The sequence below is a fragment of the Lepisosteus oculatus genome, chromosome 1 (genome assembly GCF_040954835.1).
Source record: "Lepisosteus oculatus isolate fLepOcu1 chromosome 1, fLepOcu1.hap2, whole genome shotgun sequence".
Lineage (NCBI taxonomy): Eukaryota > Metazoa > Chordata > Actinopteri > Semionotiformes > Lepisosteidae > Lepisosteus > Lepisosteus oculatus.
Window position 1 is genome coordinate 59,535,991 of NC_090696.1, and position 144,179 is coordinate 59,680,169.

A 144,179-nucleotide genomic window follows, 5' to 3' on the forward strand; every position below is an offset into this window, starting at 1 on the left:
ACAGTATGAAGAACATTTTGAAAGGGTTTTCGATTATGTGGATCACAGTCCCAATTTTAGTCCACAAATGTAATGGATTCTGTACTCTTATTCATACTTCTTGTGCTCTTATTCTTAGAATAAAGTTCCTCTGTTGCCTGAACTTCAAACACAAGTGTTACTTGGAACGCAAATTACCTTGTAAAATATGATGCATTTTCAAAGCTGTATCACCACACAGAACAATAGTGTTTCAGCAAAATGTACCAGATTAAAAACTAAGGTACTGTAGCAATAAACAGACTGCCTTCCGATGAAAGCAAGAATGACATCTGAGAATACCCTTTACAAAATATTCCAATGACCTTTGAAAACTTCTGATGTTTTGAAGCCTCTTGAAGTAGAGTTTTCATGTCAGGAATGAGAACCATTCTGAAACCAATTATATCAATAGTTTTCCTCCTCAGTGAATATCACATAAGTTCATTATACTGCATCTCAGAACACTTTTCATGCCCTAAGGCATCTCTTTTACTGTACTGTACATACACACCTGAGAAGTGTTTAAACTTTAATTGGGAGAGGTAATGTAAAAATTATGTTGTGCACTAATAAGGTCTCACATAAAATATTGTTCAGATTTCATTACCACTTTGCGAAAAGTATATTACTACCCATGAAAAAGCACAGTTTGAAAGAATAGAAAACTGTTCCTGTGGGAACTGTCATGCATAAAAGAGGATAAAGGAACAGAGGAGATTGTGAGGTGATTTAATTCAAGTATTCTGAATCTTCATACTGTAGATATTAACAAAGTCAACTAAAGAGACCATTTCAGTCTCAGCTATAAATTAAGAACTTAGAGTCATGAGAGCAAGTTAATAGCATATACCTTTTGTCACACAAACAATCACTGGTGCCTGAGAGATACTGTACCATGTTTTTGAAGCCAATTGTCTGGGCGTTCTCAAGAAAACTCTGTGGGTCAGGGGGGTTTCAAACAAGTTCTTGAAGCGCCTTCAGTCTTCTGTTTTTTATCTAGTCTGAGTAGTCAATTAAACAATTAACCTAATTATGTTGTAAGATGTATAGGATTTGTCTTAAGGTCTTTTTCAATTGGTTACACAAGACATTCACTTCATTAAAATGTACAATTACCTATAAATCATTTCAGGGCCTTGTCAGAAGTACAGCAATTATGCAAACTAATAATTAGACTGAGGATGTAACTGAGAAAATGGTTTGATCAAAAACAAGAAGACATTAGGCTCTCCAGGAATTGATTTTCAGACCCCTGTTGTAGGGAATTTTGTGACTGATTAGCTCCTAGTACCTTAATGAGCAATTTAGTCTGATTGACCTTTTCTAATTTGTAACAACACTGATGTTCTGATCTTCTTATCTGATTTAGAACAATCTACAACTCAATTTCTGTAATAAATCAAATTAAGTCAAAATGTTTAATGCTCTCTCCAGAATTTTGATGTTGAAGCTGATTCACAATAATATTACAACAAGACTGTCTAGACATTTAAAAACAACATTGTTTTTCTGACATTAAAAATATGCATCACAGACAAAGCGGATTTTACCAATTATGTTATACAGTATGTATTTGATTCCAAAACAGCAATTACAGTATAACTGTATACAGTATACAGCATAGTGATACATTATTTAACATGCTCAAGAACAGATTAAAATTTTATATGTAAATCACAATTAATAAACCTGTGAAAAAAACACTGGGAATGTGAAACAAATGGCCAACTCACCAAAAACACAACCACTGTAAAGCATATACAGTATAAGAAATTGATGTCACACATAACTTGGGTATGATATGCTCAAAAGCAACTAGGCATAATTTTAAAAGTGGAGTAAACTATCTGTGATTGTGAATAACAGGAGTAAAGGAATCAAACATAGCAAAAGAGGAACCAATTTATCTTATTTTAGAGGATTGTTACTGCATGACAGATATTGGATTTGTTTATTCCCATCGAGGCGAAAGAATGCTTGGATCTACTATACTGTACAGTATGTACTGTGCGTAGAGTGGGATAGTACTTCTAGGTAATTTAGTTTAGCTGCACCAAAATACTGAAATGATTGAATCTTGTACATTGATAGTTATAATAATAATAATTGCTTACACTTACATAGCGCTTTTCTGGACACTCCACTCAAAGCTCTTTACAGGTAATGGGGACTCCCCTCCACCACCACCAATGTGTAGCACCCACCTGTCCAATCAGTCATAGTTTAGAATTTAGATACTTTTCCAGTTAAAAGCTAAATTCTGTTTACCCAATTAGATTAAGGGATCGCTTTAAAAAGTGACAGCTCTATTCTATATATGCTGTCTCTAGTGGCAGCATTACCTACTGTACATCTTTTTTATAAATGATCATGGGTAAGGCTTTTGTAACCAAGATTACTGCATTGGAATAGAGCTGTCACTTTTTAAAGCGATCCCTTAATCTAATTGGGTAAACAGAATTTAGCTTTTAACTGGAAAAGTATCTAAATTTTAAACCATGACTGATTGCACCCAACCTCTAATTCACCTTAGTCTGATGGTGTTCTATGAACTGCAGCCAAAACAAACAAGGATCTCTTAAAATCAGTGTTCCCATTCTTCTCTTTATGCGGATTCTTCTCTTCTCAGCTTTCTCTTTCCCAGCACCAATTACGATGCTATATGTAGCTCTCTTGAAAGCTGTGATTCTCACATAGATTCAGCTCACAGCAGTAATGACTTGACAACTGAGGTTTTTGCTTCATAGCCAGGAATGTGTTGACTGACATATTCCATCTCCATAGTACCTGCATTTCAGCTCATCCTTATTTTTAGGCCAAAGTGTGTTTTTGTTGGTGGGTGGCAGAGATCCTGTTAATTTATGTTTATAATCTATTTGTGGTTTGAAACTGTTTTGTTTTCCTCACATAAAAACATAATATGGATAACATTTTCTAATTATTTATAGAGTATTAGTTCAGATAGGAAAGGTGTTTGAATGTTTCATGATGATCACAGCTTTTGAAACAGCTCATCTTCCTATTTTCTGTGTCCAGTGTCTCATTTCCATTTTAACAATTGGTACACTAAGTTCATAAGTTAAAATATAATAGCATGTTCCCTACATAGATCATGTACTGTATGTTCTTTTAACAGCCTCTTTTATGAATCTTTAAATAGCTTCAGTATACAGTATATATACAGCAGGTTAAACAAAATTATGGAGATGCCTGTAAAACCTCTTACAAATTATTTAAAGTGAAATTGTAATCAAAACCATTTAGTTGGAAGTTTTACCTTTTTTGCTCCAGTGAAGCTGTTGAATTACTCCTTTACTCCTAAAAGAGTGGACTATGGTACAGTCACACTAAACCTGCATTAATTTAAACAAGAATTCTTGCTTAAGAAGGATTCTGAATGTATGGAGTCATGAGTTTGTTCTAGAACTTAAAATATTTTTTAGCAATCAAGGTGTGGTTCCTGCCCTTCTTATGAAATAAAATTTTAGGCTCCCTTTGAGGGTTTAGAAACCTTTTTAAATTTAAATTAAGGACCAGAAGATTGCTGGTCATGAAATTACCAATTTTGTCATGTGTGAAATTCCCTTGAGCTAAATGTTTTGAAGATCTTGAATTTTAAATGTACAGTTTTTTATTATCCGGGTAAGATTTTCCTTTTGTCCTTTTCCTAGGGGGGCAGAAACCTGACCCTTAGTCTTGAACAGCTTGACGATGAATACCACAGCTGACACAGGGATGCCTTCTGAATTTTATCTTGCATGCCCCTTAATAGAGTTAAGGTAAATAATATTGATATTAATAATAATATAATATGTGATATAAAATATCTGACTTACTCTATGATGTGGTACAGAGTGTTGTCCTCCAATATTCAATTTATAATATTGTGAAAGATCCCCTTTTCTGATAGCATGGCAGGGGGTCTCCACAATCATACCTTCCCTGGATAGCATTGGCAATAACCTCTTGGTTGATTGTGGTTGGCCAGGTGCACTCAATCGTCTTACAGTCGTCCCAACCTGGAAAACGACCGAGGCTGCTACCAATATTATCCCACTATAAGCCTATTTTTTGGTGCCTAACAAAAACCTTTATCTCCAGTCTTTTAAATACTTGAATTTGATAATTTTATTGATACAAAAACAAAATTCTACATGGGGTCAAGAAAGGGAACAAATAATTAAATGAATAGATAAAACATTTTAAAATTAGGCTAAGGACAATGTCCAGTGACATTTAAATTTTAAAACTGTCTACTTGCCAGGCATTTGGGCAATGATGCTATGTTCCAGAGATCTATTGTTACTCACTCCAAAACATACTCTGATGCAAAAAAATCTAGTCTTTCAGATGCTGTGCAGCTTTCTGTACACTGCTAGCGGTGGGACTTTTTGCTTCCTGTGTATGAGCACATTCCTGGCTTCCCATAGGGTTCCCTCAGGCAACAGATGACCCGCCAGGCTCTGCTTTCTTCTCTTTTTTTAAGTTGTTCTAGTCCAAGGCCGTAGAGCACTACCTGGGGGTCATGTGTGCCACGGTTCAAGAAGTATCTTGTCCAGCTGCTGGCTCTCATCCATACTGCTTGGGCAGCGTCACACTCCCACAGGACATGCCAGATGGTTTCTTCCTGTCCGCAACTGTCCACAGGGCACTTGGCTGTTGTCCCCATGTTCTGCGAGTGCGTCACAGATCTTGTTGGTAGATCAACCAGGACATGTCCCGATGTCTGCTCAGTAGGTTGGGGAGACCGACCCTTTTCCAGACTCTGTTGTAGTTCCCATCTGCCAAGCCCCGAATCTGACACACTTGGTCCCCATTTTGCATCATGAGTTCTAATTGTTCTGCATTTAGCAAAATGTCCAAAGCATCTTTTTCCAAGTTCCATTTTCTAAAAGGTACAAAAGGTTAAAATGCAACCGGGGTTGTTAGGGGGATTTCCATGACTTTGTGTCTTTAGATAAAAACTGCATAAAAAATAAGACATAAAAGCTCCCTTCACCCCCATTTCCTACAGCTAAAGACAAGTGCTTTGTCACATATTTACACATTAAAAAGACACTTGTAAATCAGAAATCCCTTTGTCACCTTTCCCCAGCCTCTTTGACACCACCTCTCTCTCCCATTTAGACCCCCCCAAAAAGTAAAAAATAACTTTTTAAAACCAGTAAAACCAACCTTGATGGTATGAAAAAAAAACATTCAGAAACAACAATAAGGGTAAAACAGTAGACTTAATCACCAGAATCATACCTCTCCATTGACAATTTTCTTGAGCTCTATTGGCTGACTTTTCTTTGGACTTTCCCTACCAAACCCTCCCATTTCTATCTTCCCATTCCATTCTTATCGAACTTTATTGCCAAAATTTTTGGATCTTGTCTGCAAACCACAACCCCCACATCTTCCTCTTTAAAACCGTCATTAAAGTGCATTAGTTCACATTTGTTCCTGTTTAATCTACCCCCAGGTGCACAGCAAAACAGGTTTGTTACCTTCAGAGATCCCTTAATCCCCTCATAGTCAGTACAAAAAACATTTGCACAGTCTATATAAAGTACAGTTTTTACCTCCAAACCTCCACTTCCAGGGATCTTTATACCGTTAATTCCGTCATTCATTCTTAAAAGTTGTGCCAGAGGTTCCAAGCAACAAACAAATAAGAGCGGGGATAACAGACATCCCTGACAGACCCAAAATTTCACCTTCATTGACTGATGTACACCCATTAACCATTATCCTACTTTCTATATTTTATATAGTAACTCTACCCAAGTGAGAAACCTGGATGGGAACCCAATCTTTTGAAGAACTTTAAACATGAATTCATGCGGGACCCGGTTGTAAACTCTCTCAAAATCCAGGTTTAGAAATGTTAGGTTGATATTCCTCTCTTTTGCATAGCTTAAGGTGTCTCTAATCAATATCAGGCTGTCCATGATCTTCCTTTCCGCTACTCCACAAGCCTGATATGGGTGAACAATTTCTCCTAAAACAGATTTTAATCTCAATGTTAAGCATTTAAAAAACAATTTCAGGTCACAATTCAGAAGGGTTATTGGACGCCAACTCGCCAGGTCCTTCCGATTGTTTTTTTTAAATAATAAAAACACTACCCCTTTTTTAAAACTTTCAGGTAGTTCCTTTAAAACTACAAATTCTTTAAAAAACGGTTAAAAGATCCTCTGCTAAAATATTCCAGAAGGTTTTGCAAAGCTCAAAGGGCAGACCATCCAGTCCTGGTGTCTTACTTGTTTTAGTGGTTTTCAAACTGTTAGCTCTTCCATTGAGAGGTCTTTTGACAAGATTGTGCTATCGTTATGCTATTTGGAAAAAAGTTTACAAATGTTTCCCCAACCACACATTCGAAATTTGTTTCTCTCCAAACAATTCCTCTCCTATAAAAGTTCTCAATTAATGTCAACATGTCTCCTGTGGACATTTTTTTTTAAAAAAACTGTTGCATTAAAGTTCTTAAAGAATTTTTGGCATTTTCACCTTCCTCTAGATCTTTCACTCTGCTCTGGAACATGACTGTTTTCCTTCTCTGTCGAGATCTTTTGTGGTTCAGTTTTGACGTCCTTAATTTCCTTGTTTAAATCCCACCCTTCCTCCCTAAATTTAAAATCTTTGTAATCTTTTTTGTAAACCTTTTTCAACTCTCCATGTCTTATTGCTTTTTCCCTTCCCCGCTCTAATAAAAAAAGAGGTTTAGATGCACTCCTTTCCTCATCGCACCACCTTGCTCTGGTGCTAAGAAGGTCGTACAAGGATTGCCATTCTTTATAACTTTCCCCGAACTTTCTGGCTACGTCTACGTCTTCCAGGAGTGAGGTATTCAATTCCCCACAACCCTGCCTTTCCCTATAGTAATGGCTGCCGGGGTTGAAAGCTCACATGAAAATGATCAGGAGAAAAAAAAAACAGGTTCAGTTGTGCAGATCTGCAAGTAAAATCACAAATAAACAAAGTCTATATGTGAGGCTTGTGTTCCATTGGGGTTATACCATGTGAAGCTAGCCTTATCTTTAAAAAGATCTTTTAATTTAAAATTCTTTTTACTTTTCCTTTCTCTTTCCCTCCCCCCCCCCCCCCCCCAACCTATTGCTCTCACCTTCTTATCTTCCATTTCTGGTCCTATGGAACAATTGGTGGGATTGCCCCCATGTGAGTCTTTGGGCTCCCTGGGGAAGTCTGTTATTCCTAGACTTTGACTACTTTGCCAGGTCTCTTCTCTTACTTTCCCACTAGGTGTTATGTCTCTCTATGTCAGATGTCTCAGCTGATCTTTTAGATTGCATCCCAAGTTATGTAAACTCCATTTGACCTTCTTTGTTCATCTTAGATGTCACACTATCAGGAGAGATGTAATACGTCAGAGTCTGTTCCACTCTCAATTTCACTTTCTCCTTCAACTTCTACCTGCTCCTCATCTTCACTACTTTCACTTCCTCATCTTTCTCATTGCACTCTAATTTCAATTATTTCTCCTAATAATTATCGATTTGTTCTTCTATTTAATTTTGTATTTTGCAAGGTCACAATAAAGATGGAAAAATGTCTGACATGATTTATCTTGTTTTCCGGCTTTGCATCACAAAAACCTGCAATTTCAATAAGGTTGTGTAGACTTTTTATATCCACTGTAGTAGGTGAGTGAATTAAATCATCATGACTGTTCTATCAGCCAGCAACAGGTATTAACGGCCACATTTGTGAGCCAATGACACAATTTTACCTTGATTGCTCAGATGGCATTGTTACAACCCCAAGTGTCTAGGGGTAAAGGGGTGTATCATTTCACAAAAGCACAAGTGAACTAGGAATACAAATAAGGGAAAATGAGAGTAATCAACAGGAACAGGGTACAAAAGAACACAAAGGTTGAACATATAACACGTTAGGGCAAGGTAATGGCAAAACAAGGATAAACACAAACAAACAAAAGTACAAAGAAACTAACAGAAACCAACAAAGCCGAAGCTATACGAAAAAACACACACAAAGCAAAACAAAAAACCAACAAAGCCAAAGCAAAAGCAAAATGAGGCGATAACCAAAGCGAAATGAAGCAAAGCAAAACCAAACGGGACCGAAGTCAAACGAAAGGCCTTTCCTTCAGAAAACCTCCATCTTATATAGTGATTAACATGCACTCTGATTGGCTGAGAAGCTAATTGATCATGATGTCATACGGAACAGTGGTGTAATGGTGTGCCAATGGGGAAGGGAGAACAATCAAAGGTCAGCAGTGTGGAACATAACAAAAACACACAGACCACACACTGGGACGTAACACCCCCACCCATAAAAAAAAACATCTAATGTTTGGACAAGAAGAAACATAACCAATCAAACAATAGGCTATACCCCTAGCCAGGTCATTTCCTAGTATAAAGCTTATACCTTTCACAGGTAGTGAAGGTCATACACCAACTTTACAGAGAGAAAATAGCATGAAATGTTAATGTAACCTGTGTGCAATTATTATAATAAAAATGTTTAACAGATGTAAAGATTGTGACCACTTTTTCCTTAAGTCTGAATGGATTTGTACAGTAATTGTTTTTGTACATTAAAAAGACTTTGTTTCATGAGAGAATGTTCAAATTATGTAAGGCTTTGTACTGCAAGACTCAGAAATGAACACATCTCTAATAGTCCCAGGAAACTAGAGGCAGCCAGTGTTAGAATTTTTTTTCATCTCTGTTTCATGTCAAATCTTCTAACACTTTGCACTTAAATCTTCTTTTTCTTTTACAAAATAAATAATATTCCCTTTTACATGCATATGCAACCCAACCATATAGTCTCTTAAAACCCTTTGCCAATAGAGTCTTCCAGGTCTAGATTTAATTGCCTCTGGCACTGGTATAACATATTATCCAATACTCTCATAATTTCTGGATGTACTTTTTCATTTGCAGACAGAGGAAGCACTTGCCAGATCAACCATCACCATTATTTATTGACCACTGTGATATAATTTATGTATAGTGCCTATAGAAAATCTATAATGCCCTTGGACTTTTTCACATTTTATTGTTAAGCATGAAACCATGATGTATTTAACGGAGAATGTTTGCCACTCATCAACACAAAGTATTCTATAATGTCAAAGTGAAAAAAAATTCAGACATTTTGTGAAATTAAAAATAAAAACCAGAAAATAATTGAATGCATAAGTATTCACCTCATTGCTTTGACACACCTAAATTACCTCTGAAGTAACCAATTCTCTTCTCCAATTACGTGACTGGAGTCCACCTGTGTGCTCTTGAGGTGTATCACACGATTTCAGAATAAATACACCTGTGTCTGGGAACTTCCCCACTTAGTTAGTGCATTTCCAAGGAAACACTACACCATGAAGACCAAGGAACATTCCAAGTAGATCTGGGATGAGGTTCTTGAAAAATACTAGGCAGGGTAAGGATATAAGAAAATTTTCAAGACATTGAATATACTGTACCTCAAAGCGCAGAGAAGTCCATTAAAAAAGTGAGAAAATATGGAACAGCTGTGAATCTGCCCAGAATTGGCCATCCTCCAAAACTGAGTGTCCAGGCAAGATGAGCTGTAGTAAGGGAGGCCACCAAGAGGCCAACGACAACTCTATAGGAGTTATAGAGTTCCATGACAGAAATGGGAGAAATGAGACAACCATACAGTAGCATTCACACTTCATAAATCTGGCTTGTACAGAAGTGTGGCAAGAAGAAAGCCTTTGTTAAAAAAAAAATAATATCACATCTCGGTTGGCATTTGCCCAAAGGGATGTAAGAGAATTAACTTCAAGGAAGTTTCTATGGTCTGAAGAGTCCAAAATTGAACTTTGTTTGAAGCAAACCTAATACGGCACATCACACTGAGAATACCATCCCTACCGTGAAGCATGGTGGTGGCAGCATCACGCTTTGGGGATGCTTCTCTGTGGTAGGGACTGGAAATCTGGAAAAAGGAAAATGTGCTGCAAACTGCAAGAGCACTGGGACTTGGAAGATGATTCATCTTCCAACAGGACAATGACCCAAAGCATACAGCAAAGGCCACACCGTAGTGGCTTAAAACCAAAAAGGTAAATGTCCTGGAGTGGTCCAGTCAAAAGCCCAGACCTCAATCTAATTGAGCATCTGTGGAATCACTTAAAAATTGCTGTTCACAAACGGTCCCCATCCAATTTGATGGAGCTTGAGCAATTTTGCTAAGAAGAATGGGCAACAATTCCAGTGTCAAGATGTGGAATGCTGATAGAGACTTACTCAAAGAGATTCACAGCTGTAATTGCTGCCAAAGGTGGTCTGACCAAGTATTAACTCTGGGGGTGGTGAAAACTCATGCATTCAATTATTTTCTGTTTTTTTTTTGAGTAATTGAGTAAAATGTCTGATTTGTTTTTATTTTGACATTATATAGTTCTTTGTGTTAATGACTGGAAAAAAATCTCCATTAATCATGGTTCCATGCTGTAACACAATAAAATATGAAAAAGTCCAAGGGGGTGTAGACTATCTATAGGCACTGTAATATAGAATTATACTACCTTGTCTAGTTACGAAGTGCTGATACTGTATTTGAATATTAATCAAACCTTAGTTTCAGAAAGAAATCTTAAAATAGTGGTTATTACCTTTGGTCCTAAAGAACATTAATACTCAATAGTTCATAGGTTTTCCAAATTGGTAACTTATCTTCCTATGAATTTGGAATACAGTATTTATCCCAGTTGTGTAAAAGCTTATCTGAAACACAAGTGAGACTTTGTAATTTTCTAGGACCAGATTAAGAAACTCCCTGGATTAGACAATGGTAAAATATTTTGAGGCTTGATTTAAAATAGAACTGTTCACAAAGCCTGTTTAGAATAATAATGCCTCTCATACATAATATAAACTGTACAGTATGTGCTCACAGAGTAGTATAGAGTACAGTCTCACTAATGTAGCTATACTACAGTGATGGATCATTAACCATAGACGTCAACACCAATTGAGAAGATACAGTACTATTGAAAAGAGTAAAGTGGCAAAACTAAGAACAAACTTATAGGAGACCCATAAGAAAAATAGTTTGTTTTTCATAATAGTTTTGAACAAGGTTTTATAAAATGAACATCATCAAATCAATAATAATCAATACAATCAAGTTTTGAGTCTGCAAATGGTCTTTTGACACTCAAAAATGTCAGTAAAAAAAATCATTGAAATTCATTCAGGAATATTCAGGCTATTTACTATATTCTTAATCTTACAGCTTTGAAAGCATTAACGATTTCTGGTCTTAGGATAAAAAAGCTGATAACAAGAGAACAATAAGATTTCAGATAAATAGTATATTCATGATGCTGCATTTTGTAACTCTAATCTGCTAAAGTCCTTTATTATAAATTTGCTTCCAAAAATATATGATTGTTCTTTTTTAGATTTCGACCCACTTCATACACATTTACCTTTTGATTGGTGTTTGTGCCACAGTGATATTAATCACTGTTCTATATATGACCGTAAATTGAAAACAAATTTAAAATCAAGTGTTTTCAAATCACAGTGGTATTTTTCAATTACCAGCAAATTAATGTACTTGAAAAAATAAGTGATTTGACAGCATAATCCAACAATTAGTTTAACTCAGGTCAAATGTCTCATAAAACAAGCTGGCCCTCAGAGACGAATGTTGCCCATCTCTGTCCTATACAATGTAGAATTCCTGGACACTGGCCTTCTGCATTTCTGATTGCTACAGTAAGGTCCTCTTGTCCAAGGAACCACCCAGTTCTAGAACTGAACATCTGAGCCCTAGCAAATTTAACTCTTGAATTCTAATCATGCCTATTTTACTTGGCGTTGCTCCATATTCTCTTATACTCTGAATGCCAAAGTCAAATTAAATTCCTAGGATGCAGTAATTCTTTACATTACTTCTTTTCTGAATTTCAATGGAAAACATTATTTTTCTGAGGTGGAGGCAGATTTCATATCACTTGTTTCGGTGATTTCTCAGAAGGGATAGGTTGCACATGTACTTGACACCAGTCACCCCAAACCATTCCCCATTTGCATAAAGGGTTGACAAAATGGCTTGGTGGTCAGTGTTGCTGAGGTTCAGGGTTTGATTTGGTCTGATCCCTTCTGCATGTATCAACTAGTGTTTTTTTAACCAGATCCTACAGTTTCATCCCGGATTCCAAAGGCAAGCAGTACAAGTTAATTGGCACTAGCTCACTGCAACTGACATACTGGACTAAGCGGTATTTGAAAAAAAAAAGCATGGATTATAACTGATGTTAAAGCAAATAAATAAAATGACATTCTAGGACCATTTGCCTTTGAGTTGTCCTTAGAAGAAAAGACAAAGACCAAAGATAATTTTATTTATTTGAAATTTCAACTACATTTCAATTAAATCATTAAGCATTGTGAGTTTGAAAACAGTAAATACTGTGGTTTACTAGTCTGTGCTCAATTTCAATATATCACACATTTTCTGTCTTTGCCCTAATAGCATATACAAAAGTTAACATAATATTTGTACTAACATGCATACTATAATGAAAGTGGATGCTCTATGGTATTAGATATGGGGCAGTGAAATTTGAAAAAAAAAACTATGCTTCTGCCTTAGCTATTGATAACCAATAAAATTAAACTACTGTGACAATGTACTGTTTTTTTGTGGCAGAAAGAATCCTGCAAAGCTCAACAATCCTGCCCATCATATTGATGCCTGAGTGTTTTTAAAAGCACCAAGATGCTTGATAATGTGTTTCTTTTAAATTACATTGAACATTCCAAATCAAATGGTATTGTTTCTTCATGATGTACTGTAAATATGGATTTGAGTAACCCCATTTGGATGTTTCATTAAGATCATAATCTTTTCTAAAATGCATGAATATATTATTGAGATGTGTGCAGGAACATAGAGAGGTTATATCAAGTCAACACTTATATTCAACTTTGGAAGCTAGGTTATTCCAACTGCTGTGAAAATATTTTTAGGAAAAGTGGCATGAATCTACCATAGAAAACAAATATTTAAAATCAAACCTCAGAGTGAGGTATGCATTAATGGAAAAAAATCCAAATTTAATAAATATATATATTTAGAATATTGGCTAAGTAGGATTTTGAACATATTTTCAAAATAAAATTTGAGAACAAAGCAAGAGACAGTTATTTATTTGCCTCATCTGGACTGCTAGGATGACAGAAATCTATAGGTTATACGACACAGTTTCAGCACCTTGGACAGCAGACATAGATAGAATGTACGGGTATGTCAATTTCTTATGTCCAAATTGCCCCATGTGCATTTCAGACAGACATAAAACTCCCTAAGACAACTTAGTAGACATTAGGTTAATCATATTGCATTACATTACAGTATGCTTGATTATGATATGCAAATGTTGAACATGTAAGACATTTACTAAATGAGATGACATCCTTTGGCCCATCTTGATCTTTTCATTTCTGGCAGCCCATGCTTCTTTGTGCATAGATGTGTCTCCTAGTTTGAGTCTCAAATCCATCTCCTCTTGTTTTCTGCTTTTAACCAGTGTCTTCATCTGTTGAGTGGGTCTGGAGCTCTCTCACTTAAGAGGGGACTAAAAACAATGTTAAATATTTATAAATGGCAGAAGGGAACGTATCTTTGTAAACAATAAAGATCTAGAGCTATTTTCAAGAGCATTGGTCATGAAAAGAAAAGCAAACAAAAGTGAGTTTGTAAATTCACTGCTGAGCTTTGTGTATGTTAGATGTTGTTTAAAGAAAACTCCTACAGGATGGAGCCTCATTTGTCTTGTTGGTCAGTTTGTCATTGTTACAGAGAGTGTTCACTGGGATTATTATTGCAACATTTTCTCATAATCCCCACTTTGAAACCCTAAACCTCTCCTTTCTAATCCAATACCACCTCAATAAGACTCAAGTTACACATCCAATGTAACAGTGACAGACTGATATACAAGACAAACAAGTCTTGTGCTGTGAAATGTTAAACTAATTAATGTCCATTCCCCTAAATCATAGTGAATGCATGTTATTAAAACACACCATAACCAAAGTAGTCCTTTTTGTCTCATTAAAATATCTTTCATAAAATGCTTCTAAAAGCAGAAAGAGTGTTCTGTAGAATGTTCTGTACACTGTGGATAGATCATTGTGAGTAGTTATTTCTGATGTGTAAGACATGAAATATGAAATATGTATAATTATTGTGTAATATGAAGGATTCATATTGTTTCCTAATTTTTGGTATTCTCAGATATGTATATGCATATATACATATATGTATATATGTATAAACCACTTTAGCAGCTAAATATTTTCTTATTCTGTCCTTGCATCATCTTTCATAAAACCTGTGTAGTGGTTTGATATCAGAATTTATTTTGTGAAAAAAGCAAGGCCATACTGTACATACAGTACAGCAATGAATCAAGAGGGCTGTCATGGACTGGCACAGAGCTTTTATACCGAAACCATACAGCATATACTATAAACAGAGACTGCTATTTGTAAGTCTTTTGGAAGATATCCAATATGGATTTCAATAGAACTGGATCATCTGGAATGTATTCGTCACTAGGGCACGAAAGTGAAATATAACCTCTGTTTTAGCAACAGAATAAGACCAAATTAAAGCAACAGGGACTTGGCATCAATGCACACTTCATTTTCACAAAAAGGGTATCATTTAGAAAGATATTCCGCATATACTCATGACAATAAAGTAAAATTGACTTGACTAATGGTTTGGCTGCTCTTTTAAAGTGCCATCACTTTGTTGTACAGTATCTGTATTAATATCAGAACCTCCTCAATTTTGAGAAAATAAAATGTAACATTTTGCTTTGGACATTACTGTTAGGCTGATCACAACTCAGAAGGCAAGGGAAGGACCGTATGCAGGTTACAAGGTCGCAAAAATCAAGGTCAAGAGACAGGCCAAAATTCAGAAAATAAGCAAGAAGTCCAGGGTGAATATAGCAGAAGATGAGAAGAGCGCTCCAAGTGTTGAAAACAATACTGAGAAAAGTTTGGACCAAGAACAGGTTTTAAATAGGCTTGGGGAGGAGTAGTAATTTAAAGACACTAGGCAAACAGGGATTGGCTAATGCCATCTGCTTGATCTTCGCCTCTTCCAAATAGACGAAGCAGGCACCAGAGGTTGAGGTGCCCTCTGGTGGCAGGATGCTGGGACTGTAACAATTACCTTCTATTAGTAACATAATTTATTGCAAATACTATATGAAACCCTTTCTATGTGGTGTAAGAGGACCCGGGGAAGGGTCATCTCTAACAGGTATTTCCGAAATGAAACACTGAAAATGCTAGAGATTGACCTTAGCAAGATGGCAGACAAAAAGAGTCAGCTGACCAGTAGATGGAAAGGGTCTACCTTAAGAAACAACGAGATACAGCTGAGACGCATCAGGAACCGGAATATAAGTGGCCCAGAGGCAGTGAACGGGGCGGAAGCCGGTAAGGTGAATGCGTTTTGGAGGAAAAGAGCCACTGGTTTAGGATACATCGCGGATTGTCTTTATTACGAACTTTTGGAACTCGGAACGAATCAGGACTAAGGGAACGGATTACGGACTGTATTCGGAAGACAGTGGTTGGAAGAAACGCCACGGATTGGAGGACAGTAAAGTGTGGTGTAAGTACGACTTTCGTTTACATAAACTATTCCCCCGGAGACACCACAATTGGTGGAGGATGCGGGCAACTCCCCCTCGGGTTTGAGAGTCAAAGAGCAAGTTTTTTTTTCTTTTTGGTGTGTGCGGGTTTCGCTTTGCGCGGGTGACGAAACGCTATGGAAGAATTAATACAGCAGTTGTCCCAGGCCACCCTCGCCCAATTCCAGGCATTAAAAGGACAACGAGAAGCTATCGAAGCGCAACTGGAGGCGAACCAAATCCAAAAAGAAACTAACGAACGAATTATAGAGGAGCAAAGATTAGTACGCGCCGAATTGCACAGATTAGGGGAAGAAATCCGCCAGGCCCCGGTAGCGGGGAGCGGCACCGGCCAGGCGGAACAAATTACGCTAGAAAAGATGACTGAGCTTGATGATGTGGAAGCTTATTTAACCACCTTTGAAAGAACGGCCGCTCGAAATGCATGGCCCAAAGAACAATGGGCTGGGAGAGTAGCCCCTTATTTAATTGGAGAAGCCCAAAAGGCATATTATGATTTAAAGGAGGAAGATGCAGAGAATTATGAAACTCTGAAAAAGGAGATATTGGCAAGACTAGGGGTAACCATGGCAATACGGGCCGTCCGGTTCCACAATTGGAGCTACCAGATGAACAAGCCTACGAGGTCTCAGATGTTTGACCTGGTACATCTGGCAAAGAAATGGCTCCAGCCAGAAGAATTAAACCCAGGACAGGTGGTAGAACGGGTGGTGTTGGATCATTTTGTAAGGAGTCTGCCTGTGCACCTGAAAAGGAAAGTAAGTGAGGGGGATCCCCAGACACTAGATCAGGCCGTGGACTTGGTGGACAGACACCATGCCACAGAGGCCCTGATTAGGGAGGAAAAGGGGGATTTCCAGAAGGAGGAGAGAAGAAGCCCCAGGAGTCTGGAAACCGGAATGAAGTATCGGCCAGTGAAGTATAGTGATTACCCGGAACTTATACAATTTAAAAAACCCCTTCGGGGGAGGTCTGACTCGAGGCCCCGGCCATGGAAAGAAACCCGGCAATGTTTTAATTGTCAGGAAGAAGGGCATTTGGCCAGCTATTGCCCCGGCCTGTCCGAACCCATGCAGGTAGACCCCAAAGGTGAAACCCAATGCAACTACCTTACAGCGGGGGTCCCGACCCGCGAGGATCCCCATCTTACGAAAATTGAGATAGGGGGAGAACCCATCGAGGCCTTATTGGACTCTGGCAGTGCTGTGACCCTAGTGACCCCTACAATACTTCCAGGAGAACTAGAGATTCCGAGAACAGAGGGAATACCTATTACTTGCATCCACGGGGACACCAAGGACTATCCGACGGTCGAATTAAGCATCTCTACAGAACAGGGGACCTACCGCTCAAAGGTAGGAGTAGTTGAGCAGTTGCCATACCCTGTCATACTTGGACGAGACTGTCCCCATTTCCTCCAGATTTGGAACACGGTCCAATCAGTCAGGCTAAGACCAATCCCCTGGCCGGAAGACCGTGGTGACGCCCCTACCGATGATCCGGATGAGACGGACCCCCAAGAAGGCGGAACTGAACTTGGAGTTGAGTTTGAAAATATGGAACTACCGAACTGGGAACCCCCTGAACGTCGTGGTAAGTTTGGGACGGCCCAACTAGAAGATGGGAACTTGAGACATGCGTGGGGGCATGTCAAGAAAATTGACGGGGAGTGGTGTACTGATCCTAATACAGTGAGTTACCCATATTTTATGACTAAGAATAACCTCCTCTATCAGGTGCAGCAGAAGGGACAGGAAGAAGTGGAACAACTCCTCATTCCCCGGGCCTACCAGATGAAGCTCCTCAACTTGGCCCATAGCCACCTCCTGAGCGGACACCTGGGGGTAAAGAAGACATCCGAGAGACTCCTCTCTAGGTTCTTTTGGCCAGGGATCTATAAGGCCATTGAGAAGTATTGTCGGGAATGCCCCGAGTGTCAGAAAAGTGCGCCACAACCGTATTATAAAAACCCTTTGATTCCCCTCCCAATTATTGAAACCCCCTTCGAGCGGATTGGGATGGATTTGGTGGGGCCCCTGATCAGAACCACCAAAGGTCACCAGTATATTTTAGTAATTGTGGACTATGCTACCAGGTACCCCGAAGCCATTCCGTTGAGAGCTGCCACAGCCAAAAACACAGCTAGGGAGCTAGTACAACTGTTCGCTCGAGTCGGAATCCCTAAAGAGATCCTAACTGATCAAGGAACACCTTTTATGTCTAAAGTCATGCGAGACTTATGTAAGCTACTGGGTATACAGCAGATCCGAACCTCTGTTTATCACCCTCAAAACGATGGTCTAGTAGAACGTTTTAATAAGACCCTGAAAAGCATGCTTAGGAAGACGATGCAAAAGGATGGGAAAAATTGGGATCAACTGCTCCCGTATCTCATGTTTGCAGTTCGGGAAGTGCCGCAGGCTTCAACTGGATTTTCCCCCTTTGAATTATTATACTCTCGGAAGCCACGGGGCCTATTGGACGTGGTCAAAGAATCGTGGGAACATCAACCTTCCCCTCTACAAACTATCATTGAGCACGTGGAACAGATGAGAGAAAGAATAAATGTTATTGTTCCCTTAGTGAAAGAAAACCTGGAGAAAGCCCAGACTCAACAACAACAAATTTATAATAGGGGAGCAGTTGCGAGGGAATTTCAGATTGGGGACAGAGTACTGGTTCTGGTTCCAACCCCAGAGTGTAAATTCTTGGCATCCTGGCAGGGACCTTATGAAGTAGTGGAAAAGGTGGGGCCAGTCAACTATAAGGTCAAGCAACATGACAGAAGATGGCAGCATCAAATCTACCACGTCAATTTGCTGAAAAAATGGCATGGCTCCGAAGTTCTGCTCGCCCACTTTTCCCCAGACCCTCTGGAAGAAGAAACGGGGGCGGTAGCAGTGGGAGACCTGGCTCCGGCACAGAAGCAGGAAATACAAGAATTCCTATCCCAAAACAAAGATGTTTTTTCCCGGACACCTGGTCGAACCCACCTTATACAACATAAGATTGTCACGGAACCAGGGAGGAAGGTAAGGCTACCCCCGTATAGAGTACCAGAAGCCAAAAGGAAATTGATTAAAGAAGAGGTAGGAAAAATGCTGGAGATGGGAATAATCGAGGAATCCCATAGTGAGTGGGCTAGCCCGATAGTTCTGATCGCTAAGCCGGATGGAACTATTTGATTTTGCAACAATTTCAAGAGGTTAAATGAGATCTCGCGGTTTGATGCATACCCCATGCCCCGTATAGATGAACTAATCGAGCGATTAGGTAACACTCGATACATCAGCACCCTTGATCTTACAAAGGGATATTGGCAAGTGCCACTGGCCAAAGAAGATAAAGCCAAAACCGCGTTTGCCACACCTGAGGGACTATATCAGTATAGGGTCCTACCCTTCGGTTTGCATGGCGCTCCCACAACATTTCAAAGATTGATGGACCGAATTCTGAGACCGTATCGGGATTTTGCAGCCGCCTACTTGGATGACGTTGTAATCCACAGCACGACCTGGGAACAACATCTACAACACCTGGAAACAGTAACTGGAGTGTTGCGAGCAGCAGGATTAACGGCCAACCCAAGTAAATGTTGTCTGGGGGAGAGGGAAGCCAATTACCTGGGTTATACGATCGGGAGAGGATTGATCATGCCCCAAGATCAGAAGGTATACTTAATCAAGAACTGGCCCAAACCAGCTACCAAGAAGCAAATTCGAACGTTTTTGGGACTGGCAAGTTACTATCGACGTTTCATCCCAGGGTTTGCAGCCATGGCCGCCCCTCTACACGATCTGACGAAGATGAGCTGTCCGGAGAAAATAAAATGGACCGACTTGGAAGAGAGGGCTTTCCAAGACTTAAAAACAACTCTCGCTTCTTAACCCGTCTTACAGGTACCAGACTTCAATAAGCCTTTCATGGTACAAACTGATGCTTCAGACACTGGGATTGGCGCCATACTGTCGCAAGAAATTGAAGGACTGGAGCATCCTATTCTCTATATCAGCCGTAAGTTGAATCCGGCCGAAAAACACTATTCCACGATAGAGAAAGAATGTCTAGCAATCAAATGGGCCCTAGACTATTTGAAATATTATTTATTGGGAAGACGATTTATATTGTACACAGATCATGCGCCGTTAACATGGATGTTGCAAAATATGGATAAAAACGATCGAATTACGCGATGGGGTCTTAGTCTGCAAAGATTTCAATTTCAGACGGCCTATAGACCCGGAAGGAAACAAGGAAATGTAGACGCCCTCTCCCGAATGCACTGTTTGTTTTTTTCTAGATCGCCCGAGGTCGGGGCTGATCTCAGGGGGAGGGAATGTAAGAGGACCCGGGGAAGGGTCATCTCTAACAGGTATTTCCGAAATGAAACACTGAAAATGCTAGAGATTGACCTTAGCAAGATGGCGGACAAAAAGAGTCAGCTGACCAGTAGATGGAAAGGGTCTACCTTAAGAAACAACGAGATACAGCTGAGACGCATCAGGAACCGGAATATAAGTGGCCCAGAGGCAGTGAACGGGGCGGAAGCCGGTAAGGTGAATGCGTTTTGGAGGAAAAGAGTGGAAAGAGGTGGATGTTAAGGATCGGGCAAACGAACGACTGCAAGGAGAAAGGTTTATGATTTTGGATTACGGACACTGGTTTAGGATACATCGCGGATTGTCTTTATTACGAACTTTTGGAACTCGGAACGAATCAGGACTAAGGGAACGGATTACGGACTGTATTCGGAAGACAGTGGTTGGAAGAAACGCCACGGATTGGAGGACAGTAAAGTGTGGTGTAAGTACGACTTTCGTTTACATAAACTATTCCCCCGGAGACACCACAGTGGAATGAATTACTTCAAAAGAATAACCAGGAGTGATATCTTGTACTGAGTTTTGTTACCATGTTCTCTTCTGTGATGATTGTTCTTCAGCAATACATGCATGTGGTACTGTAGTTCTATTAAAGATCCCCGGGCTTCATAACTTCAGCTCATCATCAAAGAAGAGATACAGTATGGGATGGGCCATGATTTGGGATGACAGAAAGTACAGTAAATTGTTTAACACACTGTATAAAATGATTCAGGTGTTTACAAAAATCTATGAAAGGGGATACAAAGAGTAAAGAATCTACTGTATTCTCTTACAAATCCAAATGTTTACAAAAAGGTTTGTGAGTTCAGGTGAGCTGAAATTCTGCAAAATCAAAATGACAGAGGGATTTATTATATATTGTATATATTTTATTTCTGTACTAAGTTTCAAGGAAGCCGTGGAAGCTCAAACAGCAAGGGGTGTCTAGCTCCTGATTGGAAGATTCTGGGTTCAATCCCAGGTGGGGGCAAGCGATGTAGCTTGCACTAATTCATTCCAGATGGCTCCCAGGTCCTCTTAGCCTGCTTTCCAAATGAGTACCAGGGGTTAATCCTTCAGGGGGTAATAGGCCAGCATGGTGCTGATCAGATCTCCTGTACTGTACAGTATGTCAGAGTGAAAAGGAGTCCAGTTCCAGATAATATCAGAACATTGATGACACTGTCTCATGACTTTGTTGTCTGTAGTGAACAAAAGAATAAAAAGGTACTGCCAATAATAACTGTATATGCAGGATATCTGTTCATAAACAATTGCTTTGTTCAAAGCACAATTGCTTTGTGGGTGAACAACCCACTCATGAGCAGGTATTATGCCAACGTTAAAGAGAATGGGCTAGATTGATTATACATCATAAGCTACAGTACATCGGGGCAAAACATTGGAGCCTGTTCTTGCTAAAGCTGTGGAAGCTTTCTTGACCTAGAACTAAGTAAAAGGTAGTTGCTGTGATTGTTTTGTTGTTTTATTTCTATCACTATGTTAGGTTCTATATTATATGAATTGTCAAGGAGGATTTCTATATTGACATAGGCAGTGCAGGGCTGCAGACAATCAAAAGGTGCTTTTCAGCAATTCTACATGATGAATGTCCCACATGTGTTGATACTGGAGTTCAAAAAGATAGATGAATAGATATTGCTATTGTACTGTATGTGCATTGTCTTGTTGTTATAGTATTCTTTTAGAAAAATAATGTTGATGAATATTACATTGAAAAGGAGCAGGATCCCTTCTACAATATGTGTGTTAAAAATAAAACACATATAGATTTCTTAGTTTATGTGATTCTGAATGGCACAACTCTTTTAAAGGCCTTTCTTCAATACACAGCTTGAAACTTTCTAAAAGCTGAAGGCTCAGATCTGGACTGTATTAAATTAAACCTGTGGCTAGGATTCCATAAGATTTCATAATGCACACAACTACCCAGTTAACCAGAACTTTAAGGTGGGTTTCAGGTCTTTATGAATAGGCTTGTGAATTTCTGGCTCATGAGCTTGACGTGTTACTGGGCAGAGCTATGCCAGCCCTCCATGTGCTGCTTAACTCTTCAGTTTGAAATGCAGTCTTGTAGAAATAAAAATGCCATCACACCACATCTGAGAACTTGGATACTGTACAAGGCTAAATCTCTCCCATCCAGGCAAAAATATTTCAACAGTAGACTGAGATGACTGAGTGGGCCATTCCAAAACTGATTATTTAAATTATTCTTAGGGAAAGAAATCACAAGTCATTGCTTAAGCTGCTCATTTTGTCAATGTAAGGAAACACTGAATACAAATTGTGTTGATATACTGAATATTGTACTATATTCTGTGGCAATGAGAGCCATCAACCAAAATGGTGAAGTATACCAAGCACTTTAGGGTCACTGCATCATCCGATATTGTAGTGCACACATGATGAGAGTACACAATAAATTCTGTTGTTCATACTGCAATTATCACAGGATCCTTCCCATTACTACATTTTAAGAGTATTCATTTTTCCTGATATTTAAGGAGCAACCTTTAATTTTTTTGTGTTCTTTAGTGAGTTCTTAAAATTAAACCAAACAAGACCTTCTAATGACATGATATGCATTTACATTGCCAATGATGAACTCTAGAATCTCTGAGGAGAAATAGTCTAAATTAAAAGGGTGAAGCAGAGCACTGGCCAAGCCAAGCCAGCCCAGTTAGAGTTAAAGTTACTGTAGCTGATTGATCACTGAACTGATAACAGATTCACATACTGTATGGCTCTGAAACTTAAGTTGTGCTGTAATAATGGGTCTTAAATTAAACAGCCATTGTTGATCCTAACATCTGAGCCAGCTGCTGCATTACCTGAAACATTAAGGATTCATCCAATGATTAAAAAAAAATCATTTAGGAAATACATCTAGTTTAGATTTGAAAAATCATTCACATTATAGCCTTGTACTGACCTCATTTAAAAACACCATTCCATTTTTGTCCCATGGGCAAACATTGATTATTTTGTCAAACTAATTAAGGGTTACTGAGGTTAACAAAGCTGAACTGGATATGTGTAGCAGTTGCTTTTGCTCATAAGGATCAGCACTAGCTGATGGTGTTAGAGCACAGTCTCTTCTACCATTTCTGGAAATACGTTTCATAATTTCTCCTGATTTTATCTGCAAGTTAAATTTTTGAATAAAGTTTAAGTCAAGCAATTGTTTAGATGCATCATTTTCTTTGTTTTTTTTTGCTAACTTCTTGTTCCCAAGGCATAAAAAGCATGTTAAAACCCATATTAAATACAAAATTAAAGGAAGAATAATAATAGGTCACGTCAAATTAACTGTTCTAATGCACATCAACGTCCATGTCCACAGTTCAAACTAGCCAAAAAACACTGAAAACAAATTTACTATTTTTAATTTACTGTTAATAAAACAATATAATACCAAATAAGGTAGAAAACAGAAACACATGGGTAAAGCATGCATCCTTTTACTTAATCTAAGCAATTAATCCAAAGTATTATAAGACTTTAAAACTATTATCATATTGTAGAGTTTGTTTAGATTTAATTCCTTTATTTATAGACTGTTTGTCTTCTGTACCTTTGGTACTTTCGATTGTGGAACTTCTGTGGAATGGTTATTTAAATTGTCTGATGTTGTCAAAGGAATAAAAACACTCAAAATACCTGTTCTTTAGTTACGCTTTGAGAAAAAAAACGATCAGCTTTCTATCTGCTTTGCTTTTATAATACCGTTATTTCAGGTCTACACTGAATTGAACTGTAATGTCTTGCATCCCTGCAATATGCATGATGTTAATTGTGTTCAAAACTAAAATTGCCACTGTTGCTGAACTGAACAAGAGCAAGCTAAAATTGACCAACACACAGCATAATATGCACACAAGTAAGTGAGAATTCCATGAGTACTTTGAAACGGACATGAACAGTAACATGTAAAACATACTGGAAAAGGGGTCCTGTGTTTTATAAATATTATAGGGGTATTAAAGTCTTGATTGTACTCAAATATGAAGTTTCCATGTTGTATCAATCTAGAAAAAAGGACATTTGATTAATCTGTGTAGCAGCAGGAGAAAAGCAGTAGATACTCAAAATCTAAATCTAGAATGCTTATCTGTACCTTTTGTGAAACAGTAATGGTGAACAATCACGTGTTTGAAGACGTATACAGTAAATACACATTTTGTATCAAAATGTGAAATTCATCCCTACCTCTAGGCTGTTCTAGTATAGGATCTTCATTTTAATGTAAGATGAGTTCCCAGGGGTGACTCTGTGTCTTGGTGACTAGTCCTACTGTGTCCTCTTTGGTCTCGAGTTTAATTCCAAACACAGGTGCCTACTGCATGTCCTCACTGGATTTGTGTGTATCTGCTCCTGGTTCTCCAGTTTTCTCACAAGTGTCACGTTTCTTCCAGTGTCACGCTAGCTAAGGTAATTGTTATCTCTAAATTGTCCTTGTGTACATGAAAATATTTACCTATCATCCTTCCATCTGTCTACCAATTCAGTGTTAGAAGGAATCTGGAGCCTATGCCAGAAAGCAAAAGGCACAAGGCAGGATACACTCTGGACAGGACAGCAGTCCATCACAGGACTGACAGACACACAGTCACACCACAGCCAATTTTCATAGAAGGCAACTGATCTACCAGCATGTCTTTGGAATGAGGGAGGAAACCAGAGCACCCAGAGGAGACTTCAAATACACAGGGATAACATGCAAATCTATGCAGATTGCACTCTAGGTACAGGAATCAAACCCGGGGCCCAGGTGCTGCAAGTCAGCAATGCTAACCACTGCACCATTTTGCCACCCGTATTCACCTATCAGTGTGGGGAAAAAAGTGTAAGAAATTTTCTACAACCTTAACAGGTCTTGACAGACAATGCAATGACATTCTGTACCCTAATGTAAATAATGATTTTACAGTTTAGAATTATAATACTGTACAATTTTTAATCTATTTTCCACTCATATTGAGTTTTATTTTAACCGAGCAGTAAATAGTTCTAAAAAATAAAATGGAAGTCAATGGGGAAAACCCCACAGAGAGACAAAAACAGATGTGACTTGAGTTATGCTCATTCAATGTGTAACCTCATCTTGTCCTCTATGCTTCGGGGATCCATGGAAGCTGAGACAAATGGAGACAAATTCCAGGAACAAACGGTTATCTGATAGTTATGTTGAAGTTACTTCAGATGACTTCAAATCAAATTCTGCTCATATTTATAGTATGCTGTTTTTCACACTATACTCCCAAAGAACTTTAGTTAAAGATGTTCTCAGTATTAAATGCACTTCTGCATGGTTCCCACTTGTGTCTCTGGTTCATGTCTTGCTGTTCATTCTTAAGAGGTCGGCTGGAATGAGCTCAATTTGTGAAGGCACTTGAAGATTTTGAGTACTTGTATCCTTGTGCCCTCGTCATCTTCTCTAGACTGATTCAAGAGCAGATATGTCTTTACTGTAGCATGGAGACCTTACGTATGCACTATATAATTTTAACATAACATCAAAAGATCTACACTTCTAACTATGTATCCTAACGTTTTTTTCTTTTTTAATTGCCTCCATGCATTGTCAAAAAGAGGTACTGTAAATGACATGCCTATATAAAAAGCTTAAAAAAGACCTTTTATGTATTTTTCATAAGCAGTCTCTTTTTTTCTCTTTTATACCGTACTTTGCTTTTGCTACCTGAATGCAAAATATTGCACTTGTCTATATTAAACGTTTGCCAAGCATTTACTCACTTTCATTTTATCCATATCTTTTTTAAATTTCATTTTATAGGAAAAAAGAAGAGAAGGCCCCTGAGCTCATCTTATTTTTCTGTTATTCACCTATTGAATCAAGTATCCCATAAAGATATTTGAAGGATCTCTGTGAATAATGTTAAGCCACCTTTTTCAAACACAGCTTTTTATGTTGAGAAATGCCTGATCATTTGTGACCTAAAAATACAGCAATTTTACTTCAATTTGTTCCCTCTGGGTTATTTCTCTTGTTGAGCTTTAAGTAGTGTGATTGATTTTTTTTTTTACCATCAGTCTCATTGGGGCTTTGAATATTTTAACAAAAGAGCTTTCTCAGTTTCTTTTAGCCCCTACGTGTACATGTGCCTCACCTTTGAGTTTAGACATTAATCTCATTCTTTGTAATCATTTCAGTATAGCTGTGTTCCTAAAGGTAAAGTGGTTTAAAAAAAGCATTATCAATTGTGTTAGTAAAAATTCAATAAATATACAGTAGTAAACTAGGTAACTTTGTGCATATTAGAAAGAATAACAGGTGTATTCAGCCAGTAATTTGCCAGTTTTATTGACCTGTAATTCATTGTCCCTTTTCAGCATAGTGGATTATTTCACCTTAAGAAATAGAATGATACTTCTACAAGGTGAATTATTAAAAGCGTTCTGTTATTTTTAAAAAATGCTCAACATTTTAGAGAATTATTTTTATTCATTAGAAAGGTTGCAAACAAGAAGAGACCATTTGCCATATTGTAGAACAAGGAAGATATTTTTTAATCCCTTCAATATTTGTCCTCTTGTGATATTATGGATAATTGTAGTTCAAAGTAATAATTCCTTATGTTTCTACAGTATGTATTATAGGAAGTGACAATGGGTGTTTTATTATAGATAGATAAGACTTTATTGATGCTGAAGGGAAACTGATGGTCTTCCTAGTCTTTCTTTTTTTTAAGGAATGACGTTTATTAACTTAATGCGAGTTTAGAACTGCATTCTTAACTTACCAGAACATTGCACACTTAATCAGAAAACTTTAACAACAACAGTCTACACTTTTTTTCAAATAATTTTAATCATATCCTTTGGCATTTGTTTGCTTTATCTCATTCTTGAGCTCAGTTTTTAATGATTAATAAAAATAAAAATAAAGGCTTAAAGGAAACTTGTAGTAGCTTTAATCATCTTCCAGGAAACCATTAAGGAGTATGCAAGTTAAATTAATCTTGAATAGCTCTTAATATTCATGAATAGAGTGATACAAAATCAAGATGTTATTCTGTAGCCAGTTCTGGTTATTTTATGGATGTTGTATTTTGATCTAGTCCATTTAATGTACATTTCTTTTTTCTCCCAGTATAGAATCTTTAGTAACAGGGTACTGAAATTTAACAACAACAATGTCATTCATTAACTACAATGGGTGATTATGAATAGCCAAGTGCGCATTATTTTTGTGTGATTCAGAGTGCGATGCTGGCCTAATACTAAGGCTATACTAAGTTGACTCTTTTTGCTTGCAAATAAACTGCTATTTATTCTTGAGGACAACATATTATGCCATCTATAACAAAAGGTTTACACAGAACATTTGGTGTTGTATGAATTTAACTAATAGTTCGGCTGCAAAAATAAACAAACTTAAGGAGATCGCTTAGTAATTTACAGTATATGCCAGTATATGAAGACATGCAATAAGACACCACATTATTGATTCTATGATATCATACAGCTATAAAAACTAGTTTTGTGACACTTCAAAGCAGGATGCCTGTAGTCTGCCTCCGTAGCAAAGAAGTCATTATTGAAAGTGACTGGGACTATGAACACAAACTAAGTTTAATGATTGCGTACAGTAAGTATTCAGCCCCTGTGACAGTGGCTGGTGGAAGCACCTTCAGCAGCAGTTATTGCTGGCAGCAAAACTGCTGATAACAGTTTTCTTGGGAAACGTTGCTTGACTGCAATTGACAAATCTTGCCATAAATGTATTGTTTATGTTTCATATAGGAAAAAATACATGGATTTGGATGGGCCACACAAGGACATTAATTCTCTTCTTTTTGCAGCATTTCAGTGTGACTTCAGCTTTGAGCTTGAGGTCATTGTCCTCCTGAACTGTGAATTTGCAACCCAGTTTTAAATTCTTGGATGATTTGTCTTTCCCCTGGGCTTTGCAACATGCATTGTTCCCTCAGTTCTGAATACATTCCAAGTTCCTGCTGATGAGAAACATTCTCATAACATACTGTTATCACCATCAAGCTTCTATCAGCATTTTTCGTAAGTTTTGTTTGGAATATGCGATGCACATTCAAACTAAGAGCCCTCTTCATAAGTGTCCAGATTTCAAATTCTTTGAGCCGGGGTTGAATAGTTTTGCACAGTACTGTAAAAAATATTATTTTAAGGCTTATAAAAAGTGACTCTCATGAAAGATGAGGACATCTGGGCAGAAGCAGTACAACCTTTAGCTTAGTCTTATCAGATCGTAGAAGCCAAATGAGGCTTGACCTGGTCACTACAGGAATTGGGAAATCCAGGGTACTGCATGGTACAGTATGTGTGTCCTCCTACCCTCTGGACCAGAAATGTCAATCCACTGTCCCTGTTTGCCCCATGTCCCTCTCCAATGGCAGAGTGTTTAGAATTGCTGTGTGGAGTTTGAATGTTCTCCCTGTGTTTGAGTGGGTTTCCTCCATGTGCTCCAGTTTCCTTCTACAGTCTAAAAACTCACTGGTCACTAGTTAAAATGAATTCTTGCCTCTCTATCATTGGAACCTGGAGCAGAAGGCATTTAGCCTAAAACATTCAAAACTGATAGAGATGAGTTACCTGCAAAGCTACGGTTGTGGGCTTCTTTCTGTTTTTGTTTTTTAGTTAATCTTTTTTTCTAGAAGTTAAATAACGTATGTGAAAACTGTCTCGTTGCTCATTACTGGCTCTAGCTCCACCACAACCCTGTATTGTATAAGGTGGTCAGAAAATGGGTGGATGGATAAGGGAGGAGGACAATTGGAAATGGTTAGCAGGTCCCAGCTGGTCAGGAAGGACTGCAGCCTTGAAGGCAGACATGGTTATATTTGTTTGCAACAGTAGGTATGTTTTTGATTTTTAAAAATGAATTTTTGGAGATCTTGAAAACGTTATCTGTATTATTGCTTTGTAATTCATATGTTACTGAGTCAGAAAGTCTAACAGAAAGTCACAGTTCAGCAGTCAGTAAAGTCAGTCACTTCATTTGTAGTAGCTTAAATTTCTGCTTTGAAATGGAGCTAGATTTAAAGACTTTATTCAATAAACCAAAGGAAAAACGGTATTTATTTACTACCCAAGATACTGTTTTAAAAGTAATTTCATCCAAACACTCATTGGCTGTTTTTTGGTTCATCTTTTTTTTAATTCTTGATATTTTGGGTTTTATGGAATAACAGAATGGGATCAGTCTAAGAATGAGATAGAAACAATCAAAAGTAGTGTGTGATGGTTTGAGAATGCTCTTGGAATGAATACCTGCACCACAGGTGTAACTGTGAATTATTTCTAAATGTATTTTTATTGTAAGTGACAATTTTCTTCCTGCACACTTAAGAGATAAAATTATATCAAAGTAACAAAACACAAAGTAAAATAAAGATAAAAGATAAAAAAGATAAAAGAGAAATCACAGCAGAACCCAGAACCTATTGTGATTTAATAAAACAGTAAGAAATTATAGAGGAAAACTGTACTTTTAAGTGGTATAATAAATTTAAAGTGCAGGTAAAAGGGAACATTAGACTGAGACAGAAAAAATATAGCAGCGGAGGCTTAAAATTATTTTTTTCAGTATTACAAGAACAAAAGAACATTAAAGGATAAAGTAAAATGTTTCCGAGTAAAATGAAAGGGAAATTGCTGATGTATTAAATGATTATTTCATTTCCGCACAATGCCTCAGGTGGAAGAAAGACAAAGCTCTGTATTAAATAATATTAAAGGGCAGCAGGATTATAGGTACTAGAAGAAATTAAGTTAAGAAGACCTTAAGGACCTGATGGTATTCTTCCACTTGCATTCAGAGAAATGAGATAATATCCATAAAAGCAAACAAGTCCATCAGTCACTTAGGACAGGGTTGGTACTCAATGAGTTGAAAACTGCGAATTTGTTGCCCATCCATAAAAAGGTGAGAAAACTAAACCAAAGTAATTACCGACCATTTTTTCTTTTTTGTGTTACTTGTAAGATAATGGAAACTATAATAAGAATTTAAATAGAGTATAATCTGTATGCTAATATGATTCTAGGGGATCATTAACATGGATTTAGAAACGCAAGGTCTTGTTTAACTTCTTAAAAGTTCTTTGAACAAGCACTATCACAAATGAATACAAACAGAACAGATTATATAAAATGCATGCATTTTCAGATGGCTTTTGGAAAAGTTGATCAAAAAAGAATTTTAATCTAAAATTGTAGAAATTAGAACTTGGTAATGGATAGAAAATAGAATACAGCCAAGGTGTGAATGCTCAAATTGGGATGATGTGATTATGATTATCACTGTGATCTCTATGCTACTAATCTTCTTAAACTATAGCAATGTTTGAGATTCTGGTACAGTTAGTAAACTTAACAAGTTAACCAATTATATAAAAATTGGAGGATTAGAACTAAAAAAAAACTTTTATCTATAATTTAATTCAGAGCAAACAACTGCTATAGAAAATGACTGTTTCAGGCAGGGAGCAAAATATCTGTAGAAACTATATACAGTGTAGTCTGGAATACTTAGTTAGTTTAAAGAAGGTGTTTATGAAAAATTATGTATGCTGGCATAAGAAGCACAGAAAAAGGAAAACTGAAAGTTAAGATTTATAGTTAAACGTTTAGCATGTAAATCAATGTAACAGTATGTTATAATTTTGCACTGCACAAGTAAGACCTTGTTTAGAATACAGTGTTCAATTTTTGACACCCAAAGAAGGCTCCACTGCCGAAACGTTGTTTACTTTCTTCTCTTTTCAGTATGGAATAAACCGTTACTTGTTCTGGTGTTACATTTTGCTCACTAAGATACAATAATGATATTGGCACTCAGGAATCTGTTCACAGAAGAGCAACCAGATACATTCCTGTGATTAAGGGAGTGACATAATATACTGTATATTAATAGGCTAAAATAACCAATTTAGTCTGAGACAGAGAAGACCATGTGGTGCAATATGTATTTAGACTGGAGGATTTAAAATGCTTAATGGCACTGAAAAAAGGCAATGGATTTAGTATGAAAAAAATCAGTGGATTTCTTCAGAATACACAATGAAACAGGAACCAGAAGACACGATTGGAAACTATGTAAATGTTAAAATATGAATAGAAGGTACTTCCTTACACAGAAGGTTGTGGGGGTTTGGACCAAGGTACCCAGCCATGTTGTGGAAGTAAGTACTTTGACTTCTTTCAAGTGAAAGATTGATGATCTGAGATTAATCAGGTCCTAAAACCTATCAAGCTTGATTGGACAAAACTATAAACAGTTTGGCTTTTATAAAGTTTACAAAAATCCATATTACAGACTGATTCTAGAATAGCTGTCAATAGTTAAACTATAATTATTTTATGTTTTGTAAAAATATTGTATTGTGTGTTTTGTAAAATGGCAAAAACATAATTGAAATTACAGAATTGAAAAAAATCTTACATTACATGCGTACATTCCAAATGCTTCCTATAGTGATATAAATGTGTCAGTGTTTGGATTATAGGGATGTAACTAAACAACTACTTTTAAGATCCTAACCTTGTAATTTTGAGTTAATAGAGTAGTGTGCTCTCTGAAGGCACCAGTTCTGTAGGGTTTGGACATTTACTGTGACAATTATTAATTGTAGCAGTAAATAATAAAATGATTCTTTTGATGGCCTTAGAATCCAACCATGCGATATAACTCAAACAACGCACACACACAGGTACTAATACACGAGGATACATTTATAAATACATAGAATATGCATATAAACCTAACAGATCTTATCGAGAGGGTTATCAGAATACAAAAGGTATATATTCAGTCAGTTACAAAGAGTTACATATATCAAGAGGACATACGTTCAGTATATCATTCATTTAGACCGTTTCGTAAATTAACTTGGTTATAACTTCTACATTAGATACTCAAAACAAGTACATAACTCTTAGGAATTAAATTGATATCAACTGGTTGGGATAACAATTGAATTCTCGAGCAGTAATGCATTGAAGTTGAATACTCATCCAATCTCTGGGGATTCAGATCTCCTGCGGACTCAAAGAAACAGTTGCAGGCTGTTGCTGTCCAATCCGTGCTCTCTGGCTCCGTGCCAGGCTGTGCTGTGCAGCTTGCGACGGTGCGCTGCTGATGCTCACTGACCGGCTAGTTAGTGTTGGCTTTAACTAGCAAAGTTTGTGCACAGGAGAAAAGATGACTGTGGGTCCCAACATGTCAGGAAGAGGACCGGTTCATTCCTGATGAAGAGCTAGTTCTGAATAGTGATTCAGCTGTCCACAGTTCTGACCTGTTCTAGAGGCCTGCTGCTGGTGCTAACCTCAGGTGGATCCTCTGGTTACTCTCTGGCAACCTCCACTCTAGACTCTTAGAAAAAAGGAAAGTTCTGGCACTCGGACACACTGGCCGTTCCGTGGTTGTCCGGGCTGAGTCTCAGGATGGTCAGGAGGCACGCTGCGAGAATGTCCTTCCCTTGGGAGCCTTCTGCTCCTGGGCCGTCCTGCCCTGGAATTCTCCATTGAATTCCCTTTAGAAAAGTCCACAGAATCCTCCACAGAATTCAGAATTCTCCCAGGCCCTCTATGTTGCCTGTTTTTACCTGGAGGAACTTCAGCTCGTTCATTGGCTGAAAGTTTCCTGGGCATCAGAGTCCCACGTGGGTTACTCGGCCCTACCAGTCCCTGATTGGTTGATCAAGGTGAGATATGAGTCACTTACTCCTGACACTTAGGAATGCAGTCCAGATGTCCATCTGGCACTCCCTAGACAGATAGGCCCCAATGGATGACCATTGATCATGGTAGCCAGGCTTAGCTAAGTGCATCCCCCTTTGGGAGCTGTCCCTTATCAAAAGAAAACATCTTTAAATCAGCCTGCATGAATAGTTTCTCTGTGGCTGCACCACAGAGATGAAGAGAGAGATGAGGCCTCATTTGGGAAAGCACAGAAACACTTAATTCTGTCTTATTAACAAGCATTGCCGCTACAATAGTCATATAACAGGTGACTGTAAGATGACACTTTTCTGACTAGTTAAAGCTCAGGGCTGACAGCAGCAATAGTGCAGCTTTGATGTTACTTGATAATGGCATATCTACATTACAGATGTTACAGTATGCGCCACTGCAAATTGAACATTTTAAGCTGAAGACCATAATTTCCACTGGAGCATTAATACATTTGAACAGATTGGATGTTATTTCCACCTGCTCACAGATGATCAAAACTGCAATGAATCCATTCATTAATGCAAGGACAGACTTGAGGTATGAGCATCAAAGAGAAGAGCACGATACAATTATTATTCATAGATCATTGGCTGAATCATACTTTTTGTGAGCTCATAACGCAGATATTAACAGTTTACTGTGTTGTAATCACATATCTGCCCACTGAGAGCAGGTGTGAAGTGGTGTGAAGGGATGGCAGGTGCTGGAGTACAGTAGGTGACAGACAATGTGAAAGTGATTGTCAAACATGGACTTAGCTACATGTTAAAACTAATTGGAGGCTGCAAACATTTTAACAGACATTTCTTTTTGGAATTTGTTCTGTTGGATAGCAAGTACAGCATTTGTTTACCACAGCATGTAAACAACTGCACTGAGCAAAGCAGAATGTTACATGATTCAGGAGGGCCATGGGCAGGGGCTTACCGGTGACCTTGCTTTACCACATGACAACCAAAAAGACAGAAAATCGCAGAGGAGTGGATATTTTCCATTCAATAATATACAACCCAGACCACAGACACGTGCGCTGTTATCATCAAATACTGTATGTTACAGATCACATTGACAACAAAAGTATTTGCAGTAACAGATTGCAATTCCTCATCTGATGAATACTTTCTTCTGCTAATAAAGTAGGTCTTTACATTCATATGAAATCAACGTAATGAAAAGGACTAGCAATCCACGTTTTTGTGAGGCAAATACGCAAGGAGTTTTCCACACTGCTTGCAACAGAGTCCCCAGAACAAGCTCAAATATTTCCCAACTTTTGCTGTGTACACTTATTCTCTCTAAAGACATATATGAATACATCTGAATACACAGAAAGAATGAGTTAAGACCTTCGGAGGCTATCCACAGCTGGTGAAGTACACTATAGGTTAAAGGTTGTAGTGTTGAGAAACAGTAAGTGTTTTTGTTATTTTCAAAATGCTATGGTTTGGTTTGTTTGGAATCTGAACTCAATTATGGAGTATATTGAGGTTGGCATTTATATTAGCCTATGCAAAAGATATAGAAATGCACCTGTCTTGCAGAAAAACAATGAAAATAGTGCATAAGGAAATGAGTAGCATACTGTATACTGTGTATCGCTTACAACAAACTCATAGAGCACACCTAACAGTACTAATAACAAGCTTATTATTGTTGTGATGTTGAAAAAGAGCTTGGACACAAATGCAAAAACCTATATGAGTGCCCCACAGCCTACAGGTTCAGTATATGGTTCAGTACTGTATATGGGCTTTATGTCAAGGATGGTTTTTAACCCTGATCAATAACTAAAACTGCATTCACTAAATTGATTTTCTTCTGGTATGTCTCACTTATGAACCTACAACAATCACGAAGAACCTATGGTTGTATTCTGGAAACTAATGCCTTCTTGTAGATTGTTCTTCTCAGAAGAAAAGCATACCTTAAAATGCAAACTAGACAGGCCAGGAGGATGTGAACAAAAACGATGTGGAGGTACTGCTGTAGTCCAATGAAAAGGGCTCTCACTAATGACAAACGTGAGGCAACTGAATGGCTACAAGCATCAACGGAGAAGAAAGATGAAAAAACTGATAAATCTTTTCTGCAAAGGAATTGATGATTCAACAGCACCATTGTCTACCAATACCTGTGTGCCTGGCCTTCCTCTAAACATGGGGTTGTGAAGCCTGAGCACATTTAAAACTGCAATGGCTGACAAAAAGGTTGTGAAACAGAGACTTTATTAAACCAAGTCTTGTGTTCTAAACAAAAAAAAAGGCACATCCCAACAACGCTTACCACAGCGAGGCTCTTCATAACTGTATATCACACTAGCCTAAATTAACCTCTTGTGAAATTGTGGCTCTTAGCCCTTTACCAATTCACTATTTAACAATCAAGGCACCATAAGTGAGCTTGTATACAGAAATTAGAGAGTTTAACAGCCTCTTGTGGCAGGTCAGCAGAAACTGCTATCCTCACTGCAGCTGGCCTGCCACAGGCACCGAGATAACACAGGCACTGGACATCTTTGTTTAGATCAACCATGGTTTTGAATGCAGCAGTGCAGATCAATGCACATCATTTGTTGCCGGCAGGTGGCTCAGGAGAATTGAAGGTGCTCAAACCAGTCTAACATAGATACCTTCATCAAAAAGAAGTCTCAAGATCCACTGGATGAGCCACAGCCTGGCCCATCCTGCCAGATCCTGCCAGAGTGAAGCCAGACCGTGGTTAATACCTCACTGATGTGTAGCCAAGTTTATAGTGTTTCCTCTCTAACTATAATTAAACTATGCTTTATTACAGTAATTAACTATAATTTAATTACAAAATATAGGTTTTAAATTATGTTATACAGTGGCTGTATACAAAAACGTACAGCCACAGGGGTGACTTGTCAGGATCCAAACGCAAGAAACTGGTGAGTTTTGGAGAAGCCCAAAGAGACTCCACTGTATGGAGAATCGAGCACTCCGGAACGACAGAGGGAAAGGAAAAAAGGAAAAGGTGATGATTAAATAATTAAACAGGCTGATGGAGCCTGAATAGCCCTGGTCAGTCCGCAAGAAAAGACAAAAAGACTTAGGTGTCACAATCCAGGGAAAGGTCGGCTTACTGCACCTCAGGAGTCAGAGAGCTTGGCCACCAGGGTGACGCTCTTTGTGCTTCTGAGCAGGCTCCCGGGGAAGTGAGGCCACATGGACCTGGCAGACACTAGAATAGCCCAGGCAGACAGGCAGACTGACAGACTGATGCTCAAGAAATAAATATGAAGAGAAAAGCAGGTTTAGGACAGGGATGAGTCACCAAAGTCCACATCTGTGCTTCATCCAGTAGGTTTCACTGCACAGAGACATTCGACCTCCCGGGCCAGGCAGAAAATTCAGAGGGCTCTGGGAGCCTGTCAATTCAAGGTGCACACCCTCGGGGGGGGGGTCCCTTAATGGACAAGGCCAGGCATGCACTGTCCCATGAGGGCAATTCTCTGAGGAAGCACCTGGATTCAGACAGCCTGGAGTGACACTCATGCTGGGGCATTTCAAAAGAGGCATGCCAAATCCCATTCATAACAGAATCCATGCTCTTATAATAATAATAATAATAATAATAATAAACTTTATTTTATATAGCGCCTTTAAAGGTGGCTTCTCAAAGCGCTTTACAGGATGACAATAACAATAAATAAGAAGACTACAACAATAAATAAGAAAATTTCACAAGACAGGACACAATTATAATTACAACAATACAACAATAACAATAGAGGAGACCGTGGAAGATGGTATTAAGAAGAGCAGAGGGGTGAAGAATGGAACCAGTTAAGTAAAGGCTTTTCTGAAAAGGAGGGTTTTGAGTCTGGATTTGAAGGAGTTTAGAGAAGGTGACTCTCTAATATCCTTGGGCAAGGAGTTCCAGAGCTTGGGGGCATAGCAGGAGAAGGCCCTGTCGCCCATACAATGTAGACGGGCTTGGGGGACAGTAAGGAGGGCAGAATTTGAAGAGCGGAGGTTGCGAGGTGGGGAGTAGGGCGATAAAAGTTCAGACAGGTATTGAGGTGCCAAGCCATGTAAAGCCTTGTAGGTGAGCATGAGGATTTTAAAGTCTACGCTGAATTTGACCGGAAGCCAGTGCAAGGACTCCAGGATAGGAGTAATGTGAACACTTGCACTAGATCTGGTCAGGATTCTGGCTGCTGAATTTTGGACATACTGCAGCTTGTTCAGAGTAGATTTAGATACCCCAGGGAGCAGAGCATTGCAGTAGTCAATTCGAGAGAATACAAATATGTTGATCAGCTTTTCAGCCACAGTTAATGATAGCATAGGGCGTAGTCTTGCGATATTTCTAAGGTGAAAACAAGATGTTTTGACAGTATGCTGTACATGTGGGTCGAATGTTAAGCCAGAATCGAATATAACCCCAAGGTTTTTCAATTTTGATTGGAGCTCAAGTACAGAGCCATCTACAGACAGGGTTACAGGACTGGCTTTACGAAGTTGATGGGGGGTACCAATAAGCATGACTTCAGTCTTGTCACAGTTAAGATGAAGGAAGTTTTGAGTCATCCAAATTTTTATGTCAGAGATGCAATTAGATAGAATAGAGACAGCCACATCAGTGTCGGGTTTGGTATGGATGTATATTTGAGTATCGTCAGCGTAAAAATGAAAGCTGAGGCCATGTGATCTTAAAAGCTGACCAAGTGGGAACATGTAAATGCTGAAGAGCAAGGGGCCCAGTATTGAGCCCTGAGGGACACCAGACTTGACAAGACCAATTTCAGACCTGTACCCATTGAGAGAGACAAAGTGATAGCGATCGGTGAGGTAAGACTTAAACCATTTGAGGGCAGTGTCAGAGACTCCAAACACAGTCTCGAGACGAGAAAGCAAGATGTTATGGTCAACAGTGTCAAAGACAGCACTGAGATCAAGAAGGATGAGTATGGAAAGAGAACCAGAATCAGAAGCTATTAGGAGATCGTTGGTGACTTTGACTAGGGCGGTTTCTGTGCTGTGAAGTTGACGGAAGCCAGATTGGAGGGGTTCGAAAAGGTTGTTTGTCATGAGGTGGTTATGTAACTGAAGTGTGACAGCACGTTCTAGAATTTTAGAGAGAAAGGGTAAGTTGGAGATGGGGCGAAAGTTGTTAAGATTGTCGAGAGCCATGTTAGGCTTCTTTGGCACTGGGGTAATAGCAGCAGTTTTGAGGACCGTTGGTACAATGCCGGTGCTCAAGGATTCATGTATTATATTGAGGACAATGGGACAGAGAGAAGAGAAACAGGACTGGAATAAAGTGGTGGGAATGGGATCTAAAATAGATGTGGTGGGTTTCATGCGCGTAACTAGTTTGTTTAGGGATGCTGAGTCAAGAAGAGAGAAGCTGGAGAGACGGGAACCAGAGAAGTTGGATGAGGAGGGAGGAGGTGTGGAAATTATATCCGTAGTGGAGAGAATGTGATGCCGGATGTTGTCAATCTTAGAACTAAAGAAATCTAAGAATGTGTAGCAAAGTTGTGATGAGGCAGGTAATGTGGTGGGGCAGTTTGGCTTGAGCAGTCTGTTGATGGTGGAGAAAAGATGTCTGGGATTGTTTTGGTGATTTTCAATGATGTGAGAGAAGTAGGTGGATCTAGCAGACTCTATACAGGGAGCCTCCTCCCAAGACTAGGCCTGCATGGGCGTAGACCACTGAGACAGGGTTCGAGCTGTCTCCCAATCTCCACTCCTCTCACAGTGGCCTGAAAGTGCCCTGGACACAGTCATGGACAGAGCTCCCAGACAGATCCCAGGGAACAGAATCCCAGAAATAAGGAAGGCCCTGATGGGACCCTGGAAAGCAAAAGATAAGGTAAGTGGTGCATTGGACAAACAGTTAGTTACTGTAGGAGCGAGGCCTAGGCAGCTTGAGATAAGACCCTAATATCTAATATCAGATGGAGAAGAGAAAGCAGTCCACAGTGAGTGCAGGATAGGACAGTAACAGCTACTCCAGGAACAGGGTAGAGACAGTCTGAGATGAGCTCAGGGAGTCCAGGTGATTAAAGCAGCTCGGGAAAGGAGTGGAGAATGAAGCAGCTGGAAAGAAATTGGAGGTTCCAGGCGAGAATGAACTGCAGCGTTAAAGCTGTGGAGTAAGGGCAGTCTGCAAAGAGCTCTGCAAACCTGGACAAATGCTCAGAGATGATGTCAGGTTTATGACGAGAGTGAGACAGATAGGGAGGGACTGCTGAAACAGTGAAAGCATCTTCAGGAAGACAAGAGTCAGCCCAAGAGGAACAGCCAGACAGAGGGATGGAAGGTGTGTTGGCAGCATTATTGGTAAATTGAAGTAAATAGGGGTGAAGAAGCGCCACATCAGAGGTGCTTCAGGAATTTAAATGGGAAGAAGGAATGATGGAATAATTAGAGTCCTGATTGTTAGTGGAATTAGCAGGACTGGCCAAAAGAAGGTCCGGTCACAGTGGCAAGTTTTTCCAAAAACATTGAGCATTCATGAGAATGCTCTGGTTTTCCAGGACAACCACAGGCCGAGATATGTCACAGGATGGTAAAAATAGCTACAGTAGGTTAAAATATCAGTAATGCCATTACTGGTACTCACATGAAGCCTTCACACCATTCATAAAAAAACAGCACTCATGGTATGAATCCCTATTGAACCAGTGCTATAGTGGCCTCTGTTGGTGCTGATCTTTTCTCTGAAATACATCCTCGGCGCTAAGCAAGGCTTTGCTGAATAGATTTGTGGAGAGCATTTTGGCAAAACACGAACTTGACATAAATCTCAGGCATCTCTCTGCAAATCTATTAAATTAAGACAGGTTATACAGTATAAAAGACTGAATGCCGTGTTTTCCAATCTATTTATTAACGATTCATGCATTCCATAAAATGAATTAGTACTGCATATTAAAGTAAGGTAAGCAGTTTTTCGTTAGCTAAGTGTGAAATTTCTCCCAATATGAAGGCTTTTATTGAATTAATCAATAGTAAAAAGAGCACTAAACTATTAGTTATTTGCACTTCAACACCAATGTTCTTTCATTAATCCACTCACTCATTCATTCATTTTGTGGCAGAGCAGGAGAAAAGGGAGATGGATGATTTACCATCAGAGTCCAGAATTCCTGGATCTGGTCTAAAGATTTTAACAAGCCACAGGTGTGAGTTTTCTGTAAGAATGACTTTTCTTTTATACAGAGGAATGTATTGTAAGGAGACAGCAGAGAAAATAAGATGTAGAGTCAAAAGAGTTCTGGTGCTGTGAGAAGAAACAGAGACATTGAAGTTTAAGCTTTCTTGTTTTTGTAATCAGAAGGGTTAGTCTGGAACAATGAGTAAGAGTAGGAGTTGAAAATGAAAACAGAAATTATGAAATTGCCTCTGCTGGACTTTATCCCCCTGCTGCCACAAAGGCACAAATTTCTTTCTAGTAGCCATATCACCCTGTAACTCATAACTGACAACCCATTGAATCTCAGCAGGTATGAGTCTGGTCAGTACCTACTGTAGATGGGAGACCTCCTGGGAAAAACTAAGGTTACTACTGAAAGTGGTGTTAGTGGACTAGTAGGGGGCGCTCACCCTGTGGTCTGTGTGGGTCCTAATGCCCCAGTATAGTGACTGGGACACTATACTATAAAAAGGCGATGTTCTTTGAATGAGATCTAAAACTGAGGTCCTGACTCTCTGTAGTCATTAAAAATCCAGGGCATTTCTTAAAAACAGTAGGGGTGTTTGTCCTGGCCAGATTTCTCAGTGGCTTTGATTATTATGCTCTCCTCCTCACTGATGTGTGGTAAGTGTGCTGGTGCACTAGCACTGCTGTCACATTATCCAGGTGGGGCTTCACATTGGAGAGTCCTTGTTTTCTGTAAAGCATTTTCAGTAGAATGTCCAGAAAAGTGCTATATCAGTGTAAGCTATTATCATTAGTAGTAGTAGTAGTATTACCGCAGAACTGTAACGAACACTGCTGTATACAGTATGTTTGGTTAATGAGGATGATAACGATTAAGACATGGTTATGAAGGGGAGACTGACAAATAGCAGTAAATTGAGTAATACTAGCAGAAGCTTTCACTTGATTTACTTTGCACTAGATACTCAAGTGTTACATCAAGATTTACAAGCATAACATTTCACAGATAAAAAATCAGAATTAAACTCTGACTTGTTGATTCTGATCGCAATCAATATGTTATACTAAGCCCACGGGGGAATTCACATCATGTACTTATTTAAAGCAAATCAAGATTTTAATTAAAGATTTTTTCAGATTGATGACAGTAATTTAGGGCCGCAGATAAAATTTTTGATGTTTAATAAAGTTCCAAAATATTTTAAGGATCTCCTGGGGAGTATTTAAAGATTCTCACTAATGGGGGTTGTCAGTTCCATGTGAAATGCTCATTCCTAGGCCAAATAATTCTTCAGCCCTACTCTACAGTATGTCATGAATCTTCCACTCTTAAACTTTCAAGAGTGACTCCTAATTACAGTACATACTTTAAGCAAAGGGTGTTAGACTATTGTACCGTACCTCCATTTAAGAAGTAGGAAAGACTATCTGAGTGTGACCATAATCTCTGGAATCCATTGAAAAAAAGATACGCAAAAATCACTATCACTAAATTACTTTTTGGTCCCAGGTTTGGGGCTTCTACAGTAGCTGTGCACTCTCTATTTTTATCATTTAGTAAATACAAAGGTGAAAGGTGAGAATGAACACACTGGGTTACAGGTACTGTAGTCTGCATACAAATCCACATTTTAAAAGTACAGTTAATATATTAAATAATTGCTTATTATTAATAATAATGTAAACAATGCTTCAAAACTAGCACATACAGTACATTATGGGAGCAATCAGGTAAGGTGGCACAGACTGATATTTACAGTAACTTAAGCATCTACAATTTACCTGAATTCTGGAAAAACCGTGTCTTAAGTGGAACAGTATTTGACAACTGGTACTTAAAAATGTGTCCTCACTATTACCACCAATACTAATCCTGCATGAAAGTTTTAGGCATGCAGCAAACTCAGAACTGATGGCTAAAGGCAGGCGGATTGTAATGGAAATATTTTTCTTTGAGTGCATTGTAATAACTGAATGGAACGACTTTAAAAGCAAACTTTGAAAGGGGGAGTGGGACGGGAAATATTTTCTCCACAGTCAATAAATGCAATATTTCTAACGTCCACCAGTAAGTGGATTAATTATGTCAAAGATCACAAATGCGATTTTATCTGAAATGAGAACGCAAATTTAGCTGTTATAGTTAGCATAGCATTTGGTATGGTCTAGCAGCCACTAGAAAAAACAAACACGCCACCCTTTATAGATTTACGATGTAGTGAAATAACATGACTAAAATCATTAACAGGTAAAAATACTAGGTCTGTAATGCATTTGTGGACGTATGCACGCAGGACTGATCATTTGTCTAATTCGTGAGGTCGTGACGATACAGCGTTTGTTTGCACATAACTGGATGTTTCTTTTTTCCAATGTTACACGTGCAGTACTTCGATTAGGGTTAAATAGATTTATACAGCTGCCTCTATGGAGTGCTTTGCCCTAGGCACCTTTTTATCCCAGCTTTAAATAGGGGTTGTGCTTTCATTATTCGAAAGTTGGCTTGAGCATATTCATGCATTTGAAACATTGTGACGGCGATTTAGCATTAAAGGGATTGTTACTCTTGATAAAAAATATACTAACGAAAAAGTATTGAGAAAAGCTCGTTTTGAAGTGCGCTATTCGAACTTGAATTACCGTTTGGCTTCATTTAAATGGGGGTTGATATTGCAGGCAAACAGCGTCTGCTATTTGCATTTAGTGACGTTTTCTGAAGGGATGAGTCTAACTCAGCCTTTAGAAAATGCTGTTCAGAAGTCTGTTCTGTCACAATGCTGCACCTTATTGGGATTCATCCCAAAGACTGCCTACCGGAGCCTGCCGATTCTTCATAGTTGAGTTACAGTACTTAGAGATACAGTATATAGCTCAGCACCTACTGTAACAGCGGTATAAATCTGTTTGGTTACTGTGCTAGCTGCTTAGTAACTGTTCTCTCTAGCATCACATTATTATTATTATTATTATTATTATTATTATTATTATTATTACAACAAAGTGCATTCAGAAACAATCTTTAAAATGTCATCGTCAATAAACGGATCCTTTAACATAACGGGAAACATGTCGAATCAATTTATTCAACCGTCATGGCAAATAGGTCTGTGGTCTATTGCCTACGGGTCAGTGGTAGCAGTCTCAGTTTTTGGTAACCTGATTGTTATTTGGATAATTCTGGCTCATAAGAGAATGAGAACCGTCACCAACTACTTTTTAGTGAACCTGGCTTTTTCCGATGTTTCAATGGCCGCATTCAACACCCTCATTAACTTTATTTATGCTATTCATAACGAGTGGTACTTTGGACAGCATTACTGCAAGTTTCACAACTTCTTCCCCATCACCTCTGTCTTTGCCAGCATCTATTCCATGACTGCCATTGCTGTTGACAGGTAAGAACTCTTTTAAATACTGTTTAATACTTATATCAACGTTGCTTCGAAAAAAAAGACCGTAGTGTACCAGTGAACGCTTAGCAGACCGTTTCATTTCTTGTGACAAAAATATGAAGGCAACAACAATAATAATAACAATAATAATAATGATAATAATAATAATAATAATGATTATAATAATAATGATAATAATAATAATAATAATGATAATAATAACTGAAATGAAATCAGATAGCTACAAGTCGTCGCTGTTTTACTAAAAAGCTATAAGATAAAAGCTACTTCATTTGCCAAATGTATGTTGTTTTAGTATATTTATGTATTTCATATGTTCAGATATATTTTAAATTAAATGGTTTGATCAATTAATTCTGTATACTGTACTTTATATCAGTGTATCATCTGTTTTAAGGGTTGATTATTATAGTTTATCTAAAATAATGACTTAAAAAAAGTTAAACTTAACTCTAAAAGCTAGGATTGTTAAACAGATTTCTGTAAATGTACAGTAAGTAGTGCAAGTCAGGTTTGTTTTATTGTGACACACAATTTTATGTCCCTGCACTCCGTGGAAAAATGTATTTTTGGTACTTTTTATTACTTTTTTATAGTTTTAAGTTCATTGTAAAAAGTAGTTGCCTTAATTGACATGCCGTTGGCAAACTGAAACAACTGAATTGAAACAGATTTCTGAAATATTTCTTAACTTTCGCTAAAGGTTCATTTGCAGGAAATCTATTTCTCTGAAAATAAATGTGGAGGAGAAATAATAAGTAAATGTAATCTACAGTAAGGTGTCATATAAAAAATAAATGTTATGTTCTTGTAACAAAAGCCCTACTACATTGTAAGTCAGAGTGTTTGTTACAATACAAACTGCAGACCACAAATGATCAATTCTGGTCCCTAAATGCCATCTAAAATTCTTGAATTCTAGATTAAAATGGGAAATGATTAGAAAATGCAATTTAGCATTTAAAGAATGTTATTCTAAAGACACTAGGACACTAAAAACCCAAACTATGAAGCTACAGCTCTGAGTCTTGCTTTCGGGAAGTCAGCTTTATTCTCCGAATACTAAGAATGTTAAGATACAGTGTTTCATATGCTGTATACTGCATATAAAATACATCATGGTTTCTTAACAATAAAAATTCAAACATAAAATATCATTTTTTGCTTAAGAATGTGTGACTGACAACCCCGGTATACTATGTTACAAAAGCTGTGTTTTGGTCTCTTCTGTAAACACTACAATATTCAAGTGAACACAATAATTGCTCAAGTGCTACTTTTCCTCCAGTGCAAAATGTCTACAATGTATATACAGAAAGTAACTGGTTTCAATTACTGTACATGAAGACAACACTTAAAATGCAATGCTGAAAAGCACATGTACAATGAGAATAATAGGAAATATAAAAAGTACAAAAGAAAACAAGAAACAGCCTTTTATGATACACATATACTACAGTACCTGCAGTAAAGAAATAAATGAGTTGGCCTTTCGGTGTGATGGCCGGTAAAGCATGCAAGATCAATGGTACTAAACAAAAGATAAAAAAAACAAATGGGCTGTTGTCAGCCAAAGGGAAGCATGGTCACAGCTTTCTCTGTGCTTTTTAATTAACTCTTTCCCTGCATATCTCAAAAATAATTTAATCTGACATACTAATGCAGCTCTTTATTCCTCCATTTTTACACAATGTTGTCTATACCAATTAGCTCACTGAGTGCTTTCCATCCAAGATTTTCAGTTTAGTATTTAAGTGTGTTTGAAGCTTTCTTTCATAACAAATCAAAACAAGCTCATAAAGATTTACAAATCATAGCGTATGGTGGGAAACCCAGAATGAATTCCAGTCCTTTAAAAAAAATACGGCCTTCATCATTTCATTGGTTTTGATCAGTGTCATTGGTATTGATTACAATAGTAGAATATTTAAAGCCTATTGTACTGAGCCATTTGCAACAGTATGTTTAGCAACTACAGTATGTACTTTACAGTTCACCTGCAGAACATCACATAGTGCTAAAAGTGCATGAACAGTATTAGTTCCTATAAACAAATATATTAAAAGATCCTATACAGTGTATGCATTTTATTCATTTGCCTTTCACTTTTAATGCTATGCAACCTTATTTACTGATTCAAGTAATATTGGAGAGAATGATGGTGTTTTTGATTTCTATCCATTATTTTGTCTACAATATCCATTATCACAAAGCTGCTCATTTGGAATATTCCACAGTCTTGGAAGCATAGGGGACAAGAGAGGACCACATACTGGATAGAACACCAGTCCACATATACAGTAACAGGGACAGCTGAGAGCTAAGATAACTTAGCCAGCATGCCCTTGGATGGTGGGAGGAACCTGACAAAATCCCATGCAGATTTTGGGAAACATTAAGACTCAGTTCAGAATCAAACCTTGAATCCAATAGCTGTGAAGCAGCAATGCTAAATACCATGCCACTAATTATAACAATAATTAAAAGTCAACGTAACTTATGACTTAAAACATCAGTACAGGAGTGCCTTGGGGTTTTATGATAAGGCAGCTATCAAGTCAGCTTTCAAATTGCTTTGTCATAATGTTTGCAAATGCTGCAGCATCAGATTCTATAGGCAGAGACAGATGAGTAATACAGAATGGAGATGATGCTCAGACGTTTGATGCTAATTACTGTACCTGAAAAAGGAATTGATATTTGGTTTTGAATTTTTATGGAAATAGCATTATACACTACACATATTTTGTAATTCTTACTGGTAATAATTAAATTGAAAACCAAACCATAGAGCACTTCATGGTAAAGTTCAATAAAAACTTACTTTATTAATAATTTATGGTAATTTAATGTAAATAAAACCCTTTTATCATTTTATCAAAACTGTTTTGCTATTTGCTATCTGGTGCTGATACAATATGGTGCTACTTTTGTTCAAAACAAAATTAAACTATTCCTTTTTCTTAAAAATAATATTACAGTATGTTTAGGAATTAAATTAACCATTTGGGATTGTAATTGAAACTTTCAAAGTCTAAGGGAATACATGTTTGACAGTATAATTACCGTGATTGAGAAATTAGGAGAGCACTAAAATCTTTAATCTAGATAAACATTTAAACACTAAAACCATTGCAAATCAAGAATACATTCAGAGTCATGTATTTGGTCTTGTATAATACAGTTATTTAAATTTTCAAGTATTGTGTGATTGTATGACTCCATTAAGTAGTTGTGTTTTCATGCACTGTATTATGATTTGGAATTGGGCTGTTATATGGTTCTTCTTATGCTTTATTGTTCTGACTGGCCGTTTTTTCAGAGGATCTTTAAGGCAAAGCAATTTTTTTGAAGCAACGGAGTATTGTACAGGGTCATGCTTTAAAGTTACATATAGATTGGCTTCAGCATTAAAATTCTCTATATTGGGGTGAGATTTTGCAAGAAAATGTCTGAATTCATACAGTACTATTTAGGCTGTTACACTAGTGATAAATTGAGCACTGTTTATGCACATTTGCAAATAACTCAGATATAACACTCAAATGAACCAGATTAAAAAGGTGTGTTTATCAGCATCACTCTCAGAAATCTCAAGGAAGCTGCAGTTGGCACATTGCTCTCACACTGAAAAACTCCTTGTGTTCTGAGGTAATGTGTCAGGATAAACAAAGCTTAAGGTTCAGGACGTGTTCCATAATTAATTAATCAAACTCTGACCATAACCAGGCAAACCTGGCACGATCACAGAGGTGCTTTTTATTAGTCAGTGCTGGTCTGGCACACTTCCAGCACAGTTGTAACAAATGGAAACATGATTATATCTTAACTATGCACAGACATTGAGCACAAACAGTCAAAGAATGTCTTACCATCTTGTAGCCTGATCTTATCAGGTCTCAGAAGCTATGCATGGTTAGGCCTGAGTGGCACTGGGTGAGAAAATCAGGTGGCTGCTGACAAGGGTATTGGTGGATCGGTAGGTGGCAACTGCATGAATAAGTGCACTGCCAAAGTCAAGATATTTAAACACTTGCTGTATATAAAAAGAGTTGCCCAAATAAAATATATACACTAAATACAGTAAGTGAATTTAGGCAGCACTGTTACTACCTTGTAACCGTATCTTATGGCATAGCAGAAGTTAAACAAGGCAGTGTTGGACCAGTACAGGGATGGGAGACCTCCACAGCAAGCTGGGGTGCTCCTTCAAGTGGTATCGTTGATCCAGTAGGTGGCACTCTTCCTTCTGGAGCAAAATTTCCAGTTCTTCTACTAATGAAGAGTAAATTATCAAAAGTAGATCTAATGTACCAGGTTACCAGAGGAAAAAATGTGTTGGCACAACGAGCACGGCAGTCTGCAGCATGTTAACACGTGGAGATAAAGGGAGATGGGGGGGGGCTTGTTGCACTGCCTAGTGTTTGCACGTTATACATGTTTTCTGTACTCTAAATACCCATGCTGAGTGCCTTTAAACACTTTTGCTTTTGTTCTAACACCAGGTCCTTAGTCTGTATATATACTATATACTGTATATACAATTACAATATTGACAATGATATTGTAATGGTCCACTCGTTCTGCATCGGTGGTATAGGGAATGACATGCTGGAGATTACTTTCCAGGCTGCTCACTGACAGTCTTATTGCCCTTTTTAAAACAGTGGGGTCTGGTAGTCATGGAGCAGGTAAAATAGCTTGGAAGACAGAGAGAATGAGGGCAGGAGTCTACTAGATGCAGAGGAGGAAAGAGGAAAGAACAGGGAATCTGTAGGGAAGAATGAGAAAAGGAGTGAACAGGGGTAAAAGGGAAGAGGTCATGGGTACAAGGGGTTGTGGGTCACTACAATATTTATACACAAAATTGTCATTTACTGATTATCCTAAAAAAGTGTTACACTAAGTGAGCTCCTGGAAATCCAGTCCAATTACACTAACATTCTACTTGTTACTACTTCTTAGCACTTGTTAAAACCATAAAACCAAGGCCCTTTTCAAATAAACTAAACAAGAGAAAAAAACTGCATAGTTACAATTAACAAAGGCGATTGATTTACGATTTTACACTCTTTATACAATTGGCCTGAGAGGACCATAGCCATAGCTGTTTTTGCTGAAGGATTCTGGATATTTTATGACATCCTGAAACTGAACCCTACTATTTACAAAAGTATATGAAAATTCTGTCCGATGGAACTCAAAACTAGCGAGCAGGTTTTGTTTTTGCCAATGATCATGATGTATTACAGTCCCTTTTTCCTTCCTACTCTTCTCGTAAACAGTCTCATTCTTGGAAGTTAGTGGTATGCATGCTCGCATTACAAGGAACGCAAACTGAATACTAGCAGACAAGTCAGTCCCAGAGATGTCAGCACTATTTTTCAGCTTTGGTGTATTTAACAATTGATGTCTCTCTCTTTGTGGATAATCAAGCAGGAGGATGCTCTGCCAAATGTAAATTCTACAGTGATTTGTCCCTGCTTAACATAGGTTTGTACGATTTACTTTTTTATACTGTAATTTATACAGTATATATAGTATGCTTAGCAGCAAATCAAATTTAAAGTTGAGTAGTTAATATTAACTAAAGTTAAAGTTTAATAAGCATTGAAAACTCCAATGGGAACTCAATACAAAATTATATGTTTACAAGAGGTATTTGAAAAACATCCAGAAAGTTTGTTTATCCACCAAATATGATTCACAAGGGGAAAAGACTATTGTGGGTTTGAACTTAGTCCTCTTGCACATACAGTATGTGTACACTTTTCCTCACGCTTTAGGAAGACAGTGGATGTATTCCTAATAAAATTAGGATTGTTGTTGTTAAAATTATGATTCCAGCCCTGCCACTTGAGGGATCTGTCATTACTGAAGTCCTGATCTCACATGTCTTTCATTGTATCAAACAGTTGAAATTATAACAGTGTAAGATCTGAGACGGTGGTCAGCACTACTGCTTCACAGTCATATTATAGAATGACTTGTGTTGTGTGTGTCTCATTGACACCAGCTCCAAACAATTCAGGGGACTTCCAAGTGTCAAAAAAGGAATGTGTACTGTATGTTTTTGTAATCTCTCACTTTAAGAATGATCCCTACCCAGCTGCAGTTTTGGGTCTTGAGGTGAGAATCAGATCCTGGATGTACTGTACTGCAACATTTCAAAATCAAAACAGCCTTCTATACAATTAAGATTGTGATGCTATTGAGGACAATTGATGGCTTATGATGTGATTTCCACAGCCATTTTGTCTTACACCTTTATTTCTGCATTTCTTTCATCTACCAGTGGATCACCAGTAAGCAACTGGTTTGAGAATCCACATGTAATGTCCAGTCTAGTAGAACTGTTGACATGCCTCAGCGAGAATAATACCACTAGTTCATAAGTCTTCCTTCTTAATGCAGAATATCTTTCAGTACGCAAACTTAAAAAAGAGGGAGAAGCTCAGACTGGCTCTGAAAATATTGTGATATTGTAGATAGTTTCATACATTTTTTATCATTTTCATTAAAATATACAGTTTATTGAGCTGTATATAAAACACACAGTCTGTTGAGCTCTATGGCTCTATGTCACAAGCTTTGACAAATTACTGACAATGTGAAGATGTTTATTGAATATACAGCTTTTTTAAAAACAGTAATGTAATGAATGACCAGTACAGCATGCTAACATTGTTATTCGTTTATGCAATGATAGCAATGTTAACTGCCAGTGTCATGGATTCATTTTATATCTGTAGAGTACTGCTATAATCTAATGAACTAAACCTAGTATTATTCAGTATTTCAGATTTGTTTTATGAAAAAAAGAAATGTTTGGACAGTGGTGGAGTGATTGAGGCCTTAAGTGGGTTAACGGGGCAGAAAAACAGTTTCGGGAGCAAGATGTTAATGTTTATTATTGATCAAACAAAATCTTAAGTGAAAGTACACGAACATGAATCCAACCAGACTTTTACATTTCTTTCTAAATGAGCACTGACTCGTTATACAGAATAGCTAAACTGTTTCCCTGTTGACACAAAAAATAGTCCAGCTCTTAAGTTCTTAATACTTACTCCTTCACTCTCTTTCTTATATTAAGGGGCTTCATCTGTTAATATTTCAAGACCTTGATCACCCAATTTCCCCCTTGAGTGTGGTATTACAATTTTAAATCTCTCAGGTCTCCCATTACAGAAGATATTGGAAGAGCAACTGATTTATTCAGGATCAAGGCTGCTAACACTCTCAAACTAACATACATTGTTTACTCTCACTTGTCTACACATCCTGTGGATCATACCTCAGGAAAAATATACTAGCAATGCATTTTAAGGACTAATGGCTCTTTTTCAGCATTTCTAATCATTAATGTGATCATTTTTTTCTGGTATTCTTATGTTAACCCCAAATATTAGATTGTGGTTATGAGGGATAATGTCGCAATGCACATTGATTAAAGACTGTGCAACTGTCTTTATGGCAAAGTTGAATTTGATGAATTTATTGCTCATTAAAAGGAAATCAATAAGTATTCAATAAATCACTCAAAAGGAAAATAAAAGTAGACCGGACAGCAAAGTAAAAGTAGTAAAGTTAAAGGGAAAAATAAAGTCTGGCTTGATTTGCCATCTCAGAGAGATACTGTACATAATACATGGAGAATGTGTTGTGAATTATAGTAATGATTCTTGTAAGCAGAAGGAAATGAAAATGCAAAGAAATGACACGCCATTCATTTCTTGGTGACAATAACATTATAGGATGTGGAACACTGCGTCCTCTAACATGAACCAAATTAACACCAACCAATACCTACAGTATATTGTGCTTTGTGTTCCTTCAAAATTACCAAAGCAGAAAATCCCATTTGTTTTCAATCTGTATGAATATGTAGAGTTTTTACTATTTTTACTGTGCACTATTTATTCTGAACTCTCTTAAAATTTTTGGTTTTCCAAGTGTGTAGTGAAACATAAGAATTAAATGTTCATAACATTATCAGTGAGACTTCATTAGCTAATACTAATACTAATACTAATACTAATACATCCCAAGAGTAGGCACACTGATAAAAGGTAGCAGCTGAATAATTTACATACATTTACATTACACACTTACATAGAACTTGAGGGGGACTTTGTATCACCTCAGCTGACTTAATTCACCCCAATTTCTGAATATTTAGCTATAAAGCAGTGGGGATGAATCAAATTATCAGTGTTGAGAGTCAGAATCAGATAAAATAGTTAATTGAGAGACTCCATTGGGTACTTGCTGTAGTAAATATTTATTTAATTCTCTGTTATATATTCAGAACTTTAATATATTTATGTGTCTTGAATAAAAAGACCTAAACAGATCTATTACATTTAAAAAAAAATATTCCTTCTTAGAGAAATACTGTATACTGCCTAAAAAAAGGAAACTTCTAAAACTTACTTTCTAATATTTACATTGAATTATTTTGCTTAGTTCTCTAGCTCAATACCCTACATGCTCCGTCACGTCTGAAAAGTCTTTTGGAAATGTCCAGTTAGTGTGTTCTTGAAAACATCTCAATAGGACCTTAACAGGGGAGAAACATTTATGTTACGACCTTCATTTGTAGTAAAAAGTTTGTTCTTGTCAGTCTGCAAATGAAAAAAATACTGGTACCAGGGATTTGTTTAGAGGTACTGTAAGTACAGAATATCATTTTATCACATTTACAATATTTGGAAGAGCAACGTAATTTAGAAACTGTGTCATTAACTTTATTTAAAATAAAAAAGACAACTGAACTCATGAGGTATTAGACTTTGGATTCCTTTTATGTGCATGAGTTTTCAACAACTTGATTTCCTTGATAATTTGGCTTTGGCTTTCACCAGTTATAATCCCACTAAACAAGTAATGAAGTGTAGAGCAGTCAACGTGTAAATGCAATCACAATTTGCTTATTACACGTCCTAAAGTATTAAGAAATATGGTGATGAGGCTTTTTCAAGAATATCAGTAAATATAAAAATGGTACAAGTAAAACTGAAACTGACAGTGGCTAGTCTCATAGAGTTCAATTTGCATAGTTGAGAATTTAGTTCTAATGGAAACTTATACAGTGCATGCTAAATAACAAAGGCATAGTATATAACACTGCTGAAGGACACCATCTTAACATTAGACATCGACTCTACCTTCCAATCATCCATCCATTTTCTTACTGCTTCTTCCAATAGTTGGAGCCTATCCTGGCAAGCAAGGGATGCGGGATGCCAGTCTATCGCAGGGCACTCACAGACACTAAATTCATATTTAGGGCCAGTTAACCTTCCAGTATGTTCTTGGTCTTACCAAACTTGAGGACATGGGGGAAAATCACTCAAATGCAGGAAGACATTACAAATTTCTCACAGACAGCACCCTTAGGTCTAGAATAAACCAGGAACCCCAGCACTGCAATGTGGCAATGATAACCACTTCGCCACCATGCCATGCCTGGACCAATGATTGTTGTTATTGTTTTCTTGCAGAGAAGTAAGAGCTGAAATCAACTGAGGACAAAGCCAGAAATACCAAACAAACTAGAGTGTTATCGATTATGGTGTCAAAAGCAGCGGCGTTAATCCAAAATAATTTAAGTCAGTTGACTGAAATAAAATAGAAAATAGATTATAAACAGAAAATGGATTGAGTCAGCAGTTATCACATTTTTACAAGAACTCACAAGAGTAGTTTCAGTGTGATGTACCAGTCTGCAACTAGGCTGAAATGGACTTACAGGTTATTTACACTATGATGATTACTTGCTGTGCTGTGAGACACTCTCAAGATTTTTCTAAGAGAAAAGCAAATTTAGTAATGGCCGATAGTAACAATCTCAAGCTAAATTAGATTTGTTTTCGCCACTGAGGTAACAGCAGTAATATTTTATGCTGAGAGCACAGTATTAAAGCTCAGAGATTTATTAATATTATTAAACACCAAAGGGCAAGAGGCTGAGAAATAGAAACAAAATATAAAAGTAGGAATGGAATGTGAAAAGCAAAAAGAGGGTTTCATTTTAAGAACACAAATCTTTAGTGGCAAATTTGAACACTGGGGAATCACAGTAGATATTAAAGCCACCAGGAAATGTAGGCCTGTTCAATTTGAAACATAACCATAATAATTCAGCAAATTCTCTTAGAAAAACATAATTTCGCTTTGGAGATCGATGAAGCAGCCAGCAGGGGTCGACCATTGCAAATGCTCACTGAAAAAGTTGTGAAAATACTGCTGTGCCTTTAGTGGTTTTGAATTGGTTGCTTAACACAAAAGACATCATTGAATGTTTTAATTTCCATCAGGAATAGATCACCACTGTCTTCTGATCCATAATTTTTTAACCGTGGCCACAGCATGAAAACCTGCAGAATTATGTTTTCAATGTGGTGGCCCAACTTTCCATTTAAAATCAATGCCATAACTCTACTACAGCTGGAGTCTTTTAATTTTTGTTCTTAACTCGTGACATCTTAACCGATGTGAAGCTAGGATTCTTAACCGATTTGAAGCTAGGATTCTTAACCAGAATGTAGGATACACTTATGGTAACTGTTTTTACTCCATATCATATCCACAAATACATTTTTAGTGCTGATTTTTTTAAAAAGGGCAGTACTGTAAGTTGGTGCAATGATTAGCATTGGTTCCGTGCAGCACTGGGGCACTGGGTTCAATTCCTGGGGTACTATCTGTGTGGAGTTTGAATATTCTCCCCTTGTTCATTTGGCATTCCTTCCACAATCCAAAAATGGAGTTTATAACATAGGGATGACAACAGCCAAGTTCAATAGGGTTCAGCTGTCTGTAGTTTGCTATCAGTCCTGATGTCATTTCCTCACCTAAAACATTATGAATACTGTACATTATCCCTATCTCCCATCTCCCTCACATACTGTACAGTACTGTACATCTCCACCCAATCTCTGCAGCTGCCCCTTGGTCACCCCTCATTCTGCATGAGGGTCCTAGCCACCTCGTCCTCTGTCCGGGAGGTTAGCCCTCAGCCAAGTGGGTTAAAACAGATTTTGACTAAAACACTCCTTAATCCTTTCGGTATACTTAATTCAGTCTACTTAAATAAAAGCAGTTAGAAAATGGAAGGATCAGTGGTTCATTAAAAATAAATCCATTTCAGATAACCATCAGTTACCATGAATTAAAAAGGTAATCATGTTTATTGTAAACAGACATATACTGAAATTATATAATGCAGATGGTATAATGCCAGTTGATAGCTTCTTTCAAGGAGAAAATGATGTGAAATAAAACAAATTAAAATCAGTAAATGGGCTAAAGTAAATAGACTGCTACAGTATGTCATAATGCCCCAGAGTATGGTTATTTCTCCTTAAGACAGTTAAATTCTTCCAGGAAGTGGGCAAGAAAAATACAATTTATGAAAAGGATTTGTCTGTTTTTCCTAGGAGGCAAGTATTGCAAGTATCATTGTTAAATTGGTACCTACAGAATTTGCAAAGACAGTACACTTTCATCTGAAATTGCACGTGAAGTCAGATTATGCATTGCACGGCCCCAAGACCAAATACGTTTTGTATGTTTTCTTAAAACTGAAGAAATTATCTGTAATACAGATTAATTAATAAACCCTGCAAGTGAACTAGAGCTGCCTATGATTTACTTAATGTAGAAAATGGAACCTTGAAATGAATGACTGTGGAATTGAACTGTAGTTGTAAAAGTATATGTAATTTTAACTACAGTATCTCAGACCGCCCTCCCCTGAAAGTCTTCTGCGTCCAACACTAAAATGGTGCAGTTCCTTTCCCTTTGAGAGTAGGACATTCTTTTGAGCCTGGTAACGTAGCTGTCTTTTCTTTTCTGGATTGATTCTGGAATAGCACTATCTGTTTTGTAATGTGATGGGCAAAATATGCACAATATTCTAAATACAATATTGCTAGCCCATTGAACATAGCATATCCTTGATATAACGTGTGCACATTTAAGTTCATATCTTAACTTGTTTTGCCAATCACATTGCTTAGCCATCTTGTTTAGAAGATGAATATGATGTGTCCGCATAAAAAAACCAAAGCCGCCATCTGTCTTTTTTCTATTATTTCTATCCATTTACCAATCCTTATGCATTATACTGCGTGTCCACTGCCTGCAATTTAAGAATGAATCTTTCATGAGGAATTTACCAAAAGCTTTCTTGCAATCTAAATATACCATCCCATATGCTATGTTACTGCTGTTACTTGTTCAAAGAACTTTAACATGCAAGTCCTACAGTACCTTTTCTAAAACCATGTTGTCTTTCATCCAAGCCCTGAACTACATTCCTTAGTTTAGTAATTACTGTGTCCATATTCTTATATGTGACAAAAACATATAATTATTTGGTTTAGTTCTGTCACTCATTTTTTAGATGGGCGCTACATTAGCAATTTTCCAGTCAGTGGGTATTATCTTCTATTCTGGTATTCTGGTCATTGGAAGTGTTTTGTTAACTGTTGTAGAATAGGCCCTGGGAAACTTACAGGAAGTCCAGCAACACTTCTGCCTCTTCTATGTTAATTCTTTCTCTTTACTCAGTATGAGGCATATTGTTGATTTATTCCCTGGTAAGCACAATAATATGGAAATAAAACCTACACACATTGAATTTAATGTGCTTTGCATTATTTTTCCTACAATGCTCTTTACCTATTCTTGCATTTTGCAGTGCTCAGTTTCTTTAACTGGATGTTGTTCTATTTTAATCATGTTAAAATGCATTTTTTTCTCTTTAATTGAACTGATTTATTAAACAAGTGGCCTCTGTTGTACATTGCATGAAGAATATGGAATTCAACGTAAAAATTCCTCACGCTTACATTTCAAGGTACTAGCAAAATAAGTAGAGCACAGATTATGTTGTTCCAGAAATTAGAAAATGAGAAGACCAAAATCTAACAATATACAGTAAATTCTTAATGCACATGACATCCTTATGCCCCAGCATTAAAGTTGAGTTGTTGCTACCATGCACTACAGTATGTCACCAGTGGATCAAGTTGTGATCACAGATATTAAATGCTTGAACAAGGTGTGGGAAAAAAAATCTACCCTGAAGCAGAGAATGACTTTGTTGGTTTCAATGATACCACAATTCGAAAGGAGCTAGAGATGCTATTTCTATTTATTGTTTTTTATGGGTTACAGATACAGTACATCAAAGTAACTGTATATTGTATATCAATTTCTAAACTGTATGTTGGAAATGTACAGTATCTCTATTTGAATTCATTAAGGATATAAATTCTCCTTTATAAGTCATTCCATTATACAGTAAGTTGCACTATTTAGGAGCATGACCTGGGGACATGGTGAAACAGTAATTAGCCTTGCAGCCTCACACTGATGGAGCCCTGGGTTCAGTTCTAGACCTGGGGTGCTATCTATGTGGAGTTTGTATGTTCTCCATGTGCTCGTGTGGTTTTCCCCCCACAGTCCAAAGACATACTTGTAGATTAATTGGCGTTAGTGTGTGTGTCTGTGTCAGTGTCTATGTGTCTACGATGATCTCAAGTGCCATCCAGTGTACAGTATATTCTGCCTTGTGCCTGTTGCTTGTCAGGATAGATTCTAGCTCCCCTGCGACCCTGTATTGGATAAAGTGTTAAGAAAATTGTGGATGGATAACCTTGAATTATAACAGGACCCATGGTATTTGGTTAGCTAAAAGTAAAACACAAACAAAGTCTAATTTATGGTCTGACTCTATTCCTTTAATTATTATGGGAAAAGCTTCCCAGATTAAGTTTATATTGTTCTTATATGTTCTTATTCGTCTTTACTTGCAACACTCTAGTTCCTAACCCCAACATATATCGGGGTACTCTTGGATTACTTGGATCTATTTTGTGCTTCCGGCATGAAGCCTCTCTGATCGATTGCCATCTACTTTCTGATGATTTCACATCTGTCTTTTCCCATTCCAGTTAATAATGTCTTTCATTGCCTAATATTATAAATCATGGTTATTGGACTAACTGTATACTGAATATACTATATTAAGATCATTAGTAATTCTCTCACTTCTGTTTTCCTCACTGTTTAAAAGGGTAAGCACAGGTGTTCTGACCTGTGCTGACAATAGCAAGAAAGCAATTGTTAGCTTTGTCTCATATTTCAGTTTCAGATCTTTCAGAACCATGTTAGGTTTTTCCTAACTAAAGACTAGCTCACTAGGGAAATTTTAAGTATCCCACAATATCCCCCTGGTTCTTAAATCTTGGTAAATAAAAGAAATTCATTGATGCTATAGAAAACAAATTACAAATTTCGAATTTAGCATAAAATAAGGAACAATTTAAAAGTAACCAAAACCACCTTGAAAAATAGATGTATTCACAAGCCTGTTTGTTTACAATGTAATAGCGCTGCATCACATCACTGGAAGTTTTGTTGCCTCATTCTGAATCACAGAACATTGTGCACATACCTGGAAATTTAATCTATTTTGCGTTGTAAATTGGAATTGGAGGTTTTACAAGTTACTGTGTGCATTTTATTTTCATTGTGGTTATAACAGCACTTATCAATGCTGATTCTTTCTAACCCTGAAATACAAAATTAGTATTGCATTTCCCCTTTAAATGCTTTGTATCCACTAATGGTGCGTTGCCTCCATCACTCTCTTGTCAGCCATGATTTAGTTATTTGGCAGTTACAACTTTTTGCATATCAGTCAGTGCAGTATGTTTATTTAGTGACCTGTTCTTTGATGTTTTTTTTCCTTGCATCTCTTTTTGACTCCACTCAATGTGTGCCTTCTTTGCCTTTTAATTTCTGTGTTTTGGAATTTCTCTGTAGATCTATATCCCACACCAGCTGCTGGCTGTGTCATTCAAATGATCCACCATATAGCTGTAGGCAGGCTTTACTGTAGAGCAGATGCTCTTTGGCATTGAGTATAAATTGTGTTCAATGTCACAGTTGTGGAAACAAAAAGTAATTGAATTAGTTAATTTCAGAATTTTCACAAACAAAAGGCTACATTGTATCTGCAATGCAATCTAAGCTACAAAGATGCTACTGAGAAAACAAAATATTTAATCCTCTGCTTTTAACTTTTGTGAGTTAAGGGATTGTTTGTGATTGCTTGGTGTTTTGAAATGTAGGACAAAGCACAGCACTTTGACAGGTAGAAAGCAAAGACACTGTACTGTACATTTTCAGGACCACAGTCAGCACAGTGGTCACAGAACGTCTCCAGACTATTCCACATCACTAGAACTAAACTTGATTACCTTGGTCTTGGTCACACCTTTAGAATTTCTAAAATGACAGCAGCTAATGTTAAAACCATACTGTAAAAGTATAACATAATAAAATGATATAAAGCCACCTGACTCAAAATGATTACACTATATAGTAATTTAGTAAATCTTAAGTGCAGTTTAAACATAATCTAAGATTTCATCTACAAGTTTCTTTAAGATGTTTGGACCTCAGCCTTGTGGCTGGAAATCATGACCTTCACATCAGTCATTCACATTATTAAAATACTTGGTCGTGAGTGGTCCCTTTTCAGCATCTGTACTGATAAAGTGTTATTCTATTTCTTCGTTTTTTTTTTTAACGCCAGGACAGGAGGAGTGCTTGTAAAATACAGTTTTAGATGGCATGTTATGCATTTAGAGTAAATCTATCCTATACTCTAGTGAAAATAAAATAGATTCCAAATGTTTGACCATCTTGTGATCTACATGAATCATTTGGGTTTAAATGGTCTTCCCTGGAAAAACCAAATATTTTAGATATAAAATATTTATAGTTGGTCAGAGTATGAGTCTCTTGCTTTGACTAAGAAAAGTGACTTGCCTTAAATATTCCTTGAAACCATAATGAGACTATTGGGATGTGACTGCCATGGCTACTAATTGTCATCTATTTGTCTTTTACTTAGATACATGGCCATCATCCATCCTCTGAAGCCAAGACTGTCGGCGACCGCGACTAAGGTGGTTATAGTGAGCATCTGGATATTAGCATTTGTGTTGGCCTTTCCAGTCTGCTTTTACTCCAAAACCAGGCTCTTCCCAGGGAGAACTCTATGCTACATTCACTGGCCAAGAAACAAGGATTCCTCCATGTAAGCCTCTTATTCTTTTCCTAAGTTTAAAACTGCTTTTCTTTGTAAAAGTGTTTGTTGCATTCAAAATTCAGATTTATATTCATTAATTGAGTCAAATTTCTCTTTTAAAGGAAACATTTTCTACAAGCATAATGTGCCCATATTAGGAAGCTAGAAAGATGCAGCCTTTCTCCTTGTTTTGTTATTACCTCAGAAATCATAAATGTACAGAGATGCCTGGAAATTAGTCACCATATATCATCATTACCATCATAATTTTCATCCAATGTCAATTCAGTTTCATATGAAGACTTCCCGACATTTTCTTCACAAATGTATTTTTAGTAGCTGCTTGATCTGGCAAATTACCGATTTCATCTTTCCATCTTCCAGGGGTCTTTATTTTAATCAGTTTTGTTTGTCTCTTGGGATCTTACTTCACATTTCCTTTGTCCAGTGATGTTCAGTTGTTCTTGTTATCTGTCTGGCCCATTGTAGTCCCTTCATCTTGGCCCATTCTTAGTCCCTTAAGAATTTTGTTTACAAGCTTGTAGGAATGGCACATGATGAAATATACAAACATTTATTAATTTAGCCTTTATAATCTGGGCCAGCACTAATATGCTTTTCTACGCTTCAGACATTTTTGTATGTCTTAATAGAAAGTGTATACCAAACAGAATGAAGCAATCATTAACTTAAGAATCCAAATGCTAATAAGAAAATGGATGGGGTCATCTTATTATGTACAGTTTTGTAATATAATTCTCTGTACCCCTTCAATCAAAAGGAACATACAAAATAAGTTCTAAATTTTCTAATACATATTGTAGCTGGAAAAATCTAAATTAACTCTATAAACGTATTGAAAAATGGCAATAGTAGACCTGTATATGTTTTTACAATATTCAAAAGTTATAAATTCAGTAAGACTGCAGCTGCACTAGGACCCTGTGGAGGAATGAAGAGTGTCAATACTGTAAGTGATGAAAGACACCCTGATATCTTTCACATCAGGACTAGGCAAGAGAAGTGAGAAACAATTTGGAGGAGAGATATATTCATTGTCTGAAAATGTGTATCAGCAATGATATAAAGCTAGCTGTTTTATTTTTTTTGTTGTTGCATAGGTATCATATCATTCTGACTGTGCTGGTCTATCTCCTGCCCCTGGGTGTAATGGGAATTACCTACACCATAGTAGGCATTACCCTGTGGGGAGGGGAGATCCCAGGAGACACCTCTGACAATTACCATGAACAACTCAGAGCCAAGAGAAAGGTAAGGAGTGAATATTATACAGTATCGTCTACCATCACAGTAGGGATTGGAACATATGGTGAGCATTTCTTTCTACTAAAGGAATAAAGAATGAAAACATGGGAATCCATGCATGAGGATAGAACCTTACATAGGACACAAAAGGCAAACAACCCCTGAGTTTGGCTAATAAATCTCAGAGTAAGACATGCCAGCAGCTATATCACACTGCAACTCACAGCTGACAACCCACTGAAGCTAATCAGGTGTGAGCATAGTCGGTACCTGGGTGGGAAACCTACTGGGAAAAACTAAGGTTGTTAGTGGGGCCAGTAAGGGACTTTCTGTGGTTATTACAAATCCCAAAAAATCCTAAAAAAATATGGGTGTTACCCCGGCGTCCTGGTCAAATTTCCCATTGGCCTTTAACAATCATGGCCTCTTAATAATCCTCATCCAAGAATTGGCTTCATCGCTCTGTTCTCCTCCCCACTGATGTGTGGTGAGCAGACCGGCACACAGGTGGATGCTGCACATTGGTGGTGGTGTAATGGAGTCCCCATTACCTGTATAGCCCTGTAAGAGTAGTGTCCAGAAAAAGCGCCATATAAGTGTAAGGAATTATTATTATTTCCTACTTGAACTTGGATTATAAATGTCTGATGCTTCTGAATAACTATTTATACACAGTAAAAACTCACTTGAGTAGAAGAAAATGTCTAATAAGAACTTTTTGAAGTTCACCATGTGTAAGCATGGCCAGATTTCAATGAAAACAGCACTAAAGTGTTGACCTCATTACAGAAGCATCATGCCCTGCAAACATTATTACATTTATATTCAAACAATAGCCACATCTCTCAAATACTGTAAGTCACTTTACAGAAATAAGTTTATTTATGGTATAGAATTAAATTATACAGAATATTTGGGACACAAATACAGTATGCACAGAAGTGACAGTAGGCTTTTTCATCTTTTAGTAAATGCATGTATTGATTTTATGTATTCCCAGTTGTATTTCAAGAAAACAACCTTTTCGCTTTTTCTGTTTTTGACTCATTTGATGTAATATTTTTTCAATTTAATATTTTCCACATAAATTAGCTGCAGAACGGAAATTCATTGAAAACACTATTAAGTGGCCCTATGATATAACTGGAAATCAGGATATAATGTACTGTATCAGGAAATTATTAAAACAATCTAGTCTCCATGAAGTTCAAGTAGGTAGCTGCGTCAGTATGTGTAGGCTGCAAAGGAACAAGTAAAGGTCTTTTCCATACTGAAAGCCTTCTTCAGGTGCCCTTCTACACGTCATGTGTCTTTTCGACATGGAATAGATTTTTACCTGTTCTTTTCTAGTCTCCATTTGTGTCAGTCTTATTGCACACTGATACTAGTAATAAAATTGCTGTAACCCTGTTAACATATTACTTCTTTGGGAGTATGTGTGTAAAATAATATTTTTCATTTTACATTGATGATTTAGAATGATAATTGTTTTTCGTGCTGTGCTCTGCATGTTAAGACATACAGTATATACACAGTAAAACAACATACTGTACGTGTGCCACATGCAAAATAAAAAATCAGTGAATGAGTCAATGAATCAATGAGAATAAAAAATCAGTGAGTGATTCTTTCACTGAATGAGGGAAACCTTCAATGAGAATAAAAAATCGCATTTTTTGAATGAGACTCAAATAGTCATTCTATTCTGTTTTGTTAACGAGTGCATACTGCAGTATGTTTTGTCTACTACTACTTCTTCTACTACTACTACTACTAATAATACCTATAGTGTATAAAATAAAAAAAGGTACTTAATTGTCCCATACAAATCATTATCTGATCGTTATCTGCACTATCAGTGTCTCTACTACCAGCACTATACTGTATATGCTGTATAGTATGAACTTTCTGTCAATTGAAAAACATTTCATCCAGAAATATAATAACTATTTTCCTACTAGTACACGCAATAACAGAATGGTACTTTTACCATTATTGTAAAAGTGCCCATTTTGAATGAGTGCACATGTCTGCAGAGGTACTTTGTTATCAGTTGCGACAAAAACTCTTGGGAACCCAGACTTTTGACAAAGCTACTGCCTACTTAAGAATTGCTCTTGCAGCTCATGGATTAGAGAGACATGCGTTTTCCTTCATGTTTCACTGATGCTTCAATATAAACTGCATTATAACTTAAATCGACTGTGGCAGCAATACCCCCCTGGAAAGAACCAGTAGAAAAAAGATAAACGTAAAATCAATTTTAGTGCAACACTCAGTACCTACATCTCCTCCAGCACCTGTCTATAGTAGTCCATGGCAGATATTGTTCACAGGTAGCATATATAGTACATTCACTGCAAAGGAACAAGTACAGTAAAAGGTTTATTCAATGCTTCTTCGTGTGTGTGACAGCTCCACAACTCTTCGGCTCCACAGGCGAAACGTTGTGTTTTCTTTCTTCTCTTTTCAGCATGGAACAAACCTATTACTTGTTCCTTTGCAGCCTACGCATGCTGACGCAGCTACAGTACCCACCTGAACATATACTGTACATTCACAGTCTCTAATACTTTAATAAAAGTGACTCTGGTTAAGTACAGTACAGTACATGCACATTTTCTATGTAAACAAATGAATCACAGAACAATTACATATTTTGTTGATAATAAATATATATGTTAGCTATTAACATTTTTGTATATTAATAGAAATTTGCATACACACTCTCAATCCACTCAACATGTCACACATTCTTTCCTTTTGTTACGTGTTTTCTATTAAAAGTTTTCTTTTAAAATTATTTGTCACAAAATCAGACAAAACCATCAAGGTACCGTACAGTTCAGTTGATAGCTTTTTAATAAATGGATATACTGAAAATTTAGGTACAATTTAACTTGGATGCTGAAGTACTGTTTTTTTTTTTATCTGAATGAGTTAACATTTTTGTAAAAATGTTTAAGGATCTGTGTTCCTCATTAAATTTCTCAGCAAGCATGGGATCAGAAGGAGGTCATTCTTCCCAGTTGCTCCCTATAGTGTTCTGTACTTTGGCCAGTGGTCACAAGATGCATGAAAACCCCTAAACCTTGCTGCATGACTGCGAACAGGGATCAGTGTCAGCAGGGTTCAAGACTGCACGCTCTGCTGTTCAAACTTTGTTTTTCTTCCTCTTCTCACCGCCCTCTTGTCAGCATTGAAATATTTTTCTGCAGGCAGATATCAGCATGAGATATTTGACAGTTGTCCGACATTAACAGGTGGCAGTTGAATTCAAGCTGAAATTCAACGCTTTGTACCAGGCTGTTCAAGAGATAAAATTCGAACCACTTTAGTTTTTTTTACTGTGCTCAGAGCTTACCACCTTCTAAAATGTGGCTGTAAGCCCTAAAATGTCCTTGGCATAATAAACAATGTCAATGTGCAAGTAATTCTGCATATAATTATCACCCAGACGTACAGAGGATTGAAGGAAGAGAGGACTTCATATCAGAAATATTAACAACCTGCAGGGATCAGAAGGTTGTTAGACTGGTAACAGTAACTGTTCAGTAACTGGACTCTCCCACAGAGACTTCATTTGAATTTTGAGTTTGAATTTTTTAATCATCTGAAACCAAGCCCCCAGTTGTAAGAAAGTCATATTACACAAGCATATAATTATTTAAAGACTATGGTAAATATTTGTATTAGACCTTTTAAACACAGAACAAAATAAAAGAATAAGAGAAAAAATAAACACTTGATAAAAACCTTGTAACAACTTCAGGATACCTGTCCAATGGCTTCTGCTAATGCCTGTAACCATTTTGTGATGGTCTGTGATGTTAATGTTGAACACAATGATCATGATGGTCAATCTATTACATGACCAAAATCATTCCTGTATACTATAGTACTGGCAGTGTGGGGGCAGCCATTGCACTAGTATTAGAAAGTGGACTGTTCATGAGATATTATCAACATAGTTTTGGATAATAAGACTGTTAAGATGTTATCAGAGTATAACATTAATTGCACCCAACAACATCACTCCTTAAAATTAAACCTTGATTCATCAGAGAAACCAGATATCCTAAAACAGACATTGAAATAACCTTCAGCAAACTTGCAACTGCAACATTCCTGCCTTTACTACCTTAAGTGCCTCCTCACTGCCCAAAATTATCAGTCATGGCATCTTGGAGATGAAAAGTAGAATTGAAAAATAGTGTTTATTAGGGGATTGAGGGGTACACAATGCATTATCTAGGGGAGGGACATTCCAAAAAATTAATACATTGTTGCACAGTTGTCTCCGGCTCCAAAACAAGTTCACAAAGGCTTTTTCCTCACAGCAGAGTTGTGCTTAAATATGTTTTTTATTTAGATTAGCTACAGAAGTGGACTAAGGATTATTATGTGATGACCAATATGATGCCATTGTGCTTTAAAAATAAATTGGTCTAAATCGTTTTCTGGAATCTCTTTTAGATTTTGTCAAATTTTATCATTTTTTATCGAATTTTATTTCAGATGTTTTCCAAGTTCGGTCAGCTTTTCTCTGTTCTAAAAAATGACAGGGTATAATCATTATAATGTCACTTACTACTGTATAACTATCTAATCAAGTGTGAGTTCTTTTTGCTGGACTCCAAATCAAATTTTCATTTCAGAAACAGTTCTCTCTATGAGAACACAGCACAGGAAACTGTCAAATATGTACAGTATAAAACAATATACAAATTACCTTACATTTATATACACTATACTTTTTTTCTGTATGAATCTTGAATTCTTACAGTAAGTACGATGCCTCCTTTTGAGTGTGTTTGTTCACACACTGGATTTATAATTTGTATATTTACACAGACTATTATTAGCATGGTTTTCTCATGAAATATTAAAATGTATATACAGTGTTTGTCTAGTTGTCATTTTAAGTTAATTTACATCATGCTGCACTTCTTAAATTGTGTTTTACATGTGGTGACAATTTTTAAATCTATATTAGTTCATGAACCAGTTTCAGAGACTGTTTGGTTAATTGATTGAAAGCATATTTGTTATCCTTCCAGTGAACATACCATTACCATCTGACATGGAGTCGTTCCTGATTTTAGTATGTCCAAGTGGCTGCTACTCAGTTCTCACGTTCCAAACTATCTCTGTCTTGTCAACTGCTAGACTGATTGAATCAACACTTGGCAGGTTTCATGGATGACCAAAGCTGTTTCTGATTGTTGTGATACTATTTCTGGCCTGCTGCAGGTCATCTATTTCATAATAAAATAGTATCTTAGTGCTCCTTTCTGAGGATTGTTAGGCCAGTTACAGTAATTCCAAGTTTGGTTGGTATCATTTTAGTAACAACTTGATATTTTGTTTCCTATGTTAATTACAGTATATGATTTTCATCTATTTTAAAGTTCTCTGATCTTACGTGGATACTTTCTTGAGCTTAAGAAACCTTGATTAGTAAATGATTCATGATATTAATGATTTGTTAGTCAACACAACAAATTCCATGCTCTCAGCCTTCTGTTTAGCCATTTTCCTAACCACATATTAGTAGGTAACCTGACTCAAAAATGCTTTTGTGCCATTCAGAATGTGTTTTGTTGGCTCTGTCCTGCAGAGCTTATTTTTTTCAGAGCAGATTGCGTGTCTGATTTGGTCTTTTATGTGTTTATGGCGTTGGAAATATCATTGTTTTGCATCTGATACAAATGTTTAGTTTTGTGTTTTACATCATACATTCTTTATAGATTTATTCATACTGTACTGTGGAGACTTCATAAGTTCTTATGACTTTTGGAATGTATTTTTTCTGCATGCTAAACATTTCCTTTAAATATATCCAAATTGCTTACCGCTGTACTTAAGGCCCTGTCTCATTGGATTAAATTTGCTTTCCTGATATTAAATACCGTGTGCAGGATAATGGTGGTTCAGATTGCCAAAATACCTTCAATTTGACTATGTTATAATCCCTTGATCTCAGTGGCTCAAAAACCTGGTTACAGTGAATACTGTCCTGATTGTTAGCAAGAAGTAGGTTAAGATGCCTTTTCTCTGTGTTTTGTACTAATCAACCAAAAGCATAAATTTCTTACATTAAGCACCCTTCAAAATATGGCCTGTGTACAGTATGTGAATTGTAAGAAATTCGATGTTAATAAGTTTAATGTTTTTAATTGACTGTATTACCATTCTCTGTGTGGAAACTACCAAGCTAAAAGATTTTCCTGTGTTTTTTATTTACTGTATTCTATTGATCTATTTCACAAAAGGAAAACTACCTTAACTTCTTCTTCTTCTTTATTTTATTATAGTATACTTAAAACTGTAAAGGTTGAATTCAAATCAAATGTTTAGAAATAAGGGAAAGATGACTATGAAGGAATGAGATCTTAGAGAACAGATATGGGATATATTGGGTGCAAACAATTGAGAGATATTCTGCTTAAAGCACAGAACATGATAAATGAAAATAAGCTTAATGAAATTAACCTCTTTACAAAATAATTAAAATAGAATAGGATCTGTTTCAAGTGCTGAAATAAAAGTTCCTGAACTCAGGTCCTGGTTTAAATGAGACTGGTGAGCTTTGTTATGTATGTATGCTGGAACAACACCACCAGTGCAAAAGGGCAGTGCAGTTCAGAGTTACAGTGGTACGTTCGCTAGTTTATATACCATGATCAAAACAGGTTACTGAGCTGATTACATCCTTTGTTACTACGCAGAGCTTTAGGCAGAACTTTGGGAAACATGTTAGAACAGAACATTCTCTGAAATTCTAAATATTAAGTTAAATATGGAGTTAGAACAAGTGGTTTACAGGTCCAGATACTACTGCAACAGGGAGTTCAAGAAACTTGAGGAAGTTGACGGTTATTTGCTTATTCATAGCGCTGCAGGAGCCTCACTAGGAAAGTGTGATTAAACTGTACTGAGCTTGACCTATGGCACATACTGTATGACAGAAAACATCCTCTTTCAGGTGATGCCTTTATAACAGAATTATATTAACCTTTCACAAGAAAAAGAATATATTGAATAGCAAACATTGTAGGTAAAATTAGGCCCAAAAAGGCCCAACAAGGGATTGAAAGGAATATTATAAAGGAGGCTAAAACCATTTTTTTCTTGTATTGCAATAACTGTAACAGGTTAAGTAGAATGTTCTTGGAATAATAATGGGAATCTCCTTGTCAATGTAAGAAAGATTGCTGATGTATAAAATATTTCACTCTGGAATTGACGCTATGAATTAGGCAGATAACAACTAATCTATTAAAGAATATTTACACAGATGAGGAAGAAGTACTAGAAGCCTTTAAGATCAACAAGTTTGCTTGCCTGACAGCATTCTGTCAAATAAGACACATTATTTATAGGCCATTAGTCAGACTGTAACAGTCACTCAAGACAGGGGTAATACCAATTGTCTGATAAATCACTAATGTAGTGCCCTTTTACTGTATATCAAGGGGTCACAAATCTGAAACAGTTAAAAACTAAAAAGTACTGTTACTTGAAAGGTACTGCAAATGATAATTAGAACTAAACTAGAAGGATCATGTACAGTCAATTTGCAACTTACTGTACATGCTCTCAACTAACAGTCACAGCTTTATGGGGTAAAATAGACTATTTTAAAAAAGCTTCATTTTCTGAAAAACTTGACAAGGACGGCTACAAAAGCTAGTTAGTGAGCTTAGAAGTATATGAACAACAAACAACAGTAATGGACACACAAATCTGATTTTTTTTTTACTTGGCTTGATTACATTCTCATACAAACTGACTGAAGAAGGTAAAGTTTTTTATCTTAAAAGATGGAGATAATCGCTTCACAGGGGTCATCAGATTTTGGATTACATTACGTCTCCCATTCTGCAGTTCTTATCTTTACAGCATTGATTACATTGCAGTATATTATTCATCATTTAAGTAAATTCACCAGGTACCTTTGGTATTTTGTAGTAAGACTGAACTTCTTTGAATACTGAAACTACAGGATGGATAAGTAGATTGCCTTACACTATAAAAACCAACATGTTGTCATATAAAAAAGATCCACTTTCCAGCCGCGGACCAGAATGCATCATTCATTCCATTTTCTAACAGCATCATGCAGTTCAGCATTATTTTAAACAATTAGTGAGGTCAGACTGTTATGCAGTTTCCACTTCATAAATGTAATTTCAAAACTGGGAAATGATACTATACAGTATATGTATTTTATTACTGTGGCACAGACTTTAAAGTACTTTATACTGTATACTACAGTGTTCCTCTTTGGAGCCTTGATATGCATTAATTTCTTTAACCCTAATGCAAAAGATAAAGTAAACCATTTGTACAGATTGAAATAACTTGAAGCTCTTTTAATGTGTGAAATGATAACTGAAATATGGAAAAAGAACACTGTGGAGTGAGAGGACTTCTTCAGCATGTCAATTAAATTGTATTGATTCTTAATGTCCTTTCCTTAATTCAGATGTTGCTTTTGAGAAATACTCTGTAATGGCTTTATAGACATCATCGGGGTAGCCATGGATGTGGCCACTTTCAACAAGTTATGTGTTTTATTGACACGTTTGTTGACTTATTGACAAACTTCTTATGCGTATTTAAACAAAAGCTAAATCACTGACAAATTCAACACAAACATTGCTACAACTTTCATTTTTAATAGTATGATAGTTATAGAATGTTTTACTTTCAAGGAGAAATACCTGTTTTATTAATGCAATTCCATCCATCCATTTTCTAACAGCATTGTCCTATTCATGGTTTCAAGGGAGCCAGTAAGCCAGGCTAGGATATACGCTGGGTGGGAGACCAGTCCATTGTCATGCACAAACAGACACAAACACACACACCAAGACCAATTTTTCCCATAGCCAATTAACCTACTAGTATATTTTTGGAATGTGGAAAGCAGAGACGTTGAAGAAACCCAACGCAAACACAGGGAGAACATACAGTACAAACTCCACACAGATTGCACCCAGGACTGGAATTGAACCTAGAACCCCAGTACTGCTAAGTACAGTAGCAATGTTAACCACTGCACCACTGCACTGTCCCTGAATGCACCATATTCAAACAAAAGAGCATGAAGGGACTTGGGTCCTTAAAGAACTGCTACATTTATATACACTATACTTTTTTTCTGTATGAATCTTGAATTCTTACAGTAAGTACGATGCCTCCTTTTGAGTGTGTTTGTTCACACACTGGATTTATAATTTGTATATTTACACAGACTATTATTAGCATGGTTTTCTCATGAAATATTAAAATGTATATACAGTGTTTGTCTAGTTGTCATTTTAAGTTAATTTACATCATGCTGCACTTCTTAAATTGTGTTTTACATGTGGTGACAATTTTTAAATCTATATTAGTTCATGAACCAGTTTCAGAGACTGTTTGGTTAATTGATTGAAAGCATATTTGTTATCCTTCCAGTGAACATACCATTACCATCTGACATGGAGTCGTTCCTGATTTTAGTATGTCCAAGTGGCTGCTACTCAGTTCTCACGTTCCAAACTATCTCTGTCTTGTCAACTGCTAGACTGATTGAATCAACACTTGGCAGGTTTCATGGATGACCAAAGCTGTTTCTGATTGTTGTGATACTATTTCTGGCCTGCTGCAGGTCATCTATTTCATAATAAAATAGTATCTTAGTGCTCCTTTCTGAGGATTGTTAGGCCAGTTACAGTAATTCCAAGTTTGGTTGGTATCATTTTAGTAACAACTTGATATTTTGTTTCCTATGTTAATTACAGTATATGATTTTCATCTATTTTAAAGTTCTCTGATCTTACGTGGATACTTTCTTGAGCTTAAGAAACCTTGATTAGTAAATGATTAATGATATTAATGATTTGTTAGTCAACACAACAAATTCCATGCTCTCAGCCTTCTGTTTAGCCATTTTCCTAACCACATATTAGTAGGTAACCTGACTCAAAAATGCTTTTGTGCCATTCAGAATGTGTTTTGTAGGCTCTGTCCTGCAGAGCTTATTTTTTTCAGAGCAGATTGCGTGTCTGATTTGGTCTTTTATGTGTTTATGGCGTTGGAAATATCATTCTTTTGCATCTGATACAAATGTTTAGTTTTGTGTTTTACATAGCCAATTAACCTACTAGTATATTTTTGGAATGTGGAAAGCAGAGACGTTGAAGAAACCCAACGCAAACACAGGGAGAACATACAGTACAAACTCCACACAGATTGCACCCAGGACTGGAATTGAACCTAGAACCCCAGTACTGCTAAGTACAGTAGCAATGTTAACCACTGCACCACTGCACTGTCCCTGAATGCACCATATTCAAACAAAAGAGCATGAAGGGACTTGGGTCCTTAAAGAACTGCTACATTCATATGTAAATGCAGTGCAACTGTAAAATTCTTTGTTCATCTTTATTTCATTGTTGCTCTGCTTGTAAAGTCAAGTCATTTTAAACTTACAGTATTTATGCTTATTAAAAGTATTAAAATGTGGGTACAATATATCTCAGGAGCATAGCAAAATAGCTTGCAGTAAAAGCTACCTTTCATCAATAAAAAGCCCTCTGTGTCTTGTAAACATAGCATCAAGCCTTTTGTGTTCTGTTAGCAATTAGTATTTCAATCATTGACTGGAGTCAGTGACAAATTAAGTTTCTTACGGTGAGAATTCAGTAATTCTGATAGACATATATCTTGTATTAAAAATCATCCATTCAAGATTTAGAAATTTAAACAAGATATTTGTATTGGAAATTGATATGGTTGCCACTGTAGGTTATATTATGTATCTTGATTATGTTTTACATTCAGAATTATGCTGTTATTTTTTGCAGCCTACCCTACAGTAATGTAATAAAATAGGTATTTGGTGCAGGAAGAATTGTCAGAAAGCACTGCAATGTTATTATCTTGTAAGATGAATATATTTTTAAATACATCTGGAAAAACCTAATGTGTAGTAATAAATACATACCTTTGTCTGAAACAACAGGAACTCTGTAGCAGACAGTTTTATTCATTGTATGGGTTTTGGCCACAATGTTAGCATAACACTGTCATTCTTCTCTGATCATGGGAATTCTCTACTTGGCTGTAGAAATTCATATTAACTTGGTGAATTTTCAATCAGTCAATAAATCTCATCATTACTACAGGAACATTCATGATACATTACTTCAGAATATCCATAATCCAAATACACTAATTGTAAACATAACTGGAACAATTCGACAATTCAAATACAATACAGCAATTCAAATGAAAAAAATATATAAATAAAAACATTAATAGATTCAGTTCTGTAATGATAAGTATGGTGATATTAAGCTTTTGAAAAAATCTCAAAACAACATAAAAGATCCCTAATATGCAGTGAGCAGGAACCTAAGCTATCAGACAAGACTGCAAGGCAGTTAGGTTGTCGCCTATGTTGTATGCAAAATGTGTAAATATATATCCATCCATCCATTATGTAACCCTTTTATCTAATAAAAGTTCCCAGGGTAGCCTGAGCGTGTCCTGACAAGTAAAAACACAGTCAGACCAGAAGCCATTTAACCTACTAGTTTGTCATTTTAATGTGAGAGAAAGTCCATGCAAACTCAGGGAAAACATACATACTCCACACAGATAGCACCTCAGGAATTGAACCCAGGACTTCAACAATGCTAACCACTGTGCCACTGTACTGCCCCAATAAATATTTATATACTTTTCAAAGAATGTGTGGGGCCAAGAGCAGCGTTTGTAATGACTTAAGAAGATGAATTCTTTATTAAGAATAGGTCAATGTTCAGTCCATTCTGAATAGTAGAAAGAAAGTACAGTACAGTACTTGCACCTTTGCAGCTGGTGCACACTAATGCAGCTCCCCACTTGAAATTCAGAGCCATTTAGCTCTTCATCCCGTCACAATGTTGCAGGAGACTGAACTGGTAACTGCATGTGTAAAAAGGTGAATACACATACACGGTCAGTTATCGGTTCTGTGCTTTGTGATTGGATGAGTGACGTGTGATGGACACAGCATTGGTATGACAGGAGGGCAACTATTACTAGTGCCTCATAGCTCTTGGGTTCCAGATTTGATTTAAGACTAGGGTGCCTTCAATGTGAAGTTTGCATGTACTCCCTTCACTCACATGTGTTTTCACAGTGTGTTTTGGTTTCTTCCCTTCCAGGGGAGTGTTCACAATGTTAATGGGTGTCTCTAAATTGTTAGTTCATGTGGGTGCAGGCTCTGCAGTGGACTGGCATCCCTCCAAGGGTGTGCCTGAAATAAACATTGGGTTGCCACGACCCTTTCTCACAATGGGCAGATGTTCCTCCTACACAAACATGACCTGCTCTTTCTCTGAGCTGCTCATAACCTGCGTAACCTGCTTATTCCACAGCCTATAAATCCTCAAAATGATGCAGCATTACGTCCTGCACTTTTTTGAAAGTCCTTGGAATAGCTTGAAAATTTAATTTGCGTTTTTTGAGTAGTGCAGTTACATATTATTTCATTGAAAATAAAAAAAGAATGTGTAACTGCCATGAATATATCGGTCATGTCAGTTTTCTGAATGCTAACCTTTTTTCCACATAGTGCAGAACCTTTCATGTCATCTGAAAATGCCATTTGCAAAGCTGACCGTTAGGATGCAGAATTTTAATGACCTTAGGTAAGATCTTGTTTATGCACAGATACAAAATTCCAGCCTGGAGCAGTTTTCTAGGTTAAAAATCCCTTGCTTTGTGACAGACTGCAACAAAAACAATCAAGCAGATTTCAAGGTCTCTTCTGGTCTTTTTTACCTTAAGACGCAACTGTCTTGCAACAGACTGTTTCTCAAAGTGAAGTGGTTGGTGTACAGATTACAAATTAGAGGAGTGAAAATGGTGATACAGCGACAACTATTATTATTATTATTATTATTGTTATTATTATTATTAATATTATTCATATAATAATATTATTGACTCAACAAAGGCAGAACACTGTAGCCTTCTTCTTGCTTTTCCATGGTACTACAATGTACCAAAAAGTGGTATTTTTCGTATTGCAGTGATGTGGTTTGTTGTGACTGACTTTAACTAATTATCAGTTAAGGAGAAAGAAAAGCAAAAGTTAGATTTTACAATAAAATATAGTATCATAAACACATATTCCATGCTATTAAGATTATACAGTATATATAATATATAAAATATGTTCATTGCGTAATTAATATATTCTCCAAAACATCTCTATAAAAGAACACTTCTAATCCAGAACAAAAGCAACTTCATTAGACAGTAATAATGCTTTTCACTAGTTATTTCTTTTTATTGTACTGTTGGAAGGAACAAAAAAGCATACACCAAAGAAACAGTATATTTAAACAAACAAATGAATTAACAAAAGTTTTATTTAATAGGCATTGCAGTTTGTACAGTATGAGAGGCTTAAATTAATCATACAAATTATGGGAATGAATATAAATTACCTCTTGCCATTTTGCATCACAGAGATGCAGAATTATCTAAACTGACTTCTAATTCTGTGTTTTTGCACATGTAAAGGCAATCTTCCCATTGAAATAGTAAGATTAAAATCTAATAATTTTATAGTGCTGTAATTTATGAATCCACAGTACATTTTTACAGTGTAGAACATAACAATCTCTTCTTGTATTTAAAGGCAAAAAAGGTTGCAGCTTTCCAAAAGGTGTTGGAGTACACACTAGTCCTAGAAAAGGAGCAGACCTGTTTCATTTGATCTGGCACTGAACAAGCAATTAAGATTAACAATATGATTGGATTTTCTCAATTTGCTCTTTACAGGATAATACATAGAACTTTGGATGTTTCATCAACTTGAATTAAAATTACTGTTGGTACTGTACATGTTATCCAGTTTATTCTCTCCATCAGGCCATCGTAGTATCTCATTTTATTTGTGTTACTGTTTCAAAGTGTACAGATGCAGCCATTCAAAGTGCGCGTTACAGACACGTACCGGAGGTAATTGGCTACGGCATCGTGCATCGTGACGCAAGATGACGCGGGGTACCGCGGTACATGATTGGTTGACCGACAGGGGCACTCGTGGTCCGTTGGTCTGTCGTAGAAAGACTTACAGTAAACATCTTTACTGTGCCCGTTGTAGATATTGAATTTTACCACTGAAGGGAAATCTTAGTAGCTGAGCATAAAAAGAATAGGAGCATACTGTAATGCTTGTGAAGGCCATAAACTATATTAATTTTGGAACATAAACATACAGTATATGCCTGGTCTTGGTACTTTAAAGAAAAAATACACACCAGTATTCCATTTCTCCCTAAATATTTTAAGCATCGAAGTCTTTAACTAAAGAGATACCGGAGTCAACAAGCATACTTTTAGAATTTGATTAAAAGGGAATATAATATGGAATCGCGTATCTAAAGAATTTAATAACGATATGATTATATTCGTGTACTGCGACAGGGCTGTGTAGGGCTGTTTCGCCTCTCTCTTTATGTGACTTCCCTTGTAGCCTACTGGTCTACATGCCCAATTACCAACTCACGGGTTGTGTGTTCAACTCCAGCTGGTGCTGGACTTTCCTTTTAACAAGATGTCTTCAAAAAAATAGAATAGCGATATTATGGACAATCAATTGACTTTTATATTTCAAAATATCACAACATGATCGATTCTAAGTCATTTTTGATAACAATGAATAGTCACCTTCTTCCCTTCTGACAACGGTCCCTGCTTCTGCTTCCTGCTTCTATTGTGTGTGTGTGTGTAATAGAGTACATTTTTATAGAGAAATGGAGGCTGGACAGTATGCGATACAATATAAACATTTATATTGATTTAAATCGTGTTTTGATTTAAATCGCAAACGCGTGTTTAATTATATGTGTTTTTTTATCATAATCAGGCTAATGCAACATAAATTGATACAGTATCTTTGTCTTCTAAGTATCTTAATAAACTTTCAGCGTAGCTTTCTACCCGTTTAGATTTATATTTCTTGGGATATTGGGATCAAACGTGGAAGGATTAGATTGTAAAGAGCAGGACAGGAGTGAAAGGCGAGGTTTAGGAAGGCGTACAGTCTGGGCAGGTATAGATTACACTTTTCTAAAATGTATTTGAAAAATAAAAAACGATTACAAGGTGAATAAGGTTGCACAGTGGTTAGCATTGTGTTACGGCTCTCAGGACCCTAGTCAGGACCCTATGCGGTAGAAGGTCAGAGAGCAGGGAGCGGGGGTTGAGCGAGCTGGGTGTACAGTACAGTACAGAACAGGAAGCGCAGATCAGGAAGCCAAAGGTCTGAGAGAGTGAGAAAGAACTAGCGAGTCGTTACAAGGACGTGAACGAGGACCTCTACTGGTATACCCAATAATGAGCACTGTGGTAGTGGTGAAGAGCCCTTAAGTAGTCTGGATAGTTAGTTTTGATTCTAGCGTCTTCTGGAGTTGGAAGGGGCTTGTTTCGGGAACCATGACACATTGCTGCCTCACAATGCTGGGGTCCTGGGTTTCTGAACCTGAGGTTACAAAATAAATAGATGGAATTGAAGAACAACTAGTGTGAATATTGCTAACAGGAAATGGATACATGATACAGTATATTGAACCCATTCAATGAAAAAATGGACCCCATTTAACCACTTTGATTTAAAAGTAGTTTTGAGCATTGACATGTCATTAAGTGCTTCAGCATTATATACAGTTCATCTGTGCCTAAATCATAAATCACTTTCTGTTTTATTCTTGATTATGTGACACTAAACTAATTTGTATTGCTTTCAATGTCTCTCAGTATCTACTAATTCATGAGGTGTTGATAGATGCCATCTACAACTCCTTGTTTATAGTTTTATCACCACATTTGCTAGCTCTGGAACAACAAATTATGAAACAAGTGCAAATGATTTTAAAATGTGATTTGGGTTTATTTGAGAGAAAGATGCAGTACACATGAAAGAAATGGCTTAGTCCTAATCAACTGATTATTACTATATACTGTATACAGCTGGATGTAATATTACAACTACAAAACACTTAATGGCTTTTCCTTAAAGAAAAGTACATCCAAAAAGATGGAATAAAATAATTGCAGAGGTGAAAAACATACTATAAAAACTCAATAGTGTTGTGTCTGACATGTCTGGTGCTTCCAGCAGCTCCAATCTTACAGGCGTATCAAGGTCACCATCTGTTTTCTTCCAAGCCTGTAATCCTTCCTCTGGTAGGTCAGTGTCACAGAATTATGTGCAGCTGCATTGTGAATATATTAAAGCAAAAAAAATAGCTAACTTTCTGGAGAATATACTGAAGTACAGTACATTGAGCTTCCACCAGCCTCTACATTGAGAAGTGATGAACACCTTGCCAATATAATGAGCAACTTGCTGTACTTAGGTTTAGAGAACAAAACTACTGTTTTTTATGTTTTGTTTTATGAGCTTTTCACAAAATGATTCTCGTACTACTTATACTTTTGTGATTCCATGGCTTTTTTGTTTTGGCTTTTGAAGCTAATCTTGCAATGTAAAGTTCTCCCTTATGAGATTGAGGAGTATTAATGTATGTACAGTATCTACACAGTATGGAAATATACTGTAGCTTAAACAGATTCTAAATCTGTTACTCTGTGGAGTGCATTACTGATGATTTCTAAATATCCTATGAAAAGGAAAAGGATGTTTGAAGTGCTAATAAAGTTCAAATAAAATTAGTGTCTTGACATTGGCAAAGTTCTTTATGTCAACAACCACATGTTGTTGACATAATTGTGGACCACATGCGTTTTTCGCTAAGGAATTTATTCCTCCCTTCCACTTTTGTTCCTTTAATTCTAAATGTACTGTAATTGGCTGAAGGGTAAGATTAAATATGCATTTATATGTTCTTTCTAGAATTTATAATAACAAAATTTAAACTACTACTGTGTCTTTTGTGATAAGTACCATGCCAACTTTCTTTCTGTTCAGCCCTATTAAGTATTATGTAATTGAATAATGGGCTTGGAGTGGCTTTTGTGAGGAATGTGTTAATTATTCAGCATGAGAACGTGGGGAATGTGTGTTCCTAGTGGACAATGAGCCAATCCCTTCCCATAAAAAAAACTCTAAAGGGACTGTGGCAGTTTTACTTGTTGAAAGAAATATTGGATGCAAAGGTGGTTGCAAAAAGGAAAATAAAGTTTTAGAGTTCCTTCTTCAAAAGAAATCACTTAGCTCTACTGATATGCAGTACTGTATACAGTATAAACCTGTATACCATTATTTAGAGCATATGTACTGTGCATTTGCAATTGAAAGGAGGCCATTTGGGCCATAGATAGATAGATAGATACTTTATTGATCCCGTGAGGGAAATTGCAGTGCAACAGCAGCTTGACACACACAACACAGCCACAGTGTAACGAATTATATAGTAATAGTACAATACATACAATACAATACAGGAGTTACTCACAGTCCGGACACACAAAAGGAAACTAGAACAGAACAGTACACAGAAAATCGTATCACACGTATGAATATAAATATAGATGTAACCATAGATATAAATATAAATATAAATGTATTGCACAGGTCCCTGGCATATATTGCACAAAAGTGGTTGTAAACGGGAAAAAGAAAAAGAAAGAGAACAGATGTAGCAGTAGATGTGTATATGCGTTTAGTCCAGAAACAGGTCACTGTCGCTGTTGCCTCTGCCAAGACGCAAGGTGGATGCGTTGTACAGTCTTATGGCAGACGGCAAGAATGACCTCCTGTAGCGCTCCCTGTCGCACCGTGGATGAATCAGTCTATTGCTGAACGTGCTCTTCATTCCCGCAAGCCTGTCATAGAGGGGATGGGAGAAGTTGTCCATGATAGCCTCCAGTTTGGACATCATTCTCCTCTCAGCCACTACCTCCAAGGGGTCCAGGTCAGACCCAATGACAGAGCTCGCTCTCCTGATGAGCTTGTTCAGCCTTTTGGAATCTACTGCTCTAATCCCAGAGCCCTAGCACACCACTGCGTAGAAAATGGCACTCGCTACCACCGACTGATAAAACATGTGTAGCATCTTACTACACACATTGAAGGACCTGAGCCTCCTCAAGAAGTAAAGTCGGCTCTGTCCGTTCTTATAAATGGCCTCGATGTTCTTAGACCATTCCAGTCTATCGTCGATGTGCACACCCAGGTACTTGTACGAGTCCACCATCTCCACGCCACTCCCATGGATGTAGACAGGAGTAGGTTTGACCTTTTTCCTCCTGAAATCTACCACCAGTTCCTTTGTCTTTGTAACATTCAGTTCCAAGTGGTTCACCCCACACAACTCCAAAAAGCTGCTGACCAGTCCTCTTTACTCCTCCTCCTGCTCACCCTTGATACATCCCACAATTGCAGAGTCATCTGAGAACTTTTGCAGGTGGCATGACTTTGAGTTGTACTTAAAGTCCGAAGTATAGAGGGTGAAGAGGAATGGAGAAAGAACTGTCCCTTGAGGTGCCCCTGTGTTACTCACTACCAGTTCAGACACGCAGTTCTGAAGTCTCACAGACTGTGGTCTGCCCGTCAGGTAGTCGGTGATCCACGAGGTCATGGAGGCATCTCCTCCAGCTTCCTCCTTAGAAGTAAGGGCTGGATGGTATTGAAGGCACTGGAGAAGTCGAAAAACATGATCCTTACAGTGTTGCCAGCCCTGTCCAGGTGTGAGTAGGCCCTTTGCAGCATGTAGATGATCGCATCCTCCACACCAACACTGGGCTGGTAGGCAAACTGTAGGGTGTCCAGTGATGGGCTGACCAGGGGTCTCAGGTGGGATAAGACCAGCCTCTCCAGTGTCTTCATGATGTGAGAAGTCAGTGCAACTGGTATGTAGTCGTTGAGGACAGAGGGGCGCCCCTTCTTTGGTACCGGGACCAGGCATGATGTCTTCCAGAGCACCGGGACTCTCTCCAAGCGCAGGCTCAGGTTGAACAGTCGCTGGAGCACTCCGCTCAGCTGATCAGCACAGGCCCTCAGAACTCTGGGACAGATGTTATCTGGTCCTGTGGCCTTACCCCCGTGCAGCCTCTTCAGCTCCTTCTTCACTTGGTCAGCTGTGATGGTCAGCCTGGCCCGGGGGATGATGCTCATAGTGCTTTCAGTGCCGGAGGTGTTGGAGAGTGGCAGCTGTGGGGGATGGGTGGGTGAGCAGCCGTCGGGGGTTGTAGCTGTAGGCGGCCATGTTTGTGGGGGGATGGAGGAGGTGTTGGGCAGCTGTGAAGGGTTAGGGAGCGTGTGGCTGTGGGGGGATGGGTGTTGCGCCACAGAGGACCCAGAATCAAACCTGTTAAAGAACTGGTTCAACTTGTTGGCCATCTCCAGGTTCCCTTCTGTTGCAACCCCAGCCTGTTTGACGCCAGTGATCTCTCTCATGCTGCTCCATACATCTCTCACCCTATTCCTTTGCAGCTTGTCCTCTACCTTCCTCCTGTAGGCATCCTTGCTCTCTCTTAACTTCTGCTTTAGCTCCCTCTGTACACGCTTGACCTCTTCCTTATCTCCCCTCCTAAAGGCTCTCTTCTTGTCATTCAGAAGAGCCTTCAGGTCGCTGGTGATCCAGGGTTTGTTATTTGAAAAGCAGTGTACGTCTTTGGTGGGGATGGTGTTGTCTACGCAGAAGTTAATATAGTCAGTGACACAGTCCACCATGCTGTCTATGTCCTCCCCATGTGGTTCGCACAGCACATCCCAGTTGGTGGCCTCCAAAGCACCACGTAGATCCTCCATAGCCTCCTGAGACCATCTCCTCACGGTCCTCATGGTCACAGGTTGGCGCTGGACAATAGGCTTGTATAGTGGTGTAAGCAAGACAAGGTTGTGATCTGATCTGCCAAGGGGGGGAAGGGCTGTGGAACTATATGCATCCTTAGCATTGGCATATAATAAGTCCAGTGTTTTGTTTTCCCTGGTCGGGCACTTAACAAACTGGTGGAAAGTAGGCAGAGTGGTGGAAATAGATACGTGGTTAAAGTCTCCTGAAATAGCTATAAAAGCGCTTGGGTGCTTTGTTTGTAGCCTGGCTGTGACTGTGTTTATGACGTCACACGCTACCTCTGCATTTGCCGTAGGTGGAATGTAAACAACAACAAAGATGGCGCATGTAAACTCCCGCGGCAGATAGTACGGACGCAGTCCTACGGCTACCAGTTCGATGTCCGGGTTACAGACGCGCTCCTTAACATGAGTATGTCCAGGATTACACCATCTGTTGTTTACAAGCACCGCGAGCCCCCCTCCTTTCCTCTTACCGCTCTCGGTGTTTCTGTCCGCCCGCACCGTCTGAAAGCCGCCATCTATCTAATATAAAGATGGTTTATTTTTTATGCTTTACTAAGACAGCTTATTTTACTAACAGGTTCTGGTCCTGTGCGTGTTTAATATAAACATGGCCACCCATCCATAATTTAAACAATGTTTTTATTTGACTGTTATACAACAGGGGAAGGTCTGTTCTGTCACCTTGTTATATAAAGACAATTGCATTCTCATACACTTGTCTGAGATGAAAAATAAACAAAATACTTGCTGAGTTGGGTTACAGTCTAGTGAAAAGTTTTTGAAATAATGTGAAATGGATTAGTGAAGAGTGAATTTAACTATGATAAAAGCTGGTTGCACTACAAGCATGTTAATTAATTTGTGACCAATCCAGGAGACTACATTTTGTTAACTTTGTATTACAAGCTGTTATTAGAAAACAGACATGTATTTTAAATCTTCTGTGGTATTTAACATGCAATAAGTAGCAGCTTTAAGCAATAAAAGGGTTGTGTCAAAGTTAATAAAGGGAAATGTCTCCTTGTTTTCTTGAAGGCTGACATTTTCAATTCTTGCTTTCTAGTTATTGATGAGAAATTTTAATGTTTCTTTTCATAACCTAATCATTTAGGAATCAATCAGGACCAAATGTGCAGGGAAAACAGTAGTGCAACAGAACGTTACTTTATTTAGTTCAAAAACTTGAAACTTTATTTAGTTGAAAATCACCTTGAAGGTTAGGGTACCACATCTATTTATTGGGCAAGTAATGACAATAAATAAAGACAAAAATCTGGTTTGTCTATCTGACATGAATCAAAATGATTCTGTGCTGATTCATTTTGTCATGGATGCCTTATGAAGGGAAAATGCCACTTTGAGCAATAAAACTAATAATAATTCCTTAGACTTATATACTGTAGTGCTTTTCTGGACACTCCACTCAAAGCACTTTACAGGTAATGGGGAGTCTCCTCCACCACCTGGAGGATGTGACAGCAGCCATAGTGTGCCAGAACGCTCACCGCACATCAACTATTAGTGGGGAGGAGAACAGAGTAACGAAGCCAATTCATAGATGGGGATTATTAGGAGGCCATACGTTATCACATACATAAAATGAAGTGGTCTGGGAGGTACCCTGTGTTTGAACATTTTAAAATGGAAGTAAAGGGGTATTTGCAGACTATTTGGAAATGCAAAAATATGAAAGCGGTGCGGACATTATTTTTATTTAATTTGTTTAATCTTTTTTCATAACTTGAATTGACGTAGTAGTATGTACCCCTGACGATATTTTTGTTTTGAATTGTTATATGTACTCTTGTTTGTATTGTAATGTTTGTTCTTTTGTTAAGCATAAATAAAAATAAATTAAAAAAAATTATTAGGAGGCCATGATTGGTAAAAGCCAACAGGAAATTTGGCCAGGACACTGGGGTAACACCCCTACTCTTTTCAAGAGATACCCTGGGATTTTTAATGACCACATAGAGTCAGGACCTCAGTTTTACATCTTATCAGAATGGTGGCACCTTTTTACACCCTATCACTATACTGGGGCATTAGGACCTACACAGACTGCAGGGTGAGAGACCCCTGCAAGCCCCATTAACACCTCTTCCAGCAGCAAACTTAGTTTTTCCCAGGAGGTCTCCCATCCAGGTACAGGCCAGGCTCATATCTGCTGAGCTTCAGTGGGTTGCCAATTATGAGTTGCAGGGTGATATGGCTGCTATAATGAATGAATTGTTTTACAATTTACACCTCTAAATGTTTCATACACATGATATAACAATCTATAACGATAACATTATAATTATCACCCTGCTTTAGAGCTTTAGTACATATACAGTACTTACACACATAGCAAGTACAGTATGTGTTTACTTATTTTGTTTTTAACCCCCATTTGGAATATCTATCTTCAAACAAATGAGATTCTATGACCATCGAGTCACAGGGAATCAGATAAAGTAAATTGCACTAGCATTTTATCACATTCAAGTTTTTCAGTTTTCAGTTGTAATTGGACAGATGAATTTGCTGGATAAATTTGTTGAATCAATTTATAATAGTTACAAGTGGAATTAAATTAAGACAACCTATTAAATTCTAAAGCACTGCACTGTATTATTTATATAATATTTTAAATGCTACAGTGAAAAGATAGTTCTTTAATTGAGTTTAATGTTTTGGGCAGAGCGTTCCCCAGGCAGGTGCTACACAAGAGAAGGTTCTATCTCCTATTGTATGGAGACTAGTCTTCTTCAAAGTAAGAAGGCTCAGATAACCAAATCTCCAATTAAGGGTTGGAATATATCCATGTGATAAATCCATAAAATAGCCTTGAGCTTGACCATTTATTTAACTAGCCTTTTAGTTGGCTCACAAGGCACGGGTGTCTGGAGACAAAAAAGACTACAGTGCCTTGCGAAAGTATTCGGCCCCCTTGAACTTTTCAACCTTTTGCCACATTTCAGGCTTCAAACATAAAGATATAATTTTTTTATTTTATGTGAAGAATCACCAACAAGTGGGACACAATTGTGAAGTGGAACGAAATCTATTGGATTTTTGAAACTTTTTTAACTAATAAAAAAATGAAAAGTGGGGCGTGCAAAATTATTCGGCCCCCTTGCGTTAATACTTTGTAGAGCCACCTTTTGCTGCGATTACAGCTGCAAGTCGCTTGGGGTATGTCTCTATCAGTTTTGCACATCGAGAGACTGAAATTCTTGCCCATTCTTCCTTGCAAAACAGCTCGAGCTCAGTGAGGTTGGATGGAGAGCGTTTGTGAACAGCAGTTTTCAGCTCTTTCCACAGATTCTCGATTGGATTCAGGTCTGGACTTTGACTTGGCCATTCAAACACCTGGATACGTTTATTTGTGAACCATTCCTTTGTAGATTTTGCTGTATGTTTGGGATCATTGTCTTGTTGGAAGATAAATCTCCGTCCCAGTTTCAGGTCTTTTGCAGACTCCAACAGGTTTTCATCCAGAATGGTCCTGTATTTGGCTGCATCCATCTTCCCCTCAATTTTAACCATCTTCCCTGTCCCTGCTGAAGAAAAGCAGGCCCAAACCATGATGCTGCCACCACCATGTTTGACAGTGGGGATGGTGTGTTGAGGATGATGAGCTGTGTTGCTTTTACGCCAAACATATCGTTTTGCATTGTGGCCAAAAAGTTCGATTTTGGTTTCATCTGACCAGAGCACCTTCTTCCACATGTTTGGGGTGTCTCCCAGGTGGCTTGTGGCAAACTTTAGATGAGACTTTTTATGGATATCTTTGAGAAATGGCTTTCTTCTTGCCACTCTTCCATAAAGGCCAGATTTGTGCAGTGTAAGACTGATTGTTGTCCTATGGACAGACTCTCCCACCTCAGCTGTAGTTCTCTGCAGTTCATCCAGAGTGATCATGGGCCTCTTGGCTGCATCTCTGATCAGTCTTCTCCTTGTCTGAGCTGAAAGTTTAGAGGGACGGCCAGGTCTTCTTAGATTTGCAGTGGTCTGATACTCCTTCCATTTCAAGATGATCGCTTGCACAGTGCTCCTTGGGATGTTTGAAGCTTGGGAAATCTTTTTGTATCCAAATCCGGCTTTAAACTTCTCCACAACAGTATTACGGACCTGCCTGGTGTGTTCCTTGGTCTTCATGATGCTCTCTGCGCTTTCAACAGAACCTTGAGACTATCACAGAGCAGGTGCATTTATACAGAGACTTGATTACACACAGGTGGATTCTATTTATCACCATCAGTCATTTAGGACAACATTGGATCATTCAGAGATCCTCGCTGAACTTCTGGAGTGAGTTTGCTGCACTGAAAGTAAAGCCAATGAAAGCCGAATAATTTTGCACGCCCCACTTTTCATTTTTTTATTAGTTAAAAAAGTTTAAAAAATCCAATAGATTTCGTTCCACTTCACAATTGTGTCCCACTTGTTGGTGATTCTTCACATAAAATAAAAAATTTATATCTTTATGTTTGAAGCCTGAAATGTGGCAAAAGGTTGAAAAGTTCAAGGGGGCCGAATACTTTCGCAAGGCACTGTATTTAATATCTTAGACAGCAGCCTGGTAGTAAGGAGTTGCAATAGTCTAATTTTTGTTTTCAATGAAGGCACGTATCAATAAATATCAGATAGGCAGAACAAGGTTCTTAAGTGAGCATTAGCTGCCAGAAAAGTCAAATTGTATGATCTTATATATGATATGAAGTTCTGGAGGTTCTGGAATTTTTTTTTGACACAGGTACAGTATGATTTATGTGGACTTAGTAACAGAGTGCTACAGAAAGAAGACCAATTTCAGTAGCTCATTAATTTTCTTAGTAGTATACAAGAAACAGAGAAGCTAACTTTGCATATGGGCATAGGAATAGGATTGTATTGTAGGTCTTCCTGCATCAGCAGCAACAAAGCTAGAGAAACACAAACCTATGAATCAGTATTTATTAACATTGTGAAAAAAAGTGCACGAACGTGTCGTATTGTTAAACAGAGGGAGAAAATGTAGAATAAATAGCACATTTGAACATTTTCTTTTGATGGAAAAAAATGACTATAGAATTACTGTGACCCCCTTCAATAAGACTGGAACAGAAGGAGGATCACGCTGCCTTGAGGGCATCCCAACAGGCCTGCTGATGTTCTTCATAAGCACATAAATGAATAATCAGCAACATCTACTATACCTTCAGAAATGATCATAATGTCATATGGTGGCCTTAAAGGAGCACATAGTGCTCTTTGAAAATATTGGAACAGCAATGTCTTAACAGCTATGTTTTCATATGAGAGTATAGGATATGAATGCAAAATGTAATATAAGGTACAGTATCATTGTGACAAACAGGGGTTACAAAAATAGATAATTACAGAACATAGAGTGGGATAATCAATAAGAAAAATAATTAATCACAACCCATAAACTGTAAAGATTATGCCAAGAATATAACCGAGTGGTTGATACAATTAGAAGCACCTTAGCTTTTTTTGTTCACACAGCTTTGGTGAAGAGATTAATAAATTAGGCACATAAAGTTAAACATATTTATTAATAATTATAATGACACACTAAACACACCTAACACATAACATAAAAATACAACATGCAAGCTAGTCTATTTAAAAACAAGGTGTCTCGGAGGCCTAAATCCTGACCTACCAAAAAAAACAAACAAGATAGAAATAAATCTGTCTTCTACACCAAACAGGATACAACATAGAGTTACAGTAAATGTCTCTTTAGATAAATCCAGATGCTACAAAAATTAATGTGAACCCATCTCCCTATTCTAAAAAATAATTCATTAACTTGGAGAGACCTTTTTTAACCTAGGGATTCTCTATACAGGAAATAAACGTTTCCTAAAAACAACAGAATGGCAAGCTCTCTTAACAAAGTTAAAATAATTATTTGAATTTGGCCTTAGGCTGAGCGGAACAAGGAGTACAAACCTGGCACAGTCTTTTCTCCTCTCTCACTGTGTCTTGCTGCCTATCCTCTCTCTTTTTTTCTCTTTTCTCTACCTGCCTCATTTCCTCAACTATTGATGACCCTTAATCATTTACCTAGAATTAAAATAAACAAAGTAAATCAGCCAATTCCTTTGCTCAATGTGTCTCAGACTCCCTTCCATTCAGTAAACATCTCAATTCCTCTGTTGCTTTAAATCCCCCAAGAACTATAAATGTTGACTAGGCAGGTGTTAATATATTGTCTTTAGATTCTTGAGACACCTCAATAACCGTATATATATTCACTTGCAATAACCATAACAATATATATTATATACAGTAATTCTATGCATACATTTGGTCATATTACAATATACAGTAACAATAACATACTTTGTCTTCAATCCAGTGATTTCAAGTGGCCATACAGTAAGTACTAGGATACATTCAATTTAAGTAAATTTCAGAGTGTAAAATTTAATAATTTACTGCATATCCATTTAAAGCAAAAACTACATGAAGTCTGCAACCCACTGAGATTACCAAAGCCTTTGTATAATAATTTCAGATTAATCATTAAGCCTTTCCTTCAGACACTTTGAGTTCTTGCATTTTCTTAGGGGGTTCCAGCTTCAGTTTTTTCTTCAGCGTGTTAAACACATGTTCAGTTGGAAGATGTTCAGTTAAATCTGAAGATTGACTTAGTCAAAGATTTTCCACTTTGTTTTCTCCTGATGTACTTTGCTGCATTAGTAACATGTGTCATTGTCATGGTCATTGTTATTGTCATGCTGCATGGTGAAGCATAATCTAATAAGTATGAGAGCTTTTTCTTCTATGTAAGCAGACAGAATGTTTACTGTATGTGAACATCAGAATTCATTTTTGCTGCTGACATCCTTAAGTGTATTATCAAGAAAGACAAGTGAACCACTTTCAGATGTGGCTGTGTATGTGCAAACCATGAAGTTACCTCCACCACACATTAGAATTTGCTCTAATTGTTTATGAAAAGATGAGGCCCAGATAAATCTTTACTAAAGTGGTAGAAAGTTTATTGTGGACAATAAAAGGAGATGAAAATGCTCCAAAGAACATCACTTTATCTGTAAAGCATAGCCAGGCGTAGAAGATAATAGTCTGTTAAGAATCAATCAGTGGTTGAAGAATTCCTATTTCCAGTAAGAGAGCACAAATGCCCAGTTATACTCTCGAAATATCCACAAGTGATCATATCTGGGTATAGCCATTCTTAAGTGTATAAAACAGTAGTAAATATACTAATTTTCTGTTCTTTTGATCCTTCCTACCTCTTGTTTGAAAAAAAAAAGTTTCCCGGAGATACTTAAAAAGTTGCAGTACATAGTATCCAAAGCACAGACTGAATATACGATTAAATATTTGTTTTAAGCTTTTTCTTCCACATGGTGTACATTGGCAGGCAATGAAAGCTGTTATGGTTGGTTTGAGATAAAGCTGAAGGTAAATGGTTTAAACAGTGTGAAATGAAAAATGCTTTGTTTCTCACTTATTTTTGAATCATTAAAGAGGGCAGGTTAGTTAAATATAAATAAATATCACAGAACAGATCTTTTACGGATTTTTGGTAAACAAAATAAAATAGATACATTGATTTAAAAGCATTGTGAGAGGCCCTTTCTGAGATGTTATGCTTCAACTTTGTTAAGACTAAAAGGAAACATTTTTTGTCAACTGTAGCTTTGGGAACATAAAAGATAATACAAAGATAAGGCTTCATGCACTGAAGCTAGTCTCAATGATACAGCTAAAGAAAAAAATAAAATTGGAGAAAAGCACCGGGGACAATGAAACCGCAATCTTCAATAAATGATTACAGCAAATCTGACACGTTTGGATGAGCATGCTTTGACTTGATATTTCATTATCAGTTTCACCTCCGAAGACATAGGTAATGGACTGCTGAGCATGTTTAACAACGTTAACACATCCAAAACCTATACACACTCAATCTATAATAAATAGTCTTTCACAAAGCTAAGTACAGGATCTTAACTTGGCTGATGATATTGACAGGAAGTTGGAACTATTCTCCTAGTCATTATCCTCATTCTGTTAACCGCTCTAGTTATAGGTTTACATTTAACCTATGACCACACAGAGTACAATGCATCTTCCTCTTCATAGTGTCATCCAAGTGAACAAACCATAAATGGGTATTATTATTGCCATTACAGAACATACAGTAGCTGGCTAATTCAGTGACAGCTAAGCATCAATACAAAGCAGCTGTCTAAGGATTTGTTTTCCAAAATAAAGTACATGGAAAGGTGAAGACAAATCACCTTGCCGGACTTGCCAGAGCTTTGAAGAAAGAAACAACACAAAGAAGAAAACGACCTGCAAAAAAAGACTAAAGCTTTTGTTTTTGTTATGAAGATGTAAGGCATTATCTTTCTTTATGTTGACACAAATATTCTTATTGGCTAGTTTACATAGTTTTGCCATTTTATGTTCTTAGTCATTGGTGTGTTGGTTTTGTTCCACAAGAGAGGGCAGTAAAATGGCATTAGAAACGTATTTGTAATTATAAATAACATGATACTGTGTTCATGTGATCCAGGATGATGTGATCTGGAAGACTTGACTAGCTGGGATTAACCATGAAAAGTATTTTAGCTGTACTGTATAACTCAATATTGTGTGTGGCATGATGACACAGTGGCTAGCATTGCTGGTTCGCATTGCAGGGGCCCTAGGCTTAATTTTGGGCCTGGGCTGCTACAGTATTTGTGTGGAGTTTGTATGTTCTCCATGTGTTCACATGGGTTTACTCTGGGTGCTCCTGTTTCCCCCCACTGTCCAGAAACGTACTGGTACAGTAGATTAAATGGCTTCTGGGGAAATTGAACTCTGGTGTGAGTGAGTGTGTGTGTTTGTGTGTGCTCTGTATACAGTACAGTTCTTCCATTGCTTGCTCGAATAGGCTCAGGGTCCTCCGCAATCCTGAGTTGGATAAATCGGTTAGAAGATTGATTGATCTCAATATTGTAAGAAATGGACAGAAATATATATATATTTTTTAAAACATCAATAAGTCTTCTAGTTTCTTCTTGTTTGTACTCCATTGTGGTCTTATCTTAGCCCCGTTTGCCTGATCTGTAAGTTGTTAGTTTTAAAAAATCCAGCTGTGATTTGTTGTTTTGTAATTGTTGTGACCTGGTAGGAATCAGTCTCATTCTATCCATATATGCAATTAAAACTGATACTGAAATGCTATATTAAAGCTTACTGTATGTATTTTCATGATATGTATTTAACATAATTCTTAAAACATAATAATGATGCTGAAAATTGGAAATTGGATGAACAGTACAGTATGTGGAGTTAGCTTTATATTATATATGAAGGGAAAATATATTATTTATAAAAGGTAAAATGATTTTCTGAGTGTATTTTTCTTTTGTGTGTTTATACACTATAAAAACTGAAAGTTTAAATATTTACAAAAATAAGTTATACAGAGCTGCTTGTACTGGTTCCCATCAGACTCAGCTGTATCACTTTATGTCACTCTCGGCCGGTCATTTAATCACTTTTAATTTCTCTGTCCTTTCAATACGATTTCCAATAGTTAATAATACTGCATTTTATTCCCTTCTCACTCTGAAATGCTTTTGATAAAATCATCTATTACACATCCCCATTATTTAATTTTATGTGGTTATAGGTCTTTGTTAATTATAAGATAAATCTAAAAGAGTTCATTTTAAATGAGTTTTTAAAGAAAAAGAGGAAACACTGGCTCAGTCTCATAAATGGTTTAAGATATGGCATTCTGCTGTTTAATGAGACAATGCTGAGTTATGCAATCTGGCCTTGAGAACAAAAAGTCTTAACATCAACTTCCTGAAGTACAGTACTGTACAGGTATGTGACCTGAAACATTGGCTAGTTATGGGTTAGATCCATTAATTCTTTTATAGTAGTCATATTGGATTCCTGAGATGTAGATATCAGTTTCCATTCATCTATGGCAATAAACAAATCAGTAAGGCTTGTTTACTGGAAAATCTTCAGGTGAAAACACTTGTCAAGGTTTTTGTGTATAGATTATTACAACACAGCATATAAGGAAGACAAACATAAAAGTACCAAATACAATTCAAATGAACTCTCCCTTCCACTTTTTTGTACATTTGAAATCTGAACACAATTTATTTTTGAATGCTACAAGTCAGAAAGGGGACTATACATTATAGTATCCCAGTAGGTATACAGGATGCATACAAAATGCAGTCTGGTGATGGACTATTTTATATGACCTGTCAGGGTCAGGAACCCCTTTTTTACTCTGACTTGATTTTCGTCTTTGCACTTTGCCATATATTCTGTAACAGACTGGCAACTCTATTACTGTATTTGTTCTGAATTTGAGTACTATTTAACTACCATCCAATTGCCATCAGTTGTGCAGAAATGTTTCAGAAATGCTACTTTAATATGTTTTTCACAGCCATTAGACCTACATATAAATAGAATGTTGACAGAATATTTGTCTGTAGTAATTACTTTTGATTTCCATGAAAAGTGAAGCAGAAAGTAGAATTATACACATTTTATCTAGTAATTGCAACCTATATAAAATATTTCTATACTGAGCATCAAAAAACATCACTTATAACTGCATCAAATTTTACAAACACTGTATTTGTACAAACTGTACTTCTGAGAAGGATGTTTTGCACAAGATTTCATAGATGATATCTATGATATGGGATAAGGTTACATTTTCCTTGCAAAACTGAGATGACAACATGCCTCTTCATGGTCTCTGAACCATGCAGTAGATGCAACCGATCTTGTTACCATTAATCACTACAAATGAAGTTCCATAGCAGTTAAACGATCAAGCCCATTCCTTCCCACTTAAACCTTGTCATTGAATGTTCTGTTATTCTGCACATCTGTGTCACCACACTGGCGTAAATCAAGGTGTTCTACACAAAACCTTGAGCAATTGTTCTTGAGGAAGTTTTTCCAGTGTTTACAAGTTCACAAAATGTGCAGCTCAGAAACCCTCATTCTCTTTCATCAGTGAACATGGTGAGTATTTGGTACCTGTATGTTCATAAGACTGTTTGGCAACCTCCTCACTGTGGAACTCTTTCCCAATCATATCCATTTAGATATCAAAAGTACTTAGAAAATACAATATTTCTGCCTACATTCTATCCATATTGTCCTAAATTGTGAAAATGATATCATTGTATTATAATATTGTTTGAAACCGACCTTTGGAAAGAGATTTTTAAGAGAAACAGCTTTGTTTCTTAGTAAACCTTAATGATGAGGTTAGACTTGCTACTATCTTAAAATTTGGTAGTGACAGGAATGGGATGTGTTTTAAAAAAAATCAAAATGGTAGCCATTAGCTGAATGAGTATATAGTTTTTGCAAGAGATAAAGCAATGTAAAAATACATCAAATAAAATGGCATCAAATCTCCTATGATCTGAATTGATTTAACAATCAGTTCGTTTTTGGCTAAATACTGCATATATTGTACTGTATATCTGTAGCCTACAGTACATTAAATTTAAATTTAATTATCTTAAATTATAACATGTTCACTGCAAAATACCTCTCATTCTTTAAACCCACCTACTGTATATTCAATATATAAAAATATATTTATATGATTTATATAATTAAAGTATAATTATTTAGCAAACCCTTTTCTATTAAAAACAGCTGCCTTTTATTTTACTGAGCTTTTAATTTAGCTAATTTCACAATTAATATAACTGTGAGAGCAGGGCACAAAATACAAAAATGTTAAAACACATATTCAGGCTTTAGATTGTTTACAGAGTTAAAAAATAAATATAAAGAAACAAAAGTTCATCCTTATGCTTTGACTAAAATTATGACGTACTGTATACCCCAGTGTTTCAGAAAAGCAGTTGTTTTCCTAAAGCCTAAACTACTATTTAGCATAAAGTGTTTTTCCAAGTGCCATAGATACAGATGCAGCCATTCAAAGTGCGCGGTACAGACACGTACCGGAGGTAATTGGCTACGGCGTCGCGCATCGTGACGCAAGATGACGCGGCATACCGCGGTACGTGATTGGTTGACCGACAGGGGCACTCGTGGTCCGTTGGTCTGTCGTAGAAAGACTTACAGTAAACGTCTTTACTGTGCCCGTTGTAGTAATGAATATTCATATGGAATTTTACCACTGAAGGGAAATCTTAGTAGCTGAGCATAAAAAGAATAGGAGCATACTGCAACGCGTGTGAAGGCCATAAACAATATTAATTTTGGAACATAAACATACAGTATATGGCTGGTCTCGGTACTTTAAAGAAAACATACACGAAACATGGTTTCATTATGACCAGAATCGGTCTTGAGATATTTTTAACTTGATTTACAGTATTTGAGAGGTATGTCTTGACACCGATACTACGTAAATACTGCTCACGTATATGTTTCTAGGTTTATATTATGCATTTCATACGGTCAAATTACTTTTGAGCAACTGATAAGAAGCGCGAAACGGTATGCCCAGGGCGTTCTAGTTTTCTTTTTGTTTTAATGCAGTGCAGTGGATTGATTAGAGATATCAAGTACATACAAGTCATTTTTAAAATGTTGTAGTTCGTCTTGTAAAAATGTTACGAGTACATCATCTGTCAACAATTACACAGGTTCTGTTTCCATATTGCAGATTTTGGTTAAGTAATATTATTTTCTAATTTCACGTTGTGAATATATGATTTGGGCAAACAGAGCCGCAAAGAAGTACATTATGGGTTGTTGTTTTTTTTTTTGCAGTTTTATCTAGAACAAGCGATGATTAAACCTTTGTCTGATTCTTGTGAAACTATCCACACGACAGTTAGAGTACCTAGGAGTTGACTTCAGTGATGTCACTGATGGGATGTTTCTAAAAATCCATCCTCTATAAAACGTCTTCTCTAGCTGTCCTGCATATGTATTCGCTAATGAAGCTGTGTGTTCTGAGCCTGGTTCTCTACATTTCTGTATGAACCAGCTTAGAGGGCTAAAGACAGCTTGTGTTTAAATTGAGTGTAAGGTAATTTATGCTTCTAAAGTCATGGTCAGCATTTATTATTGTACTGTGCTGTAAACTTGTTCTGTGCCTAGTTACATTATTTTATAGCTTTATCAAATCTGTACAGTGTCTGTCGATAATGTTTATGTAGTGCTTTTTCAACACTCAGCATGTGACCGCGCCGGTGGCGCTGTGTGTTAGTTTCCTGACTCCCATGTCACATGGTCTGTGATTGAATCCCATGGAACTATGACTTTATTTTTTAACAAACATTTCTTTGAAAAAATGAAACGTTTCCCTTGGTCAGAGATTAAATAAAACCTCACTCGCACCAAACAAATTTATATTTCTAAATATCACAACATGATCGAATTTAAGTCTTTTTAATAACAATGAATAGTCACCTATGTGTTAGAAAATAAACATTTATATTGATTTGAAACGCGTTTTGATTTAAATCGTAATGTGTTTAAAGGCGATATACTGTATAAAAGCGCTGATTCTTATGGAATGTGTTCCACCGGGGATTCAAAAATCTATTTATTTTTAATCGCGTATCTAAGGAAAATTGCAGTAAAACTTTGTTCATGCACAAACAGTGGCATGTTACATTATAATTTGGGTGTCTCCTCTTGCCAGAAAGCTCTAAATTGCATTTTGAGTGTGGTGTTTGACTTTTTCTAAATTGCATTCACAAATGCTTAGTGTTTTTGGAAATCTTTTGAGTAAAAGCCTTATAAAAGTAGGTTTAGTTTTCATAGGACATCACAAAGAAATAGGATGGTATAATTCTTATAATTGCTTAGTGATTGTATTTGGAAGATTATGGACTAAACAGACTTCAGGGATGCCAGTGGATCATTGTGCTATTTCGAATTATTCCAAAAATCAAGTGACATTTTTGCTGTAGTATATTTAGTATTATTTATTTAGTATTAATAAAGAATAGATTTATTAAAGTCGTGCGATGTGTAAGCGGGATATGTAAAATAATGTAAAATAAAGTTTTTTATTATTGTTATAAAGAAACATGATCAGATTTTCCCTTGTTCAGAAAAAAGACGATTAAAATCTGTAATCCTTCCACTTGTATGTCATCGGACATTAACGAGTACAACCCCCCTCTCTGCCGGAGTGCTGGCTGTGACGAATTAAACCGTTTTCACAGGTATTTTCAAAGTAGGAAGTACAGTACTTACTAGTTTAAGAAAGCTAGGTTCCTCAATGAAATCGCTTTAACATGCTAATGCGTTGGTGTAACAGTCCGGGCGTGGCAACCTTCTAATGTCAACTCGACTCGATTGGAAGACAATGAACATATTCTAGCCCTAAATGAATTAATAGCAAACATGGTTTACATAAAATACATTTTTCCAAGAAAGTTTATAATAATACGATCTATAGTTGAAATCTGAGCCTAAATATAAAGAAAAAGCATTTTCAGAGAGCAATCACGCTGTGTTTATGTAGAAAAAGCGACTAGGTTTATGAGCAATCTAATTACTTATTCGTTTAAAACGCTTTATAAAATAAAGTCTACTTAAAGTTGCATGATAAGTGTCGCAGTTTAAATAAATTTTGTAGTTGGCAATTATGAAACGCTCTGTTAAAAGCAAGGGAGTTTTTATGTCCATTGCAGTTTTTTTTAAATTGAACTTGTTTGAATTGACTGAGCTCCGTGCTGTACCACACAATGTCTGTTTTTTTTGTGCTGTCCTACTGTACTTCCTACTTTGAAAATACCTGTGAAACCGGTTTAATTCATCACAGCCAACACTCCTGCAGAGAGGGGAGTTGTACTCGTTAATGTCTTAGCACAAAGCAGAAACTTCTTGTATTTTCAGATGACATACAAGTGGAAAGATTACAGATTTTAATCATCTTTTTTCTGAACCAGGGAAAATCTGATCATGTTTCTCTATAACAATAATAAAAAACTTTATTTTACATATCACCTTTAAAAGTGGCATCTCAAAACAATACAGTAGATGTAAACCACAGATTACAAAGTAAATACCCAGACAAAAGCAAACGCGTTTTTAATAAGATGCTTTTATTCGTTCATAATCCGACGATCTCAGGAAGACTAATGGGGGTCTGGCTTTTTTTCTGGAAAACCATAACTCTGGTCTTGTCCAGATTGACTGTCAGCGCCCAGGTCTGACAGTGCTGCTCCAGCCTCTGTTCTGTGGGTGACAGCAGGACCAGTTTGTCTGCAAAGAGCAGGAACTTGATTTCTGTAATTAATGCAGATCAGTAAATCAAGGGACAAAACAGTTATTGCGCCCGGCTCCTCAATGGGCTTCGACGTGCTAATGCGTTGGTTTAACAGTCCGGGTGTGGCAATGTTTTTTATTATTGTTATAGAGAAACATGATCAGATTTTCCCCGGTTCAGAAAAAAAGATCTAAAGTATACTAGTTTGTCACTCTTCTCATCCCCTCTTTGCTAAATGGCTTTTGAATAGAGTCACATGAAGACAGAGGTGAAACAGCCCTACACAGCCCTGTCGCAGTACACGAATATAATTATATCTTATTAATTTCTTGAGATACGCGATTCTTTTAATACAGTCTTTGCTGTGCCCTAGAGGATCCTTGTGATATTTCGAGCTCTGGTTGAATGATAAGTGTCGCAGTTTAAATCATTTTTGTAGTTAGAAATTATGGAACGCTCTGTTAAAAGCAAGGGAGTTTTTATGTCCGTTGCAGTTTTTTTACAACATGAATATAATTATATCGTTATTAATTTCTTGAGATACGCGATTCCATATTATATTCCCTTTTAATCAAATTCTAAAAGTATGCTTGTTGACTCCGGTATCACATTAGTTAAAGACTTTGATGCTTAAAATGTTTAGGGAGAAATGGAATACTGGTGTGTATGTTTTCTTTAAAGTACTGAGACCAGCCATATACTGTATGTTTAAATTCCAAAATTAATATAGTTTATGGCCTTCACACGCGTTGCAGTATGCTCCTATTCTTTTTATGCTCAGGCACTAAGATTTCCCTTCAGTGGTAAAATTCCATATAAATATTCAATACTTAAACGGGCACAGTTAAGACATTAAATATACATATACATACTGTATACAGTACAGTTTGCATACGGTAATATGTTTATGTTCCTTAATCAATCTCTTTTATGAGCATGCGAAAGGCATTGTGAATTGATTCTCAAAAATTACTGTACTTTGCATGATTGGAAACAAATGCGTGATTGCGAAATGCTGTGGTGTTACTTTTACAAAGACGGTCAATGAAAAAAGGAATGTGGACCAGGGCAATACTTTGAGTTTACACTTACAGCTTGTCCAAGGTCATTCATTATTAATACTATTAGAAATATCTTCGTTAAAGACTTTGATGGCGACAGCTCAAACATGAGAGGTTGAGCTTTATTAGCTCCACCTTGCGGAAATTCCGGATACTATTATTTTGCTAGCGGTATTTACACTAACTCGCGGTATTTACCGGTAACTCGCGGTAGACTGCGTACAGAGTACCGGAAAATAATGCGTTATCGCCTGCGCATTTTGAATGGCTGCATCTGTACAAACGTTTGCTCATAGTTTCTAGCCTTTTAAATTTCACTAATGTCAATCAGCCTGACACTTTGATTAATTCAAAATAAGCTACTATAGTTTGGCCTGATATAGAGTCCACTAGGTGAATCCCAATTAATACACTTTTTTTCATATTTATCATATGGATTTCCAGGTATTGTAAATCCAGAAAGCAAAACAAAAAATAAGTTAGTGCATTTCTAACAGTAGAAGGACTTTTTCTTACTGTATGGTAGAGCTCCACTTTTGTGTTCTTTAGCATATAACAACAACAACAATGGTGTGCAATGACATATGAGAAAACCTTGTTCGTAACAGCTTTAGCTTCATTAACAAAATACCTTTTATTACGCTGCTAAGACAAGTATTTACATAAGGTCTCTCTGTCCCTCTTACCGAAAGTTTAAGGAGGCCACTTTGTAGATGATCTCTGAAGCCAGCATAGTCTTCATACTTTTGTATGCTTACAGAATGTACCATAGAGCCTGGTTGATTCTTGGAACCAACATTACAATTAAGCCATCCACACTTTTTTCCATCTACACATCAAAAAATATAAAAAGCCTACACCAGAATCACCATTGCTGATAAATAGTGTGCAGGACCAGGGACTGTAGATAGGGATAAATTAATTTCTGAATTATTTAGTTTAGTAACACGAAGATTTCATTATGAATATTCATATTGCTCTGGTCTTTCTTAAATATTCTTAAATTACACAAAATGATAATCAGTAGAATCTTTGAAGTGAACTGCCTAGAGCTCTGAAGTTGTTTTTTACAATGTCAGTAGCAAACAGTATGTACTGTACTGTGGTTGAGTGGTCCTGTGATAAGTTGAACTGAATGTACTGTACTGTAGTTACAGTACATGTCACTGGTTAACTTGATTTTTAAAGAAGTAGACTTTATTTAGTGAGCTTATGAAGATTTGTTTCTGGGCACAAATAGTGCTTAATATTTAAGTAAATAAAGAACAGTAATTGAAAAACTTTTCACCTAGTTCAAAGCGTCAGTAAAACTGAAAAGAGTAAGCAGAACCAGAATCATACAGTATCTCTTTTTTTCTCAAACTTCAAACAGAATTCCTTGACCTGTTAAGCTTTTGTATGTTAAGATATTATTAAAATGTCTTACATAAAGGTCTGCACTCTGGGTTCTTGTGTTAAAAAACTAATATGGGAGCAATTAGCACAATTTCAGTTTTTAAAGAACAGGTCCTTCCAAATTGCGTTTTACTCAGACTAAGGGACACTCGTGAGGCTTTTAAGATGGCTGAGAAATAATTCGGCTTTTAGCCTCTGCGGGTTTTGCCATACACCTGTGGTTTCCACTGGCTTAATCATATACTGCATGGCTTTACTGCATATCACTGATGAACTTAGAGATGTTAACTACTATGATGACGGTATAGTTTTAAAATATGAATATGTGTCTTGTGAGCTATCAGGGACAAGGTTTGGCTAGTATCCAAATGCAAATAGAGTTAGAAATTACAGGAATTAATCTAACTTCCTCATTTAGTTAAAACACCAATGATGTTTGTTCCCAGAAATCTGTATCCTGGTTTTTATAAATGTTTTAGAAATATTTTTTATGTTGTAAATAATTGAAGTATTTAATTATCAAACACTTCAATTACTTAACTGTCAGGTGGTATTACAACTCATGAACTGAGATTTTTAATTAACAAAGAGTGCCTGTTAGGAGGACTAAAAAATTACTGCTCTGAAATCGTAGACTCCACATTTTTCTTTCACTGGGATTCCTTCTCAAATTTTCACTTTCTGCCATCTTCTGCCTAGCGAAAGGTAGGTGAAGTATTGTCAATACTTGTCAGTATTATAAACACCAATCTCAACTACGGTAGCACTGTGACATTGTGTTTTTAGAATTGGGAATATAAAGCACTTTTTTGAAATTATACACACATCTATATCTTAGAATCTTCCAATCTCAAAGGAGGAGTGAATAGTTAAACCTGTCTTGAGGTGAGAACAATGTTAACCTTGTCCACTCCTTCTCTCTTTCTTAGTGTCTCTGTCTCTCTGTATGTGACAGTGTTAACTAGTTTGTAGCCCTTCTTACTCTCCCAGAAGACCTTGTTTGAACATTGCATAGTCCCCTTTAAGATACACGGTGCAATCTGCTCAAACTACTGTACAGTCAGCTCTTGTGCTTTGAGAGCTGACATGTGGCTCTCTCTGTTTCTCCCCCTCAATACAAGTACTGTACCTCTTTTTCCCTTTTCTCTGCCACTGTCTTTCTCATTTCTCCATTAGACTCTCTTTCCACCTCTGCATAGATAAAGGACAAACAATGGAATGATTCTTGTGTATCTGCTTTTGTTGATTTCCATTAGTAATTCATATAAAATGTAGGATATTTCTAAGGGACACTCTTTTAATGGATCAAGTAATTAAAAGGTGTTTTTTTTATCTTATGTAAATGCTACGGGCTTCTTCAATATTCAGAATAACAGAAGCATCTAAACAGATTTTATTTCTGAGAAGAGACCGATGCAATATTAATATGAGCATTAATTGCTTACACTTTGAATGACCTTCAACTATAAATGAAAGCAAACTGTACTGTATATTGCTAATATCAGTGTCTTTCATTTCTGCTGTGCTGAAGACATATTTTAATACTCAGAAGGGCTAAGATAAATTTATTACTTTTTTCTCATGGTTATCTTTATTATTATCTACAACTTAGTAGGGGAATTAGACAGTGCCAGGGATTATGATATTCCATTAATTTGTTTGAGATTCCACTAAAGCATTAAACAAGACTTTCTAAGACTTGAAATGAGTTTTTCCATGTATATTCACAAAGCCTAAAAATATAACTATCGGTTTATTTCATTTACAGAAAATAACAGTAAGGGTTGCCGACAAAATTTCTGAAGGCAGACATAAGAAGAACTATGACAGAAGTACAGATGTTATATTAAAATTGCAGCCTGAGTTTTCTCAAGCATTTCAACCAGCTGTACTGAGATCTATGGCCCAGATGTCATGAGACCGAGCCTTGGTCATGTTACTAGCCAACTATGACAGGTACCCCAGCAGTGGGTAAAAAACTACATGAGAACTACCAGAGGTGGATTGTGGATACTTGGCCAAGGCTTTCTCAGCGTTTTGGCTGAGAGCCACCCCTGAAACTCTTTTGGTACCTGAAAGCTTGCAGTGACATTAGGGAGAGACATCAGTGAGCAACTCCTTCAACTGGAGTGCTGTGAAGTATTGCATTATGTCAAAAGACAAATGGATTTGCAGGAGGGTGCATGTCTTAAAATCTCTCATTTTCTCCCAGAGAGCAGAGTCTTAAAATAATTGGTGATTCCAAATTAGGTGGGTAAACAAACAAAAAAAAATACTTGGTGATTGCTGATTCAGTAATTGTTTTAATGAATAGGCTCTACAATGAGAATTGTTTGTTGTTCAGCACCCAATGCTCAGAAACCAAAGTTCTCAGAGTAATTCTGAAAAATGTCCACACAAATATGTTTCAGGCATTAAGATGTATTAAATGTATTAGGTCTATTATCAATGAATATGAGAATAAAAAATCAGACAAGACTATTTGGGACATTATTCCCATTTAATTGACGACATCCCCTTGATTCTAAAATCTAATTTAACCATATCTTGAAGGATCTCTGAAAATTACCATTAACTGTACAATTACAAATTGCTACAAATTACAGAAACTGCAAACTACTGACAACTCAACCCAACCTGTCCAGCACATAGAGGATGAGGATACAGTACATCTCAATAACTTAAGACTGAATCTCACAACAGTCTGAACAAACTGTTTCAAACAAAAATAGCTGTGTAAATGCAGAGAGAGGCTCTGAAAACTAGCAGACAGGCATCATAATGAATTCAAAGAGCTTTTGCCCATTTAAGATACTAAATAGCAACCAGATTTCTCACCTGTTTCTAAATTGTGTGAATGCATTCTGTGAGTACTCAGACATCTTGACACCAGCAACATCAGCATTTGACACCAGTGGACTTTCATATTGATTTCAAACCAGTTGCAAAAGCATACAAAAGTTGGATTAGTGTCTTCTTTCAAGAGTGACTTATTTTGCATTATTCACAAGAATTACGCAATAACAAAAAAACAAAAACAGATTTTTTTTTCATAATTTTTTATAATTAGAACCATACAATAACCATACAATAATTGATACTAAATTTCTGTTATTACCATTTTAAGATTTCCATTATTCTAGTTAATTCTAGTCTAATATTGGGAAAAGTAGAAATTTCAGATTCTGGAAGTCTGAATTGTATGAAAGAATTTTCTGGGTTAATCTTAAAAATGTATACCTTGATTTTTCATAAACTCTTGAGCTTTGTGCTTTTTTCCAATTTGCTTTTTCTTGCACAAGCATTTGGTTAGTGGCAGCTCAATTACAATCTCATCTTGTATCTAATGAGCTTTTTAAACCTTTTCAGTCCTGAAACAGCCTCAGTTAATGATTTTATCATGGCTTCTGACACTGAGTCAATTAATCCTATTCTTCTTCTGGACTAAAGTGTGGCTTTTGTTAGTGTCAGTCCTACTGGATCACATAGAAACCTATGTGGACATCACTTGTGCTTTCTTTCATTGGGTTGCCTTCTGTTTGGAGAGCAAATCTGTAAATTGTAGGTGTTTACAATCTGTTCCTTTCCTACTAATACATAATAAGTCAAGGTAATAGAATTCTGTATGCAAGAACAGTACCCATGATTATACTGTATGTACATGTTGCCACTTGGACAGATTTTCACTGATATGCTGATCATCAGCAGTTTCCTGATATTGAGTAATTTATATTTTTGTTAGCTAGGTTGTGTGAGTTGGAAGTCTGCAATTGAATAAATTCAATTGAATTATAAAAGAGGATATTATGTCCTGACACCAGATTACCATGCAGACTATTCTTTGATTGTTAAAATTTAACAATTACTCACCCACTTATTGTCAGTGAACACAGAATAGAAATACTTATACAGTAGGTGCAGTACAATTTTTCTTTGTTCTTCAGCACAGTGTGGTAACAAAGTAATTAACCAGTCTTAAAAAGACAAATATTTATTTGAGAAAGACACAAACATTTATTGTCCTATCTTCTACAGAAAAATAGAATTCACCGTCAGGCACAGGTACTGTATAGGAAAAGAGGGAACTTGTTTCGGTCAAAGAAATTACCCTGTACAGGACTGTATTAATAAATGAATTAATAAATCCTAAATGAATGGGAACCTTTTCCTTATCCCAAATACTGCATCACCAAACAAGATAAAATTTATTTTAGCCAGGTAGATATCACTATTATGAAATAAATATGTCCACAATTAAAAGGCATCAGTCCCTTACCTAAGCCCAAGATTTGAACACTTTAGTGCTCAAATTTTCTGGATGTGGTCTGTCTGCTCTGCCAAAACAGGAGCTTACAGTTCAGATTCTCCTCAATGCATACTGCAGATCTATTCATGCTGCCTTGAGGTCCAGTTTCCCTGTATATTTTCTACAGGAAGGGATGGAATTTGATTTACCATCTGCATTTTTGACCATGATACCAATGCAAAAGTAACAAGATAAGACTGGAATAGTTGAGCAAAGAATGTCAATTTTCTTAAGGAATGGGCTAATGTGAGAAGTGAAACCAAACATGTTTATAGAATGCAAAGCACCAGCACACTTTTGACACGCCCCCCTGTTTTCGGCCCCGTATTCCTGCATGACGTTTTCCTAGTGTTTCCCCACTTCTTCGGATTGTGTCGTCCGCATAGGGTCCGGAAAGTACTGTTCGTTACAATACCTCCTAAAACATATCAAAAGGGATTCAATCAAATGCAAGTTAGAAATATTTGACCTTGTGTTGTCATTTGAAATTCATATTAGGACTCTCGCATTGTCAAAAAAAAACACATAATATTAATAGTTATCATCCAGGTTATCTCAAGGACGAAGGCAAGAGTAGCCCAAGTGTGAGATCTTGTGACTCAAGTCCTTCTTACTCTGCCGAAGACCAGGCTCCACAGAATTCTCATTACAATCTTTGAAATTGTCAACATTTTTAAAATTCACTTTTGAAATCAAACCTTAATATGATTTAGTTTTCTTTTGTTATACAGAGATTTGACTTTTTGAAAAAAAAACCATCAATAAAAGGGTTTATATACTGTATGTTTTCAGTTTTTCATGGCACTCATGTTCTTTTGACATTAATTTATGCTTGTATTACATACTATTTGTACAGTAGCAAATGGATTTAAAACTGAATTCTTACTTTTTAAAAATTACCATAGTCCTGTTGTAATCAATTCTATTGAAACTGATTAATATTTTAAGCAATAATTGCACGCTACTGTACATTAAAGTCCATCAGCTTACAGTAGAAGGAAAACAAACTCCTGGTAAAGAAAATACACCTTCTAACCTTCTTGTGTTCAGTAGGTGGAAAACATAAGACAAAGTCTTTTGAAGGACGTCTTTTGTATCCTCCTAAAAATTCTCCTAAAAACACTTCTGATAAGCCTGAGGTTTCTACTTTTTCTAGATACACACAGACAAAAACAAAATACCTGAAAGAGTTCTTTCGTGATTTATAAGCTGCCAGATGCAGCAGTGATAACATAACAGACTCTCTGAGAGGTGACAAAAGGAGTGAAGTGTAATTTATTTTGTCTTGAAAAACTACTGTATCTAAATGAACAAAAGGCAATAAAGGTTAATTCAATTCAGAGGAGTGGTACCGTTGAACTTCAGTTCTACTGTAGCTTAAAATCTTAATTGCATCGATTGTCATGGTGTGAAATGCTACTGTATATGGAATGGTGTTTCAGGACAATAAACAGGTAAAATAATATTTTTTTATTAAAATGATTATGAAATAATTACATATTACATTGCAACAGATCCTTCTATGGGGTAGAGTGATGGGAAAGACCTGGACACGTAGTACTAATACATAAACCCATACGTATGTAAGTTGTTTTTATAGCTCTAGTAGGATCGGTCAGGTGTTTGTCAGAATTGTTCTAACCCTTGCTTCTTTATCAACCTAATTTGGATACTTTTTCTAACTCTGTTTAGGGTTAGAGTGCTGATTGGCAGATACACTTTGGCCAAAAGTTGGGAATAATAAAATGTTTTCTCTGACAATCAGAGATGGTAACCATTGACAGCTTATAACAGTCTTGAAAAACTAGTATGTGCTCTAATTTTCTCTAGTCCTTTTCATACAATTTCTACTTTGTTTACACCTGCAATGTTACTGCTCTGCAACCTAATGCTGCAGTCGATCTTTGTCTGGTCTCACTCGGTTACCTAGTCAGAGAAATCAGCAGGTGTCGTTGATTTCCCTAATTTTCCCATGTAGAATGCTCAGGCTCAACCAGCCATTCACTGGAGTGATGATGCACCTATTGTACAGTATTTCAGTGCTCTGCTCTGAGGTAATCACTCCAGCCTCTTTGGCTTCATCACAACATTAACAAATGTAATATTAACGCAATCGAGTCTTTCTGAAGCATAAGGTCACTGTTTTTGTTTTGAGTTTTCTAGGCAATCTGCACAGAAATATGTCTCATTAATAATGTAATTATAACTATGCATAAACTAAAGCATTTTAATATTAAATGCACATACACAGTACTGTATATTCAGATCTTTGAAAGGTAAGATGCCAAAGATTTGCAAGACATACTAAGTATTCTAGCATACACTTTCTAGACAGCACAGAAACTCTCACTCTCCAGTCTATAATTTAATAAAGAAATACAATGTTGGCAAGTATTTATTCTTTTTCTATGAAGAACAAATTTCAGTTCATATTAGCTGCTCTTTTGAGGTTATCCAAAAAAGCTCACTGTGCAGTAGAAAACTGACATAGGTGTCTATAGCCATTGACAGTGATCTTCTGGGATCCTCGGTTTAAATTGAAAATGACTGTGCAGCATGAGGGCTAAAGAGATAGGAAGGAAGATGCAAAGAGAGTACAGTGCATAATTTTTAAATTAATAATAAGATGGGCTGGGGAAAATCCCATGAATAAAAAATGCAGCTTCTTCTTAGGAAAAAGGAGATTTTGGTGGGGGTAAGGAAGTAAATCAGTGACACAGTGACAAATAAATTGCAGTCCAGCTACAGGATGTCACAGGGAAATTTTGATACACAGTTATAGCCACAGGATGTCTTTCTGTTGACACTACAGCCAAAAGACGTGTAAGGATTGTTGAAAATACATGAAAAAGAAGACAACTAAGAAAATAATATGTTATATTCCACTATCTTGGTGGCCAGCATAGTACCCTATGGCAATTTGTAATATTTTATGCAGTAATATAAACAATTTACAATATATACAGTAAATTGTCTCTCTAGAGAGACTGAAAATGTTATTTTACTGCATGTTTAATGCTGTAAGTACCTAAATCACATGTTTATAAACGCAACACCAAGCATTTTAAAGCATATAATTAATGTTGAAAGTTCAAGTGATCAAACAGAGTACCTCTGCGTTGCAGGACATTTGAATAGTGAATCTGGAAAAGAGAGGGGTAACTGCAGGGTGTATCTGGTTACACAATTCTGTTTTTATGTCACACAGTACTGTCAGAATAACAGCATACAGTAGCTGTCTTATAACAAATGTTTTGTGTTCTAGTCTCATATCAATATCCAACTTCACTCTTCAGTCTTTATTTCACTGCAATAAAGTAATGTGCCCACCATCCTAAATCCTAAATCTTCTGTGAAGATTTGAAATGAATGGGGAAATAACATACATTGTGTCTTTGCTTTGAGATTGTCACAGATAATGAGCTTTTGCTTACAAGATGAACTTGTTTATTTTCTCTGACTCAACAGATAATGGCATTTCTTTCTCCCACTTCAGGTTGTTAAAATGATGATCATTGTGGTAGCCACTTTTGCCATTTGTTGGCTTCCCTATCACATTTATTTCATCATGACTGGGATATACCGGGACCTGAATCGGTGGAAATACATTCAGCAAGTTTATCTTGCTATTCTTTGGTTGGCTATGAGTTCCACGATGTACAACCCCATCATTTACTGCTGCCTTAACAGCAGGTAAGTAGACTGCATGTCTCAAAGTGAGTAATCAGAGCAACAAAGTGACAAGTAATTCTTGGTTTCCGAATATGCATGTTCTAAGCTAACAAAAGCTATTTTCAGTATGTCAGCACTGGAAAAGTTAAATTCCAAGTTAAATGGAATAAAGCTGCTAATGGTTCCTCAAAAAATAAAATACATTGTAACCAAAGACAGTTCGTAATGGGTTTTTGCACAAGAGGATATGAACTAGACTGCTCTTTCTACTAAATCAACAGATAATTGACAGAGTTCTAAAAAAATCAGTAAATGCAATGCATCCTGTTGACTGTACGATGCACATTATGACTGTGACTGCGCCACGTTTTGCAACCTGACATTTCAGTTATTCTCACACCTGAAGAAGGCTCCGTGGCCGAAACGTTGTGTTTCCTTTCTTCTCTTTTCAGCATGGAATAAACCTATTGTTCTATTTCAGTTATTAAATGTATTCCAGGTATCTTTTGTTTGTAACTAGAGCCAAATCAGTTAAACCAAAACAATGAAGCTGTGCCTAATTCGAAAAATAACTAATTATGGTGAGTAGAAAATCTTAGAGAAATCGAAACTGAAAATACTGAGTATACAGTATACTTTGTTGAGGCCTGACTTATGACTCAGGAAATTGGGCTCGTTCTTACTACTAGATCACACACCTGACATTTCATGCCTGGACACCAGAGGCATTCTCTTGCTGAAACATAGTTTAATCCCTGATGTCCTTCATGCAGTGTTTCCAGCACCTCTTGCCTGAAATATCCAACAAATCATTTGCTGTGTACTGTATATCTCTGGTCTGTCCTGCCAGAAATTATGGTATTCCATTGCTGATTGCAGGTTTACCTTTGTCTGTGTCTCTTCAGCTGCTTGCAGGTCCATTCTGATTTCTGTACCAACATGAGCTGTTGAAATTTGTTTTCATTGCAAAATGAAATCAACACACTACACTTGGCACTCAGTTTACATATATTAGTATTATGTGCATCGGTGTTGATAGTACATGTGCTATTATCAAGGAATTTCCAGGAAATATAAAACATTATGATTGAATTGAAGAGTCCACTGTCCTTGATTCTAAGTTTAATCAGCATTGTTTGACATCTGACACAATGTTGTGGTTTTATTTCCAATATTACACGGATTGCTCACAACCTTGGATAGGATGATAAAGCCTCATCACAAGATTTCCCTATTACATTTTCCTGCCTATCCCTCTTGTGTTAATGGAATTTCTTGTTTTTTATCCAGATTTAAGTGTTCTTCTTACTGCTTCAGTTGTAAGTTGTAATATTGTTACAAATAGGTGGTTATGTATTTTAATAGAATGTACTGGAAATAATCTGAGCAGGATAATCAGTGAGTAAATAAAATAATGATAACCCCCAAATTGTACAGATATGTTGTTTAGTAAAGTAGAGGCACTTGAGATCTTTGTTCTCTGGTGCAGCTTTGGCAACAGAATAATATATCACTGAGTTAAATAAATATTTCTTACCAATGACAATGACATAAACTAAACAACACAACACATCACAACACATTACTTACAAACAAGGCATCTTGGTGACTTATGTTCTGAACAACCAGAAAAAACTCAGACTGCTACCAGCTATTCAAAGATCCTATATACTGTAACACCTACGGTCCACAGGCCGAAAAGAGAGATAAATCTGCCTTCTAAACTTAACAGAATAAGACCTACAGTTAAATCTTTTACTCCATAAATATGGATGCTACAATTTGAATGGGAAGCCTATTCTATAAATGCATCAACTAATCAAGAGAGGCTGTTTGTACCATTAAAACTCTACCAGGAAACGATTCCTAAAAACAACAGAATTGTAAGCTATGTCAACAAGGTTCAAATATTTGAATCTGGTCTTAAAGGCTGCTCTTAACAATTTTCTAAGGCAAAACACATGACTGACTAAAGCTGACAGTAAAGCAAAGTTTTAATTCTTGATTTGACCTTCTAACATCTGCAGTATTTGGAAATTTTTGTTTGACTTTTGGTTGTTGACTTTGCCCCTTAATTTTCAGTATGTTGTCTGTACATTATTGGATTCTTTGCTCCATATCTTTGATCTCTTTAGATTCTGCTTTCAGCATTTGAAAAACTGGTAAGAAAACCCCTGGAATTTGAAATCTCAAATTCCTCAGTATTATTTAAAAATCAGTCTTTTGTTGCTTCCCTGCCCGCTTTAGTTAGCATAATCTAATTAAAATCCCCATGTATGCTATTTCAAAAAGATCTCTTTATGCTACTGTTTTCCTGAATTAGAACAAAATTATGTCATGCATTTATTTGACTTATAATGGAATATATTATGTTACTGGGTGCCATAAAGATTTGTTTTTTGCTTAAAGTGTAGAAGAAATTAATGGATTTAGTTCAGGTCCTTATCTATAGAAAGCAATTGATCATCGCTTAAATGATACCATATATTTACCACTTAAGCTGACTCGCTAGACATATTTTTAAAAGCTTCCAAATGGAAAAGGTTGAACAATCCAGAGATCAATTTCACATTGCTCATTGTAAACTAAGAATACCAGTTTCTGATGTCTTGAGAAAGACCATCAGACATTTCTAGTGTTTTGACAGTATGGTTAAGAATTTGTCTTCAGTGCTGTCATTTCAGACTTGGTCTCCAGCCCAGACTGCATTCTCTAGTGTTACAAATTGTAAAAGATGACTCCAAGACAAAAATGTCCACTGTATAGGTACAGGCAGAGTGTGAGTTTCACACATACTGTACATATATTGTACAATAATCTAATAAACAAGTTCCATTTTTTCAAAGGAATTAAACAGAAATATACAGTACTGTGTCACCTTAGAAAATATGTAATGAAGCAAATGATAAAATATTTATAAAAATACATCAAACTCTTTTCCAATGTTTAAGAGCTTAAAGAAAGAGATGGGAAACATTAAAATTACACACTGACATAGAAATTATGACGAACCTATAATTGAGTGGGATTGAAGTAGTTCAGGTGGGTAGCTGCGTCAGCATGCGTAGGCTGCAAAGAAACAAGTAATAGGTTCATTCCATGCTAAAAAGAGAAGAAAGAAAACACAACGTCATGTTGTTTTCTTTCTTCTCTTTTCATCATGGAATAAACCTTCTTGTTCCATTAAGTGGGATTACCATTTAAAGTAGCTGCAAAGTACTCCAGTTTTTTTTTTATCCTCAGAAGTTATGTATTCTTTATGTGCCTAATTGTTCCCTAAGATCTCAAGATGCAGATTTGTTTTTATTAGTTCAAGGCACAGACTTCAGTCAGCTGAAGCTGGAGCTCTGATTCTCAGTGAACCCCTTATTAGTCAACATTAGGCATACAGAAAGTCTGCATTCCTAAACTCTAATCTGCAAAGCCGTCTTTCTGAGTGTGCTAAAAATGTGGAGTATGTTTTACTGACAAGGCTTTCTCTGTAATTTTATAAAGCATTCTGGCATGCATTAATGTGTAGCAATTTGCATCACAGTAGTATATTCTTGCATAGGAGTGTCATTCTTGGAGTCATCATTCAAAATTCAGTTTATGATCTAAAAAAAAGAACTGTTTTATTCCATCTAAATATTAGAAAATGCTCACATGCCCCCCCCCCCCAAAAAAAAACAAATCTAGCAGGATACCTCAAATTTGAAAGATTATCATTTATTATATCCTGGGGATTTCTGTATCAGTTATATTTTTTTTTCAAGAAGTTCGGCACTAGAGTATTGATATGCACTTGGATATAATTCATAATAATATTGGTTTGACAATAAAACTATAAATCCTATCAAGAATGAAATCCATATACTATGGAGTAGCCTTGAATCATGGTTGCCACTGATTTCTTTGCAGCAATGACTTTTCTATCTCATTCAGTTAATCAAACATCTTGTCAGGCATCCTAGATTTATTTTTTTAATCCTAGGATTTAGAGTTTGGTGTGGGAATTATTTTGGCTGTAGTGTTTTTTAATTTCATTATGTTTTGTAATGTTTCTTTAGAAGATCTGGTAACATGAACTTTAAACCTGAGAAACAACTGGAAAAATGCAATAGAAATACAACCCACCATCCCAAAAATGAAACTGGGTACAAATTACAACCTGAAATGTTATCTTGAAAATAAGATGTAGGAGAGATTTTTTTTTGTTTCTTAAACTTCCTATTTCTGTTTCAATACCAAAAAGTTAGTCCTTGTTTCTCTGCATTCATTGTTTTGAGGCCTGTCCCATCCCTATTATTGCTCTTGTAGCAGCCTCTTGATTCATGTCACAGATACTGTATATTTGGGTTCTCACTACTTTGTCTTTATGGTCAGATTACCATTACATCCAAGCTTTGATGTTGTCTGTTTCTACTGAATTGTACTGTAAATGTAATTTGTATTTTAGAAAATGTTCACAGAAATAAGAAATATGAAGATGTTTCACTGAATATAAAGAAAATCTGTCCTCTGATTCTTTTCCAAGTTTTGCTAGTATCATCAGCAAATTAATCCACATTCAATTAACTATTCTGAGGTGTCCTAAATTCTTGGATGGTATTATTTTTAGATAATATGTGCCTGATTGGTGTGTTACCTTACTTAAACAGAGGCAGATTAGGTGTGTTTTAGGTATAGTAGGTATTTTTTGAATGATACACAGAAAAACTGTAAAGGAAGATGATCTGATAGTATGCTCAGATACCGCAAGGTCCTAACAGCTTTTGATTGAGTTATTTCCATTTCTTTACCATTCTTTAAAAAGATAGAAAGGCTGAGCATAGTAAGAGCATCCCATTTACAAAAATGTCATCTGTAGAAGCAGTCTACAGCAGGTACTTTCATGAGTCATTTAAATAAGCAGGTTCTTCTTGTGGTGTATGCATTACCTGTCAATGTGTAAAAGAGCATCCTGCTGAGCTACAGCATGGCTCTTGTCACAATCAAGTCTTAGAGGAAGATACATCAAAGCAGTCAAAACCACAGGTGGTAAAACTTTTGAGACTACTAACACTTTTTTTCTTATTTCACATTACTGTATGTAGAGTTACATTTTTCACGCAAGTCTAGAATTATCATTAAGTTTAATGATGCTTTTGCAGGCAACTGGGGCAAAAACCTTGTTTCTTTCACAATCTGATATTGTAGGACCTCCTGGGACTGTGGTTTCTTAAGAAGCTACAGTATATTGTTCCAAGGGTTGAATTAATTTTGTTTTATATTGAACATACTGTTTAGTGTAGCTTCCTTGGGTTGTCCTAAGCAACAGCAACCCCTGTGAAACACCTGCGACAAGATTATTGGACCCCCTGTGGTTTTGTTTTTAAAGACAATCAAGCAAAATAAAAGCTGCAATGAAATTCTGCTTACTTAAATACAACTCAGTCCTAAGAAATGATTTTTCGGGACACACAGGGTAACACACGTGAGGAAACCTTTTGTCATCCAACACCACAGGGAACGCAAAGACCTGACAAATCAAAAGAGACCAATGGTTGTTGATCTTCTCAAATCAGGTAATAGATACAAAATATACATAAAAAGTTAAATACAGTACCACTTGGCATTATTAAGGCAATTAGTTCAAAACCACTAAACAGTGGGAAACTTACCAGAAAAGGACAAACGTGCATCATATCCTCACACACAAAGAGGATCATGGTGAGGAAGGCAAAAAAAGAATCCAAGGTCACATTTGGAGAACTGCAGTGTCTGGTTGCATCTTGGTGTTACCAAGTTTCCAAATCAACAATTAGATGGTACATGCATGCCAACAGGCTATTCGGAAGAACTGCCAGGAGAAAGTCAAATTGAAGTGGTTTGAATTTACTAGACGCTATTGGGACTTTGATTAGAACTGAGTGCTATGGTCAGATGAGATCAAAATTGGACTCTTTGACCATTCATGCCATCAGTACATTTGGCGTCACCAGAGGGACGCAAAGAAAACAATCTCATACCCACCGTGAAATATGGCAGTGGATCGATGATGTTGTGGGGCTGTTTTGATGCCACTGGCCTTGGGGCCCTAGTTAAGATCAATTACATCATGAACTCTACTAAGTATCAGTATATTCTGGCCAAAAAGCTTGCATTTGCCAGAAAGCTGCGACTTGGTCGCAGATGGACCTTCCAGCATGACAACGACACTAAACACCTCAAAATCAACAATGAAATGTTTGACTTAAAACAAAATCAACGTATTGCAGTCTCAGTCTCTGGACTTAAACCTGATTGAAAACCTGTGGTCTAAATGAAAAAGGCTACTCCATAAGGACATCAAGGAAAATTCTGCAGAGAGGAATGGTCCAAGATCCCTCCCAGTCCCAATCTAAAAACTTATTAAACGTTATAGGAAAAGGCTTTGTGCTGTTATCCGTGCCAGAGTAGGTTGCACCAAGTAATAGAAGCATGAGATCTGATTCATTTTGAAACCTATGTATATTTGAGAAAAACTGTATTACTCAGAACTTTAAAAATTATACTGTATTTGTTTGAAAATAAATTGTAATGAATGCTTTGAAAATGTCTTTATATACTTGAACTTAAATACAAGCCCATAGTTGTTTTCATTCTGGGGACATAAAATATATCTTTTTATTTGTGCTATTTATTTTATACAGCTTTTCTTGTGCATCTTTAACAAAGGTGCTAATAATTCTTGAGCCCACTGTAAATCATGTGTTTTTTGTGATTTGATCCCCAATCTTGGTTGAAAATCTGTTAACAGAGAAAGTAGTCCATTGCTCTGTGTATTACAATATCTATCTTTTTTCCATTTAGGTTCAGGGCAGGGTTCAAGCGAGCATTCCGATGGTGCCCATTCATTGAATTCTCCAGCTACGATGAGCTGGAGTTGAGAACCACACGATTTAACCCAGCCCGCCAGAGCAGCATGTACACAGTCTCCAGGATTGAATCCAGTACGACTGTTGTCTTCGAACCCAATGAGGGAGACAATCCTGACTGTGCAAGGAAGAAAAGTGTCACTTCACGATATACCAGCATCAATGGCTGTTCTGGCAACAGTACTAAAACATCCCGGAGTTCAAGTTTTTACAGCACCACAAACACCTCGGTAGAGGACTATTCCTGAAGCCTTCAGATAGAAACACTGCAGTGTGGACAAAATAATCTCAATGTATAGATCAACCTGTAATTTGCTATATAAACTTCAGTGTACAGTATTGTTCAAAACATTGGGTTATCAACTTATGACTATCCCATATTCTTTCTACAACATTTAGTACTTAAATAATTCCTGTAGGTTTGCAGTATATTTGGATTCACTGCCATTTTGAAAACTACAATTAGGTGAGTTGCAAGGTGCAATAGTATCTGTTCAGAAATATTCTTGGTTAGTATTCTATTTATACTCATTTACTAGCCCCCAAAACTAAGACATCCAATATAATATTAGATCTATTTACCCATTTCACGTATTGATATTATACCATATACAGTCATTTCTTCTGCAAATAAACTGACATCATCTAGAATTTATACTTTATAGACCATACTGCTTGAAGTAATGGCTTAATATTTCAAATACACTGTACATGTACTTATTAGTGTTTTACTTACTTTGAAGTCAAAACCAACTTTGGCTTCCAGAAATCCTTAACTTCAGACATGTGACAACCTTTCATCTTTTAAGTATGAGATGAGATATAAACACTGTGGAAGTCATCTCGGCTGACAGCTGCTTGCTTGACTTGAGTCCTGCAAGCTCTGTAAATGTTGGTCATGCCTTGTTGGTCATTTGATTTTGAACAGTCCTGTTTTTTAACCATTGTATTGCACATCTCTGTTTTCAACAATTCAGTGGTTTCTTTGTTGTTTCCACCATAACGTTGCCCCCTTTAATAAGTTAGCCAATATTTACATGTTGTTCATGTGATGTTTCTTTCTTCAAATCTGGAAGACAATTCAACTTCCATTTTACATTTATTTTCAGTTTGATTTCGGCATCAGCAGTGGTTTTTGATTTGGTATGATTTTATTAAAGTGTTGCAAATGCAAGCACATTTCATATATTTAATAAACTGCTTTAAATTGTCTTATTGTATTATATTGTTTTGAACATAATATGATCTAAAATGATTAAGCTACAAAGAATAACTTTATTATGGGAAACTTAATAAATATTTCTAACAATCAAAATAACCCAGTTTTGCATAATACTGTATTTAAACACACATACAAATGTACACACACAGAACAGCAAGTGGAGTTTATGAATTGCTTTATAATATTATTTCTAGCAATATGTAGCATAAATATTGCCATCTTCTAGATGCTAGCTAGAGGGAAACTTTGCTATTTGATTGCTGTTAATTCTGTTTCTGAAACAACATCAAGAAATTTGAAATAATACAATACTGATGAGGCACATATCCTTCACATTATTTAATTTGAAAAACTGAAAAACCTGTCATTACTTATCACTATTTTTCAGGGAGAAAGAAAGTTTAAATGAACAAAACTCGTTCAAATGTTTAATTAGCTTTGATGGTATGTACATACAGAAACCTATCAAGTCTAAAACTGGTCAACATTTGGTTCATTTAATGAAGTTTTGTGTATGTAATTTACCTAAACAGTGTTTGTTTTATAGTCTTCTGCTAAATCTGTTCCTGCTGCTACAACCTAACCCCTTTCTGAGCTTTAGTTGGGTTCCAGCTATCTTAAGAATATTTTAAAATTCTATAATTTTGACAGAGTTGCATCAATAATAAATATAACATTGCATTTAAATACAAATATAAAACTTAAAATCAAAGATATTTTAACAGTTGCCTCTTACAGTAAAACACGCCTTTCATATAAATAAATGGTTATAAAAGCCATCAACATCCAATATGTCATTCATCTCCAGGTTATGTTGTATCCCTTGTTAAGTTTTTGAAACAAAAGTCTAAAGAGTTATCTTGACCTTTTCTAATGTTACCACACTCTGTCTATAATTTATAAACAGATAAACAGTACAGAATGAATGTCTTTTAATGTATTTACATTAAAATATCAGCTTAGATTGTCTTACAGTAGGAATAGAGATGTATATCAAATAGTTTTTTTAAGTATTACTGCTATAATGGGGTTAAGCATCTTTTTATATTACGTGTATGCGTAAATGTACTCTGTGTTATGCCTAAACAATTGATATTCTGAAATAGCCTTGTTGTTTTGTAAATAGTACATTTCAAATGCTTTTTGTTACTTCTGAAAATCGTGTGAAACTGATTCTGTACAAGTGCCATGATTGTAGTTTGTCTTGTGCTGTGGAGTCATACTGTATAACTCTAATCTCTAGACAATATAAATCCTTACACCTATATCGTGTACGCTGATACACCATCATAATTTAAGTCTGTAACATTGCTGAGAAGTTTAATTCTTTTCAACACAGGTACACAATTTCCTGTTTCATTCCAAAGAAAAGCAAAACATTCAACATCATTTAGATTTGTCCATTATTTATAGGCTGCTTGGACTTTTGTATGACCAGTTCTATGAACAAAATGCTTTGTCAGGTTGCATATTATTTTTTGCATTGCCAGTCTGAGATACACCTTTGCTTATAGCTGCTATCGCTGAGTTACTCTGCACTCTTCTCAGAGATGGAATACTACTTTGTGTCACAGCTCTCTCCAAGCTGCAGGGAGAGGGCTGTTCTGTCAGAATGAGCTATTCAAAAGGGTGAATGCACTGGAAACTGTCTGCCTCCTGCAGTGACATTTAAAAGCCAAAGTGTCCTAGTTATAAGAAACATGCTTCAGTTTGTTTAACTTTGTTTTAGCTCCTGGAGAAAGCTCTGAAGTCGCTTATAACTGTGGTATATTCTGAGTGTGTGTATGTGGATGTGTGATCAGACTTTGGAGGTCTAATACCAGCTGCTGGTGAGGAGCCTTACAAATTATAAAGCAGACTTGTACCTCATGGCTGAGATGGCCACTGCTGGAAGCCATCCCAAGTTCAGAGGCCAAACCTTGAGGAGCACAACAAATGAAACCTCTGACCCTTTCCCTGAGTCAGGGTCTTCCTGCAAGGTGCTGTTAAGGCACAACAGCAGTGAACTGAAAAGAAAACAAGAATGTGGCTCAAAGCATTCTATTTAATTAGCTGATAGTCAGAAGGCTTCAGTGTCCTGTATTTCATATTTAGTATATTTTATGAGTACTTACAAATTTAACATGTTTTCTGCAGTGAACTGATGAACAGGTAAAAGTCACTACTAGTCAAATGCATGGTATTTACTTTGAAGTACTGAGTTGGATAACTTGTGTAAACAGCTGTCAAACTCATTCCATCTTATTGTCATACTGTATGTGTACAATAATGTGACAGTTTCGCTGTTTATTTTGCAGCTGCTCTGAAAGTTTATAAACTGGTCTTGTTATTTAACCTTAAAAGACATGGTTCTGGTAAAGTATGTCAGCATTACTTAAAACTGAATGTATTTTAACATGTAGTGAAGTGAATGATAGCTTTTTTTTGTACATGAAAATGTAATACACAATGGAAATGACTTTTGAATGTACTCGCTCATTTTCTGGGGTTTATATAATAATTTGTGAGAATGACCAGAACAATGCACTCGTTTAAAGTTCGATTGTTTCATTTAAGACCACCAATGTCACTTATTTACATTATTTGTCTGGCCAGGAGGTGTGAGGATTTCTGTATTTACCTGGCATTAAATGGTTTTAGCTATAATAGATATGTAGCCTTGCATCATTTTATTTAGTTAAACCAGAGGGAAATGCTTTTTTATATGCATTTTCTGAACACATTTAATCTGTAGAAATCTCAGTTCTAAACTCAGTTCTAATAATGTAAGCCCTACATTATTAACAGCTGAAAAGCAAATTGTGAACTGTGAAACACTGAAAAGTGTTGCATGGTTAATAAGTTTAAGTAAATAATGTAGGAGAAACATTATAGATTTAAGAACTGGTGCTTTATCATATTAACTCTTACAGATATAAAATAAAATCTCAATGAAATAACACATGAAATGGACAATATAAAGATAGATTTACAGTACATGTATTTATTGGAGACATTAACAGTAGGCCTATACATACAGTACCTTTTGATTTTTTTAAACTTCTACCAAATGTATTATTTGTTTAAATATAAATTAGTATTAATTATATAACAATGACAGATAATACTTAAAAACAAACTTGTCAGTGATGATTTCTGCAAATACGATTCAACACATTTTCCTTCATTTCAGTGCACATTTTGATTGCTGTAACATGCTAATCACTGATAATGTGAAATGCATTTTCTGCCGTTACGAAATACAAACATTCCCTGTGAAAGTTAAGTATGTCAAAGGGTGAGAAAAGCAATGTATTATATGTGAGGTGATATGAATTAAGCTAATCTCTTACAATAAAGGGGTTGTAAATCCAGTTTTCCAACCTGTGTGAAATGTAGTCACTGTTTCCTTTGGTAGCATTTTTTGATTGATACTCTTGATTAACTCATCTGTTGACTGCTCACAAAATATTAGCACATAGAATTTGATAGACATGCAGGCCATAATCACATCATTTAAAAACAATGGGATTATTCAGTAGGCAAAAGAGCAGTGCTGAACACATCACATACAGTAGACTGAAAATTAAGCAACAGTAAATGTATTTCATTTTGTAAATACTGTAGCATGTAGTTGTGACGTATCGCCAGTCTTAAATAATTAAGAATTATTTCAGATTAAGAAAAAGTACAGATATTGCATTATGGCAATATCCTGAGTGCAGGACTTGTCAAAGATCATTGCTCATCACTGTCTAAGCCTTCAGAAGGACTGTTGGATTTTTTAGACCTTTGTCTGAAACATGCATTAATATGGTCAGTGTACAAGTTGTTTAAATCACCCACATTTAGGCTACTAAATTGCTACTTCTTTCAATTGTACTTTTATTAATAATAGGTATTAAATGCCAGACCATTATGGATGTATCAAAAACTGTAGAAAATGGTCTTTTGTAGTACTGGATTCCTGGTTTAGATACTAAACATTGTACAGTGATGTTTTTGTCACTTTGGCTTGTTACAATTCTGTTCACTGTTGTTTCATACCAATGTTTGTCTTTTCCATTGCTTGAGGGTCACATACTGCAATTATTTTAAGCAACTGCAGCCACAGTAGCAAAATTTGCTTAGCAAACACCCTAATTCATGGCAACATATTGTAACACTTTTTTATTCCAATTCAGATATAATCATTTAATTTTATTTAACTAAGTGGATAAATGAAACCCTTTGCATTAGTACACAGCACTGACTGATTTAAGATACTTATAAATCATGCTGGTGTGTGACCCTCAAGGACTGAGACTTGTGGAACACTGTTTTTAGAGTCATTAAAAAAAATAGCAAATTGATCGCACATGCGTGTAAAAGCCCAGATAGCTTGTCATTTTTCTGTGCGTTATTGAAATTAGTCTTTGTCTTAAAAGCTGTTTTTGAAATTATAAATGAGTGGATATTTTTGTTATACTTTTGTTAATGGTGATGTGTCATAACAAATTATTATTTTATATTAGTAATATGCAGAAAATGGAAAATAAGACGTATACACTAGCATAGCAAATTTATTTTTGTAAAAAACATATTTAAAAAGCCACTATACATGTATCGGTGCAGTTACGCATTGATCTGTTTGGTTATTTTAAGCATAGTGTTTTCTGCAAACATCATTTTGTCTGCTTGCTTAAGTATTTTCAGTAACCATTTTGAAATAAAGCTGTATTCTTTATTGGATGATTCTGTATTCATTTTTATCATACCTCCTTAGTTTCAACACCACAATATTTAAAATCTGTAATAATACACATTTTAAGTTGGCTTTGTTGGATACTGTATGATTAATTAGGATGAGCCAAACTGTATTTACACTATTGACTAAAGATTAAAATGCTTTCATTTCCAATTGTAAACACCTACCTGTATCTAAAAACATCTAAACCTATTGTACTTTACTGTATGTCGCTACTGAAGGTAGTATGATCAGTGTTGGGTTTTCATTAAATAAACCCAAGAGCAGGCAAACAGCTGTGTGAGCCAGCAGTACACTGTTCACAGCAAGCAACAGATGAACACAGTCCATAAACAGTCCAGGGCTTATTCCAAAAACAGGCAAAGTCCAACCCAGGTAAATACAGAAGCACAGCACAAGTGGAAATTCAAACTCAGAGCTAAGGGAAATTAGCCTGTAAACAAAGACACAGTACAAAGCAACTAGGTGAATTAAATTAATGAATTCAGGGAGAACCTAGGGTTCAGAAACCAGGAAACAAACACAGCAAGAACTCAGGACCAAGCTAGGAATGTGGCAATCTCTATGAGAAGAGTTCCTGAGCATTGACAAATCACAGCTTTTGTAGTCTTGAACCACATGCAGGTGGTCATGGTAGATAAATACCTCCAGGTGGTACAAGACTCCCATTGAATTAATTACCATGGTAACCAGAGCTGACTGAAAGGAAAAGTAAAGTGTGGCTGGCTGCTTTGTAGATACTTGCTCAGCCTGCAGCTCATCCACTACAATCACCATACCCCACTTCATATACTCTCTAGTGTTGAGAGGAAATGTAGCAACCATTTCAGGGCTCCGATTGTCTCTATCCAATGTTGTTTCAGTGAATCATTTACAGTATATTGTCTACTGTGGCAAAGAAACAATATTTTGTTGATGCAGTCCTACAGTATATGTTCCTACCAGACTACACCAGAGAAACCATTAATCAGCCTGGAGGTGAGGTTCCAGGATGTGGGAAAATCCAGCTGAATACTCCTTGAAGTGGAATGAGTTGTGCAGCCTGAGGCTATTTTAGTTTTGGTACAGTAGGTTCAAGAGAGTTTGACCAGGTTGACAGGAGATTAGTCAGGCCTGGTTTTAGCTAGAGTGGACTTAAGAAAAAAGAAATTGTGAGTCAAGGTCACTGTCACACTTTAGGTTGGAAGAAAGAGCATGGATGTAAGACAGCAGGCCTGTGATTTTCACTCTCTGTGGAACTGTGAGTCTTTAAGAGGTGTTTTGTATTGGAGAGTTCTATTTAAGACCATAAGCAGCTTAACAGAAGTATTGTCAGGAGCTCAAAGATAAGCAGCTAGGTTTTTGTTTGATTTGCTTTGTTTTCCTACACACCTTCACCTTCTCTGTGTGTCACAATATGTTTATCTAAGGATATTGATCTGTGAATTATTCAATCCTTCTGAAAACATTTTATAATATTGGTATTGATATGAACTAATTCAAAACAATATACACTCTATAAAATCTGGGAGATTTGTTTCCTCATCCTTTCCAATCACTAAGGGAGTGCCACAGGTTTCTAATCTGGGCCCTAATGTTTTCTCCATTACAACAACAATACTGCTCAGGCATTAAGCCACTTTCATATCCTGCTTTACTGTATATCAACAGCATCATCTTATACTGTATCTCAGACAGACTCATTTTATCTAATCAGATTATTCTAAAATAATGTATTACATAAACATATGCAATATAATACATTACATATTAAATCAACATTTTATATTGTCCTTATCATTATAGTCTTACAATTACAAATACAAATTTCTTGACTATGATGGGAAAAAAAATGTTTAGACTTTTTTATCCCAGTACTTGTGAAACAGGTTGTGTCTTTTCCATGGTTTCAAGTCATTTCTTTTTAGGTAGCACCTGTGTTGTTAGCAGTTTGCAGTCTTTAAGTACTGTATGTCAGGTAGGATTTGCATTAAAGTATCATGAATCACAGCAGATAAAATATGTTTTTATTTTATTCTGCTCAGAAAGGTTGTAATAACTCATCCACAAACACAAATGGACATACAGTATTTTCAGTCTCAGCCTTGTTAATATTTTAAGAATTAGAAAATGGCTTGTATAAACAGTGCTAAGACACTTACAATCACATGCAGAGTTGTTTATTTTATAGTCTAAAGAACAGTGGACTATTTATTGGACTATTTTCTTAATCTGAGTTAAAGCAGAGTTTAATTTTTACTGTAATAAATGCTCAACAAGTGTGCTCCAAAATGTGAATGTACAGTATCACTTACCTAGTGATTTTCAGTATTTTCAGGAGATAATAATCTAAACATTCTAATGTATATTGTAGTGCAAAACAAAAATAATACATATCCAGAAATAATGTCAAAGCTGACAAATGTTGATAGTGCTTGATACAGTATGTACATTTGTGATTTTTACCTTCCTGGTTTGTATCTTCATTGTCAGAGGTGCATGATTGTATTATAGGAAATGATTTAGCATTTTACAACATTTTAAAAAGAAATAATTACGTTGTACAGAGCATAGTTACCTATCGATGGTTGAAAAGACGTGGAAGAATATACAGTAGACCAATGGTTCAGAATTAAATAAAAAGTAAACATGGCAATGCAAGAACTTAGATTAAACATTTTATTTATTACTAGGAGCATTTCAACCATGTCAGGGAACAATTCTGTTTGCACATGTTTCAAACTGTCATGTACACTGTTTTAAGCTGCTGCTCAAAAAGATATCACTGACAATGCGAAGCTGAGTGCTTTATTTTGTTTCATTATTAATGCCTTGCAGTGGTTTTGACATATACTTAAAGCATGGGTATGTTCAAAGATCGGAGCAAGGAAGAATGTTTTAATTTTGAAATGTGACCCAATGTGACCTCTTCCAGTGATAACATAGTCTTTTCTTCCCTGTCCTTTCGTAGGAATCAATATATGACAAAACAAATCCCCCTTGAATCCATGCAGACTTTCCATACTCGGTATCAGTGATCAGCCGTGTCTGATCATTTGGTCCTGAGTGACACTCACACCAATTGGCTCTAAGATGTAAGCTTGTGAGGTGTCTTGTAATGTTTAATTTATTAGGATTGTGCATCTCATGTGCATACTGTATCATGAGAACTGTAATTTAAAAACATAAAAAATAAATAGCATAGTTGATATAATAATACTGGCTTTTTTACCAGTTTTAATGATCTCAATTTTTTATTCCTTTGCACATTATCTAGAGATTTGTCATTAACTAGGGCTTTTTCACCACAGGCAATACATCTGTCATACAGGTATCAGTTCTTATTGCCAGAATTCTCTATCATGACAGGACTTTAATTTACCAATATCCCTGACTTTGTTTTTTCCATAAACTCACATTTCTCTGTTTCACTATGAGGACCAAATCAGAACACCATGATTTCACCACAATGTGAACACATAAAGATCAAACTGCCAGAGTATTTAATCTTACAATCTAGACAAATGTTTCACCTTGATTAAGTATCATATTTCACATGAAGAGGCAAATAACACTATACTTTACATTAAGCAGTAAGCAAGATACATACAGCAAACAGTAGCTGTATGAAAGCAAAGCAAAAGAAACAAAACACCTTTTTGCACTATTAAATCAATTCAGTGTGAACTGTACTGCTGTTTTTAAGGTGCCATGATAACAATGATAATGACAAAAATGATAACTTGTATTTAACCAGACAATGTGCAGTCACAGTGCCTTCCAATCCCTCGTGTGCCTTGATTTCAGCATCTGAGCACATTGTTCCTCAAAGCACCATGCTTTAAGATTGAAATTTATGAATCACAAATACAGTTGGTACCTGTTTGCTATTTACAGTAAACTATTTCAGGCACATGCTCAGAGTATTTGCAATGATTTTGTGATATTGGATTTTTAACAGAAAAGATTGCATTTGAACATCCCAGCTTCTGAAAAACTACAAAGGTGATGTGTTCTACTTTCAAACTGCACTTGAACAGGACAGAACTTTGTGTAAATGGTACAACATCAAACTCAAGACATCCACTTAATGTTTAGATTTTGCTACCTGCATATCCAGTACATTAACAACATGCACTTTCCTTCATTAAATGTATTTGGGCCAGTCCTGAAAATTGTTTTTTTGGATTTCCTACGCTGCTGCTTGTTGTCGACCCCAGTAACAATTTTACTAACTAATATCAGCAAAATCTTTGATTTCCATAAATTAGGAAGAGCAGTAGTCCCAATATAAATCCAGATTATTGTGATTGTTACGTCCAAGTGTCTAGGGGTAAAGGGGTGTAACATTTAGGATAATTCTTTTGGAAGCAGGTGGGTTTTGTTGAGGGACTAGGAAGCGTGATTACAAGGGTAAGGAACTAGAGTGGTGGCAAAAGAAAGAAAATAAACAAAATGGAGCTGGCTAGGACAGTGAGGGAAAGCTAATCTGACTACAAAAGAAAACCCAAAACACACGGTCTTCGGCGTCTTCAACACCCTAGCTAACCTGCACCGACTACCCAAAACCATACAAGACAAATGGCACTCACCCGTACTAAACTAGTGTACTAATACAAAATCAACTAAGTGTGTAAAGTGTACCCCAACAACCTAAACTAACCTTATATATTAAAGTTCACACACAAACACAAGTGAACCAGGAATACAAATAAGGGAAAACAAGAGTAATCCACAGGAGCAGGGTATAAAAGAACACAAAAGTTGAACATGTAACACGGGGCAAGGTAATGGCAAAACAAGGATGAACACACAAACAAACGAAAGTAAAAAGAAACTAACAAAAATCAACAAAACAACAAAGCCAAAGCTATATGAAAACACAGACACAAAGCAAAACAAACCAACAAACGAAGCGGAAGGGAAGGGAAGGGAAGGGAAGATGATGATGATGTCATACTGAAAGTGTGGTGTAATGGTGGGCCAATGGGGAAGAGAGAACAATCAAGGGTCAGCAGTGTGGACATAACAGAAAAAACACACACAGAACACATACTGGGACGTAACAGTGATTCAAAGGCAAATAATGGCAAATAAATGGTTCACATGTTTAGAATGGACAGGGCTCTGTAAGACCTAAAGGCATATTTCCCTCTAGGACCAAGCATTGAAAACTCCTTTTCAAAGACCTAAAACCATCCAGGTGGTAATGGCAGAATTCCTTATCTTGAAAAAAAGAGAAGCCTCTTTTATATTTTTAACATTCCCCAATTTAATTTTGTTCATATGAAAATTTATGAAATCACTCTGCCCCCATAAGCAAGCTTAGTGTCAACTTCTGTGAAATTTAGCAAAACCCAAGAATTGCATTACCTTACACAATAAATGGGGTAAAGTCAAATTATCAAGAATATTATTAAACATTTATGCAGATATAAAAGCCCTAAAGCATGCTGTGAACCAATCAATTCTTAGTGTGAGCTCAATGAAAAAGAAATGATACATTTTTTTATACTTTTAAAATCATGTTCAAAAACCTCTCATGTTTGAATATTGTTATTGATGTATCTAATAACTGTGCAGGAATGGCCCTGACAGTCTGTAGGCAACTTTACATTTATGTCCATGCAATATTGATGGTGTAAAACTACATCTGTTTTCTAAAATTCACAACTGCTAATGTTGAATTTTGTCTACTTATACTGTACACAGTTTTTGTTGAATAAAACCTGGCTTACAAAATGATAAATAAATAACCTCCATCCAAGTGCCAGGTAGACATTACAAAGGATTCATTATTCTAGCATAATTTTAAAAATAGATAACATACTTCCTAACCCATCATATCTTTGGCAGAGGATTCATTTGGGATTAGCTACTGCATACTGTAGCTTCCTGTACTAGAAATACTAAAGAGAGATTACACAGACCTTACACCATAAAGCAGGTATTTCACTTTTAGGTTCTAATGTAAGCCAAAACCCATTCCACTCGAATTTTTTCATGATTTAAAATGCTTCCATTGTCTGACAGACTTTTTTGTATCGTGTGCATACAGTACATTGACAGGGGCTCAAATGTAATTTTTCCTTGAATCTGTAGGGTCATTACAAAATTAAAATATTTTTAGACCAGAATCATTCATTATTACAGCCATAACCTTTTCACATTACATATAGTATGTGAAACAGGTAAAGCTCAACAAGGCATCATCTGGACAAGACTAGCATTGAAGTAGCATACCTGAATATGCAGTTTATTTTTAAACAGTACAGTGCCTTTCCTTCTTTATTTTTATTCAGTTATTGAAGAGAATATAAGTGGCAATTCAAATTAAAGAATTAAATATGTAATTTTGATCCCAATCGACAGTATATATAATCAATATAATTGCTTAAACACAGCTTTGGAATAGTCATAAAGTTACAGAAACATGGCTGCACATTACTTTAATAGATCTAAATGCATACCAATCATGCAGTCATTTTAGTAATGAGGTATTTAATGGTAAATATTTAATATTAAATAAATATTTAATTGAAAAACTAATATTATTTTTTGTTAATTGTAAATACTGCAACAGCCTGTATGAACTATATTTTGTTTTACTTTGCATTCTGACCTGCTCTAACGTAGAACCATGTAATGGATATAGATCAGTCTTGGGGTTGCCAAAGAAACACACATTGGCATCTTTCTGGGAAGAGTGAGTAATATCACTAATATTCAGTGGGTATTATGATTTACGTCATCTAAACCTTTGGTTAGACACTGCTACTTTAGGTTTGTTTGTTGTGTTGAAAAAGTAAAGGTTTTTAAATCGATAGAACAAGAATTTCGCCAACATATCTACTGTATGTTGTTGACAGCATTTTTATCTTTGTCTGAGTTAGCTTTGTAATAATAAGGATTGTTACATTTGATCTTGTATTTGATCTATGCATTGATGATAATTTACTTATTATTTGCACACGTGAGTGCAGAAACCTTTTTGCTTTGATTTTTTTTAAGAAATATCTCTTAGATTTAGAAGTATTATATTTGAACCTTTAACAGCGTTAACATTCATTAATTAAATTATGAACATAAAATAACAAATCCAATTCTTCACCACTAAATGTATAATCCTAACTGGAATAGAATTCTTTCCAGTGAATTTGTTTTTCCCAGTCATTTTGAGCTGCACCGAAACATTTTTGCAGCAATACTCATTATTGTCCATTTTGAAATCCTTTTTTTTAATCTCAAACAAGCAATAACCTAAGGAACAGTGTTGAATAACAAATTGAATTTACCTGTCTGAAAACATGAAGATTTAGGAAAGACATACAGTAGTAGTTTTTTTATTTTTTAATGTATTTTTATAATATACTGTACCTGTACAATGCCTAAGGAGCATATTGTAACATCCTCACCCGGTGGTAAGATGGGAGCGCATCTAGGCATTCATGGTACCGTGAAGCAGGGTAGGAGTTGTAGCCGGGGTGAGTCTAAGGGTCAGCACGATGACCAGCAGCTGACCCTGCATATGTACAGTAAATAGTGTTATAGTAGTTTTAGTGTCCTGTATAGCTCTATAAGTGTATAGCCTGTAGTTAACGAGTTACCACCCTATCCATGTGTACGTGTTCCGTCGGTCTCCTCATGTGTGTGTATATCCTGTGTTTGGTTTTTGTGTGGTTTCGGAAGAGAATAAAGCAGTCACTTGGTTTACTATCACGTCTCCACTAGTCCTTTGTCCTGAGGGAACCTGAAAACGCTACAATATGTTTAACAACCCAACTTAGAGATAAGCAGTACAGCGGATACTATAGGTTCATCGATGTCCTAAAATGAACAGAGGACCTGTAATTCAAAACATTTAAATCCCCATAGACGAAATCGATGCTACAGTATGTCCACCTAAAAGCCCAATACATAAGAACAGAAAGTCCAGAAGAACTGTCATTTGATAAATGGACTGTAGAGAGAGATCTGCAAGAAAAAAAAACATTGGATACATTTAGCTTCAGCAGTTACTGGAAATTAATATCACGTTTTCAGCTCCCCACAACCACAGACCTCAGCACAGACAGACCTCTACCTCCGCCAAATTTTGTAGGGGGAGATCTCAGAATTAATTAGAATTGTGACTGGCCAAATTTTGGCAAGTGCCTCTGGCTGAGCTTTACTTGGCTAGACATCTCTCAGGTCTGGCAAGGCGCTACGGGACTATGAGGTGACTGACAACTAGAAATCTCCAAATTTTTATTTTATTCTCACCCAATCTGAGAAAAGTTTGCTTTTAAAGAAAACGGGCAAGACTTGAAGAGATGTGTGATAATATGACTCAGTGAAGTTTGGGCTCACGTCGACTCTTTTTAGGTCCATACATCCAATTTGCCAGCTTGCAGGGTTCCTGAATAGAAAAAAACCCAAGCTATCTTTACTAACCCTTGTTATATTATACTGTATCTTCAAAGTGCAGGGGGAGAAGCAAAATTGTTATCCCACCACCAACAGCCAAATAAAGAGTTACGCAAAGGATAAACAATGTCACATGCCTGTTTGTATTTTTATTGGTTTGTCTACAACCAAATGGTTCTTGGGAGTTTGTAACTGAAGTTCAAACATGAAGGGCTCATGCTACAGTAAGTATAAAACATGAGCAAAGAACACCCTCTTTTCCCCATATTGATTTTTTGTATCTTTTCCTCTCCACCTTGACTAAACATGTAGCAGCTCCTTGGTTGAGTCTGCATAATGGCGAGCTTCCAATGACTTTTGTTCTCATGGGATGGAGCGGTGGCACTGTGGCTAAGGATGTGCACCAGTGGCTGGAAGGTTACTGGTTCAAATCCTGTGGCTGGCAGAGGAAATCTACTCTGTGGGGCCTCTGAGCAAGGCCTGTAACCCAAACTTCTCTAGGGGTGCTGTACAATGGCTGACCCTGTGCTCTGACCTCAAGCTTCTCTCCTTGTCTGTCTCATAGAGAACAAATTGGTGTCACGATTATAGTCCCCCCTCCTTAAGGGTGCTCCAGCCCTTTCACTTTAGACTTAATTCTGTGCACCTGACCCCTTTTCCCAGCCCACCTTAAAAGCCAGGCACTGACGTTCATCCTGGCTCTGCACTGTGCGAGTCCGGGACCTGGAAGCGCCTGGTCCTGTTAAGGTTTTAATCCGTGTTCCCGTTCCCTGTCCGCCGGTTCCGACCCGGTTCATGGTTTTAATTCCTTGTTTGGATGGATCACCTGGCTATAGACTTATTTTTGTGTTTTTGGATTCCCTCTATGGATTACTTCTGGGTTGTTTGCCTCGGCCACACCTTCCCCATGCACCAGCGCACTTTGAACAAGCCCCCCTGTTTTCAGCCCCGTATCCCTGCATGACCTTTTCCTAGTGTTTCCCACTTCTTCAGATTGTGTCTTCCGCGTAGGGTCCGGAAAGAACTATTCGTTACAATTGGGGTATGTGAAAAGACAAATTCCTAGTGCAAGAAATTGTATGTGGCTAATAAAGTGATGTGATGTGATGTTATGTTATGTAAAGCAGTTTAAAGCCAAATCTGTATTGCATTGCACCAACAGCCTACAGTTTCCAAGTGCTGCTTATTTCTTTGACAATCTTAGTACTTGGTAACTATCTCACTAGAAACATCGATGCACCTACAATGCTGCAGATGTACCACGATTTACTAACATGATTATAAATTCCACCATTCAAGTCATAAATGACATCTAATATGTATTAAAATGTATTTTGCGCCACATTAAACAGCTTTCCCTAATCTATTAATTCAGCTGAAGAATTAATCAATTAGACAGTTATTTCAAGACATCATTACTCTCAGTGTGAAATGATTCTAGGAAAATGTTGAATCCAGAGAAGGCCAATATCCTCTTGAAAAGTCAGATGTTTATTTTTTTAGTTTTACTATAAACTGCCTGACATAAAACAGGATTCATCATATGCAGCTGAACAACTAAAAAAGTATTTCGCAAGCACAAGCACATTGCAGGCAGACAGGAGGATGGAGTTATAAATTCTAGTAACATAGAAAAAGCCATAAAGAATGTGGAAAAACAGATCATCTGAATATTCCTAATTCATAAGAAAGCTTTTCTGACTTCAGTAACATCAATGTGAGTGATAGAAGCTTGTGTCAAAGTTCTTCATTGAAAGGCCATCAATTTTTGGGACTGAGCAAGGAGTGTGCTAGGATTTGAAATCAGCATCCTACACCCTAGAAAAGAAACTGTAGGAGCTAGTGTTTATTTACAAGGAGAAGCACTAAGCCACAGAGTCATGAGTCACGAGCACATCTAATCAGAGACTGTACCCAGATATCATTTATCACCACGCTACATTTGTTCCTGTTTATTTTCCTAATAAAAAACAAATGAAACAAAGTTTCACATAAATCTTTTAGGATGCTACAGTAATTGAACTAGGCTGTGGAAATATTCCCTTGTTTGTTTGTCATATTAGGGGTTCGATCTTCAAAATAAAAAATTGGCAGGCACAGCATGGCAAAAGATATGTACTATATCCCCACCCCCCTTACATTTTCAAAATGACACAGATATTGTATTATTATTAGTTGTAGTAGTGGTAGTACAGTAGTCCTAACAAAAGGAGTTAGGCTAATTGCCACAGGCATGTGTAAGAACCAGACATTGAAGTACAGTACCACAACTGAACCTCAGACCTATTCAACCCTCTACAGTACTTCATTCAAGGGTAGATCAGTTCCCATCCCTTTCAATTCTTTTTTTTTTGCTCTTCTTGAGTCTTCTATCTACACGGAAACTGAGTTGTGGGTTCATGGGGTGAATGGAGCTAGTCGTCTGATTTTATTCCAGGAATCAGTAGTCATGGGTTTTCAAAAGCAGTACAGATCACCACCTTTCTTAGATTAAAATGCATTTCCCTATGAAGGACTGTAACACCACATTTTATACAATATACTGTAAAGAGCACAGGTGAAGGCTGGCATGCAGCTTTGACCTTAGTATTTAAATTTACTTCATCAAGTAATGATTTGACCTTTAATGAATTTTAACCTATTTTGTTGATTTTATTAATTCAAATACTTAATTCAAATATCTTGTCAAATTTCCTAAGTACCAAACATTCTGAGAATTATTTGATTGCATTCTTTTTTATTGTTAACAATTTATTACCAATACCCTGAAGGCATTATTAGATGGAGAATTTGTAAATTTAGTGGAGGAAAAATCATTACTAGGACTTGGTTGTAACATTTCCTTTTATTCTTAAAATGGAGTGAAATTAATTATTAACATTTTCTTGGGTCTGCTGTAAAATAAAATGTTGAACTACTCTGTGAAGATATATATATTTAGATATTTTTTTCTATTACTTTTTAAATTGTTATTAGCTGGCCTGCAGGCTGCAAGATGTGAAAGACAGACCCAGCTGCTGAGGAGATTGCCTTACATCAATCACTACTGTAGTTTTCTGATGGGCACACTAAATAATTAATCATTCAAACGAGCATGTGAATGCATCTAAAAACATGTCGTTTAAGGCAACATTAATAAGAAATATAAAACACTCAAAATCTTTAATTTCCTCCAAATCAGCAGGATGTTTGATGACTGTCTGACAGATTGCCTCTTGTACATGGGTATAATGTAAATTTTACAGATACATTTGGTAAATGTGTACAGTTCTTGGTTAACATCAGCAATGTTTTTTTTTTCCTTTTTTAAAAAGACAAGATACAGTTGTCAGGATCAGCACTCCCTCCTCCGCCTCCCACTGAAACAGACTAAAACTGAAGGTGTAACAGACCCAAGAGTCTAGCTCACTGCACCTCTGGTGCTGAAGTTTCTGGTGCTGATTAAGTCCACCGACCAGAAACTTGGAGCAGGGGCCACCAGTGCCTCCCTGTCTTCTGCCAGTGAGTGGATTCCTGTGGCCAGGCCTCATGGTGGGAGTGCAGCCAGGTGGACTGGAGAATTATAGTGCGGGAAGGGTAGTGAAGAAAAGTTTGGTGAGGAAAGGGATGAGCCACCAGGGTCCAAAACTGTGCTTATCCAGGGGGCTTCACAGAGCAGAGGGGTCTGACCTTCTAGGCCCGAGAGGAAACTCCAGACCAGAACGGTCCTTCTGAAGGGCACCAGGAGATGGCCATTAACGGGGGGCCAAAGACCAGGCCTGTTGGTGAGGACTCCTGGCAAGTAGTCCTCTGGGGAAGTGCCTGGAGGAGGACAGAACCTATTTCCAAGGTGCCATTGGGACCAGGCCAATGGAGGCATCTTCTCAGGTTGAGTCCCTACTTCAGACTCAACCTCTGGTCCCCTATGGTTTAAATTCCCCTCAGAGCACCTGCTACAGTGAAAGCTCTTACTAAAGCCAGGTGCTCTCTGTCGCTGTCTCCATGGCAATCAAGGCAGAGCGAAGGTGTGGCTGTCAGCTACTAAAACTACAGGACACACCCCACTGGAGAACAGTGAGAGCAGGCATAACCACGCTGGCCGTGGAGCAGTGCGGTAGGTATAACCACAATGAGAAAGCAGACATAAATAAAAATGCTTTTAAAAATATGTAAATTACCATGCTTTTGTTCATTTGTATATATTTAACAATCAATCACACTCTGTTTTCATGATCTCTTTAATGAAATGCTTTAATAAATATTTTGGCAATCTTTCTTAAAGTGCCACTCAACTCACTTCTATTTCTTTGACCATGGGATCACAATCATCAGTGTAGCAATGTGTGGCTGGCAAGAGTGACACCTGTAACACTGTATGAGACAACACAGCACTTCAGATATCATTAAGGCAGCACAACATATCCTCCCTGTAGTCCTTATCTTGTCCCACCCAATTCCCCCACTTTTTACCAATAGAGTGTGCTGTTAATCACAAGATGATATGCAATTGTGTTTGATTCAGCAAATGAAGAACTACCAGGACGGTGTCAAGAATGTTGTGAGCTGTTTCCATGCATTTTGAAACAGGAACAATGAGGAAAAATGATGGTTGTATAGCAGAAAGTGTGGGTACATTAATACAATACTAGAAACACTTACTTATTAATTCAGATTAAATTGTTAGAAAACTTTAGAGTTGTATTTGTACAGTACGTACTATAGATATTTAAACATTTCTGAAGAAATAAGCAGCAGGTACAAATAACCTAACAGAGGGAAATCAAGTTTCACAAACATAGTACTGATTCAAAATGATTTGGCTGGTTTTCTTCCATCATTAGGGTGTGATGAATATGAATCTGTGGTTCTTCAAAGATAATAGTACCAAAATGGGAGAAGAGAGACAGTAAGTGCTACAGCAGGAACAAGAATTCAAATGTATACAAAACACTAAAGACGAACCCAGAGAGAGACTAAATCTAGCAAAGTAGATTGCTTGTGTTGTTTACTGATTTGGTGTTCCCTACTAATAGAATTTAATAATAAAAGACTCAGATGAGAAGTTTAAGATGACTTCTCAGATTATTAATAATAGGTTGGCACAGTGGTAAGATTCTATGCTGTTGCCACACAGCACCAGGTGCAGCCTGAGTTTGGCTCTGTCTGTGTGGAGTTTTCATTTTCTCACAGTTTCGTTGGGTTTCCTCCAGGTTCTCTGGTTTCTTCCCACAGTCCAAAGACTTGTTTTGTGGGTCAGTTGGTAGTGTGAATATGTGCCCTGCAGTGAAGTGGTATTCCATCCCGTGTGTAGTACTGCCTTGTGCTCTGTGCCGGCCAGAATAAATATAATCTCACCACCACCCTTTCAGTCACTGCTTAAAATGGATAAAAAAATAAATAAAAATCTTCCACATAAAATGTCCCAGGAAGAAGAAAAAAAAATGAACTCTATTTCAATTAACACATTGTGATCAACCTGGTAAGTATGGAAATAAATATGTATTTTTATCTTAAGTTGACGTCATTGAAGCTGCCTTATAAACAGTAGCAAGAACTTCTGTAAACATAACGAGATGAGCTGCACATAGTTTTCTTCTAATTAGTCAGTTATTTTAAAATCTATTTTCATTGAATTCAATGCTTTAATTAGTTTATTTGTTAATGTCTTCCCCTTTGTCTCTGCGGTTGGTTTAAAATAATTAAATTGATGTACAGTATGTTTGCTAGCAAATATGTCCCATCTTTAAACAAAGGAGGCACGGTTCCTGTGTTTGAAATGGAGCACAGTTAAGTAAAGGATTAAACATAAGACTTTTCAGTGTATTTAGAATATGTGTGCAATATTGCTGGCCTTCAAGTAGACAGAGATAGGAATAGGATTCTTATTTAGTAGGTGATTGTACTCCTTTCTCCCATTCTGCATCTTTGTGTGCCTCTTGTCATTGAGATTAAATGTATTGCAGAGGCACCACAGCTTGGTCCTTTATTAAACAAGACTTCACCCAAGGTTTTACATAACGATTCAGTAAACTATATTGTAGCACTTGACACTCATTCTGTCATTACAGACATTCTGAAACGTTTCTTTCGCTTTTAAAACTGAAATTGATATACAGTACAGTTGTATGCACAGGTTTGTTCCACTCTGTGTGTTGCTGTTCTTTTTTTTTCTACTTTACGTTGTGGAATTAACCTGTTTGAGTTCCTCTGCATCTCATAAGCCCCCAATCAAACTTTTTTTGTTTTGTTTGGGAAACAAATGACGGGTATGCTCCACTTACTATAACTCTAAAGATTCTCAAAGAAAGAACTAACATTTTTGTTTAAGTTTCCATACTTGAATTTGTTTTAGTGTATAAATCAATATGACTATGTTATATACAGTGCATAAAAAATGAGGATCTGACGAAGCAAGATTTGTAGGCTTTGAGGCAGAGATATTGATAGAGGTATTAGCAAATATTGATCTGCCCACAGTTTGAACATGACTAATGTTTTTCTTAATATTTAGTTTTCATTTGAAAAACAATTCAGTAAGAGGAATGAAGTCTCAAAAACCTATTTATTTAGCCTATTTTATTTCAAGGTGGTTTGAAGGATGTAAATTCAGCTTTTATTTCTTCCACTTTAAACCGAAATTCTTCTGTGGCAGGTCAGTATCAGAAAGATACTGTCACAGCCCACAGTAATCAGAGCAAACGCCGGTGTCTGATTAACACAGCTACCGGTAATCGGAAACAAGCATCTTCCAATCCTCCCAAATGCCAGCACCTGACCTAATCAGCCAATCACACTCCTCGGTCACCACCACACCTCCCGGTTCCCAGTATACATAAGGACTCCTTACCATCATCATGGTGCTTAGTATTGGGTATCTCAGTGGAGCTTCTACCTGTTTTACTTGCTACCAGACTGTTAAGTTTGCTTACCAGTACCTTTTTTATTTTGCTACTGTAGATTAAACCGACCCAGGGACGCCAAATAATGTAGGGAAAACCGGTTCAGGGACGCCAAATATGTAATCATAGTGGCTCTCTGAAGGCACCAGTTTTGAGGACATACGTTCAGTATATCATTCATTAAGACCGTTTCGTAAAGTGAACTTGGTTACAACTTCTACATTAGATACTCAAAACAAATACATAACTCTTAGGAATTAAATTGATATCAACTGGTTGGGATAACAATTGAATTCTCGAGCTGTAATGCATTGAAGTTGAATACTCATCCAATCTTTGGGGATTCAGATCTCCTGCGGGCACAAAGAAACAGTTGCAGGCTGTTGCTGTCCAATCCGTGCTCTCTGGCTCTGTGCCAGGCTGTGCTGTGCGGCTTGCGACGGTGCGCTGCTGATGCTCATTGTTGGCTTTAACTAGCAAAGTTTGTGCACAGGAGAAAAGATGACTGTGGGTCCCAGCAAGTCAGGAAGAGGACCGGTTCGTTCCTGATGAAGAGCTAGTTCTGAATAGTGATTCAGCTTTCCACAGTTCCGACCTGTTCACGAGGCCTGCTGCTGGTTACTCTCTGGCAACCTCCACTCTAGACTCTTAGAACAAAGGAAAGTTCTAGCACTCGGACACACTGGCCGTTCCGTGGTTGTCCGGGCTGAGTCTCAGGATGGTCAGGAGGCGGGCTGCGAGAATGTCCTGCTCCTGGGCCGTCCTGCCCTGGAATTCTCCTTTGAATTCCCTTTAGAACAGTCCACAGAATCCTCTCCAGAATCTTACTGAATCTCATTGAATCTTCCCTTCTGAATCTGAATCTGAATCTCCCAGGCTCTCTGTGTTGCCTGTTTTTACCTGGAGGAACCAGCTCATTGATTGGCTGAAAGTTCCATGGGCATCAGAGTCCCACGTGGGTTACTCGGCCCTACCGGTCCCTGATTGGTTGATCAAGGTGAGATATGAGTCACTTAGTTCTGACACTTAGTAATGCAGTCCAGATGTCCAACTGGCACTCCCTAAACAGATAGGCGCCAATGGATGACCATTGATCATGATAGCCAGGCTTAGCTAAGTACATCCCCCTGTGGGAGCTGTCCTTATCAAAAGAAAACATCTTGCATGAATAGTTTCTCTGTGGCTGCACCACAGAGATGAACAGAGAAATGGGGCCTCATTTGGGAAGCTCAGAAACACTTAATTCTGCCTTATTATTAAGCCTCACCGCTACACTACCAAACTGTTAAGTTTTCTGATCTCCAGGCTATGTGACCTGAGCTTTGCAACAATGTTTTTGGATCAGACGTATTAGCTAAGTACACCAGGCTTTCTCTTTTACTCAACAACTCTGTGCTTATCTGTTTGGCTACAGCATAGGGTCCAACTTTAATCTTGGCTCTGTGCCATTACAAATAACTCTGAGAATCTTTCAAATGTATCAATGAATTTAAAGACAAATGTACTGATTTCTGCAGAAGCGGGCTCTGGTCTTGCTTTCATGGATTTCTGCATGAGAGTTCAGCAAAGGAATTATTAAGAAATACCTGCCAAGGAAACTTATATTCCACTTGGATCTTCTTTCCACTATGAGCAGGCCTCTAGAGAGGCAAGCACTAGTTTGCAGAAGGAATGAAACCAGAGTTAGGGTCATAAGAGGTTGGTTATTCTATAGCTGCACATCCCTGGCCAAATGGTAAAGTTCTGTTTATCTGGCTATGATAATGCTGCTCAGAAGAAAAGAAGGCCCAAACAATTAGGTGTCCATCAGCCACTCAAAGTAGTTACACTGAGACAAGGTGCCTTAGCAGTAATCCTTCTCCAACAGCAAACCCCATATGGGGTCCTTTTTATTTGACCTCCTAGGAGAGAAATGATGGCTGCCTTCAGGTAAGACCCAGATACCATCCCTCCATTTTCTAACTGTGCAGTCCAGTCCAGGGTAACAGAGGAGCTCTTATAATTTTGAAGACTTTCCAACTATCTTAAAGCCTTGCCATGCCTCTTATGACCATCTTTGCACTGTGGGAGGAAACTCCTGCTGACACAAGGGGAACATACAAACTTCAGGCAGAGAGCACCTCACAATTTAACCCAGGGTCTGCAATGCTAACCATGGCACCACCATACCACCCATCTAAACACCAAAGCTCCCATAATCCAAAACCGAACCATTATATCTACAAAAATAACCTATATTGCCATCATGTACTAGGTATAAGTATAAAAATAAATACTAATTTTATTACCTGTGTTACCTCTTTTTTTTCATTTTTAAAATTAGTTTCAGAAAATGGACAGAAACTGCGTTGGCTCTAGACCAAAAAGACTAATAAATATGCTTAATATAGCATTTCTTTAATCTATAGGGTGATTTATTTTATCTTGCCTTGGAGGAATTCCATTTCTAAAAATAGATGTGACGACAACACACAAAAGACAAATTGTGTCTAAATTGTGGATTGACTTAGCTGGAGTGCTGTTATATTTGAAGGCAAAGCTGTCAAAGTATACTTCAAATCTGAACGACTCATTCTGTTTTGATTGTACCAAAAAATTATCTCAATCTTCAAGAAAATCAATTGCTTTTTTTCCCCCCAAACACATTGGTCTCCAACATTTTCCCAATAGATGCTGACAGAATAAAAGAACGTTTAGCTTTGGAAAATAAATGCATATAATTAGGCAGCCAATCTCTTGACTAATGCATTGCAGCTTTCCTTGTGCTGCAACAAATGAGGCTTCTGCACACAAGGAATCATCTTTCTCTGTTTATTATTAAACTAAATGAGAGACTATTTAAAGATTCTTGTGTTGCACTGTACTAATGCCCTATGCTTCAGGCAGAAAGTGGAGGTCTATGTTCATTAAGCTTAATTGAGCAAGCAGCACATAACTGATTGATACAAGGGTTTATTTCTCTTATGTGACAATGTGTAATTTCATTTTAAGCTAACATTTTGATCTGTTAAATCAGTTTTCATTTCTATTCATTCCATTTGTTTCTCAGAATTTGCTGCCGATTATCTCATTTAGCCTATTTGAGTTCCATATGGGGTAAGATGCTTGATTCAGTGTTTGTCTCTGCTAAATTTGTACTAATAGTCATTCCAAAAGCCATTTTCTTCACCAGTCAAACTTGGCTATTTGAGGATGGAAAATTTCTCCTGGGCTAATTAGAAAGCAGACTTAGGTTAAATGAGCTATTTAATTTGAACAACAGGCCAGGGGCTCTTGTGTTCCAGCTTTAGAGTCTAAAAATAAACTTTCCAGTAAAATCATGTTGAAGAAAATCGTTTTAAAATAGAGAAATAAACTCTAAGAAACAGAAGGGTTCAGAAACATAGCAGTCTAGATTCTATTACAATTAATGAGGATATTCTTTGATTTTTGCTTATATGTGGACTACAATACACTGCAATAATATAAAGCAGACCCAATATGTAAAATAGCCACTCAAAGAATCAGACTGCTGCCACTCCAAATGTTTATTCATCGGTAAAAAAGGTTTGAAGGTCAGGTACTGTAGTTTAAATTTACACTTTAGTTGCTATCATAATGGTGGAGAGGTGATGGTCAGGGTGCCACAGACTTCGATCACATTTAGAGAACTGGTTTGCCATCCTATAGTAGGTCACTAATACTCAGAATTAATTAAAATTCTGTTTTATCTCAGGGACTCAACTGTTTTGACATACGATATAGAATTGTCTTGAGAGTGATTAATATTCAGGTAACTGCCCCTCCATCCCCATTATGATGTGTGTATGTCACCTCAGGACCTCAGGGTTTTGCAAAACAGAGTTGCCGTTTCTGTGAAATAAGAAAATGTGAACTCCATGTGGCTGAAATTTAAATATGCTTGTCATATTCAAATGAGATAATGGCCACTTTCACTAACAAAACCTAACACTGGCTCTAATATAAATGTGCTACATTGATTCCTGTGTATATCATTGGCCAACAGTACATCTGCAGTATTGTACCTGTGCACTGCAATAAAATATATTTTTCTACCCCTATAGCAAACCTAATTCTGAATAATAAACCAGGAGAGAATAGTAGGAATATGTATTAGAATTATATTAAATTGACATCGCCCCTTCAGTTTATTAAAACTTCAACAAACAATGTTCTTTACTCCATATTGTATACAAATAAAAAGAGATTAAACAAAAAATCATAATTTTGTCTTGTAAAATTCATAATACATGTACCATATGTTTCAGATTTTTTATTTAATGTGTCATATCCTGCTTCTCAGAGTGGTCAGTGTTATTGGTTACATACTGTAAAGGCAGTGCAATGTAATGACAACACAGGCTGAAATTAGTCTTCAAGAAATGAAGTTTGAAGTACTACTAGGCTAATAAAAATCAACCTGTAATACACCACCCTGTAAGACTAACAGAAGCAAACATGAGACCATCTTGCAGCATCATTACCACAAACGATGTTTAACAGAGAAAATTATGTCTTCTCATTCTGCAAAATGAAAAGTAATGTATTTTCCTTGTTCACAAGTACAGCAGGTTTCCTACATACACTGTATGTATTCCTGCATATTTAATCTTTCAGAGTTACTGTATGTGGCAGAAGTTCTCTTAGTATACAAAAATGCATGTTGCACTTGCCAGGTATTTGTATATGGTATGTACAGGAAAATTGCTGCCTTAAATTCATAGCAGATTATTCTTTGACATTAGAAGCTCGGTCAGCCAGAGGAAGTAGAAGGCGAACATGAGTTATGACAAGCAGGTGTCATAATGACAAAGGGAGTCAATCTTATAGGTTACTCCAAGGCATCAGTCACTGTAGTGTATCAGCCATTGTAAATCAGAGGGAAGGTCTCATCAGAGGAGACAGCTGGGTCCCACAAATGGTGAGAAGAGCCTGTCAAGTCTGATTGTCTTCAAATGTCAATTTAAAATATAATCAGCATTTTTAAAAAGGTATAAACTATTTTTATGTTGGAAGTATAGGTTTGAACAAATATGATGCATTCGTGGAAAGCAGTATTGTATTTGGCAAAATTATGTTGCTGATCTAGAGGCTCGGTTTCCTTGAATATATTGAAAAATAATGTTCAAAAAATGAAACCAAAAATGCAACAGTGTTTACACATAATTTAAATATAAAATAAGTGTTTGTATTTTAAAAATAATAGTTTAATTAAAGCAAGAACAGTAAAAGATGTACTCAAAGTTCTCAGCTTTTCCTTTTGCATGCTGAAACACAATTCCATAGTAATGTACAGAAACAATAGCCATTTTGTTGTTAAGATAACACTTATTTTGTACCACACTTGGTAGCCTTTAAGCTTAATGGGAATATAGAGAGAAATAAAATTATACTCCATATGTAAAGCTTAAAGTAAATTGTGACACTAGGCGTTTGAAGAATCTGATCAATGTTCGAGATCACTAAATAGGAAACTTGGTTTCTTCTCACTCAATCCTACCTATAGTAGAAAGAAAACACTAGGGAAGTCTTTGAGTAATTAGCTGATATTCTTAAGGTGTATTGTATCTCCAGATTGTATCTAAGTCTTTTGTATAACAAGAAGGAAACATAAAGAAAGGAAACAGTCTGTGACAGCCACATTTTGGAAGGCATAGGGTCACCACACTGTTCCAAAACCATCCATATACAGTACATAATTATTTTCACACTAGATTTGCAATGGCACAATAAATTCTGCATAGAATAACATCAGCAGTAATAACTGCATGCAGCTCTCTATATGGAAATAATCTCCATGCTCGGAGGCTGTTCAGGTGTAACATTGAAATTCCCTTGAGCCAGCAAACATCAGACACCAAACACAATGCAGCTCTGCTCCACCACAGATTTCCTAGATTCAACAATCAGAAGTTGTATTTTGTTCACCAATTAAAATCATACAGATGCAGCCATTCAAAATGCACAGGTGATACCGCATTATTTTGCGATGCGCTTTACGCAGTCTACCGCGAGTTACCGGTACATACCGCTAGTTACCGTAAATTCTCCTATAATACCGCAAGCAAAATAATAGTATCCAGAATTTCCGAGAGGTGGAGCTAATAAAGCTCAACCTTTCATGTTTGAGCTGTCGCCATCAAAGTCTTTAACGAAGATATTACTAATCGTATTAATAATGAATGACCTTGGACAAGCTGTAAATTCAAAGTATTGCCCTGGTCCACATTATTTTCTTTGTAAAAGTAACACCACAGCATTTTGCAATCACGCATTTGTTTCCAATCATGCAAAGTACAGTAATTTCTGAGAATCGATTCACGATGCCTTTCACATGCTCATAAAAGAGATTGATTTAGGAAAATAAACATATTACCGTATGCAAACTGTACTGTATACAGTATGTATATGTATATTTAATGTCTTAACTGTGCCCGTTTAAGTGTTGAATATTTATATGGAATTTTACCACTGAAGGGAAATCTTAGTACCTGAGCATAAAAAGAATAGGAGCATACTGTAACGTGTGTGAAGACCATAAACAATATTAATTTTGGAATTTAAACATACAGTATATGGCTGGTCACGGTACTTTAAAGAAAACATACACACCAGTATTCCATTTCTCCCTAAACATTTTAAGAATCGAAGTCTTTAACTAACGTGATACCGGAGTCAACAAGCATACTTTTAGAATTTGATTAAAAGGGAATATAATATGGAATCGCGTATCTAAAGAAATTAATAACGATATAATTATATTCATATTGCAAAAAAACTGCAACAGACATAAAAACTCCCTTGCTTTTAAAAGAGTGTTCCATAATTTCTACCTACGAAAATGATTTAAACTGCGACACTTATCATTCAACCAGAGCTCGAAATATCACAAGGATCCCCAAGAGCACAGCAAAGACTGTATTAAAAGAATTGCGTATCTAAAGAAATTAATAAGATATAATTATATTTGTGTACTGCGACAGGGCTGTTTCACCTTTCTCTTCATGTGACTCTATTCAAAAGCCATTTAGCAAAGAGGGGATGAGAAGAGTGACAAACTAGTATACTTTAGATCTTTTTTTCTGAACCGGGGAAAATCTGATCATGTTTCTCTATAACAAAAATAAAAAACATTGCCACACCCAGACTGTTAAACCAACGCATTATCACGTCAAAGCCCATTGAGGAGCCGGGCGCAATAATTGTTTTGTCCCTTGATTTACTGATCTGCATTAATTACAGAGTTCCTGCTCTTTGCAGACGACCTGGTCCTGCTGTCGCCCACAGAACCTGGCACTGCTGGAGCAGCACTGTCAGACCTGGGCACTGACAGTCAATCTGGACAAGACCAGAGTTATGGTTTTCCAGAAAAAAAGCCAGACCTCCCTTAGTCTTCCTGAAATTGTTGGATTATGAGTGAATAAAAGCATCTTATTAAAAACACGTTTGCGTTTGTTTGGGAGCTATATTATGTATTTTTCATATGTAAGATATAATGATGTGTTCCCGCTTACACATCGCACGACTTTAAAAGCTAGAAAAACAGGTTTTGATTCACATTATCTGGCGAGCCTTGTTTTGTCAAAGAACAGCACAAAAAAAACAGACAATACACGGGGGGGGGGGGGGGGGGGGGGTTTGGGGAGGGCAAGCGAGAGAGAGAGTTTTTTACCCTCTGTCAAAAAAAACCAAATCACCCGGGGCAGAGACTCTGGGGGGATCATTGTGTGGTACAGAACGGAGCTCAGTCAATCCAAACAAGTTCAGTAGTAAAGAGAGAAAAGTCAACAACTGATTTAAGGACGATCTGTCAAAGTGCAATGAAATACAATACTGTTGTTGCTGTTATTGTTGTTTTTATCCTGTAAAGCGTTTTGAGAAGCCACCTTTAAAGGCGATATATATAAGCGCTGATTCTTATGGAATGTGTTCTGCCGGGGATTCAAAAAAACTGCAATGGACATAAAAACTCCCTTGCTTTTAACAGAGCGTTTTATAATTTCCAACTACGAAATGTATTTAAACTGGGACACTTATTATTCAACCAGAGCTCAAATATCACAAGGATCCTCTAGAGCATAGCAAAGACTATATTAAATAGATCTTTTTTTCTGAACCGGGGAAAATCTGATCATGTTTCTCTATAACAATAATAAAAAACATTATTTTACATATCACCTTTATGTGATATGCACAATGGACCGCGCAAAGAAATTTAAAATAGTCTTCTTTAGGTGTGAGGGCAGGAGTGGATCGCAGAAGGCATAATCAGCAAATTAGGTAAACAAAGAACAGGACAGGTGAGACATGTATCCAGAGAGTGAGTGATCAGAAGAAGGAACAGCTGTTACGCCCAGGTTTTACGCTCTCTCTCTCTGCTGAATGAATAAAAGCATTTTATTAAAAACACGTTTGCGTTTGTCTGGGTATTTACTTTGTAATCTGTGGTTTACATCTACTGTATTGCTTTGAGATGCCACTTTTAAAGGTGATATGTAAAATAAAGCTTTTTATTATTGTTATAAAGAAACATGATCAGATTTTCCCTGGTTCAGAAAAAAGACGATTAATATCTGTAATCTTTCCACTTGTATGTCATCGGAAAATACAAGAAGTTTCTGCTTTGTGTAAGGATGGTATCAAAAAGTAATCTAAGTGGTGAGAAAGCTGTGCTCCTCAAAGCGCTTTACAGGATAAAAACAATAACAACAATAGTGTTAAGCTGGGAAAACGATTGTTTTATAGAAATACAAAATGAGATATAATGATGTGTTCTGGCAAAGACATTAACGAGTACAACCCCCCTCTCTGCAGGAGTGCTGGCTGTGACAAATTAAACCAGTTTCACAGGTATTTTCAAAGTAGAAGGGGGTGAGATTTCCAGCGAAAGACACCTCCCCCCTCCAAAGCCAAGGAAGAACAGTACTTACATGCTAATGCGTTGGTGTAACAGTCCGGGCATGGCGAGCTTCTAATGTCAACTCGACTCGATTGGAAGACAATGAACATATTCTAGCCCTAAATGAATTAATAGCAAACATGGTTCACATAAAAGACATTTTTCCAAGAAAGTTTATAATAATACGATCTATAGTTGAAATCTGAGCCTAAATAAAAAGAAAAAGCATTTTCAGAGAGCAATCACGCTGTGTTTATGTAGAAAAAGTGATTAGGTTTATGAGCAATCTAATTACTTATTTGTTTAAAACACTATAAAAAATAAAGTTTATTATTAATTTGCTGGACAGAGAGGTGAACATTATTATGGATAAGACAAAGATAACGATCCTGATCAGTTTAGAAATCTGTTTACACTGTAAGGTTTTTACTTCTTATACTTTTAAAATACACGTTTCGAATAGAAAGAAATCATCTTCCTGGTACAGTATCTATAGCAAACCAGCACGTCTTTTTTCTCCAATCAGAGGGGTTAGACGCTCGGTTAAAAGCAAAGGAGATTGTCTGTTATAGTGGACATAAAAACAAGAGTTCGCTGGCATTATATCCTAGAAGACACAGACCGGCGCCAGACCTGGAGAATGCCCGCAGCGTAAAAGAAAATGCCTGATGAACTAGGGATTGGACAGTTTCCAAGTGCTTGTACAATCGACGGAAATGATCAAATAAATGTGCAAAAGAAATAAACAAAATAATCATTTATTTCTTTATCATATTGGCTAGCTAATGTCCTCTCTTTGCTAGTTAGTGGCTGTGTTTCTGCGTTGGGTAGCAACGGGTGACTGTTCTCAGGCGGAAGATGTAAACAGTTTAATTTTCGTGTTAAATAATTTTTAAAAATTAAAATTAATTCTATACAGCAATCGCATATTT

The 144,179-nt window shown here is 36.8% G+C and overlaps 1 protein-coding gene across 1 annotated transcript; it reads left to right on the forward strand.

The window, feature by feature from the left end:
* The first annotated feature begins 42,345 nt into the window (after positions 1-42,345).
* On the forward strand, positions 42,346-119,065 carry LOC102683444 (neuromedin-K receptor). Its single transcript, XM_006629799.3, has 5 exons — positions 42,346-43,376; positions 59,332-59,517; positions 60,630-60,780; positions 106,084-106,280; positions 113,073-119,065. The coding sequence occupies exons 1-5, from the start codon at positions 43,006-43,008 to the stop codon at positions 113,383-113,385; spliced, it is 1,218 nt and encodes a 405-aa protein (XP_006629862.1). The 5' UTR covers positions 42,346-43,005; the 3' UTR covers positions 113,386-119,065.
* Positions 119,066-144,179: the final 25,114 nt, after the last annotated feature.

What these genes read in the sequence shown, in the direction of transcription:
- LOC102683444 (XM_006629799.3), top strand. Translation starts at nt 43,006, where the DNA reads ATGTCATCGTCAATAAACGGATCCTTTAACATAACGGGAAACATGTCG. An exon ending in AGAAACAAGGATTCCTCCAT is followed by an intron (nt 59,518 to 60,629) that starts GTAAGCCTCTTA and finishes GTTGTTGCATAG; the next exon opens with GTATCATATCATTCTGACTG. An exon ending in TACTGCTGCCTTAACAGCAG is followed by an intron (nt 106,281 to 113,072) that starts GTAAGTAGACTG and finishes TTTTCCATTTAG; the next exon opens with GTTCAGGGCAGGGTTCAAGC.